The following is a 144,179-nucleotide window of genomic DNA, read 5'->3' as shown; positions in this document are numbered from 1 at the left end:
GACGTTGTGTTTTTACCTGAGTTCATATCATTATTATAACTGAAATAAAGGCTTAATAAGACTCCTATTTAATGGAAACAGTTTAGTTCAATCGGGTTAAAAATAAACTTTGTAAATTGTAAAGTGACAGTTATTGACACGTATGCAATTTTAATCGAAGATAATATGTTCAAATAATAAAACTCACAAGTTAGAGTCTCGAGATGAGTATGATAAAAATCCACCTTTACGCACTCTGCATCCTTCTTGACAGCCCCCTCCGTCACCGTTCCTGCCGTATTAAAGAAGAATTCAACAAAGGTGACAGAACGCTTCAATTTGCCGGCTCTTAATTCCCAAATTCTGAAACCTTATTACAAAACAAAAAAACCAAAAAAAACAAGAAGCTTGGAATCATTTAAACTTAATGTTCTTTCAATCAATTTTTTGAAATCAATAATCTTTACTGCACCAGTATCATACCAAAACTTAGCTTCAGTCTAGTACGGTTAAAGACAGTTAAATCATATTTCAATAGAAGAACTTGGTCCTGACATATTTACAACTTACCACATGTCTCCTTATTAAGGCAGAACCCCCCCTCAAAGGCAAGAACTAACAGAAAGAGGGAGAGTGAACGGTTAACGTAGTGGGTCATATCACCACTTCGTCAGGACTCCACAACTTATCAAACAACCATTCAATCAATCACATTATTGTCTACATTAACTATTGGAACACATCGTACACATACTGTTGTGTATTATTGCTCTATACGGAACCCACGCACCGTGTGGTGAGCTTACACCTGGAGTCTGGATCAAACTCAAACTTAATCCTTACAAACTGCAGCTCTTTAAGTGGATATTTACAGCCCAAATATTCACTAAAAGGTCGTTATAACTGCAACTGATAATAATGAAGGTGTAGATAGCTGCAAGCTGTTGTGAGCTGTTGTCTATAACCTTGTTCGGGTAAGAAATTAATGTTGTGAATACTCGGCGTGGAAATATTCATGGAATTTATAGTGAATTGGAAATTTATTTTATACTATGTGTAGTTTATATACTGAGTTGCGTGGTACAATTTTTTTGTGCTCATGATTAATAACAGTAAAACCGTCAAAAGTCTGAATCTTTTTTTCTCTTCAGCAATTTTCGTGACAAACTCTACTGATGATGTCATATCCAATTGTGGATGAAGAAATCACCGCTATCACTATAATGACGAAGGATAGATATCACAAATTCCTTGCCAATCATAAAATCACGTCATTACCCTCAGGAAAATTTGCATCAATCATCACAAATCTTCTTAATTTAGCATACTAAACTTCACTCTTCGAGAAATTGTTCTCAGCTTTAATTTGATAATCTGACAATTTCCTGATCATGTACGATTTCGTGGTATTCATCGGCTGTTTCTTGGAAGTGTAACGCGTTAAATCACTCTCACGTATCTTAAAATGGTATTGACAATGTTTGATTTCTTAACTCTATCAATCTGTTTCATAGATTAGACGGCTGATTATGGTGGACAATCTCCGTTTTTATTTTTAGTTGGAACAAATCACGCTGAAAGCAACAGCTGCTCTGGTTAATGAGATTTCAATTTTCCTGGTAGTAATTAACGGATAATTGAGCAAATATCCTCAGCGTTTTCAATCCTGAATGTATTACTGACTGTTTATAGATCGGCGTTTAAAACATGGTGTATATTTGCGAAAGTTTTGTTATATTTTTGATCATCCTGACTAATTAAAAACTTGTCGGCCTTTTATATGTCTCGTTGCGGTCTTTAAACGAACAGTTCAATTATCTGTTTCCTTGACTAAAAAAGATGTTTATAATAATATGGATTTATTTCTAATTATTATTCCCTGTTTATTCTGCGAATTCTTACTAATTTAAATTACGCTTCCAGCTTCTATTTTTATAGTTACAAAAATCGACACGCATAGTTCAACATGACTTCCGTGATTCTGCATTATCTTAGTCGCCGGCCTGTCGACCTAGTAGTACCGTACTTTCTCTGATCATCAGGTGTTCATACCACCTGATCCGGAAGCAGTGAGGACAAATATTCTCCAACCCTCGCTATAAGCCGGACACCGCACTATTCCAATTAAAATCCTCACATAGACTCCTTCATCGGTTTTGGACGGCACGCATAATACGCTCCCAAATTAAAGGGTGACCAGCTAATTAAACGTTAGCTGATGTAAGGTATACTTAATTGGCATTTTAATTGGAAACTGTAAAGTCTAGTTATGAGTAACACCGATTCTAGATTTATAAACTGCGCTAATATATTCTAAACATATGGTATTATTCTTCTTTTTCCTAGTGCCGCTGATGCTGTATCGATTATTCGCTTTAAAGTGTTAATGTGATAATATCATTTGGTTTCAATCGTATATTTTCACTTCGAATGGTTCGTAATAATATGCAATTTTATGCATGAATTCATTTTGGCGCTTCAGTTGATAAGCTAATTTGATTTTATTATTGAGGTGACATTTATAGATTGATTTGCGGAAAAAAGAAAATGTCTAATCTGCTTTTGACAAATTGCGAGATATTTTTGATATTGTTCGTTTTTTAATGAACCCTAGTTTTGGGCTTGATTGATTTTAATATACATTTTAGACAGACATTTGAAACCCGCGTCGGGGGTCTCTCAAAATCTCGGTTTTCCTTTTTAGTTTGTTCTACAGCTGGCTACTTTAAAAGTTTCATCAAAAAGTAAAAGTATCTTTAGCATCACTACCAGTGCTTCGAACTTCCAGTGAGAGGGATTACTACAAACTCTGAATGCTACTTACTTGTGATCCATCATCGTACCAAGCAGAAGCGACTAGCCTAAAACTTTCATATTTTCAGAACCTTCGCCTTTACTAGACAATCATTCGAAATTCAGTCGGAAATTAAAATTTCAATCTCAAAATAAGAATTGAGAAATTGGTCCTTTTAAGAGGGTTTCTTCGTGGAGCCAAACATTAACCTAGTGTATTCTCACCTTCAGAATTGGAGTTGATACACAACGTGACAACAACTGAATGATATTCATGCCTTTGATCTTTGGCACTTCATATACCAACTGTAAGAATGTACCTGCACTTCATTTTCAGTCGAACAAGTACCGATGTCGGAACAATTAGTGTACAGTACTGGAAGTGATGTGACACTGTATAATATCACTGTTTTCCTACACCTGCACCCGTGGCCGTTGAATTGCAGTATTGCGTGAATTTATAAATATAGAAACAGTGTCACATCTTCTTTGTGTACAGCTGTTGCAGCTGGATAGCGTAATTGATGATTAGGGTCTTCTTCCACCTTTCAAGAGTACTTTCACTAATTTACTGAACAATTCTTCTTTGTTTTCATTGCAATTCAATGATTACCTTGTTTCCACTAAATTTACTCCATTTAGTGACTTAATTTGTGGTTTGTCTTATTATAAAGAGACACAGAAACTTCTTGGTAGCGATATGTTTCGGTATTATTCTCGGGCTTTCTAATTACTTGTGGGTATTTAATATTCTGGCAAGTTTTTGTGCCGTTGAAATGCTTTGCCAGCTACATTGAAATTATCCTGAGGCTGTCATAAGTTTTAATTTCCACGGAGGGGTCACTTACTATGGAAGTTTTCTTATTTCCTTCTTACTACCTAATTCATCCAGTCATATTAAAATCTATTCCCGCACATATGTTTCAAAAATGAATTAACACCATGCTTATATGGTCGTTAACATACAGGTATTTCCATACCCAAACATTTATAGGGTTTCATGCCTCATTTAATGCTGCTAAATTAGACAATTGGCGTCAGTTTTATGGTATATTGTAGGTTTATAACCTACTAACACGATGTTATAATATTTCGAATAAATATTGTACCCGTTGTAATTGCATTCGTTAATAGGCATATAGTTCGAATAGTTCAAAATCAGCAGCAGTACGCTCTGATAATTATTCCGATAGCAATTAGCACTTGCATGTATTAGTATAAACTCAATCGGACATTTTTTCTCACACCATATACTTTCAACTTCATTACATTTCTTAAAAACAACTAGCGAAATTGTGATTTTTTGAGTGACGGTTTTCTTATACATTGTCTTGTCTAATTCTATGGACTAAATTTTTTATAGATTAATTTTCTACTAGACTAAATTTTAAATTAATCCTGTTGCAAATAACTGCAAATAATACAATTTTACAATCGCTGTTAATTATCAAATTGTTCTTTCACGCATCACCTACTCGCACCTGTTTAATATTTTTTAGTCGTTTTCCCTTGAACGTATAGAAGGTTCAAGAGTCAAGACTTAATTTTTCATTTATATACATTATACATTTAAATTAAAATTTGTCTTGTTTGCGAATCATTTCATTTAATTTATTTCAAAAGCATGCCGGACCTGAAATGTTACAACAGCCATGGTCGAAGATGTAAAAATTTCACCATCGAAGCTATTCTGTTTATTATCATGAATCTTCCATAGGTTCAGGAAGGGATTCGTATTTACCCAGCTACAGTTTCATTTCTCAAATTGTTACCAAAACTCCACTAGGAGGGCAATAAAGGTTGCTGCAGGGAGGTTGTATGCTGGTTTCCTCTTCATAATATGGTGCAGTATGCGGTGTCATGCCCTGCGTCCTTCTAGTTCTCCTTGCTATATTCTCTGATCTATTCAAAGGTTTGTAGTTTAATTGTAGTATCTGATTTTGAATTTTATGATCTCTTTAAAAGCTGTTTTAAATAGTTGAATCTAAAATAGCAACCTTACTAGTTTGTAGTATTTAATGTTCTGAAACCAGGTACTTCTTCAACTGAGATGGACTGCACAGCAGTTGATGCTGTTTATAACCGCATAAAGGATTCCATAAAGTCTACACCCATGTATCAGATTTTACGAAGTAAGATTTGTATCTTGATGTTGTTTGTTGGGGCAGTTATAGTTAAGAATTATTCAATGCCCGAACATTATTTCTTTAACCTTCAATATGAATACCCTCCTCAGAATGAATCCTTAAATATACAAATATCTACCATATCTAGATCTAGAGCTTGAGGACTCCACGTTTAATATAAATATCTGAAATTCCTTTACCTTTGTCCACTTCAGATAAAGAAACGAGTTTGTGTCACCGCAGTACAGACATCACCAGTTCCACTTACACGGTCTACTCTGCCACGTGTTGCTCGTTTGATAAGGAGATAGCTCTAGCTCTAACGTCCTCCACTCTTTTCAGACAGTATGTTGCTTTCTTTAACTATCCATTCCGTCTCAGGCATCATCTATAAGATAGGCTTTTATATAAGCTTGTATCGTCAGTGATGAAAGTCTACAGTTATCAAACGATTCTTCATGAAAGAATTCTTGGATTTAGAGTAAACCGATATTACTCGATTATAATGCACCGAATAGGTGACGATACTTATTTATATTTCTTTCACAATTGTAACTACCTTACTCGGGATTATTACGACGGGTTTATTAACGACCGGTTAAAATATGGTTCGGGAAAAATATGGCGAAATTGCTCAAAACCCACCACATTTTACCGGTCGCCATTTTACCGGTGTCCAACCTTTCAATTTTAGATTCAAAAATTTTGTCTCAGATGTAAATTTCCTTATTAGAGATAAGCAAGTTTAGAAATTTTCGCATTGCTAAAACTTGTGAAACAAGTCAAATTATCAATAATTGTTGAAAGTAGACAGAAATAATGACTCGTGGTTAATCAAACTAGATGGAAAATAATTTTTAACATTAGAAGCGTAACAACCAGATCGATATTAAGATAAAGGGAGAGCTGTTTAGTCTTCCAATAAGTTGTAATAATCTTCGTTATCTTCATCTGGATGAAACTGATTCATGTTATTGACAGTTTTAATTAATTCAAGTTTTAATTTAATTGTTACTTTTACTTTGAGTCCTATTTCATTATGTAGAGATAGTCAATACCTAAGAAATTAAAAATTGGCCTATTTAAATCAACTTTGACAATAAGGATATATGACAAGAATTGGGCAAAAAGGTGAATTTTTTGCAATTTTAGCCAAATGAAGTCGAAAAACCTACAACAAGTGTCCCAATAGTCTTCTTTAGTGAATATAAGACAACGATTAAAATATGAGCACCCATACCCCTTGGGAACCCTAAAAGCTGAGACGGCGGGTTTATTAACGACCGGTGAAAATGTGGTTCGGGAAAAATATGGCGAAATTACCCTAAACCCGCCACTTTATCCCGGTCATAATAATCCCGAGTAAGGTATGTAACGTCTTTCTCCTTCTCAGGTATCTATACACGGATTCTCTTCAAGGTTACAAGTACGCACTAGATGACATTGTTTTGCATTATAAAAGCGAAATCGGAAAGGTTCTCGACCCAGACCTACGGGAATATGTTATTAAATACATTCAGAGATTTGGAAGCGATAACTCGTTAATGGAACAGATTATAAAGGAGCAATTGAGGATTTATCTGCAACGGAGGGAAATGTTTGAAGTGCCATTTATACAAGGTATGGAAAGTGAACATGGTGGTTTATAGCACCCTTTGATTTATAGGATAATTAGCACATTTGTTTATATTACAAAAATTTCAAAACTTGTCTCGTAGAGATGTTGTACACGTTAATATTTCCGGTACTATCAGTCTCCTTATAGTGTTTACTATCTAACTCAGTTTTGTTTCAGAAAAATGCTTTTACGCCGCTAAGAGGTTTGCTCAGACATTTGAGTTGTATCTAAAGGAGTATCTAGAGAGGTTAGCAGCTCTGCAGGAGGGAATATACCTCGCTATCAAACTAATGGACGCTCTTCAGAACCAGAAAGTTTCTCCCAAATGTGTGGAGGCTGTCACCAGATCGTCAGGTATGATTCATGATCAACGAGTTTAGGACCAAGCCTAGAATTATTATGACCAGAATTTATCTATCTAATAAGCTTCACGATCAGGCGACTTCCATTAGAGTTATATTTCCTGATTTCTTCATCTTAGTTAGATAAGTTTATCAACCTGATAAATATCTTTGCAGTAATGACGATAGGGTGCAACCAATGTGAGGTCGGTAGTGCTAACTTCAAGACATGTCGTTCACTGTGCTCTAATGTGGTTAACGGCTGTATGAAGCCTCTCCTACCCCTATTGGTATGTAGTGCTCCTTTTATAAGTTTATCTTTATAAAAGTGCCTCCCTATGAATTATAGGACACGTCGACTTCTTTCATTGCATTTATTTTTACCAATATTCATAGAATTCTCTTCTTTTTGTGTAATACTTCCTCGTTGCAGCCAACCTGGTACGAGTGGCTGAAAACGATGGATTCCCTTGATTTTAGCTTGAACAAGAAAAGTGATACGCTTCTTGATGAGAACATATCACAGAAACTCTATGACAGCTTCACTCTGGATTATCACAATCTCAGTGAGAATTGCAATATTAACCGGTCAAGCAGCAATGCCATATCACGCACACCCCGCAACTATTGGAGGGTAATTACTTTTTACTACCAGTACCAGTTTCACTCTCTAATACAGTCAAACCTGTTTATAACGGGCTCCAAAATGCGATGTGAGCAGCGAGAAATCACATTACTTTCGTGAAATATTAAAACACGGGCTGATTTACCGACAATTTGGAGGAAACAAAGAGGTACAGTATATTGAGGTACCCGGTATAAAGGGGCCCGGTATAGAGAGGTTTTACTGTACCAGATTTACTCCTCTGTTTTAGGAACAAAAAAGTTATGATGTTGCTGTGTCTAAGTCTATTCAATTAATTAATTGTTATTTGTTACATGAAAGGTTAGATTTAGTTTTAAAGTTTGCGATCTAGAATAATTTTGATTTATCATTCTTGTCGAAAAATTTCTGAGTTTGATCGCTTCACTCACCAGCTATCAGATGGCGGTGGTTCAGTGGACTCTCATCCTCTCTATCAGGACATGTTTAGTGCCATGTTCGATGATCTCCAGGCAAAGTTCTGTAGAGGACTTGATCTTGCTGCTGAAAGTGACTCTTTTCCATGTTGGAATGGTACTCACGTCGCAAGCTATACAAGAAATCTCACCTATTTTAACCAGGTTCGAGTTAATCTAGAGACAACCATCAGTGATATAATATCAGTAATATAATATCAGTGATGGTCTCCAATATGATTGTTGCCACTAAACGTAGTCTTTTTGATACTAAGGATGACATATGAGATTGCTCCCAAATCCCAATTACCTTCCTGTTATTGAACAATTTCAGGAGAGTCAGGAGCTGAACCCCGAGGTTGAGGACAACAGTTTCATCCACTTCACCGCGCAACGTGCTATCAGCGATCTTAAAAACTTTAATCTTAGATACAGATCCTACCGAGGTACGGTATATCCTGCCTTTATCTTTAGGAAAGTAAATAACTTTTAACATGTTTTATGATTGTTAAGTTCAAGAATATTCCATTACAAATATGACCATTATTTAGCAGACGAGAAGGACGACAAGTTATCGACTGAGAGCGTGCCGACTCGTCCTAAAACTCTGGAATACAATGTAACTCCTACGGTTCCCGCCAAAGGTTGCTCCTCCTGTAACCGACCCTCCAAAATTATTATTTCGTTCCTTTTAGTTTTATGTGTAAATTTATTCAGTAGACATCGATGGTTATCGATTTTGGTAATCTAGGACATTTAGGTTGTATGGAACAATTATGGAACGGAATTGAAAACGGTTGATTATGCTTTTATGATTTGTCAGACGCACAAAAGAAATGGTGCTCTGGCAGCACAAGAGAGGAGTAGCACCATGGACTTTACTTTAGTTTCAAAAGCTCACAAAGTTTTTTTTGTATGACAGATTTTAAATAACTTTATGTTAGATAACTGTTAAAACTGATAAAAACTGACAAAAATTGAATTGGGAATCTTTGCAATGTGTGACCTTGTAGGGGACGAAATTTTTTTTCATCGAAGCATTTTTAAATTCTGTATGGGTACAATGGGATAAAAATATCATGCGATAAATGTTTATACCTCTAATTATTTAAGTGTATTGTAATTGAGTAATATACATTTTCTTTTTAAGTATCAGTTTGGTTCATTTTGTGAGAAAATTGTCGGTCATCAAAGGCTATTCCATCAAAAGTGCATTGATACAAAATTAAATAGATCATATCGAAATAATCGATGACTTTCTTGATTTTGAGACAAACGAAGGGAATTCTGGAATGCTACAATTTAACAAAAGGAAATTATTCTTTAGGTCCATTCCAACAAAAATGCTTAACATGCACATTGTACATGGCGATTGTCGGGCATTTATAAATATGATTGGATACCTTATTTTACCCATCCGCATTCATATATTGTAGCATGATTGAAAATTGAAGATTTTTTAACAAAGGTATAATAGCGTTGTAAGGTAAAAATAAATATATTCCTCGTCAAGCTTCCGGTGTACTTCTACTTCTAGTAAAGTGTATTTAAGCATAATGATTAAAAGTCAGGCGTGTTTCAGTAGAACTAGAGGTACATTGCACTAAATTGTTTGTTTTACGAATAAACCGGACCGCTACGTCCGCCCTCAAAGTTAACAGTAACACGCTTCACGTGGCCAATCCCCCAGCTGCACGTTCTAAATCTCCTGAAAAGTCATTGGGCCTGCTCGTCTCCCTGGAAACCACGTGATTAAATTCTGGTCACGTGAGAGAAGCCGCACCACCTGCAGGATGTAAGGTGCACGCCGTGACTAATAACGCTACATAACCTCATGCTTGTTTACTTTATGGGGTCGTATAACTTATGGTACGTGTCATTCTGTCGAGCAATACCCGTAGTAATACTATCAAAACTGTTCAATTACTCCAAGAATAATTTACCCAAGGGCCTCGTTATGCCGGCTTAAATGTTTAGAGATGTTTTACCTGCAACAGCAACAGCAAGTCAATAAAATGTTTAATCACTGCAAAACGTATCTATCTTAGGAATTTGTAATACCAACTTATGTTGTTTCACACCTCCGACCTTTCCTTTTGGCATTTACATTCGACTTTTGGCCCTGTTTAGCACAGAATTAATCTGTGAAGTCGCTATGACTAATTATCTTGTGGGATTGTAGATAGCAAGGTGGTTAAGCCGGTTTGTTTTCTTAATAATTTAATCCTTAATGATGTTGGATGATCTATTAATAACCAGTTGTCACGACCTTGCTTAACTATTGTAAACAAACACACTCATGCACTGCCATGCAGTTGATTTTACATCTAAATCTTGTTAGAGTTTAACACTCCCATCTAGACCTCTGTCGATTGTTTTATGTTTCAATGGAAATGTATTTGTTTCTTACTATAATTTATTTCAAATCATGAATTTTCTTTCGTTCAGTTGGTTAAGCGAGTCAGGAGTGTAAAACAGTATGAGCTGAACCCTTGTCAGTTGCTTTAGATTTAATTACCAAAACTAAAGGTATGTGACAGGAACTTCCAGTGGAAGCAATATGCATAATAACATGAGCTGCAGCAGTTTTAAAAAGAACAATATTTCGCTTCGGAACACACGTACAGTTTTGCACTATCGTTAATGAAATAGAGAATATCGATTCTTAAATCCTTGCTTCTTACCCTAATTTAATTTGCAGTAGTGCAGCTTGCGCCAATATTTCCATACGTTGGCTCAGGAAAACCCAATTTGTAGTCCACTTGTACCATCTGCCGCTTCCTGTACCCGAGTAACTGCTTTACTTTACAGTCAGGCGTGCACCACATTATACTTGCAAACACGCTGTTTAATCATATCCCAATAGCTTTTATAATTACCTGCTGATACCAATATCGAATGTTCGCTTTCCCCTGCACGATTCTGATAAATTACATGTTGCATTCAACAGACAATAAGCTTGTCGTGGCTTGCTTGTCGATTATCATTTATCATGTTCTTAGCAAAACTTACTTAAACCATATCTTCTAACCCACTGAAATATATGTTGAAACCATTATATTCGTCAGAGTATCCATGATAGCAGGCTAGAAAGAGCATGCATCACAGGAGCCTCACACTCCTCCTGGGCATCAGCGTCCTGGGATGGGTGGTCGGTCAGATGGCTGATATGAGCGGGATTGACATTAAAAGGTAGGGTTGTAGATCGCTGAACAGAATTGTAGACGTAGATATACAGCTGTAGTGAATATACATACCCAATTTAGTAAAAATATGAGATTTTTTGACAAATTGAACTTCAACATGTTTCTGTATTACATCATTCGTGGACATGTAAATATTTGAAATGTCAAATTATAATCTAACCCCGCCAGACAACATGCAGAAGGCGCGGCTATGGCGAAGTTCATCGTGTCATCAGACTCAATTGCAAGTAAGAAACCATATTAGGCAAAGATAAATGATTTCGGATGCAAATCTAACAGATTGACAATGACAGTCAAATGATTTTCTGTCTGAATGTCGAATTACTTGTTGCAATTTTCGTTAACTTAACCCCCAAAAGCTCCTGATGAATTTAATAATCAGTTTAACCAAAATTCAGTGCCATGAGTCAAAACCACTCACCATGACGTGATCGGCACCACTAACTTAGTAGAAGTTAGAACAAAATCTCACTTAATAAAACTGTTCTCAGACTGTAAATACATCCTGTACCTGGAACCGATGACGTACAGTGATGCAGCAGCAAAGTGTTCCCAACTGAGGGACCGGAACTCTGCTGATGGGAGAGGACGTGTTGCTGTTGTAAGGAACAGTGCGGACAATGACGCACTGTCGAGTCTGCTGCAGCACGCTTTCGGTTACAAACTCAAGGTCAGTACACCGAAATGTGTTCAAAAACTTTCGAGCCTCTATGACTATCCAGCCACTATAGTTGGACAATAGGCGATACTCCGAGAGAAGCTTAATCTAAGAATAATTTCAATCTCTGCAGGTTTCTTATCACCGTAAGAATGACTGGACATGGATCGGTCAAACACTAATCAATGGTGTATGGCGGGATCATGATGGGAACCCAATTACTTACACTTCATGGGAAAATGGTCAACCAGACGGTAGGTTACTCAGGAGTCTGCTAAACTTTAACAATTTTAAAGCTTGGACTTCAATTAGCGTTAAACCTAGGGTACCTAAATTATAATGACAAATTAGCTGTTCTCTGTTTTTTTAGTATAATATAAATTATGTCAACAACGTGATTAAGCCGGTATTGTATAAATATGTTAGCTACTTTATTTTGTCTCAGGACGTACTGCTCAAAATGGCGTGTACCAGAGTAACATTAGGCTGGGTAAGCACGGCAAGTGGGACGACACATTCGCTGACAAAGAGCACCCCTTTATCTGCTCCCACACAGGTAGGAATACCAATTACCAACAAGGTCCTCCGATTACAGATCATGTATTTTCCACGTCTGACAACCAACTATTAAATTGCAGGAGACAGTGTAAATTCTGCGTTTTACAAAGTTTCAACTCCATACTTATTTCAGAGCATTTCGTCTATTCTGATACCAAAGTAACATGGGACCAAGCAACTGAATACTGTGTTTATGGAGGTATGACACTTGCACACTCCCTGAATCCTGAAGAGAATGTGGCTATTGTTAAACTCGGTAGAGAAAAGTCGCCCTTGGATGATCTGGGACTCAGTCATCCCTACCTCAATCGGAACTGGGTAAATGATGGATTAGCTATGAATCTTGATTTGGTATTATGCCTCTTGGATTGGTGTCATTTTTATCTTAGTATCGATAAGAGGAACATCTATATGAGATTTTACATTCTTTTTGAATTGAGAGTCTTGAATGTTGTTACTAAATAATCCCTCTCAGGCGTGGATTGGGGCATCAGACAATTATTTGGAGGGCACTTGGAGATGGACACGAGGAAAAGGTGTTTACTTCTCCAACTGGGAGAAGTCTCAACCCGACAACCTTGTGGACGGTTTGTGCGATCTTCAACTCTTTTGTCAACAGTTTTAAAGTGTTTAGTTGATACTCCATACAATTTAAGTTGCGGTATTAAAGATAAATTGTTGGTCTGTGAAGACTCCCTGAACTATTTATCTTCCAGATTTCTTGGAAGGAACCACTACTGATGGGCAGCATTATGCATCTATTAGCAAAGTGACTGGCGGCTGGGACGATAGTTTTGCGACTAGACTGGTAAGATTTTTGCACTGAATATGGTACAATATAAACTGCTCCCACGGCTCTATGATATTCATATAAACTGATGGAAATGAGTTGATAGCTCCTTTAGAATTTGAAGTATTTATAAAAACCTCCTTCAGCGAGAGTTTGTATGCATGTGTGAGGAACACGAATTTATAAAACCTGATATAAGTATGAACGAAGAGCTTGAGGAGATGCTCACGAACCAAACTGAGTCCTGGAATGTACTGAAGGCACAGTTAGACAGCACCACAGAAGTTAAAATGAACTCTCCCCCTCCAGAATGTGCCAGTAAGTGACACAGAAAGTTGTTGGAATCAATAAATCATCACGATAATTTAGAAATTGTTCTACTTCAAGATTGACTAAAGGTTTGATAAAAACAGCCGTTATTGCATAATATAATATGTAATCATGTGTCCATCCTTTCAGTTAATCGGTATTATGCATACAAAGAGCGCATGACCTGGAATGATGCCAAAACTAAATGTGAGCAGCGTCAAATGACCCTCGCTAAGATAAATTCCCTGAAGCAGAACTTTGATGCCACCAGGACCATGTTCCAGGCAGACCCTATTGATATGGGAAGCATGAGACAATATTACAGTGATGACAACTGGGTTTGTTTACAGCTGATTCTTCATTCTTTTTGTAAACATAATGCTGTTCTAGTATTGTGTGATTCAATGTTCATTCAAATTTAAAATTTATTTCTTAACACTAAAATTTTGCAGTTTTGGATTGGTCTAAACGATGTTGCACAAGAAGGGAAATTTGTGTGGTCTGCCGACGGAACAGGTTTTACGTACGATAACTGGGGTTCCCAGCAGCCAGACAACATACGAGTATCGGACTACAGTATGAGGGGACAGCATTATGTCGCTGTTCACAAGCTTCTCCGGTACTGGGATGATTCTGATGGAAACAGAGAGCTTCCAGCCTTATGTCAAGTACGTTTCCTGGGTTAAATTTATATTTAATGTAGTAAAATACGCTAATAACTAAATAAAATATTATGTACAATATAGCATACATATCTGTGTACAACAGTATACTTATAACTTTATTAATGAAATCCTGCTCAGTGTCCTGGCTGGGGTAACTACGACCCGGAAGACGTTGTAGCAACCACAGAAGCCCCACAAGATGGAGAAACTCCCATAGTACAGGGTGATTATTCTATGTTGCTTGTAAAGAGCAAAGGTGCTGGTAACAGCAAAGGTATTGTCATGTTATTGGGATTTTGCTATGCACTTACATTTAGCTGAAGATGTACCCAATCATGCCCGATCAACCATTGTGATTAATAGCAAGACAATGATTGAGGAACATTTCAGCATCAACTGACTCGAAAAGTGGAAAGCGTTTTATCTATCACCGAGGACCTGCCTCATTCTGGGAGGCTCAGAGCCGTTGTGTTAACACAGGAGGCAACCTGGCATGTCCTTCTAACTCTAAACAAAACGAGTTTGTCGCGAGCATCATCAGGTGAGGAGTTGAGATTTATTTTTCGTTTTTTTTTTGTCAGAAATTTATTCATATCTGCCCAGGGTCAATTTACCGAACAATGTCACATTTCAGCTTCGCCTGGCCTTTTACATTCTATTTCGTAATTTGGTTGAATTTGGTTCGTTAGATTTAAAAAAGTTTCTGACGATAAAAACAACGTACTATAATAATTGATCAATATCATCCAGGTCAACCTCTTGGGTAGGAGTACTCGACTATAATTTAGAGGGGCAGTTTTTATGTTCAAGTTCAGAGAGAATATCGTACACTAACTGGGGACCAGAGCAGCCTGACAACAAGGTTATCTCAACAACAAAATATAGTGGCTTTTGTTTTTATCATTCACTGATATTAAAAACTTATTTCATTTCTAAATCGAATGAATGTTTTTTCCTCAAGTAATGCTCATTGGATCTTGACAACTATTCTCAATTTGTTCCAGGACAGTGACTCCATGGGGCGTGAAGCTGACTTTGTGGTCATTAAACACAGTCCTGCATCTCCTGACCATGGTAGTTGGTGGGACCAGGGAGCCATGGTCTATCTCATGGACTACAAATACTCATTCGTCTGCGAATCAGGTTGGTGGCTTGTACTTCCTTTATTAAATGTTCGTGTTGTACGTTTTTAGTTTCTTTTAGTTGCAGTCTGTTTTAAAACTGACACATTTCCAAAATAATATGCTACATTGTCTGCCCTAATTATTACGGCCCTAATTTGGCCAACCAAGAAGTTTATCTGGCCGTAAGTATGGCTATAGAGATGCTGAATCTGTATCATTATATAAATGTTCACTTCTCCTTTGTTTTCAGATTGTGTGGAGGGGGAGGATGGTTGTATACCAAACGATCCTGCTCGCGCCCAGTAAGTTGAGACATTACTTAACGACACCACAATGACGTTAAACTTTGACTTGACGATGACAAAACGAAACACCTGACACAAACTTCGACTGACAAACAAAACACCATAACTACTTTCATGATGAAGAATTTCGCTATATATTCCATTTATAATTAGATTTCTGGAGACTACATTTGTACACTGACAGAAAGATTTGACAAACCAAAACGTTTCAAATTTCTATATGAATTTAATTATTTGTTAATATTTGCTATTTGTGATTTCAGTATTTGATATTTGATGATATTTGTTTTTCAAAAAGATTGTCTTATATTCTAATTTTCTCCAAATTTCTTGAACCGAAACAAGAAAAAATTGCAAATATACAACAAAAAGCAACATGAGATTCAGACATCTATACTGAATAAAATATCAGTCTACATGTTTTCTTGCGTAGATATCACAATAAAATACAAATCTTTGATATGAAACTCATGATATTGTCCTCTAAGATACCAATATACTGACGGCACTGTAAAAACCACCACTCAAACTGTAAACTAGAACCGCAAAAGTAAGCTGGGTGGTTTCTCCCAGGAAGTTTGGAGGCACTCCAGGGTTCTCTGGACGAGGTTACTCCACCTACCTTACCTACAAACAAGGAGACAGGATCTACAAACGAGACATTGTCAACACTCATGACACGTGCTATACTACACTGTCTTCTGCTACTCATATCAGTAGTGATCCGTCCAATCGGCAGATTTACTATTACTCGGGCAATTCTATTAACTCAAGCCCTGTGGGAAATTCTGGTGAGTTATGTTACTGATGTTTCACTTGATTATTTATATAATAATAATCACTGCAATCAGTTTCATTTTTTATATGTTGCTGTTACACCACTTTATGAAACAGAGGTACATAATATGTAATTAGTATAACTAATTATATAATTAGTATAACTACCTATTTCCATTCAGGGTCAATCGATCGCATTATGTCCATAGAGGAAATTGATTGCATGGCAGTCTGTACCAAATCTTTGAACATTTTCTATGTTGCCAACGGCAATATTACGCGATTTGATGCAAAACTCGAGAAAAAGCTGCGAGACAATACAAAGAGGATCGGCCACAAAACTGTTTTCAGTAATGTTGGAAAAGTGGACAAAATAGTTCTTGACAGCTGGAAGAGGTATTTTTATTGAGATTTTATGTTTGACAAGGTCAGAAGGTCCACGAATCGGACACTGATTCACGACGCATGGCTTGTTATACTTATACGCTTTTAACTTGATACTTTGATGTAAGTAATTAAGTAAACAACAATCTCAGGATGCTTATCTGGAGCTTTAAAGAAGACGGACAGATGAAGTTTGCGTATGGAAATGCTGACGGATCACCTCTTTTGGAAGGAGTAGATTACTTTGTGTTTACTGTAGGACAGTTTGGAGAATGGTCGTACAGTCCTGTGGAGGGGAAGATATTCTTCCACGTGGTACGAGTAACTAATCAACTAATTAAAGAGACCAAACTTACATAAACAGCATTATCCCAACTTTATAATTTATCTTGCATTGAAAGTATGGAAATAGTGACATTGCGGATATGGGTGAATTAGGGAAGTGGCGCATGTTTGTTTTGACAAGACGTGCAGTGTCAGTATCAAGTTTCAAAAATACTCTTGTGCTACTTCATCAGTACCCAATTATCAATCCCGTTGATTGATTGTTAAACTTGAGATAAGTTTATCGATCTGTTATTCCAGCCACGCAATGGTGAAATTCGCTGTGTGGATGCATACCCCAATTCAAAAATGCCTGATTCGATGAAGTTACTGGAGAATGTTGAAAAAGGTGGTGAAACAACCCTTGCTTTCACCAAAGGTATGGCTAAAATTCAGGATCTAAATTTCCACATTCGAAACATCAACAATCAAGTTTACCGACCTTTTCCATTGATTTATGATAAAAATGATTCCCGATTTATTTGTCATGGTCTGCAGTACAAATTTCCTTCCATTCGTATACAATACTGAATGGTACACAATCAGGACGGTTATTTTACCGAAAAGCGAAACAAATCCGCTCACTGACCCTGGACAACAAGCGAGATGAGTTCATCCTGGAGAGTGAATCAGGTGACACGATCACAGAGCTGGCTGTCAAGCAGGGATCCACACCTTCTGAGAATGAAGAACAAGCGTATGCTCTGGTAGCAAGACCTAAAACAAAGTCTTCATCTCCAGAAGTGACCATATCAAATTTTTACATTCGACCGGACCAGAAATTATCACTTGGAGTGGATGGCAGAAACTTCAAGGTATTTCATTTTACTGACCATAAAATAACCCTTGATTAGAAGGTCCACATGTGAAACAATTTAACTTAATCTAACACTTTCTCTGTTTAAGTAATTTTAATTCAGGTCGATGCTGTTGGCAGCATGCTTTACTATGTGCGAGGCAACATCATTTACAAAAGACCTATATCTGAAAACGGTAGGTGCTATATAATTTTGTTGTATAAAATGGGTTTCAAGGTCGAAAGACTTTCACTACCAAATTAATAAATTTACCGGATTTTGATTTGATATTTTATCTATTGAAATACCATTCATTCAGGAGAAGAAACTGAAGTCGTGAGTTCTGACCAGATTAGTGCATTTTCCTTGGATTCCATAAATGGAAAACTGTACTTCTTGGATTCAATCTCGAACGAGATTTTCCGAGTAAACTTGAAGAACCCTAAAAATAAAGTCAAAGCTTATACTGGTTTACGAAACCCTCGACAACTAACTGCCTACGACAAGTAAGTTTAATTTTCCTTCTGTCACAACCTGTTATAATTGTGTATTTATCGTAAACTGTGTTTGCTATCAATAACACTCAGTACCTGCACACACTTTAAACTTTCATTTCAGCATGGTCTACTGGACCGAAGGGAAGGATAAAAAAGCTAGGGTTATCCTCGGAGACATGGAGAAGAAAACCTACAAGGTCCTCCTTTCTAGTCCTATAGTCACTGAACCTAATCTGGTGGAGTACAATCCTAGTGACGGGTATCTTTACTTTACCGATGCAGACCAGAAAACTTTGAAGAAAGTTAACCCATCTGTTGGTAAGTTTGATGACAATATTCTTCCTTGTTACTTTGGAGAAATATCCAGATACTGTCAGCAAGCACCAACTTTTCAAAATTTAGGTTTGGTGAGAACCGCTGCGATGTTTGATTATCCAATTACGGATATGTTTGCTAAAGGGGGAAAAATCTATCTTACATGTACAAACAACGAGGTATGCTATTTTTGAAAGATATTTCATTTGCGACAATTTCAATTTTATAACTTACAATATTCGATAATCATGAACTGTCTGCGAGTTTTGATCTCGTTTGAGAATCATGTTTATTTTGTGCTTAGATTTATTCAAAGTTACCCTCCAGGTGTTTTCTTACGACCCTGAAGCTAGAGAAAGTGTTGTTGTTATGAAGCTCGACTTCCTCCCCTCTGGTTTTGATATATACTATTCTTCTACCTCCCCTTCTCCTACTTCTTACGTCTTATTAGCTGACCAGGACTCAATTTCTGAAGCTGAAATTACAAATCCTTCACGGTTTGTGTGCTTTTGTAACTTTGAGAGGGTGTTTCATCATGACTTGAATCAATCGAATTTCGACCTTCAGCATAATCAATAATGTCTGTCCAATATAACTTTCTATCATTTTTGAAGTTGTACGCTTCTTTATCATACGATAACAGATTTAGGAAACCTGGATTATATTTTCAGTACCCTGGGGCTACAAGATTCTGGAGCAAAGAGTGTTGCGGTAGTGCCCAGCAGTGAAGGGACCCCCACAATCTACTTTATAGCTCCAAAGAGCGGATATCTTTACAAGCGTCAGATCGGACGAGGAGGTAAATACCTACAGACCAAATCAGTTATCTTAATGGCTACCAACATATTACTATTTGAGACTAAATCGTAGAACCGATAACAAAATTTTGCTCTCTGAAAAGGACTCAGTCCCTTAACTGGTCCAACAGGCTATAACAAAATGAAATGATATTTCCCTTTTCAGCATCAATAAAGGATACACCCACACTCGTTAGTGAGGAGCGTATTAGTGATGTTATTTATGGTGAGGGTATGTTGTACTTGGTGTCCGGAACAATGATCTACAAATACGACATCAAGAACAATGGCATGAGGATACTGTACAGAAGTCCCGACAGACCTCTATATATTGCATTCGATAAAAACACAGGGTTCGTTCAGATTTTTTTGGAAACATTGTTGTTTCCATTATTTTTAAATTCATAACGTGATCAAGCCCATCATTATAGGAAAACAATTGTGTCTTGCAGGCAATGTTTTGGATTTCAAATTTTTTTAAATAATCAGTAATCTAATTCAGAGACTTGTACTGGAACGAAGGAGAGAAGATGAACACAGTGATATACCGTGGAGACAAAGATGGGGATAACAAGGAACGCTTTGCTATGTACCCTGATGTCAACCTCAGTGGACCTCTAACATTCTGCACCAAAACTAACCGTCTCTACTTCATCGACCAAAACACTGTAAAATATATCGATCCGAAGAAAAGGAATGAAGTAATAGAATTGTTCTCTTCTGATGGTCCTATCACGAGTATCCAGCTTGTACCTAACTCCATGCTCTATTCTGTGTTCGGGGTACCCGGAGTGAGACGTTTTGTGTTTGCAGATAAAGAAAGAAGTGTTTTCCTGCCCGATTCTGAGGCTCAGGTGGCAAGCTCTTACTTAAACAAGTACCCCAAACCAGGTTTATATTACTTACTTTCAAAATTTTAGTTCCTCTGTTCATCTGTTATACTCTTTCAAGCTTCAAAAATGTGACAACGAAAGTTGCAATTTGCAATTTGCACACTAATTTATCTTACAACTAAAACACTTCAGCCCCAGAAACTATTGTGTACTCAATGAACTCTAAGGGAGTTTCCATGACTAATTTGAAAAGTGGGCAGACTACAGATGTTCCTCTTGAGAGACCCCTGGCAGCTTCCGTTGATACTCTTCGTGGTTTACTGTTCTTCTCCACGAAGCAAGGAGTCTTCCGGATGAATCTTCTCAATCCAGGTTTGAATCAGCTCATGTAATTTCGCAGACGTTGAATATCTTGTTGTTTCCTTATTTTCTCACTGACTTCAGGAAGTAAACGGTTCTGATTAATAATAACATCATAACTTTTCAGACGCCAGAAAGGTTAAAATTTCGGACAATGGCTCAGTCTATGGAATCGCTGTCGCAAACAACATGATTTACTGTTCGGATCCGAAATCTGGGATTCTTTCTCAAATGGACTATAGTGGAAACAACATGAAAGTGATGGTCGAGTCTGATGATTTCTCTGAGCCTACTGCACTAACAGTAGTCCCTTCGACCGGTGATGTGTATGTATCTCACAACAGTTACCCAAACAAGATCTCTAAGGTTTCTTCCTCTGGAAAAGTTAGTTTTATTGTTTCCCCGGCAACAAAGCCTTCGTCTATGGCTGTTGACCCGGTGACAGGAGCTCTTTATTATACTGATGAGAGGAACACGCTTGTAAAGCGACTAGCAACAGGTTTTTAATTAAACTTCAAATTCAAATATCATTGCTTTGACATCTGGCATGTGTCTTTTTACTTGAAATTTGTATTTGGTCATATTATGATTTGACAGTTGTATTTGATAGAAAATGTCATCTCGATAATTTACGATCACTTTTTTAATGCTTTATTTGGTTAATTCTAAGGTTATTCACTGATCAGGATCTAAGGTACCCGAAACTATTGCGGTAGACAGCAACGGCATAGCTGGTCTGATCTTCAGAAATAGAAACCTCTACTTTGGTGGCGACTACACCCCCTCAATCAAATCTTACAACCCTGTATCAGGACAGATTTTTGCTGTTCCTTCAACTCCTGGCCGTTCTTGGCCTTTAGGATATTCCAGTCTTGGGGCACGAGACAGACAGCTAAAACGAAGTATATATATTTTAATACTTTCAACACTACTATATAACAAATAATTTGAGATCATGAATACGATGTTGTCACATTGAAACGTTGAATAATTCCTTTCCTGATAAGAGCCTTTTCCTTGTCGCATCAAACGTGATCAATAGAAATTTACCCAAGAAAACATATCACCAACGTCACATCGGAAATTTATTTCCAGTTGAGCTTTCAAACTTTCAAAGAATGTTACAGACTCACATTATTATACTTGTTCACGTTGCTTCCTTAACATGGTTCTTTTATTGACGCGGGCCATATGTTTCAGTGAAACCCGAATATCATGTGTACCAAGAGGATGAATCCATCGTGAAACGAGGAGTCAACTCTCCAGATCAAGTTACCCGACTCCCGAGAGAGGGAGTTTCAAATGTGAAGGTTGACTCATTAACTGGAAATATTATGTATGTACTAGATGGACGAAAGATTGTGTCTGAGCCTGCAGATATGGATGCTGATTCAGGTATTTGAACTTGTCATTTTAGATTTTTAGTACCTTTCAATCCCTAAGATCAGGGACTCTTGGCATCTAATCGGATTATCAGGTTAATGATAGTAAATTGTCCTCAGATGTATCACGTGTGATGGTCTCTAATCAAGAAGAGATAGGGGACTACTCTATTGATGGACTCCGAGGCGTGATGTATTGGACGGAGCCCAACTCAGGATCCATTCAAAGGGTTAACATAAGGAATGGAGTTACCAGCTCTTTATATTCCGGTGTCAAAAAACCCCAGAAAATGACACTTGATCTCAACAGCAGGTTTATTTCTCGTTTCTCCGTTTACCACAAAACTGTCACATTTATTTAAACTTTTAAAAGACTGTTCGTGATCGGTATCAAGTTATTTACCAAGTACATGATCTAAAGTAATTTTCAGGAGGCTGTTCTGGTCAGGAGACAGACAGCTGTATGTTGGTGATCTGGATACTACATACTACGAGAGCATCACCACTTACGACCGGGGGGAGCCCACAGCTCTATCATACGACCCACTGTCTGATACCTTATTCGTTGCTTTCCCTGACTCTGAGTCCGGCGGTACAGTGGTCACCAGATTAGACGGAAGTGGAAGGATGAAGAGTGATGTCTTCAGACACGGGCACCCGATAACTTCATTACTGGCAAAACGTAACCAACTGATCTTCAGTGATACTGAGGTAAGATTTAACATTTTAAAGAGGAGAGTAGGAAAGAAATGTATATTTTTCTTTCCTACTTAACAAACCTTTTCGTTATAGAAAGCCATCGCTGTTATTTTTTTCTCGTTATAGAGATTACCAGGAAAAGATAACCGTGGAGAAGATTATACGGTTTTTACAAGGATTTTATAATAATAATATTCATTGAAAAATAAAATATCCATTCTCCAAAATTATAATCCCTCGATCACATGCACCATGGCAAAGTGGACCAATTTTTCAAATGGGGTGCAAACTGCAAAGGGCTGCATGCAGTAACTGTAGTAATTCTCGATTTCAATCATCCGATAGACCTGTCTTCCGTTGGGACGTCCGACGTAGTTTTTCTCCATGTCCTCAAGTTTGAAAAAGACTGTCCACCTATAACTGACCCGCATCATTCATCAAGTATTATCAATGGCAACACTTCAGACATTGGTTTTTCGGCACCACCATTATCCAGCATCATTAGCATCAGCAGCCCACTCATGCTACTTTCACCATCACCCAAATTGTAAGTATTTGCAAACTTACAAGCACATGTGCCATGTGGCGATTATTTGCTACTTATACTAAGGTGACTTATCGGTTCTACAAACGGGTCCATTTTATTTTATAAATCTTCGCATAATGAAGTCAATGCAGTGATTTCTCCTTTCCCAGGGCACCAAATCCTACAACTTGGAGACGGGTGAGATTTTCACAAGAGTACCAGGAATTGGAAGACAAGGAATGTCTCGTTACATTCCTGCTAATAACAGACGCCTTGGTAAGTCATATGATGTGGTGGTTAGACAAACCTATTTCATTTCTAGCTGAGTTCGCCGTATATCGATATATATCAATTTTGATGTGTATCAATTATCAATGCTTGTTAGCATGGCCATTAACAATGAAATTTGTTCAGATTCGTTCCCGATGTATGTTATGTATAGTAGACCAAACCAGATCGTGAAACAAAACATGAATGACGACACCGACAGGTCAGTATTTAGTAAAGATCATTACAAGTTGACTTTTTTATTGTTCAAATTTGAGAAGAAAAAAGATGTCGATTGTATCTTATTGTATCATTAGCGGTAGCTTCTTATTTCCATGGAATTTTATTTTTATACAAATAGCCACCCTCAAGTAACCATCTATTTCCACACAGAACGTCCTTGTCAAGAGAAGACGTATCTCTCGTAACCGTTGATCCGGTAACCAAGACTATGTACTATGTTAAGAAGACCAACGGGATCAAATCCATCTTCAGAGAAAAGGACGGTGAGTCATCCTGATCCTTCGTTAACCTTCTATCAGTGATCATGCTATTGTTTGATACGTGACGTCACTTCTTGAAATTAATGGGTTATATTCCAGACAAACCTGTGATGTTGGTGGCAAGAGTTGATGAGAGGATCAGCGGTTTAACTTTCGACCCCGTTTATGGGAGAGTTTATTGGACAGAGCTTAAGAAACATCAGAGTGTCCTCTTCACGGACTCCAATGGAAACAAGCTGACCACGCTCTATAAGAACAGGGAGAGTGCTAGGAACATTGTGTCTTGCTCTAAAACTGGGTTAGTTGAAAGTTTAATATTTATGTTGGTTTTGATCCGTAACATCGGTTCCTCAAAAGCTAGATATTAAAATCTGTGAGTTCGCTTGGTTAGCCAGGTCCAATGTCCATGACTGGTCTGTTGTTAAGATCCTAACATTGACGGTAAAATATCTTTTCCAGAGCATTGTTCTGGATAGAAGATGATAACAGTCTGATGAGGGCAGTAGACGGAGAGACACCTGGAATATTGGCTAAATTACCAACTGATGTCAGTTCTGACAATAGTCTCATCATCAAGGATAGCTACATTTATGTAGTCAGCTCCGACAACAAGCAGTTGTATAAAGTTGCTATGAAACGTAAAAATATCGTTTTCAAGGAGCCTCTTACGGACAGCAGCATACAGCAGGTTTGCATCGTAACCAAGCAATTATTAGCAATTATTCATACATATCTATCCCGAGGATAATTTTATAGACACAATGAATTGAAACTCGTATCAACTCAATTTATGAATAAATTGCAAGTTTAAAGTCTTAATCATGCTCATGATCGTCTCCCCAGCTAGGAGTGGTTGGTGGAAAGTTTTACTATTACAACAAGGACGCTCAATCCGCTAAATACTACGATCCCTCCACATCAGAAGTATTAAAGAGTATACCTTTACCAGATGACGTATCAGGAATCAGCTTTTTGAGAGGGGACGCTAATTTCCCAGCAAAACCGAGTACGTTGGTCACAAGAACGAACACCGATGCAACAATAAGACAACATTAAGACAACAATAAGACAACATTAAGGCAACATTAAATAAAACATTAAGACAACATTAAGAGAACATGAATGAAATACTAATGAAATACTAATGCCCAATTAGCTATAAAAACTATGACCAAATCATAATGGGATCCCCAATTTACAACACTTTTATTAATCAGAGCCTGAGACCTACGCAATATATGCGAGTGATGGTGGAGTTGGGTTCTACAACATGGATAATCCAGCCAGCAGTAAAGTACTCCCTCGACTCAACATTACACAGTAAGACACTCTATTTTACTGTAAATTGTGGAGATGGTAACATTACACAGTAAGACACTCTATTTTACTGTAAATTGTGGAGATGGTAGTACCGTAGTTGCAAAGTGCACAGTTATATCAGATCCTTCATCTAGGTTCTGATTTTCGAATATAATTTTCTTATTTTGTCCTAGAACTTACTAGAACTAGCTGTTAAAAGTATATTGATATACTATTATTATATATAATTACAGGTTAAGCGTCGACAGTCTGAACAGAAAACTATACTACCTGTCCCCTGACCGTAAGGCCATCATGATGGAGCCCACTTATCTAAAAATGGGTGACGTTGTGGAAGGAGAACCCTCTACTCTGGTGCGTCTTCCCTCTGCTGAGATCCGCAGCTTGGTGGTGGATCCAGAGACAGACACAGTCTTCTGGGCTGACAGTGGTGATAAGATAGAGCGCTTGAGTAACGGTGACAGAGAGGTGTTATTCAGGGGTCTAGATAGTCCAACTGAGCTGTCGTTTGATAGATCAACGAGGTAAGTTACCTCGGAGGTGACCAGTACCAACTTTTTGTTGTAATTTGCTGTATCCAGCAAGTTGTAAGGGGTCTCATGATTAAACTATAAATCACTTATCGTCGATGTTCCTGGTCGCATGTTGAATCATGAGGTCCATAATCTGTAATATTTAGGAAACTGTACTGGACTAAGGGTGACGGTGGTTTGGAACGAGGTAGTGTCCACGGAGATGAACTTGAGTCGGTGACTTTAACTGATCAGCCAGTCTCCCGCTCGACTTCCTTCAAAAGATATGTACTGAAGGACGGTAGAATTATCAGGGGTGTTGACCGAGACGGTAGAATGTCAGAACTAATAGATTTTGAGGGCGGGATAAGAAGAGGAACTATTTGGTCTGGACCTGATAACACTCTTTACTTCCAAACTACCAGTGGAACGGTAAATATATATATTTTTTATTTGTTAAATTATAAGTAGACACGCTAAATTAAAGCAATCAAAATTAAGATTTACCTGATTCCTGATCTGAAATCTAAATAAACTATAATATGTAAATACTAAATATACACTCATTAAAACTATGGAATAGAGAAAAAAAGATCTTTGTATTCCAAAAAAATTATTTTGTTACGTTTTCTGTTTAATGTAAGTTGAGACATTTAAACATGTTTCCTAAACATGTTTTGTAAGTAAAAGTCTAATTCAATTCGTAGGTCTACTGCACAGTGGAAAAATCATAGACACCCGTGATATAAAAACAATTTTCAGTATTACATTAAGCCACTACTTAATATAAGCCACTACTAACAAGACGTCTCACACAGGTAATGAAGTTTGATCTCCTGCGGCGTGATGCTCCCAAGCCAGTCGTTCAAACTCGCTTCCCTATCAGCAGCTTCACCACAGCGTCCTCACAAAGACCAGTCAAGAGACCTCAGCCATTTATATATTCCAGAATTCCTTCAGGAGTTACAAGGCTACCTCTTAGGAATCAAGATAAACCTGGTAAGCTATTTTATTGTTTAACTTCTGGAATACGTTAATTCTGACTGATGCTTTCACCAGGCCATATTATGCCGCCTCGAACTCTTGAAACAATAAACATCTCTTATTATAAATATAAATTCTCTTATTTCAGATTCATTAACTCGACAAGACGCTTCTAAGTTTGCGGTGGACAGATCCTCCAATACCATGTATTACTTCAAAAGGAAAGGGGACGTATACCAACTGAAACAGGAACCTGCAAATTTTGACAAACAGAGAAGTGGAATCGGTATGTCACATTATACGTAATTTCTAAATTTCTTATTTCCTGCTATGTAAACTCAAAATAGTTACTAAGTAACATGTGGTATCGGCAATTGATTGCTATAGTTGCTAAGTAACATGTGGTATCGGCAATTGATTGCTATAGTTGCTAAGTAACATGTGGTATCGGCAATAGATTGCTGAGTTATAGAGCTGTTGGACAATGTTTTACATATTGTCCTAACTACTGTGTCTTTAAGAAGAATACTAATTATTTCATCCCTAGATGCATCTATTGAGTTGCCGGTAACTGTAGCTGAATTGGGAGACCTCAAGTACAACCCCCATACTCAAAGGCTCATCTGGTCCGACCCTCAAGAGGTAAATGCAGTCAAATTAACATTTATGTGTTTTATAAAAACATATTGATTTTTAATGAGATATCTATTCAATTCTAAATAGAATTCTTCAGAAGTACGATTGGTATTTGTGCAGATCAAGGTAGAACTTAAGAAACAACTCAAGGCTGTTAACACAATATAATAACTACAGGGATCAATCAGTACTATTGACTACCTACTTGGACCCCGAAGACCCAAGAAGATTTATCAAGACAGAGGCCTTCCCATGACGCTCACTTTAGTTCCAGGAGGTTTGTTTTTGATTATTTCTTAAGTTTAAAAGAGCTAAACTGCAGCGAATGTTAGCTTGCCAACGAATCTGTGGAGAAAAATATGATTCAACACGTCAATACATGAATTCATTCACGAATATTCTTGCTAAATATCCATTCTAAATTAAAAGGTGATAAGCTGATCTGGTCTGAAGGAGAGGGACCTTACTTTACCCTGTTCGAGGGTGACGATGAGGGGAAAACACCTAAAAGAGTAACTGGTTACCCGCAAGTACAACAAACTGACCTATTCACTTACAGTCCCAAAACTGATGCCTACTTTATCGCCGAAGTAAATAAGTTACAATGATATAAATAAATGTATATTTTTAGTTTCATATCCAGTAAGAGCTTTTTTCATGCCATTATTCTTCATCCTTGGCTAGACTTGCCGTATTTAATATTCATACTCGGTTGTCGACAGCGAATCTAAGAGTTTATAATTTCAGCGGAACAGAATTCAGCGCTTCAAGCGAGGAGGTGAAGCACAGACTGTTATGACAACAGAGGAACCGATCACAGCCATCAAGGCGGTGCGAGGACAGCTGTTCTACGCTACTGGCAGGAAGATATTCAATTTCTCACCCAGGTCTGGTAGATCAACTCTCATCAGGGAATCAGACGATCCTGTATCTGGACTCAATCCAACTGCTATTCGTAAGTAGTATTAACTTAAATTCTTCTTTTGATTGGTCGGCGTCGACAGTAAGCCTTCCTTACGGTGGCTTTCACAACGCGCCCCCATTCTCCAACTCCTGAATTAACTTAAATTACAATGACGATTGAAAATTATGTCGTACTGTTTTAGTTAATACTATTGTTAGAATTGCTTCCTCGGGAGAAAGTCTGACATCGTTTCCCGCAGCTCTAGTTCAAGACACAGAAAACCGTGGTGATGCCTCTCGACTGCCGGATATTCAGAGTGAAGGTGTAGACTTTGTACCTTACAAACCAGGGAAAACTGCTCAGTCAAAACTGAGATCCACTAAATATCTTATCTATACTGCGGGGAACAAGATTATTAGAATCAACTTGTTCGACCCTGACGATGGATCAAGAGCTATTATCACCCGACCTGGAGCAAATAATCTTGCAGTAGATCTTATGTCTCTGATGATGTATTATACTACGGATAGTGATAGGAAAATAGTGAGGGAGCCTCTCTCATTCGACACTCCTGCAGGTAAATTTTAACAACATTTTTTGTCTTCACACCAATTCTAGCAGTTTCAAATTATTCTCATAGCTCCAATTTGTAAACCACTTAATGCTTGTTACCTCAGCAATGTCAGTAACAATCGCCAGTGGACTTGGAAAGGTATCAGGACTGGCTATCGACAGCAAGGACAAGGTGATATATTACTTGGACTATGCCAAGAACTCTCTAATGAAGGTGACACCTGGCAATGAGCCAGAATCTATGGTGACCGACCTGAAGAGTCCCAGGCAACTTATCTACCGACCACAGTCCAGGTTAGCATTCTGAAATACCTTGACATTGTTAAGTTATCTTACAAGTGAAATTAAGTATTTGAAGCTTTTGATCAATAATATGATCAGCTTCAACAATTGTACCCCATTTAAGTTTCTTTACTACTTTGTCACTAATTTCCAATACTCATGCCACAGCATGCTGTATTGGATTGAAGGAGACGAAGTGAAGAGTCTATTTCCCACTGCTTCTGTAGCTCCATCCACCCTCTACAATCTACCTGCTCAAGTAGGCAGGATCACAGTGGATCCCGAGAGGAGGGTCTTCTTCACTAGAGATGGTCAGCTGGGGACCTCTGATAATAGCATGAATTTTAGGTACGTGTGACTTTCTAGTTCACCATCGATAAAGATTTTAATAATCTTTTTGTCAAATTGCGTGGTTGATTAATGGTTAATTTCCGTTTTGTTATTTAACGTACCAAAATTTGTTCCAGGAACGACCCAAATTCGTCTAAAGTAGCTGCGACCTCACCAATATTCGGAACTAGTAAATCCCTTTACTACAGCGCCGACAATATGATACATGAGTTTGACCTCGAGTCTCAAAAACCTAACCTCAATACTAACATTATGTTACCTGATAGCCCTAAGTCTTTCATCATCGTACCAGTTGGTAAGTTCAATTTTATCTCTGAATGACACATCTTTTTATTTTGCTTATGTGGTCCAAGTTTGAGTTATTTTAATCTAAAATTGTTAATTTTATTTTTAAAACATTTTGTCTTTTAATAACCAATCTAACTTCAGACGAGTTAGCACAGAGTAACCAGCCCTGTGACCTACTCTCCAACCTGCTAGAGGGTGTCTCCAGTTCCAGACCCCAGTGCGATAAGAAGGGTCGGTTCTCTCCCCGACAGTGTGGGGAGTCTAAATGTTACTGTGTCAGACCAGATGGACGGGTTATCCCTGATACGGAGCATAACCAGTTTGATGCACTCAACTGCAAGAGAAGTGGTAGGTATTTTGCAGAAGCTTACCTGTAATATCCTGATTTTCCATTCACCTTTTGAAAAAAGTAAAGTGAAAGGATTGTGTAATTGTAATTATATTCTGCAGCAATGAGAAAGCCCGGAGCCGACGTTCACATGTTGAACCGAACCATCTACACTATTGGTATCAGCGACAACACTCTCACAAGATCTGCAGTCAATGACCCTGAAGATGCTCTGTCCACCAGACTAGACTTCAAACCCACACAACTTATTGCTGATCCTGATACCAGAGTCTTATACTTCGTTGATCCTGGGAAGACTTCTATCTACAGGATGCCCTTAGCCTTTGATACTGGAAACAGTAAGTAGATTACATATTTTGAAATATTTTTATTCGTATTATTGAAATTCATTGATAACTTGAAAGCCATTTTCGTTGATCCTATAATGTTTTACTATAACCGTGACCAAAATCATGGTAAAAATAGGAGCTGACCGCATCAACAATTTCCGACTGGTATGAATCAGACCGAACCTGCATCTTATGAACTCGTTTATAAACTGTGCGATTAATTGTGTTAAGCGGATTATAAGTTATTTATCAAACAACAGACTGCTTCTCCCTTCTGTCATTTTCCCTGTTCAGTGTTTTGATAGTGGCCTCCTGTTCAATCAAGAATACATGTACACAGCATAACTGAGAACTGTATCCCACTGCGGAGATCCTAGCCAGGAGAAAAGTACTTCTAACCAGTCCTCCTTTTCTTGACTTTCAGGTCGAACATGCGATAAAGACCAAAATCCGGTATATCCAGACCAAGTGTAAAGCGAATTTCATAATTGTGACTTTTTACGTGCAAGTAAAAGCTTTAAAAATAATTAGAGTACAAAGTAAATATAATGAAAATACATCAAATATCGTAACAAAATTAGTTAACACAAACAGATTAATATTAAACGACACACTTTTCTAAAAGATTCACAGTTATAAAAAATAAATATGGATGATTAAGAAATAATATAATCCATGCACACTTTAACTCAGACTATAATACTCAGAGTGGCAACGCAAATCCTTTACGAGTGTTTTACTGTATTTGTATTCATTCATTTCCGGTAACCAAGTAGGTATTAAATCGGAATCCCATAATGAAAGACATCAGCCGGGAAAACGTAGTTTAAAGTCCACAGATAAAAAATAAAAATATTTAATGGTACATACAATCAAGGGAAATGTTTGAGTCTTTAGAACTCATTATTACCGCAGCAGAACAATATGATCTGAGTAGTATCACGCAGTAAGAATTTAAAGTAAGGTTATAAGTTTTCAAAGCTATCATTATTGTACTACTCTTAATGTCTGCATCTATAAGCTAAGTCCATTAAAAGCAGTCCAGTTTAGTGGTCCAGTGTGGTGTAGACGCCTCCTTCCTCCTCTTCATCCTCCGTCTGTCTCGGTCTTTCATTGTGGTACTGGGCCGGGTTCAGTGTATTATACACACCATCTTCTTCAGGTATCGATCTTTGCCAAGGCACAGAGTACAGATCCTCCATATTCTGTTTGCCTTTTACAGAGAATGGAACGACTCCACTCCCACCCAAGTCAGAATACTCGTCAGCCTGTTGAGGTTTTACATTTTGGATATTTAGTGTTGCAGTTACCGGGTTTTGTAGATCTTCTACAATCACTGCACCTGCATTCCTGTTGTATGCAATTCTAGTTAGAGTATTTCTTTGCCCGGATCTCTTCCTTCTTTCGACGACGAGGAGTGCAACAAGGGAGATGCAGATGACAGCCAGGACTATAGATACAATTACTGGGATCAGGACTACAGAAAGAGGTGTGTTACTTTGAGGAGCTGACTCACAGGATCCCAGCCCATTTTCACGCCAGTTCCACTCCATATCAGATGGACAAGTGCAGGATGTCCGTATTAAGTTGGCGGTGGAACCTGGAGGACATACTTGGCATTGTAAACTGCCTGCTTGACTGACATATTCTTCCAAGCACAGTTCACAGGAAGAAATCGATTCTGTCTTGTACGTTCCTGGTGGACACGGTTTACAAAAGCCTCGATATAGTCCTTCCCATACCCATATCCATCCGGCAGGACAGTAACAAGCAGTACCATCAATGGTTCCATTTGGACAAGGTTCACATTTAAGAGAACCTGTTTGACTAACAGACTGAACTTCACAATCTTCACAGCTCGAGCTGTATATGGACCAAAATTTTCCGGCTGGGCAAAAACAGTGATCAGATCCAACAAGAGAGGATGTTCCTGATGGACATATTGTGCACGATGCAGTTAAGTTGCTGTAGTATCCTTGAGGACAAGGTCTGCAAGAATCACTAGTAGAATTCTCCCAACTCCATGTCTCTCCAGCTGAGCAGACACAAAACGTCCTGTCTTCATTAGATCGTGAAGGACAAGGCATGCATTTAAGAGAACCTATTTGACTAACAGACTGAACTTCACAATCCTTACAGCTCGAGCTGTCTATGGACCAAAATCTTCCGGCTGGGCACAAACAGTGATCAGATCCAACAAGAGAGGATGTTCCTGATGGACACAGTTTGCACGATGCAGTTAAGTTACTGTAGTATCCTTGGGGACAGGGTCTGCAGGAACCACTGGTAGAATTCTCCCAACTCCATGTCTCTCCAGCTGAGCAGGTACAAGACGTGCCTTCGTCATCAGATTTTGAAGGGCATAGCAGACAATTTGTTGCACCTGGTTGGCTGATGGATCCTTCAGAACATTGTTCACATAAACTGCCATTCCAGAAAAATCCACTCTTACAGATGCAGTGGTCAGATCCTGGAGTAGACGTGGAACCAGAAGGACAATCTCTGCAGGTGGCCGTTGCTTCTGTCTTGTACGTTCCTGTTAGACATGGTATACAGAACCCATCATTATCATTGTATTTACCCCCATTCCATATTGCTCCTGCTGAACATAGACAAAAGGTTGGGTATGTGTAGCACGAGTAACACTTGTTGGAATGCCAGAATTTTCCAAGTTCACAAGAACAGCTAGAAGAACCAATCGATGAAGTGGCTCCGGACGGACACTCATCACACGAGTCTTCATATCCTTCGTTCTCTTGAAAGGTATTCACAGGACAGTACTTACACGATCTGTCGTTTCCCCTGTACATTCCAGGGGAACAACCACCTGAAATTTAGCATGTTTGTAGTATAGCAAAGTATACGTGATAGTGATATTGATTGATTTGTGATCACTAACTAATGTGTCAACATGTCGGTTATGATGATGGTTCTGCTATTTTGCTAAAAATTGGCTGCAATCGCAGATTTGTGAGATCGAGATTAGTGATTCGGTCCGGAAAGTGTGTAACACAGCTTCGACTGTGTCTCAGAAAAAATATAGATTAAAGAAATTAACAAATCTGATGACTTGACCTCTCACGCTATAAACTGGAATTAAACTGGAATTAAACTTTAAACTGGAATTAAACTTGAAATTACCAAGGAGAACACTAACGGACTCGTTTTGGCTATACATCAATTCATAAATAAGTTCATAAATAAAACAAAAGCCGAATAAAAGTATGAAAATAAAATCTTAAAATTTAACCGCGTTACAATATCACGAAGTGGAAATAAAATCAAATATAATAATTTAAATGCTAATAGAAATTCTGGATGTGTGCATAAAAGCAAGTCCAAGGAGATATGTTAAACTACATAAGTTGATGGGACGATGAAGAAGATGAGTAGGGGACGTGAAGCGAGGATTAGGACTTAATCATAGGATTTCGAAGGTTTGAAGAGTCTGTTAGGTGGTGATTGCTAGGACTTCATAGGAGGTGATAACTAGGAATTATTTTCAGGAGGATGTCGAAGGTGAAAGGATTCTGTGAGGTACTTTCCAAATTCAGTAGCATGGAATGAGTTCATGATGGCCCCATATTCTTTGAGCATTATGAGGCTTTTAAGGTTGTCTGAGAGGTTGGACCGGAGGGAGTTGTAGCTGGAGCATTCATTTATAACGTGGTCCTCGGTTTCAAGGATAGGTGTTTCAAAGAATGGTAGTTCTTCGAAGAACCGCATGACGTCGGTGTCTGAGGAGCAGCAAAAGCGACATGTTTTCAGTGCTGTGTTGTAGCGATCTCCAGTGTAGCGACCTTTCTCAATCCTCAGATCGTGACTGCTAGATCGAAGTTTTGCAATGTTAGCTCTTTTGACCCTGCATGGGAGCTGTAAGTACAGTTCTTCACCAAACTCAGCTTTGACCGCAGTGTAGAATGACATTTTAGGCTGGTTGTGAAGATCCTTCTTCCAGTGGTTGACAAATGTTTCGTGTATGTGTTCACGAGCCGCAAGGGTGTGGGGTAGGTGTGGCTTAGCGACAGTGCTCGTCTTGATGATAGTAGACCATGCATCATACCAGGTAAGGTTCAGTTGTTTCTGTTCCTGAAATGTATGGTGCAAGAGGGTGTTCACGTTACCTACAACCGCTTGTGATGCTCTACAGAAGTAGGCAATACATTGAGGGAGGACGGTTACTGTCCAGGGGGTTCTACCTGTATCTCCGTAGCAGAAGTTGTTATTTGCCTTTTTGTGGACACCCAATATCCATTTAAGAATTTTCAAGTGAGTAGTTTCATGAGCATCTTTTGCTGCTGCTTTGGGAAGACTCGCTTCTTGATTTTTTGAGAGGATGGCTTTCACGATGTTGGTTGATGGCAGCCAAATAGGGCATCCATATGTGGCCACTGGCTTGACTAAGCTATCAATGAGTTTTAGCATCGTGCTAGTGGTAAGGGCTCTCGTGTCAATAGTTCGTCTCAGAGAGAAGAATGAGCGAAGAGCTTTCTTCCTAAGTTCATCGATTGCTTGCTTGAAGGAACCGTTCAGGGAGAATTGGATTCCTAGATAGCAGTATTTTCTGACGGGTGCGATGTCCAAGTTGCCTAGTTTGAAGCCGTAAGCACATTTCAGTATTCGTGAGCTTGTGTTACGCTATATCTTACTATATCCGTGCCATTTTACTGACACCACGGCATCAACTTCAACGCGACTTTCCGCAAAAACCGTAAAAGATATACAACTGAAATTTTTTTGGCTGGGTCAAATGCTTTAATGGCCTCCAAATCAGCATGAAAAAATAAAAAATTGGCCAAGGAATAATGATTTTAGAGCCGAAACTTTGGACCCCCAAGTGGTGTCAAAAACGCCAATTAAATAGGTAATAATTATTTTAGTATCTTGACTCTTGAGTCTTGACACCGTTTAGGGTTATATTATACGGGTTCCTGCTAGTGTTTATCAACCAAAAACTGTATTAAAGCTCGTTTATTTGTTTAAATTGGTTAAAAATAGTTCATTCTTAATTTTACTTTCTAATAACTTACTTGAACTTGTGCTATCAATTAGGACGTATCCAACAAGTAAAAGAACTATCGAAATCAGCATTACATGACTTAGCAATTTCTTTGATAAAAAGCAAAATAACTGGTCCTAGCAAATAGCGACTGTACTTCATTTCTCACAAATGTTACACAAATTATTGTTGAGTAGGTGCTTTCCCCAGCCTCATGTGGATCGAATTTCCATGATAATACTTCTGCACCATAATATCCTATCTACTTCTGATGCTTAATGTACATTAATTTACAAATGTCTCACCCGAACTTATTGATTGTAAGAATACCCATAATTACCCAGATTAATGATGACATTTACCCTGTTCAGTGCTTTGTTGGTGGTCTCCTGTTTTGTAAAGAATACACAGCATAACTGAGAACTTTATCCCACCGCGGAGATCCTAGCCAGAAGGAAAGGACCTCTAACCCTTTTCTTGACTTTCTGGTCGAACATGCGATAAAGACCAAAATCCGGTATATCAAGACCATGTGCAAAGCGAATTAAATAATTTTAACTTCATAACGATATTTAACTTTTTAAGGTTCAAGTAAAAAATTTTAAACAAAATTAGGGTAGAAAGTGAATATAATGAAAATACACAAAAAATCGTAACAATATTAGTTATAACACAAGGATTATAATATTAAACGAAACTACAACTTTTCTAGAAGATTGACAGTACGTTATTATAATACACTAATTATGGATAATTTAGAAATAATATAATCCATACAAATTTAGACTCCGACTAAACTCATAGAGTCAACCGAAATCCTCTATAAGTGTTTTAATGTATTTATCTAGTTCCAGTAACCAAACAAGCATTAAATTGAAATCCCTTCTCCATAATGATAGATATCTGCAAAAAAGAATTTATTTTGAAGTTCAGTCCACAAATTTCCACAGATTTTACAAAATTGATTGTTGAGTAGGTCCTTTCCCCAGTCAGAAATGGATCAAATTTCCATGATAATACTTCTACACCATAATATCCATGCTGCTTATGATGCTTAATGTACAAAAATTTACAAACGTTTCGCAGAACTTATTCTTTACAAAAATTGTGTTTTCTTTTCAAAAGTTGGTTGGAACATTGCCAAGATAACACCAAAGTGTGGTATCTGCTTGACTTACTTGACTTAAGGCGGCTTCAGCGTCCGAGTATTGATGCGCTGTCTCCATAAAACTCTATCCGCCATAAGTCCGCCCATTTCTCCAGTGTCGTTGAGACCCGTGTCAGCTCGTAGGCTATCGACATAAGTCATGGCTGGTCTCCCCCTACTCCGCACCCCATGAGTTGGTTCCCAGAGTAGCAAGCGGTTTGCGACTAGTTCTGGGTGCCGGTGGATATGGCCTGCTAGTCGCATCCTGCGCTCTTGGATCTTCATGGTTGCTCTTGGTAGGTTGCCATAGACTTCTTTATTGGTTTTGCGCTGCTTCCAATCCACATTTAGTGCCATCCTTAGCATTCTGGTGTAGCAGCCATCAATGCGTTTCTTCAATTGCTCTGTCAACGTCCACGTTTCAGAACCATAAAGAAGTATTGACTCCACAGTAGCAACAAATAGACGGATCTTTAGTCCTCTTCTAAGGTCAGACTTCCACATCTTCTTTAACTTGTGGCAGGCTGCCCAAGCCTTAGCTTTTCTGACCCGCAGGTCCCTCTCTGTTGTTGCTATCCATGCTCCAAGGTAAACAAAGTCTGTCACCTTTTCCAGCTGGTTTCCACCACAACTATTGAGACTACTCGCCTCCTCTGTCATGTTCAGAGTCATGAACTTAGTTTTAGTGTCGTTCATGGCTAGCCCAACACTCAGTGCTGCTTTCTCAAGCCTGTCCAGGAGTAGTTTTGCCCCTTCAATGGTATCAGTGATAAGGGCAACATCATCTGCAAACTCGACGTCTGCGATCTTCTCGGCACCAATCCTTCTACTCCGTGCAGGCCTGAGAGTGAACCCAGAGTCCGAGTCATCATCGTCTATAGTCACTGTCATGATATAGTCAATCACGATAATGAACAAGTACGGGGCAAGAGTGTCTCCTTGCAGTACTCCAGCCAGGATATCAAAAATCTCTGTTATACCATCAGCTGTAACTACTTTAGCCTTTGTGCTTGTATATATACCCTCAATGAGCCGCACTATGGCTTCTGGTATGCCATATGCTTTCAGTATCTTCATGAGCAAGCCTCTATGCACACTATCGAACGCCTTCTTGAAATCAATGAAAACCATGGTGGCCTTTAGGTTCTTGGCTCTAGCACCCTCCATAATTCTTCGTAGAGCAAGAATGTGCGATGTTGTAGAGCGCCCAGGTCTAAAGCCATTCTGGTTGTCCCTTAAAACTTCCTCAAGACTTGGCTTCATCCTGTTCAGCAACATTTTGTTCAGAGTTTTACTGACTATCGATGTCAGAGATATTCCTCTGTAGTTGTCGGTCTTAGTGAGGTCCCCTTTCTTTGGCACAGGAACAATATTACTGAGCTTCCATTGATCGGGCATGAGACCATCACATAGTGCATCGTTGCAGAACTTCAGGATGACGTCATCAATGTCCACCCTCTTCATCACTTCAGGTGAGATACCATCATCACCATAAGCTTTACCTTCTACTATCTGCTTTTTGGCAAGACGTAGTTCCTCAATGGTGAACGGGCCATCCTCTATATTCAGTGGAGGGTGTATATTCCTGATCGGAATATTATTGTCAGGGACTGTGGGTGGCTGTCCAAGTAATCCAGAGAAGTGCTTCCTCCAGTTCTCGAGACGTTCTGTTGAGCTGCCCCCTTCAACGAGTCCACAGCTGGGATTTGTCCTCCCTGAAATATCGTTGACAAGCTTCCAGGATTCCTTGTTCTTACAACGATCAGCAGTATCCTCAACTTTCCTGATCTTTCCTTTCAGGATCTCCTCCTCTACCTCTTTGTAGCAGGCCTTTAACAAATCCTTTTTAGTGGCGACTTCCTCTCTCTTCTCCTCGCAAGGCTCCTGATGGTATTGGTCCTTGGCCAAGAAAAGTCCCCTCCTTGCACTGTCCACTCTTGGGTCACTTGAGGGGTCAATCTGCTTTTGTCGAGTCTTCTTTGGCAGAAGGCTCTTGTTTGCCGCCTCAATAGCAACCATAAGCTTCCCGTAGCTTTCAGTGGCCCCATCATCCTCCTCTACCAGGCCAGAGAATCTATTCCGAACTTCAATTGCATACTTTTTTTTGAAGCTCACCATCCGACTTCAGGGCACTATAATCATAGTTAACTTTTTTCGGAGGCCTGTGTCCTTTCCTAAAGCTAACTTTGATCTTACACACTACAACTCTGTGATCAGATCCCAACGACTGAAAAGTGTTGTAAACTTCAGTGTTCTTTAAAGAGTTTTTCCACTTCCGCCGTATGAGGATATAGTCAATCTGACCTTTGTTAAGTGTCCCATCGGATAAGAAGGTCCACCTCTTGTTGACCTTCTTTCTGAAGCGGATATTGGTAATTTCCATATCGCACTCCAGGGCAGTGTCTCTCAGTAGCTCTCCATTCCGATTGGTACGAGTATGAAAGTACCAACGGGAATCTTCTTCACTCACCTTTCCAAGCCGGGCGTTCATATCTCCCTCTGTGATCAGCAGGTGGTGCGCTGGCACATCGTTCATAGCCTGTCTAAGGGTGTTATGAAAATCCTCCGCTTCTTCAACTAGTGCTGCCTCGGTCGGACTATAAGCAGTTATAGTTGTGAGTCTGGGATTCCCGTTGAAAGAGATAGTCAGCACCCTTGAGCCATAGGGTTTAATGAGGCTGATTGGTAGTATCTGCCCTCGAGGGTTTTGTTACGTAAGACTTCAAGTCACAGCATGGATTAAAAAAGGAGGAAAAAAGGAGAAAAAAAGGAGAGAAAGGAGAAAAAGGAGGAACCAATTAGGTTTTAACATTTGGCTCTAATGTACACAAAGTAGTTTTAAACTAATTACAACATTACAAATCTATTACATTTATTGAGAATTATGTAGTGTAACGCGATGGAAGTATTTTAAGCGGGCATATCCTGTCCAAACCCAGGATGCACGGCATAAAAAATTGATTTAACTTGTTAGTATGAAAAGCATCAATATAGACTTTATTCACCGGACCAGCGTAACTAAATTAATGCAATTTGAGCGTGCTCATTACCAATGACAATTTTCTGATGATCCTATTTAATTAAAACTACTATTTTTTACTTTATCTATGACGTGGCTTAAGTCATGGTGAAATAATAAAGAATTGTGAAAACTGAAATACATATTGAAAGAAATTGGACGGTGGTGGGAGAAAAATATGTCTATTAAAATTTAAGTACAAGGGTGTTATAGGGAAGCTGCTAAACCGGTAGAATCTTTAAAATTAACAATAAATTAGCTAGATTAATATATTTTTTCACTTGACTAAAGAGTTGGGTTGAATTTATCTTATTTCTTTTCCTTATTTTAGTACTTAATTCTTATTTTTTGGACAAATTATTATTCCAAGGTCGTTGAAATTATTTTGGTAGACAATTATAAGGCAAAAATTAAAATAATTTGAAATATTATGATGAACTTTAATTACATTTGCCGTTAAAATATCTACATCGCTTATCAAACTATTAGTTTTTTTAAAGCAGGAGCAATGCTTGAAAAGAACTACTAAAGTTAAGCTTTATTAAAGCAAATACGTCCCTCGCTGTTCCTTGAATAACACACCAATCACCTAACTCTCTGGTTCGGGGCACTTACAGATGTAAGCACGCTTGTAGTGCATAAAGGAGTCGTCCCACTTTCCTGATCCTCTGTGAATACCAGCCACGTTCTGTGAGTCAGACTCCCCATGTTCCAGATCATCCACCTTGTTGTCGGGCTGTTTGCGGTCCCAGTTGAAGAAGGTTAGGATGGCGTCTTTCTTGGCGGATTGCCAGGTGCCCTCCCATGTGTTGTCGTGAGCTCCAATCCAGAGCCAGTTTTCTTTGGCGAACTTGTTGGCGTTGGGGTGAGTGCTAAAGGATATCATTATGTCGTGGAGCAGACGAGCGTTGTCTACCTCATTTTCTGGCAAAGCCATCTCCATACCCTTGCTTTTGCAGTCAGCAACAGCCTCTGGCCAGGTCTTGTAGGACCATGTGGCTCCAAACACAATGTTTCCAACTCCATACACATCTTTACAAGTTTCATCGGGGACGACCAGCTCAAAATCTATTTGTATCCTGGGTTCTCCACAGCAGTCCTCGATGACGCACTTGTAACTGTCAATATCTTCTGCTGTGACTTCCTCTATGGAGAATACTGACTTACCAATGGCAGTGCCGGGAAGTGCCTTACCCTTGCCCTCATGGTCGGGACCGATACCTTTGACCCAGTAGACCAGGGGATCCATCATGTTGTGTCCGTGAGCAGCACATACTACAGAGACAGAACCTCCTACTTCAACTTGGATAACTGGAGGAGGCCTCATCACAACTTCCATTTCTCTAAATTCTCTCTTTCCGCAGTATCCAGATACAGTGGCTACAAGAGCTACCAGGTAAAGCAGTTCTTTCATCATTTTGAGCTGAGTCAATGAATACAACAGAGAAGTAAAGCGAATTGTTTAGAAAATTAAATTGTGCTCTCTTTTGTAATGCACACGATCATGAGGTGGAGGACAACATTGAACCTCGTGACTTTAGTTTGTTTTTGAGAACTACCGACTCGAATTCCAAGATTTAACTGGAAATATAGTCAATAATCTGGCAGTACCTACTCTACATTTATTCACTTCGACTGAAACAGTAATCTTACACTGTGATTATGATTTCATGAGTCATACTTTGATCACATGTAGCAAGCAGGCCTATAATGAAGCTTCCAACAGTAGATTATTAGTTTGGGAATCATGATATAGATGGATTTACCACCATTCCAACCAATGATAAATCAAGGTGCAGTTAATAAATATATATCATGATGAATCTGTTTTCATTTTTGCATCTGCAATCATGTGCGGGAAGCTGCAAGTAAACCGGCGGTATATGATTCTGAGCAAGACTAATTGACACTCCAGACAGATGCCGCCTGTAAGTCTGCTTTTACTATGACTGTCAGCAGAGGGACTTGTGCCTCATAGCAGACATCAATATGTTGGTCATGTAATTCTACACTGGGCACTATGAGCTCTAATTACGCCCAAAATCGACCGTATTGCTTTAAACCAGTTAACTAGTACTGCCGCTGGCAACTAGCAGAGTGTTCCAAAAAGGGCACCAACTCTGCCTACTGACCTTACACGTTACATTACCATCACAAATTTCGGGGATGCAGCACATCGTCTTCAAATTGGAACTTTTGGGGATGTCGAGAGAAAAAACACTCTTCTATATTCTATAGTTGTCATGAAATAAGATTTACACAGTTTTACAACACAGCGAATTTAAAATAATAAAATTTCTGAAGTCGGCAAATTTTTTTTATCAGTATTTGGTACAATATGTTAATTTTGTTTCATTACAGGAACCTTGTTTAATAGATATGACATTATCGATCAGCAGATGTACGTGCCTTTATATCATATCTTGTCTCGTAATGAGTTTTACGGTTCTCTGTAAGCTTAACAAGACAAAATATCGTGTGGAGGCTGCAAACAAGGCATACGTCCAAAATGTACCGAATGTTGGCAGGTAATGGCCTGGATTTGTTATTAGCCTGCATGTGTTAGTGTACATCAACCACATTGAATATTTTGTCCAGAGCATTGTCTACTCTAATGCTAAGATTCTCCGCAATAATCAGAATAACTATCTAAATGAAGAGTGCTACAGATCTTTTGATAATTGTTCACCGAGGTTACTGGAACTGAACAAAATGGATCGGTACAGTTTGAAATTAAAATTTTGCGCTGTAAATCGGATTATTTACAACTTTATTTTCTGTGACGACAAACATTTAAGTGTATGAAATATTTTATGTCGAGAAAAAGATCAATAAAAAGTCAAGTTTCGATAAAATATCTAATGTAACAATATTGCAATTTATCAAATCATGATGTCATAAAATCTTAAATAAAGTACGTTAGCTAAATTGAAATTTCCAAGACTAGTGTCCTAAACAATATATTTACTGGTCTACGGGGGCTATCTCTGCATTGGGGCAGAGACAAGCGTAAGGTCGTTTGTAGTGATGGAATGAGTCGTCCCATTTGCCGGTACCTCTGTGGATTCCAGCCACGTTCTGGGTGTCAGGGTAGGTGATGTCCGGTGCCTGCTTGTTATCCGGCTGCCTCCTGTCCCAGTTGTAGTAGCTCAGGAGCTCACCTTCTTTGGAAGAAAGCCACACTCCCTCCTCCTCCTCGTCAGTAGCCCCCAACCAGCACCAGTTAGTGTGCGCGAACTTTATAGCGTTGGGGTGAGTGTTGAACGAGGCCTCCAGGTCCCTTTGTAGTTGAGCGTTCTCTTCGGCGTTCTTTGGCAGTGCAATTTCCATGCCCTTAGCTTCGCAGTCAGCAACAGCTGATGTCCAGTTTCTGAAGGTCCAGACAGAGCCGAATACAACGTGTCCAACTCCGTACACATCCTTACAGGTATCTTCTGGAACCACAACCTCAACTGTTATGTCAATCTCTTTGTTAGTACAACAGTCCTGGACAACACACTTGTAACTGTCGATGTCTTCTTTCTCAGCGCTCTCGATGAACAGAGTTGACTTTCCCACTGCTGTAACTCCCATTCTTTTTCCTTGTTCCTGGAAGTCAGGTCCGATGCCTTTAACCCAGTAGACTAGAGGATCCATCCCGTTGTGACCGTGAGCAGCACACACCAGCGATACTCTCTCCCCCAGCTCAACTGTTACCACTGGATCTGGTCTCATTATAATTTCAACACTTCTGTCGGCTTTAGCAGCACAATATCCGGCTGTTGAAGCGACAAGAGTGGTCAGGCAGAACAGGAACTTAATCATCATGAGTTGACTTGAACAGAACTAGAGATGGTTTGGAAATGATTTCTCAGAAGTGTTGCGCCCTTTTAACTGAGTCGCAATAATAAAATTTAATTGGAACTTGGCAACATGGAAACTCGTGCTGGGTTCAAGTCATTCGCCACTAGGTGAGCCTCTTGGTACCTGTTTTTAACCACTTAAAAAATTTCAACAAGTCCGTAAGTGTACCAAGTGAGCAGCCGCAGCGAAGCGTTGGGGTCAATTTACTATCCAGAATGAAATGAAGTGGATTGTGATAAAGCTTTCCAATCTTGTGCTTCGTAGACCATCTGTTTCAATTTTAATTGGTCTCAATTAATGAGAGGGTTGTTCGTCCATGGTGTTAATTGGAACTCGGCAACATGAAATCTCATGCTGGTAGCAAAATATTAACTACTGAGTAAACCCTCCGTTAAATGTTCCAAATATTGTTTTTTAACAATAGTTCGTCCAAATTTTCAAAGTACTGTTGGTACCATCAAAAACTAAATTGGTCGGCAATAATAAAACTCGACATGAAGTAGGCAACATGAAATCTCGTGCCGAGATCAAGTTGGTTACAACTGGGTGAGCCTGTTATGAACGTTGGTATTATTGCTCCCAATTAATGATGGATTATTTGTCCGTGGTTTCAAAGTGCTCACTTCTGAGACCACTACAGGAGCTCGTAAATAGTTGGACCGGTCACTTCGATAAGATCACAACACCAAGCTTAGCCGCCCTCACCAGGTCCTTTGTCGAAACTCCAGATGGGCGTTGAGTCATACTACGTCAAGTGGGTTGTGAACTGAACACTTATTCAAAACTAAAAGGCCGGGAAAAACTAAATAAGAAGTTTCTTGATGTGTATACGTGGATTTAAAACCCGATTCTGGATGACGAAATGATGTTAGCAGAAACGGCTGCAGATTTGGCTTAGCTGTACAAAGCCACACTAATGCAAGTTAAATAGTGCGATCTAAATTATGGGGTCGATATGTATTAATTAATCAGTTTTTAATCACCTAATTTCAGTCAGGAGTTTGGGTCCACAAAAGTTTATTGGCGGAATTGGAGAAGTAGGACCTATTGCTGTACAAGGTTAGTGTTAAACTACTTAAAGCAAATTTTGTATACGTTGGAGGTTCTTGATGACTTTCCAATTGCTGCACGATTGTTTCCGCTGGCTTTCACTGATCAGTGGAGTTAAAATTAAATCATTTACCTGGCCAGGCAAGGACAGAATGGTTTATTATGTTGACAAGTTAGCTCGAACCATCAGTCGGGTGTCACTGAATCAAGGAAGGCCTCAGGTGCAACCTGAAGTTGTCTTCAGGAGATTGAATCCTTCTCAGATGATACTCATGGACAAGTAAGTCATCAATATGTAATGTATGGACTGGTATTGTGTTCTATGTGATATAATTTACGTCTAAGCATCATAATTAAGACTCGCTATCAAGATTTATTAAAAACACGTACTAGGGAATTATACAGCTGACATGATTCTGACATTATTACAGTGTATTGGTGTACTCAGAAGGCAAGTTCCTCTACAAAGCAGACGTTAACAACCCAACAAACTCACCTAAACTTTTCGGTGTAACTTTAGAGGACATTACTTCATTCACCTACGATCCTCTTAACAAGAAATATTACATCGGCACTGCTAAAAGACTCTACTTGCTTACTGACGGGAAAAGCCGCCCTGAGTATTTACATTTGATTTTATCGCTGTGTAAAATTGTTCAAGGGACTAACCCTGCAGTTCCACGGCTCAGTTTTGCAACCAGATTTGCTCACATTTTTTCTCACATTTTTTGCGACCGGAAATGACATTCAAAAATATTTCTCCGCACGGAGAAATATTTTTGATATGAACCAAAACTCCGTGAAAGCAGTTTTAACCTGGACGCACGCGTGGGACATTTCATTATAATGCGCCCACGTGCGCGCGCAAATCTGCGTGCAAACACCAACCGTGGAAACGTACATTGTAAACAAAACTGCTTTCGCGGAGTTTTGCTTTTCAAAACTCATTCCGCGGAGCTTTGTGTCAAATCTGGTCGCAAAACTGAGCCGTGGAACTGGGCTGTAAGGCTTTTTGTTTCTGTTTAACAGAAAATTTATTCTTTTCGTAGTGCTACAAACAGGATTAATTTGGCTATTTATTACATCACATATTCATTAATTACTAGTAATTCATTTGATAAGCACGCCCACTGTACGGGCTTTATTAGCCAACTTATACTAATATAATGAAATTACCACCAAATCTCGTCGTTAATATTTTATGACACCCTGTTTTCAGCCTTGTAGAAAGAAGACCAGCATACAGTTTACAGTACATATCAGGGAAGGTGTACTACAGGACGACCCCTCTATCCTCTACTGTTCAGATCCGCAATACTTTATCTGATGAGCGCTCCACGCTGGACCTGCCAGCTGGATCAACCTCATTCGTCTTACTACGATCAGGTAAAATGGCAGACAAAGTCTAGACAACTCTGCCATTGGTGATCTTTAGGCTTTTCATGCTTAGAGCCTCAATTTAGTGAGTAACTTGACTCGGCTCAATCAACTATCACTGAGACCAATAATTAACTGCAGGTAACAGCATGTACGACAACCCCTGTAAGATCCTGGCAGAGATAAGCTACACTCCTGCTTATGACTCCAATATGGGAGGCAGCATGATGCTGATGGGGCGTCACATTCCAGACTGTACTGAGGATGGGTTCTTCAAACCTAGACAGGTAATTCAGCCGTTGTGACAGTGTACTTGGCAGTTTGCCATATTAAATGTCAAGGGATTGGAATAATAAGTGAAATAATATTGTGAAATGGATTTAAATTCATATTGAAATAACATGGGGTGGACGTGAAAATGTATTTAGATAATACCACCTGATCCTCAAACCTCCCCTAGTGTCGTGAAGCTGCTTGTGACTGTGTAGATAAGATGGGACGACCACTACCCGGTACTCAACACCCTGTATACGAGAGGAAGGAGTGTGTTCAGGAATCAGGTACGCAGGAGTTATTTGATTATTGATAAAACCTTCCATTTTAGGTGCAGTGAGACTACATTTATACACAGCATTAGATGATTAGATTCTGTGGTTTGTTTTTCTCCTATACCATTGAATTCTCAGAAGATCCAGATGAAGAAGAAGATGATTCAGGTAGCTCCACACTGGTGGACGGTAACACTTACATCACCTACATTACCGGAAATTCAATCATCAGAGTCAACAAAGATGATCCGTCTGATAAAGCCAGGATGACAAGACCAGGAATCAGGAACCTGATAGTTGAGCCTGAGTTGAAGAGAGTATTTTATACGCGAGGGTCTGGAGTTTATAGTGAACCTCTGGACTTCACCGATAATAATGGTAAGCGTTTTCAATTTATTTATTATAATCAGGATCCAAACTGGATCAGGTGATGTAATTTACATCGAAAACGAATTAGAATTTAGAATGAGTATCTTATCAATATCATAGATTTCAATAAAAACTATTTTTATATTTTTACTTAACCACTTCTTGTCTCACAGAACAACCGGAGCCCATCGTCAGCGCTCAAGAAGATATTGGTAGCATGGTTTGGAGTCCTGTTTCTAGGATTCTCTACTACAGCGTACCCAGTTCGGGTCTGATCGAAGCAGCTGATCCTATCAGAGGATCCAAGTTCTCTCTTGTTTCTCGGAGAGAGAACCCTACTCAAATGTCTTTCTACACTAACAAGTATGATGATTTAATCATAAATCGTTCTTATTTCTTATTCAGTTATTCTATTGCTTTAATTATCTGAGAATGGTACCTGCACATGTAATATTTACTATCTATGAAATGTCAAGATGTTAGCTGACTACTCAATCTCAGACTTGTGTGGGTTGAAGGAATAAGAGGTTCACGACAGATGGTAACTGTTTCTCTGGAGTCTCCAACTTCAGTTGTGAAGGGATCTGAGGTTACCAAGTCTCTCCCATCTGTTGGGGAGTTTGAGAACTTGCGTTATCTACCAAGGCAGAAGCTTTATCTTATCTTACAGGTGCGCCTTTTCTATGCCAACTATCAATTTTTCGTTTTATTTTTCTAGGCTGTCAAGAGATGCACCATCATAAGCTATTCAGTGATGAATAAACACTTATTTTTCAGGATAATATGATAAAAACTCTAAACCCTCGAGATGGTTCCAGAGCTCCTCTCTTCCCTGATCAAGTTAGCGGTATGACAACCTCCAAGGATAAAGTCTACTTCATTCCCAAAACCAGTCCGAGGAAGGTTGTTTCATACGACATGAATAGCGAAGAAAAGATGGATGTTATGGAGATGACCGAGCCTGTATCTGCTGTACAGATAGTGGTTGCTGGTAAGTTTAATTGATGGTTCCTTGCTGTTTGTCATCGAAGATCCATACAAGCTTTATGACCGATATCATTATCATCGACTGAGACCAGTATTAGTTGACAAAAATGTTGCTATAGTGTATTAGAGTATCTCAATCCCATCTTATAACCATGTTAAACAGTGTTACTAGCTACTAACTGTCAATTAGGCGAAGAGACGGAGAGACCGAAGCCTAAGAGACCCACCTACATCTTCTACACAACGGAGAACACAGTTTACCGAGTAAACAAGAACGATCCAGACGACAAAGAAGAAATCACCCGACCAGGAGGAACCCACTACATCATGGACCCGCGTTACAAATACATGGTCTACGCTTCGTACGGTAACAAGATAGTTAAAGACATCCTCGTCAACCAGATCAAGCCTGAAACCATCGTATCAGGACTGGGGAATGTTGCTGATATGATCTATGACAAAGAAACCCAAACAATATTCTATCTGGACAACAGGAACAACAGGATAGGGAAATACGACCTGAAGGAGGATGTAGCTAGCGAACTGTTCTCTGATCTGACGGCACCGAAGAAGCTGGCCCTAGATAAGGGTAGTGATAGTTTGATCTGGACAGAAGGACAAGGAACCACTACAATTCTAAGAAGAGGTAGTGTGGACGGCGGGAGAACTACAACATATGCTAAATATCCTGCTGTTAATGGTGATGAGGAGAGGATTGTTTTTGATCCGTACACCAGAAGACTTTATACTTTATCCGGCAATAAGGTCTGTGGTTACCTTAATAATTTATAAGAATAAGGATTCTTTGCGCACTTACGTAAATATTTTTTGTAAAATGTCTGTTCTATATGCGCAGATTGACTCAAAGTGATATTTGCCATATAAGCAGCTAAACTAAAATATAATTGCCAAGGATTCTGTATTTTGTGACAAGAGTCCACTAACACATGGTTATAACAGGTGACCGAGATCAACCCAAGAAACGGCAAGGTTAGAGAACTTACGGACGGTTCTGAACCTGTGCGAGCCATATCACCAGGAATTGACGGATCTCTCTATATCGCTTACCAAAATAATAAGGTTTGTTGATGAATCGAACAAAATCAGATTCATTTATTATATTTTGGAGTTGGGAAATCTTATCGTCGCCATCAAATTTAAAAACATTACTTTTAGGACTCGACCATTTCATGACATAAGCAGAAAAGTTAAAACATTGCTGATTTGTATTTTGTGTGCTATTTCAGATATTTGAGATGTATCCCCGAAGCAAGACCTCGGAGTATGTGACGACAGCTGAGGTTCCAGTTGAAACTCTACTGGTAGATGGTCCTAGTAGGAAGGTTCCTCCAGCTCCAGAAGATGAATTCGAGGGCATCGATGAAAGCGATGAACCAGGTATGGTTTTTCCTGTGCCTGCTTAAGTTTTTTGTCACAGATTTCTTGCAAATAGATTTCATACATAAATTTGATCATACTCGATTGATAAATTATTATCTCCCGTCAATTATTTTTCTCGATCAATTCAAAATGTGTCATGCTCATACAATTTTCCCATAAGAAGAAAGAGAAACTCCTCTAGTCTACATGTTCTATGCCAGTGGTGGAGATCTCATCAAGGAAAACTCTAAAGATCCATCAGATCTGGAAACCATCTCCAGGATGAGAGGATCGTTTTACATTGTCCATGGCAGAACTTTATACTATGTTTCTAGTGATTCTAGGATTGTGACAGAAGATTTAGACGATGGCACATCATCTACACTCGTTAAGTATGTTCCAAACAATCCGTTTCTATTTTCACCTTTTGAATTATTTCACCATAAAGATGATCTCGCAACTTGCTTGAACCTTTGAAGAAGATTGTTGAATATCCTACACAAGTTACAATGTGTTTAACTTTTATAAACCTCTCCGACTCACAGTTTGGGCCGGAAGATCGGAGCGATGGTACTAGATAAGAGGAACTCGATCCTTTACTATTCGGACAGTCTAAGGAAGAGTATCAGATCATATTCTCTCCCTGACAAGAAGGATAGGGTGGTTTTTGCGAACCTTCAGAACCCCACAGATATCCGTTATATCCCTAGAGAAGAGTACGTTATCTTCGTTATTATGCGATCATAATCTAGACCTTTCGTACTAAATTTCCACGCAATGTTCTTAAAATGTTACAAGTAAACAAATCCGTTTCATGTAGATTAGCAGTCCTATCTGAGTCTTCTTCTAATATTTATTTCACTTCCACAGTGCACTCTACTGGAGAGACGGTTCTGGAACCAACACGCGTCTAATGAAAGGTAACCCAGTAACTGGAGCCAAGGAAGAAGTTGCTTCTTCGCCTTACATCCGCGATACTGACTCTCAGTTCACAGCTCTACCCGACCAGGTTCGTTCTTCTTTTAGTGTCTGAACTGGGTGTTGAGCTCATAGGTGCAGATTTCGTTTTGAGGTGAACTTTTAAGTTCCCGAGAAATTTTCTTAAGTTTGCTTTTTTTTCCTCCTCGGGCACATTCGTAACCTACGGGCCAGGTAAACCTAAACTACATATTGACCGTTATGTACGTCGGTATCTGTTGAGGAGGGGGGGGGGGGCTGTCGGCGAGCGAAGCTGCAAGCTGTGGCAGGGGTCTGGGGGCGCGGCTCCCAGCGGGGCCGGGTCCAGGTAAGGGGCGGACCACATTGGCGGGGGCTAGGGGGGCGCAGCCCCCCGGAAAAATTTTGCGAAATAGGGTGTTTTAGGCTAAATTGAAAGTTTAATGAATTCACAAAAATGTATGGTTTGGCATAATCATTGCCTACAATCCTGACCTGAGTAATTTACCCCTTTGAGACTTTATTTTGGGTTGAAAATTAAGTTTATCGAGAGGAAGTGAAAAATCTCTGGTTCAAATTTGGATTTGAAGCCATGTTTAATTTTTTCTGTTGAGGTCGATTTTTTGCGCAGAAAGCGTTCGATTTTAGGAGAAAAAATGTATGTTTGCTTTTAATTTTTATGGTGCCAACGGCACCTGAAATCGACGAAATCTGCAGGGGTGGTCAACTATCAAAATAGGTGCACTGTTGCATTGTTCGCCTATCCTTCCTTCTGAGAGAATTGCATACAAATCTAGCCTGCAAAATATTTTATTTTAAGTATTCGTGACTCGCAGCAATTTTTTTAAATGAAAATTTTTTCAAAATTTACATACAATATAACATATAACAATATAATCATAAGTAAAATAATGTTATCCCCAGGTATTCTTCCTCCGAGACAAAAATATCCACCTGCTCAACCTCAAAACAAAGCAAGTCCAGCCGATCACGAGAAGCAACAACGTGAGACTTCTAGCACCAGGCAAACCTGGTAACATAGTGTACGCTACGGAGAACAGGGAGCTGAAACAGTATGACGTCACCTCTAAAAGGACTAAAGATATAGCAACGATAGCAAGAGTTCCTGATACGATTACTATTAGTTACCCGGCCAGGAAGCAGTACATTTACTTCAAGTCTGGAGACAATATCATCCAGGTATTTTTGGGAGATGGAAGGTTCATGCTATAAGTATATCGTTTGTGGGTTTTGTTGTTTTCCTTTCAAACTTATGTCTTTTCATAATAGCAGGGATATATTTTAAGGTAAACAAAGAAAATCCAAAAGACAAACGAACAATAAAGAGGCGCAATGCAGTGACGTACACTATCGACAACAGAAGGGACATATTGTTCTATCTGACAGAGGATGGCAGCATCATGAAGGAGCCTTTAGACAGTAAGACTGCTAACCTATTCACAGTATTCTTAGATCTAGATACTGGTGGCCAGGCCTACTCTCATGCTGTCTATATGTGATGATTAACTCTGAAAAACTAGGGACAACTGGGGAATGATTCCAGAACCTCGAGATTTCGCGTCTCTTGCTCTACCAATTGAGCTACTGACCCTGATTCTCAGAGCGAAATCACCACTCATATACAGCACAATTTCATGCTTTGTGTGGAATATAATTTATCAGTTATTTAGAATATATATTCGCATTTATCCACACTATATTTACATTACACGTACAACGTGATATCGTTATCAGTGCAGTACAACACCAACTACACCGATCAATTGCCAATCTGCGAAACATTTTAATTATTATTATCACTTCGAGATGGCCAGGCCTACTCTCATGCTGTTATAGACAGCATGAGAGTAGGCCTGGCCATCTCGAAGTGATAATAATAATTAAAATGTTTCGCAGATTGGCAATTGATCGGTGTAGTTGGTGTTGTACACACTGCACTGATAACGATATCACGTTGTACGTGTAATGTAAATATAGTGTGGATAAATGCGAATATATATTCTAAATAACTGATAAATTATATTCCACACAAAGCATGAAATTGTGCTGTATATGAGTGGTGATTTCGCTCTGAGAATCAGGGTCAGTAGCTCAATTGGTAGAGCAAGAGACGCGAAATCTCGAGGTTCTGGGATCATTCCCCAGTTGTCCCTAGTTTTTCAGAGTTAATCATCACATATAGACAGCATGAGAGTAGGCCTGGCCATCTCGAAGTGATAATAATAATTAAAATGTTTCGCAGATTGGCAATTGATCGGTGTAGTTGGTGTTGTACACACTGCACTGATAACGATATCACGTTGTACGTGTAATGTAAATATAGTGTGGATAAATGCGAATATATATTCTAAATAACTAGATACTGGTGGGGAGGAGAACCATAATTGTTTTGAATTACATTTCAGAATTAATATGGTCTCACTCCCTAGCAAAATCCAGATCTATAAAACTCATATAATCTCAATTATTATGCAGTAGACAAATTTATTTCTGACAACCTTGTTGGATGAAAGTTTAACAACAATCTCATTACCACTCTCAGAATCAGAAGAGCCAATGTCAGTGGCTACGAATGTAGCTAGTATTGGAAACATGATGGTGGAGCCTAAAACAGGAGTCCTCTATTTCACTAACCCCCAAAGAGGAACTGTAGAAATGATAAGACCCGATCAACCTGGCAGCAATGTTTTGTATCGTGGTTTGGATAACCCAACCACTCTTTCTCTTCAGGATGGGTAAGAAACTAAAAATATTCAAGATTAATTCAAAATCTGATTTTTTTATCGAGTTTTGTTAGGAATGGAAACCAAACAGGAACAGTATTTAATACTCCCACTCCTCTCAACAGAAAGTTGACGTTTACTGAAGGAAAAGGTCCCACTACCAAAGTTAGCACAGGAGACACCGATGGATCCACCCCACAACTTGTTGGCAAGTATCCAGACCTGAACGAATCTGACAGAGGCCTAGTTTACAACCCGGGAAACAGGAAATACTACATCGTGAGAGGAACCACACTGATGGAGTTTGATCCTGAAACCAAGAGTAGGAAGGTGGTAAGGTCTCCTGTGGTGGCAGTACGGAGAGGTCCCAGTGGTATGATCATCTTCGTATCACCTGATCGAAAGGTTTGTTATGAACTTATCTATTGTATTAAATATAGGATGCCATTTCTATCCTGAAGAGTGGTACAGGCAGTAGGCAGCTGTTGTAATCAGCATTCCAATTTAACCGCAGTTAAATAATTTCACGATTTAACTTTTTACAGATATACCGCTATGATCCTCAATCCAAAAAGACCGTGGAAATTATGCAATCGCCCGTGTATGTGTCTGATATTATTGGAATAGACTTTAGTCCTAAGGAGCTGGACGAGATTAAATCAGAAATTGAAGATGTTTCCGAAAATGAGGAGTCAGAAGATTCTAAAGATGGAATGGAACCTGTAGAGCCAGTCATTGGAAGCAAGGATGATTCAGAGAAAGAAATGGATGCTCCGAAATACTTCTACTACATCTCCAAAGATACCCTGGTTAAGGTAAATAAAGACGATCCAACTGACATCGAAGAAACGAGGAAGGCTGGTTCTTCATATCTAACCATTGATGAGAAGAATGACGTCATCTACTACATCTACCTTAACAGGTTCATCATACGGGCTCCTCTGGATGGAGGTCAAATAGAATACATAGTCAGAACTGCAAACAAAATTACCTCAATGGTGTACGATCCCCCTAGTGGTATATTATATTTCACTGATAGTTATGGTTCAATTGAATCCTATGATACCAAGACTAAAGCAAGGACGGTACTCTACAGAGGAAGGAGCAACCCTGAGGGTCTTTCATTATCACCACCCAACAAAATGGACCCAAACATGCCTCGTAAACTAATCTGGAAAGAAGGATCGACACCAGGAGACACCAAGCTAATCTACGCTCCATCTGTAAACCCAAGTGATTCTGATGTTGTGGTAGTGGGTCAAGCCCCCGAACTATCCGGAAATGAGGAGTCGATATCATTATCTCCTAAAGGAGACGTCTATTACTTTGTAAGAGATACCAAGGTGTACAGGTTCACTCCTCAAACCAAAACAGTTGAGAAGGTCTCAGATGCTGCTGCTACTTCTGTTATTGCTCTACCTGAAGGTGCCCTCTTCACTACAGACGACAACAGGGTGAGTTTGTTCAAGTAGTGTTCATTCTATTCAAACTAATTTCATGTAATCTTACTTTTGATGCCCTTAAATCCTGATTTCAATAATTCTAACACTTTCCCCTACTCCAGGTGATCTATACAAATCCAGATGTCGAAGACTCTGAAAAGGTTGTTATGAAAACACCCAGACCAATTGATAGACTGATCCTAAAACCAAACTCACCCCTCCTAAGACCACCACCTAAGCTAACGTACGTGTACTATAACTCAAATGGGGCTCTTACTAAACTCAACATGGATGATCCGTCAGATAGGACCGTGATATCCCGTCCCGGGGGTTCCTTCTACTTTGTGGATCCTAAGAATAACGACTTGTTTTATGTTGTGTTCAATAGAGCGATCACAAAAGAGGATCTGGAAACTGGAGAATCAACCAATATTGTTTCTGGTAAGTTACTTCAGCTATTCAGTTTTTCAGATGATTCTTAATAATTTCAACTTTGGGTATCTGATTTGAAAAATTATACCAAATTTTTTAACGTCTAAACTTTCAAGGTATCGGGAACGTTGGTGCTTTAGTATTTGACAGAAATAACCGTGTAATCTACTTCACTGATGTGCTGAGAGGCCAGCTGGAGTCCATTAACGTTGATACTGGAGAACGTAAAACTATATACCGTGGAATGAGACCAGTCAGAAAATTAAGTTTCTCTCAAACACCCAACAAGGAAGTGTAAGTCTTAATTTAATATGTTGACTTTGTTTTTGTTATCGGTGTTACAGAAACTACTGTAAATTGTTAGGTTCCATTTAAAACTTATAAATTTGTCAACTTCTCTGATATAATTTTCCCTCTTCAGAACGTTAACCTGGCTGGAAGGAGAAGGGTCCAACACAAAACTGGTTAAAGGAACCTCTACCGGCTCTCTACCTGTTACCGTGGGACAGAGTCCTGAATTCAACGGAGAGGAGAAATCAATCGTCTACAATCCAAGAAACATGAAGTATTACTTCATCAGGCAGTCAAGCCTGAAAGAGTTTGATCCTCGGACCAGAATAACTAAAACCGTGTCAGAAGATCCAGTCTTTGTTGTTACTGTCGATCCTAACGGTAAACTTTTCTATGCAACCAATACCAGAGTGGTGTTTTACGATCCAGTTACCATGAAGACTAAAACAGTGATGACACTCGAGGAACCTGTGGATAGTTTAGAACTCAATTTCGAGACAAAGGGGCCCGAGTCAACTGACAAAGATTCTGTTATTGTTAAAGATGACAACGATGTTGAAGAGGGTGAAGATTCTGGTAAAACTCGTAAAGGTTATGTTTACTACACCGCTGGAAATCAAGTTATCAAAGTTAACCAAGACGATCCAACAGACAAGGAAATCATTGAAGTCTCTGGAGCCAGCAACTACGTCATCGATCCTAAGAACAATATCTTGTTCTACACAATGTTTGGACAAAATATTGTCAGGGAAACCCCTGTTGGTGGTGAACGAGTTTTCATCGTGAGGGGAGCTGGAAAAATATCAGCTTTAAAACTGGATCAGAAGCAACGAGTTCTTTACTTTACCGACTCTTACAGTGGAGAACTCAAGTCTTACAACTTGAAAACAGGGAGTCTGGCAGTCGTCTACTCTGGGCTACGCAATCCTAAGAAGATCAATATTAATCCTACAAACGGGTAAGGATATATGATATCCAGTTTTAAATGTGACTGTTTTTGTTGCTTTTGTTCTAGTAATGAATTTTATGGAAACTTGTTTCTTTTATAACTAGATGTAATTTGTTTATTGTATGTCTATATTATATATTAATCTAACGAGTTTGCTTTACAGGGATATCACATGGATGGAAGCGAGTGAAACATCAACTCAAATTAAGCTTGGTAACAAAGACGGCTCATCACCTAAACCAGTTGGTCGTCCCCAAGACTTCACAGGAGACGAAACAGCAATGGTGTACAACAAACCTCAGAACAAGTATTACATTGTAGTGAACAAACAGCTTGTTGAGTATGATCCTGTATCCTACCGAAGGAGAGTGTTGTATGATGACGTGTCTGCTGTCTCTGTGGACCCTACTGGAAAAGTCATCTTCTCTAAGAAGGATGGTGACAAGTCTCAGGTAGGTCTTATCGTCTTAAAATCCTTTTTATTACGAAAAATAATCCTCAGAATTGAATAAAAATAACTTTATCGGTCTACTGCTCAGAATCCACCTGATCAAACGCTCACCCAGGTAATGAAATACGATCCAGCGTCCGGCTCTTACACTGACCTCTTAATTGTAGATGGACCAATCGACAATGTTGACTTTATCACCCTGCCTGCTAGCTCTACTGAGTCTCGTGGTGGAGGAGATAGTGAAGAAGATGATGATGGAAAAGATATGGGAGAAACTGATGATGGAGAAGAGGGTACGTCTACTAAACCAGATGGAACGGTGGAAAAGAAAAAGCAGTACACTTACTATGTGTCCAACGGAAAAGTCATCATGATCAACAAAGAGGACCCAGAGGACAAAGAAGAGCTGTCTAGAACAGGAGCCACCAAATATACTATTGATGGACCACGTGATGTCCTGTACTATGTCATGTTTAATAAGAATATCGTCCGAGAAGACATCGGCAAAAAAGGGTCTCCCATCTTTATCGTTACTGGTATGGGTTCCGTAGGAGATCTAGTTCTGGATCAGAAAAACAACGTGATCTTTTTCACTGATACCGTCAAAGGTCAGATCGAGAAGTATAATATGAATACTAAGCGACGAACAGTACTCTACAGAAACATCAGGGAGCCTTTAAATCTCTCTCTATCTGATGGGTTTGTTTAATTTAATATTTATTTTGATTAACTCCGTTTAAAATATAGGATGAAGCTACGTTTTTAAAATTAATGATAAAACTCTGATGTTTTTCCTTGCTTAATCCATATTTTTATTTCCTCAACCAAAAAAAACTATTAATCATTACAGGAAATTCACTTGGATAGAGGGTTCAGGCAGGACAGTGAAACTTGTCTCTGGAACCCCAATTGGAGGCTCTTCGCAGACAGTAGCTCAATATCCTACCTTCACCGGAACGGAGAAGTCTCTGGTGTACAACCCCAAGAACAGACTGTACTATTTCATTAGAGATGGTAGAGTCTATGAGTATTCTCCTCAAACTTCACGCTCGGCTGTGGTTAGCAATGAGCCGGCTACAACTATTGCTGTGTCAAATAATGGAGATTTAATCTTCGCTACTACCAATCGACAGGTTGGATGCCATTTTTATTTTTTCAGAAAAATTAATCGTACTTTTATTGTCAAAATTAAATTCAATGGTCGTCAATAACGACTCGTTATATCAAAATCAGCAACTCAAATTTGCCATTTTCCTAACTTTAGGTCATCTCCCTGGATCCCGAAACCGGTATGACAACTGTAATACGGGAAACGGAAGATGTTGTTGATGAAATAATTCCCGATCAACTCGAAACTGGTGATGATATGGACAAATCTGGAGATGACATGGACAAATCTGAAGATGATACGGATAAATCTGTAGAGGATATGGACAAATCTGGGGATGATATGGACAAATCTGGGGATAATATGGACAAATCTGAAGATGACATGGACAAATCTGAAAATGACATGGACAAATCTGGGGATGATATGGACAAATCTGGAGATAATATGGACAAATCTGGTGATGATATGGACAAATCTGGAGATGACATGGACAAATCTGGGGATGACATGGACAAATCTGGAGAGGATATGGACAAATCTGGGGATGATATGGACAAATCTGGGGATGATATGGAAAAATCTGGAGAGGATATTGTTGACACTGAAAAAATGTTCGTCGTCGATGACTCCGATGCAGACAAGTTCTATTTCTACGTATCAGGTGGTTCTCTGATCAAAGTCCGTAAAGATGATCATCTGACCGAACAGCGATTTCCAGAGCAGGTGGCAGGGACTATTTCTACAACCCAGCCACCAAAACACTGTACTACGTGAGATTCAATACTGTAGTTAAAGAGGTTCTGGGCAGCACTAAGGGTCCTGTAACCCTGATCGATAGGATTCTTGCGAGTGGAAACATGTTAGTTGACAAGAAGCAAGGGAAGATATACGTGACGGATATGATTGCTGGCAAGATAATATCCTACGACCTTGAGTCTATGAGACGACGAGACATTTACACCGGGCTGAGAACACCGAATGACCTTGTCTTCCTTGATGACTTCAGGTTACTTTAATTTCAATTTCAATAACTTTAAAATAGTATTTTTCCCTTTTTAAATTCTCGTAATGTCGTCATAACAAGTCAGGCCTGAAATAATACCACCCTTTCCCTCAGCAAGCTACAATGGACTGAGAGCAGTGGTGATGATACAATTCTTTACATGGGACCAGTTGTGGGTGGAAGCAAGACTGAAATTGCTCGATCTCCTTTGCTGGACGAATCTGACGAAGCGTTCTTATATGTTCCCTCTAGAAATATCATTTACTTGAGAAGACGAGGTTCTCTATTGAAGATAGACCTTGGTACAATGGCACAGACCAAGCTTGATGACGACATCTCGTCCATCAACTTGGGACCTGATGGCTTCATCGTCTATGGAAAGGAAAATGGTGAAATTATGTTGGCCGATGTTGAGAACAATAAAACTACAAGAATTGCAAATCTTCCCGATAAAGTTGACTCGTTCTCCTCTCCCATCTCTGTACCTGGAAGCTCAGCAATGCCCTCAGTTGTTTACTACACTGCTGGCAAGTCTCTCATGAGATACCTCCCTGGCTCCTCTGAAGACCCTGAGGAGGTAGACACAGGAAAGAGTAACTACATAGTGGACAGTGTCAACAACAAGGTCTACTCCGTCTTCTACGACAGTAGTATTACCGCTAGAAACCTTGATGGAACTGGCAGAATGTCTTTCATCGTTACTGGAATGAAAAGATTAGTGATGTGAAGCTAGATAGGATCAACGGTATCTTGTACTTCACTGACCTGCTCACCAATGAGATTTACTCGTATGTGATCAGTACGGATAGGAAGAAGATGATATACAGTAACCTTAGACAACCAACAGAGCTTACCATAACTCCTAGTGATGGGTCAGTTTAAGTTCTTTATTTCTGGTTTCATCGCTTCATATTTCTGTTGAGGTGTAATGACAGTTGTGCCCGAATTGTATCAAGTAAATTATTTGATATGCAGTTATGGTTCAGTTGTGGCACTATTTTATTCTACTTGTCTATATTTCGACGTAGTAGTAGTAGTAGTAGTAGTTTATTCTAATTTATTTCAGCTCTATCACGTGGGTTCAGGGCAGTGGAAGAACAACCCGTGTGATGAAGGGTGCTATGAATGGCAGGTCTAATTATAGCCCCATAGCCACGACACCTTACTTCACTGGAGAGGAACAGGCGATAATGTCTGACCCAACTGTTGCTGATGGTATCATTTATCTTAGAGATAACCAGCTCAAGGCGTACGATCCTAGCACGCGATCTGATACTTCTCTTGTCACAAGAGATGATGTTACTGCTATTGCCAGAGGTCCTGGGACTAAAATATACTTTGCCACCGTTTCCGGAAACGTAAGACGATTTTTTAAATGTTTAAATTTCCCAAACTGATATTTAGGTCATAATATCTCAGACCATGCAAATTTCCTCAAAGATTCGTAGTATATAAGTATATAAGTACATATTATTTGCTTATAAAACTGATATCCAAAACGTATTTTTTTTCAGGTATACCTATTGGACCTAGCAGACAAAAAAGTTACATACTTATTTGACTTACCTGAGGAAGTGACAGATCTTGAGCTGGTCTTCCCTGAAGCTGACGAATCAGAAGAAGGTAACAAAGATACGGCTGGCGATGAAGATGATATGGGCGACAAAGATGATATGGGCGACAAAGATGATATGGGCGACAAGGATGATATGGGCGACAAAGATGGTATGGGTGACAAGGATGATATGGGCGACAAAGATGGTATGGTTGACAAGGATGATATGGGTGACAATGATGATATGGGTGATAAGGATGATATGGGCGATAAGGATGATATGGGAGACAAGGATGGTATGGGCGACAAGGATGATATGGGTGACAAGGATGATATGGGTGATAAGGATGATATGGGTGACAAGGATGATATGGGTGACAAGGATGATATGGGTGACAAGGATAATATGGGTGATGGAAATGATAATGCCCCATCTCCAATGTATGTCTACGTCGTATCAGATGGAAAAGTTTACAAGATCGACAGAAACGATCCTGCCGACAAATCAGAGGTCACCTTAGCAAGAGGAACAAAACCAAAGTTCAGTGCTGACGGTGAAATCCTCTACTTTATCCGCGGAGGAAACACTCTAGTTAAACAGGATCCCGCTGATCCGAACTCGATAAGAGTAGTATTCTCGTCTCCCAGAATAGGAGATTACGTAATCAGCAGTGATGACAAAAAGATTTACTACGTCGAAGAGATGACGAGGACGCTGAATGTTATCAACACTGATAACAACAAAAGAAGAATTCTCATCAACAACTTTGCTGCTCCTGATACTCTTTCCTTCGATGATGATTCCAAGTTAGCTTATTTACGTTTGCACTTTCAACCCTCCTAATCTAGCTAACTTTAAACTTTTTAATTTATTTGATGCATTCGTGTCTACTTAAAATTAAACTTAAGTTATTTTTTAGACGAGCCGATAGAGTCAAAATGGACGAAAGAGAAAATATAACTTTTTTTATAACTAACATTTAATTCTTCAGATCAATTTCGTGGACAGTTGACGGTCAGCTGAAGGTATCAAACGCAGTTACACCTCAAGAACGAACACTGGGTAGAATCCAACCAAACGATAAGAACTTCTTCTACCACTCGGGTAACAACAAGTATTACTTTATCAGGGGTGGGAAGATATACGAGCTGGATCCTGACACTGGACGATCTAGGAAGATTAGTGATACCTCAGTTACCGCAATTGCTGGAGGAAAGATGGGATCCATTTATCTTCTTACATCACAGAAAATGGTTTGCTCTTAATCTTAATTTATTCTATAGTTGCTGTCCATCATAAATCCCTTTTCATTTTCAAGCTGCTGAATTTTCATTTTGAGTTGAAAAATTTCATTTTCTTCTATCTGCTGTTTACCGGCATACGGGCATATTTTTCAGATTTACCGATTCTACCCAGCTACTAACAGACAAGTGTTTGTGATGAGAAGTCTGGTATCAGGCGGCGATCTCTCCAGCATCACTTTAGATGCTATCCCTGAGGACTCATCAACAGAAGAGGGAGAGGAACCGACAGAAGATGTTGATATCGGATCAAAAGATAAGGAAACTTCTAAATCAGATATGGGCGGAGATAAGGATGTTAGTGGAGAAAAGGATATGGGTGGAGATAAGGATATGGAAGAAGGAGAAGGAAATCGTGTAGGACCTCCAGTAGATCTAAGTCAAGGAAAAGGTTTTATTATCTATGTCAAAGATGGAAAGACATTCACAGTTGACATGGAAAACCCATCTAAGGGTAACTTTAAGGCTGCAGAACACGAGGGAAGTGTTGTGGATCCGGTCAGAATGATGAAATACTTTATTGTGAATGGCAAGGACCTGTATCGAGAACCATTAAACTTAGGAATGCAGCGAGGTTTGGGAAATGAATGTATTCAAGGTTGTTTTTTAAAAGGATCTCGATACTTCGTGTGAAATGTAAATACTTCATTGAAAGCTCCTTCCAGTAGAATTAAACATCTTTCAGGACCAGTCACTCCAGCCGTTCTTATGGGCTCATTTGGAAATACGATCAGTTTAGCTCTTGATCCTGCTGGAACCGGAGTACTCTACATTCTCTTAGAAACTGGTGACATTAAGTCTGTAGACTTTGCCACTGGTGCTGTAGCGACTGTGGTGAATGCAGGCGGAGATGCATTAAACCTTCAATATAACGATGGGTAACTTCTCTCGATTTTATTCTTATATATTCTTGCGAACGTTTAATTCTTTAATTGCACACAAATCTTTCCAAAACTCTCTCCTTTCAATATATCTAAACTTATTGCTATTTCAGAGTTCTATCATGGCTGATGCCCGATGGTACTGAACGGTACACAATTAACGAATATAACACCGTTACCCAACGTAAAAAGACTTTGACAGGATACAGTGCCAGCAAACTGTACACTGCTATCAGTGGCCAGCCTGGAAAGTATTACACAACCACTTCCACTACAATCGCTATCATAGACCCTACAAGATATCGTGAAAGGTTTTTGGCTGAGAGTAAAATTATTTGTTTTTAAGTTACATTGATCCTTGGAGCTTGGAATATCCTTAAAAAATGTATCATTCGCACTTTCAATTAAATGACGAATTTGACAATGCTGTTTCTTCTTAGTCGAAGTGTTTTGAGAGACGTCGGAGTTGTTGACATGAGTTTCACGGGAGAAAGCTTTACTTCTGCTGGACAACAGAGAGTTACATTACCTTGACGGTTCATCCAAGAGACTGATCACTACTTTCAGAGAGCAACCTGATTCTGTACAGGTCATTGTGAAAGGTAATTTAACTCGCAATATTTCTTATCGTAACTTAAGCTTGACTTCAAACTTTGAATTTTTTAAAGGATAGAGAGCTCAGGGTAAAGTCTTTCACTTTCTCTTCCACTTTCACTTTCCATCAGTCTCTGATTTTATAAACCCATTCTTTCTCAGAGGGAGACGAGTTGCTGACCCCATGTTCTACCTTGAGAGAACTCCACTCCACCCCCACCTACATCAGGTCTCTGAACAAAGTGCTTCTTCTACCTGGAAGTAGGGAGGTTAGCTGTGAAGATGATGGTAGCTTCTCCTCTACTCAGTGTATTGAGCATGTGTGTTCTTGTGTGGACTACCTGGGTAGACCTAGAGGTGACTAACACTTTCTACGTGTGGCAAGACTACGATTGTGATAGGCCAGGTAAAAGCTTTGATCAAAAAATTATGTTTGTAAATAATTGTATCACTTTGATTCTCGATTGTTTGCAACTTTGAAGTTTCAAACTGATGATTTTCACCTTGTTTCATCTCAGGCATGACCTCGAACCGCCCATCTCTGAGACCGGACATGAAGCCAGCAGTTCCAGGACTGTTACCCGACATCCTTCCTCAAAGATATGTGGTTTATACCACTGGTAACACGATTAGAAGAGTTAATCTCGATAACTCTGATGATAATACAGAGTCGCCCAGACCAGGACCAGGGAACTTACATGTCGATACGAAGAACATGATGATTTACTACTCTGCGTTTGATGGAGAGCAGATCATGAAACAGCCATTTAACTTCGCAGAATCAGGTTTTTAATTTTCAACTTCCATCCTGATTGATCATTTGATGTGCCATGTAGTTTTATTTATGAGTTTGAAGGCTGAACTTATGAGTGCCAGTACAGCGGAGAACTTGAAAAACATACCTCCAAATCAGGAAGTCCAGTGTTAGCAATAGACGAGTTAAAGGGAATCTCCGGTATCTCGTACAACCCGACCTACAAGAGTTTGTACTGGGTAACATCATCCGGTCAACTTGCTGGATTAGGCTTCTACACTGGCAAGCTGGAAGTTTTGCAATCTGGTCTCGACAACCCTCGCTTCTTGAAGATCGACACGTTAGTAGATCATTTCTAAACTCGGGCTTTATATTATTAATTGTTTTTGCTGTTCCAAAATTCAGTGTGTTCATTGTTCAAGTCAGTGTAACATTAAGCACCTTCCAATGGAATTATCTAATATTCAATCTAAAAGTGTGCTTAAGATGATCGATTTAAATTTTCAACCCTTCACAGCGTTAGTAACCGATTGTTCTGGCTGGAAGGCACCGAAGGAAAGTTTAAGATCGCAAAATACTCTCTCACTAACAAGAAGTATGTTGCTTTCAAACTGACTGGGTTTGAGACAATCGATGCTATGACTTGGGACCCTGCAAATGATGTTTTTTACTTCACTGACGGAAACATTGTAAGTAATTTTACCCTTAGCATCAGTTAAACGTTCTCATAAAACGAATTATTTCATTATTATTATTTAAAGATTAAATTAGCTTAATTTGTGAATTAACAAATATTACACCCATCAGATCAAATCTAAACCGTACTCGGAGGTGAAAAAGAACCCAGAAGCTAAACTCCTGACAACTAACCAGCAAAACAGCAAGATAATCAGCATATACTTCAATGGTGGTAAACTGTACTATGTTGCCGGTACAAGGCTGTATGAGTACTCCATGACTAGCCGACAGAGTAACTTCCTTATCGAGCTGGAAGATGATGTTACTCAGATGACCTTCTTTGATATTAGTAAGTCCGATATTTTAACATTTTCAATGCTGAGGTCCTGAAACTCGCCAGAAACTTTAAATTGGTACATTATTTTACTCCATTGAAATCAAAGGTATTATAGTTATTAAATTATTGTCATACATTTTCGTATAGTTTATCTACATTCAGATTGACTTGTTATCGCAGGTGATGCCGATATACCAGCTAAATGCCGCCAATCCGAGGATCTCTTCAACACGCCCCGGTACATCACCTCACAAGGCAAGGCCGTGCCCATGCCAGGAAGACCCGACCCAGAGTGTAACAGCGACGGAACCTACGCTCCGTCCCAGTGTCTGGGTGTGATGTGTATGTGTGTTGACCCTGACAGTGGACTACCAGGACTACGCAGTCAGCATTTCATTTGGGACGATCAGTTCGACTGTTCTGTTCAACAGTGGGAGTATAGTCTGGAGTTCGATCCTGTAGAGGGCATGGAGGTGCTTGGTGGTGGAATTGTTGTAAGTGATAGAGATCAGCCTGATTCCGGAGATGACAGTGATGGTTCTGATGAAGATAAACAAATGCCAGGTGGTGATAAGGAGATTCCAGACGGAGGTAAGCCGCCTGATGAGAGTGGTTCATCTAACAAGGATACAACCAGTGATGGTGAGTCAGCACCAGAGCCTGATGATGGGAATGATAATAGCATGGAGGGTACTGAACCATTCTTTGGCAATCGCGGAGGTATGTATAAATAAGCTATATTAATTCTCAATAAAGATGAAATACAATCCCAGCTCCGTAAAAACTAAATTCTTACTTTGTTCTTTGATCAACAGAACACCTGGTTGACTCACATAAGTCTGACAGAATATCTCCATTTCAGATAGAGGTCTGATGTTCAGAGTGTTCTCTGAGAAGGTGACCTACTACTCAGGTATATCCAAGTGTACCTCCGCTGGTATGAAGTTCGCATGTCCTTCCAACTTCGCCCAGAACTACATTATCGCTAGCCTCATCAGGTGAGTTATGCGAGGCAATTACGTAATCATACCCCTTAAACGTGAGGTAGCGGCCCGCTCTAATTGTTGAATAGATGAGTTTATGTGTCAACGTCGTGAGTTCTTTCCCGATCTGGTAATGTCCTCAGAAGTAAAAGATGGCGGTAAAGTGTATAAATATTCTTAATTTCAGGTCTGACACGTGGCTAGGTGTAACGGATATGTACAAAGAGGGAGCTCTGAGATGTTTGGCTGGAACTGCAATCGGGGAAACATTCTTCTTAACCGAACCTCAAAGCACGGTTAGTTGTAATTGTGAAGACAATTTTTCTTCCATTAATTTCAGTCCAATAGAATATGTGGATTGTAGTGGGAAGGCGAGGTTCAATTGGCAGATTCATATTCCATTGTTATGTTCATCTCTTATTTATAAATTTTTACCACTTTTCTTCTTCCAACAGTACATGAGCGACACAGACGCAGACTTTACTGTAATAAGGTACAGCCCGGGTAGAAAGGAACACGGACGATGGGAAATGCAGGGTGCTCCTTCATTCAACTCGTACTCTTTTGCTTATGCTTGTCAAAAAGGTAACCAAAATTATTGACGGTTTGACCCCTTTCCCGTTTTCAGTTCATAATTAAGTGCCGTTGATTTGCCTATGAAATATTTTGCACAGTGGGCACAGCACAAACATATCTGATCTTATATTTTCCTATTTCAGATTGTATAGTTGGAGAGGACAATGGCTGTGTTGCTACTGAGATCACAGAGGGTGGAAGACCCTCCGGCTCCACTAGTAATGATCCTGATAAAGCAAAACCTGACAAGGATACATTTACAGATGCAAGTTCAGAAACTGAGCCCTCTGATGGTGGTTCATTTAAACCTCTTCCAGACGAGTACAAACCAGCGTTTATACACTACACGGCCGGTAACATGTTTGTACATTTCGATCTGGAGACCAACCTACCCACAACCAAGCAATATGGGTACAACAACTATGTAGTTGACAGGAAAGGAATGGCTGTATTCTACAGTATTCGTGGGTCGATCTACAGACAGTCTCTGGCGGACCCTAACGACCGTGAAGTTGTACTGACTGTTGGAACTGTAGGAGACTTGAAGATGGATCCCCAGGACCGAGTACTGTATTACAGTGACGTTGAAAACAAACTGATCGGAGCATATGACATAGAGAACGAGAGAAGCCAGACCCTGTATCAGAACCTTAACTATGGTCCATCAATCATAAGCATCTCTCCGAAAACTGGTTCCCTTCTCTGGGTCCAAGGAACAGGGCGATATGTTCGAGTCATGAAAGGTGTCATGAATGGTAGGTCTAATTACAGTCCAGTGGCAACTTACCCCTACTTCAACGGAGAAGAACAAGAAGTGATGGAACACCCCACTGAGGAGGAAACTGCTGTATTCCTTAGGGACGGCACACTTTATCAGTACAGTTTCAGGACTAGACAGGTCAGGAAACTAGTACAGAGTGGTGTCACTGCTTTGGCGCTTGGTCCTAGAGATGTCATAGTCTACGCAACCGAGGATAGGAAGGTTTTCGTGTACGATCCATCGACTGAAGAAACGTTTTATGTGTTTACCGCTGACAGAGTGCTGACTGATATCCAGGTGCCGTTCCCTGATATGGAGGGTGAGGCAACTGATACAGGTGGAGACTCTCGACCTGATAATCGACCTGACGAAGAAGGAGAACAAGAATCGGATATTAACAAAGATACGGACCGAGAAGAAGGATCAATGAAGGACATGACAGATAAGGGAGATAAGAGTGAAATGGGAGATAAATCTGATGAAACTGAAAGCTCTTCAGGCGAAATCACTTTTGATTCCCTGTTCGTTGATTTCAAACCGTTTAGGGAAGGATCCGCTGGAAAGAAGTACAGCTTGATTACCGCTCCTCTAGCATTCTTCTCCGCTCAGTCAGCCTGCAGGAAACTTGGTAGAGGTGGATCACTTGCTTGTCCCCAAAACAAAGCCCAACATATAGCACTGGCTGATGCTGTAAAATCTTCAAGGTATGATATGTTATTGTTCATTGTTTTATCTGACGGGCACTTCTAGTTTGAAATTTTGAAATTTTCATTATTAAGATTGGCTCCCTTTGAACATTAAATACTTTTCAACGTACTCTGTCTACCTACTACCTAACAAGCTAATCAGCCATTATAAGACAGTCCCTTTTCTAGTGAGGTGGTTTGGATAGGAGTGCATGACATGATCAGCGAAGGGACCTTCAAATGTATATCCGGCAAGGATCTCTTGTTCGATAACTTCCGAAATGTTGATAACGAGTATGGCTCTGATACTGATGCAGATTTTGGTATAATTGTACCGCAAACTGGAGTTTGGGATGCCCGAGGGTCTTTCAAATATCCGTACAGTTACCCTTACATTTGCGAAACCGGTACGATCTTTCAGGAACCTTAGATATAAAATCGAAAATTCTCACTTTTCTTTGATAATAGATTAATAATTTGGTCGTCATTCATTTTTAGTAATTAAACAATAAGAAAGGTTATGTACTATAATGTAAAAGAACTTTTAATCACAGAAATCCTTCAGTCTGTACGGTGAGCACTAGCATTGACTGCGTACCGAACGAGGTGGAAATGAAGGACCGTGATGAGGTCTCCACTCGAGCTCCTGAGCCAGAACGAAAACCTAATACTTACCCCGTCATTGTACCTGAACCAGAACGAAAACCTCAACCTGTACCTGAGCCACGCCCAGAACCTAGACCAGAACCTAGACCAGAACCTAGACCAGAACCTAGACCAGAACCAGCAACAACTCCACCAGGAGAGAAGGACTGTTCAGGCGGAAGGAGGTTCACAGAGTGTGGCTCACCTTGCATTAGAACATGTGACCAGCAGAATGTAGTCTGTGTAAGGCAGTGTATTAGAAGATGTCAGTGTCCAGCTAGTGAACCGGTTTGGTACGACAACAAATGTATCAGCGCCGCCAGCTGTTCTGCTAGTGAGTTTATTAACATTTATTTTAAATAATTATAAATACTATTTGAAAATAAAATCATCAAGCAAATACCTTTACTTGGTTTTAAAATTACCTCTGCAGATACTGACTCATTAGCTACAGAAAATTAACGCAAGTTATTTGAAAGCTTCTAAAACAAATAACCTGTCATAACACCTATTAGTTTCCAAAGCCTAGTTAGTGACTAATCACATATTCCCCAGATAGAGGAGTCAGTTTGTTTACCTTCACGGATCCAGCTACTTACTCTAACGCCCAATCCACTTGTGAGCGGTACGGAGGTAACCTCGCATGTCCCAAGACATCCTACTTACAGGATCAGGTAACTTATTTTCTTCCCTATTTTTCTTCCTTTTTGTAATTTCTTTTCGCATACTAGATTACTAGGTACAATAACTAAGTTCAACAATGAAAGTTATATACTTTCAAAGTAATTTAGTCAACTAAAAGTACAATAATCAGGTGATGAGGGTGGTGAGAGATACCGCCTGGATAGGAGTCAGGGATGATTACACCGAGGGAAGGTACCAGTGTGCTGCAGGAGGCATGCTAACCGACTACAACAACTTTGCTACCAAATCCAACTCTGTAAGTTCTCATTCCTGCTTGGCGTTTAGAACACCAATACAATGTATACTTGACATAATTTAGAAATGAACTGATTGAATTGATCTGCTGTTTACCTGTCTCGAGACGTTTCAAATTTTTGAATTCTGAATACTTCAAAGACAGACCTAATTCCGAATTTGACAAGATCTCTAAAATACTTCTCCTTAGTACGGTAGAGATAGAGATGCTGATTACACGGTTATTGTTTACAATCCAGAAACTTCTGATCACGGAACCTGGGAATCCAGAGGCTCAGTTATTTACAACACATACAAGTTCCCCTTCATTTGTGAACGAGGTAAGTTCCTAATCCACACTTTGTTAACAGATACTCCGGTATTATCAAACGGAGTCTACTCGAACAGCTCATACGTATTACGTTATGTTTCATGTCTGTCTGCTGTCTACTTCTCAATCTGTTGTCTACTTACTTCTTATCGTTAACCCTCATTTCCAGCGTGCACTGTTGGAGTAGATGCCGGATGTTTGACTACTGATGAACCAGTAGATAAGCCTGAAATAGCGTCAGAATCACCGGACCAGTCAACAGGTCCTGGCCATCTCTTCTTCCTGAGACCGAAGGGGGTGTACTGGACTGTTGTGGCTGATTGTAAGAAGTTTGGAGGAAGTCTGGCTTGTCCCAGAAACGCGGAACAACAACAGAAAATAGCTTCTATCATCAGGTCTGATATTTTCATCCTTGGTATGCTTTTACTTGTTTCTAGTTAGATTTTGATGCACTGCCAAAACTTTGCCCGAAAAATACTCTTAACAAACAAACTTTTAAGGGATGATACCTGGATCGGAGTGCAAGATCTTCTCAAGGAGGGCAGCTTCATTTGCAGTGATAACAGTAGACTCGCGTATCTGAACTTTGAGAGAACACCTTCTAACATGGTATATTGAATCCACACTTTCCAGAATGTTGCCATTCAATCAACTTAAAACTGTATTTAATTGTGGTTCATGCTAAAAGAAGGAATACGCTTTTACACTAACTTCCCCCTCAGTACATGTCAGACAATGACGCTGACTTTACAGTCATGATGCCTGAGACTGGGAAGTGGGAGCAACGAGGTGCCATGAAATACAACATGTACTCATATCCTGCCGTCTGTGAGCGAGGTAGGAACTTGTTCTTCATCTTCTCGTCATATTTCGGGCTCAATTCAATCTTGAATCTACTCCCCGTATTTTGTATTCAACAAACCAATACTATGATGGACGATATTCGTGACTTGAAGACATTTCCATTCCGATTAGACGCGTATTTCAGCAATTTAAACTTATTTATTGGAATTTCATATGCAATATAAATAATGATAACGATTGTTTTCAGCTTGCAAAGTAGGAGTTGATGATGGTTGTATCACCCTTGACTCTGCGAGAAATCCCAACTATAACCCTGACTCTGGATCAAGGGAGCCTACTGATACTGATTCAGGCTCAAGAGAACCCTCCGATCGTGAACCAGACTCAAGAGAACCTGCAGATCGAGATCGTGAACCAGATTCGGAAACAAAGAACCCAATGCCAGAAGGAAACCCTGAGAAAGCTGACTACACCTACTCAGTAACATCAGACCAGATCACAATAACCCAGCCTGACGGGAGTAACAGTTTTATAGACATTAGAGGGTTCACTAACCTTCAACTGGACCCTACAAGGCAGGTAGTTTACTATCTCTACAACGGATATCTTTATCAGAAGAACTGGAGTGGAGATGTTGTCACCACCAGGAAACTCGTCCAGCTTGGTTCCAGGGTCGGAGATATAGTCTACCTGGTGAGCTCAGGAAAGATCTACTTCTCTGATCAGTCTGATATCGTAGAGTATGATCCGGTGACAGGCAGTAAGAGGACTGTAGCTGAAGGACAATCACCAGCTCCGGGTACTCTGAGTGTCAGGGAGGATGGAACCCTGATGTGGATGGAATCTAGCAGAGATTCTTTCAGACTTATTCAGCTAAGTCTCAGAGATCTGACTCAGCAAACTGTTGATCTACCTAACAGTTTCACAGGCAAAGAGAGGAGTATATCTTATCTGAACACAGGTTCCGGTGGTTTCCTCTACTTCTTGAGGGATGGTCGGTTCATGAGGTACAGCTTTGAAACCAGAAGGGTAGAAGTGGTAGAGTCAGGCTCTGTCAGGTTTATATCTAGAGCTGTTCCAAGATTCGGTGGTGTTTTTGTCGCTACAGATGACAGGGTTAGTATTTTATAACAATGGTTTATTTTGCGATTTTATCGATAAATTTCTTGATTTTTTGTTAACCCTTCTCTAAAAGTGATTACAATTTGCATAAATAATATTGAACTTATTTTGCAGGTTTACATCTACCTGGCTGAATCAGGAGAGAAAGTAGACCTAGGCCCGGTCAGATCTGACATCTCCTCTATCGGACCCCACTCCTACTCACGTGATCAGATAGCCTCTAAAACTAAACAGTACATCGTGAGATACGTGTACTTTATCAGTAACAACCAACTAGTCAGGGCTAGAGAGGACAACATGATGGACACTAAGGTAGGATCACAAGTATTTTATCATTCTTAATCAGTTTAATTTGATGTTATGTTGAGAATAAGATCTGACGTTTCAACTTTTCTACGTGATTTCTTGTTTTCTTGTTTGAATGAGCATTGATGTTTGCTAAGTTATTGAAGATGATATTATTAAAAGGTGGTAGAGAGAAATGGAGCACAGATGGTTGCTGTTGATCTAGCTACACAGAAAATGTACTACATTAAAGACAACATCAGGATTGTTGAGGACAATTTGGCCGGGTCTTCTAGCCCAACTACTATTGTAGATGATATCTACAGTGTTGGAGATATGGTTTATGATCCCAGGTTTGCAAATAAATCGGCACTATCCGTCGCGGAGTCGAGTCCGCGGCGGAGCCGCCGGACTCCGAGCGGACTCCGGCGGAGCCGCCGGACTCCGAGCGGACTCCGGCGGAGCCGCCGGACTCCGAGCGGACTCCGGCGGTGCTCCGCCAAAATGTATTTACAGTGGACTCGAGTACATTTTGGCGGACTCCGAGCGGAGCCGAGCGGACTCCGAGCGGACTTTAAAGTCCGCCGCGGACTCCGAGCGGCTCCGCGGCGGCTCGGCGGAGTGTCCGCCGCGGACTAAGCCACTAGGCGGACTCCGGTCCGCCGCGGACTCCGGCGGAGTGCTTGGCGGACTCCGCCGGACCTCTCCGCCAGACTTGAATCCGGCGGAGTCCGGCGGAGCTTGGCGGACTCCGCCAGCTCGGCGGACTCCGCTCGGAGTCCGCCGGACTCCAACAGAGTCCACTGACTTCCGACCTCCGTCTTCCGACCCTCGGCTAAATTTGTCACGTGACATACAACATAGCATTTTGCAATATTGTGGTCAGATGAAAAGGTCGCTAGTGATAAACCTTAACCATTACCCTCACAATGTCAATAGTGTACAACTCTAGTCCTAACTTTGACCCTATAATGTATAAACGTTGACCCTAACCCTCCACCAAACCGTCCGCAGCGAAATATCAATGTCATTGACTGGTCACGTGACCAAAACAATTTTTGTCATATTATCTCATATGGGGAAGCGTTTTTAGCAAGCAAAAATACGTCGACCATCACAGGACGACGCCAGCCAGCACTCTCTACGCTCTTCGAGCTCCGATCGTCCTGTGACGAAGTAAGGACGAAGCCTGAGGTCCTCAGGTAACATCGACCACCGATTGAAAATTCAAAGATTTTTTGACATAAAGGTCAAATGTAAAACTAAAATCTTGATGTTGATTGATTGACGACGTCAATTTTTGAGCACAGCGCGAGCGCATGCGGAAAAGGACCGCGTAGCTAGTCAAGATGTTGATAGATATTTGGCTTGTGGCGCGATGTGTTGCTCTAACTATAGCCCTCTCGCTTGCAGTAGCGCGCGACCGCCGGAGGCGGAAATGACCTGGTTAGCTAGGTAAACGCGATGTGCCTTGTAGGATGAAATCCTACTAGCTGACGCCATTCGCCATTCGCCATTCGCCATTCCCAACATAGCAGAACTATTCAGACCACTAGAGAGTGTCTTAAGACACAAACTGATACCAGCACTCGTGGGCAGATAAGTATAATGAATAAATTGTGTAGAAATTAATAAATGTGACTGTGAGTGTGACATTGTGACATGTACATTTGCATTTGCAATTTGGGTACGTGGGCCGGCTCGATCCACGTGCGCGGCGCCCCCGCGCCCATTATGCTTACATCTCCAATTTCAATTGCAGTGTGGTGCTTGCGTGGCGCGGCGGGTCGGGTACTCATGTACTTGATTATTGAGAGTACCCCATCTTATGAACGATAGATGAACTAACAATATATTTTGAAGTTTTTTTAAAAAGTATATTATATGTATTGATTATTCTGTGGCAAATAAAATTCTCTTTTTCTTAAATTATCTTTTTCTTAATTCTTGTTCATTGAAATATTACCGCCAGCGAGGAGCCGCAGCTGCGACTGCAAGCCGTGTTACCCACTTCCCTGTACTGTATTGTGATCAGCATGAGTTTAATCAAAGTAATGTGTATCACTCGCTTCACTCGATCCGAAATTAAAGTATATAATCCTACAACGCTAAGCTAGTAATAGAGTTTTATGAAAGCACTCTGGCCAAGTCAGTGGATTCTTTTTACCTAATTTTACCTCATCCCATTAAGGAACGCGCGCTGGGTAAAAAGAAACCTAGCCAGAGTGGAAGTCGGCGCCCTCATTAAATTTGTGGAGAAAATCGCTCGCCAAAATTTGTTGGACCAGGACGATGTCCTAGCCTGGCAGCTCATTGCGCGGCGCGTCGCAACGCGAGCTTCGTTGTTTGTCGACGTGCGACGAGCAACGAGAAAAATTGTGTGGCGCGTCGAGTGGCACATCTTAACGGGGGATACGCGTATAAATTTTGATTGCTGACGTACAGCGAGCAGCACAGCTGCGAATGGCGTCAGCTAGTAGGATTTCATCCTACAAGGCACATCGCGTTTACCTAGCTAACCAGGTCATTTCCGCCTCCGGCGGTCGCGCGCTACTGCAAGCGAGAGGGCTATAGTTAGAGCAACACATCGCGCCACAAGCCAAATATTTATCAACATCTTGACTAGCTACGCGGTCCTTTTCCGCATGCGCTCGCGCTGTGCTCAAAAATTGACGTCGTCAATCAATCAACATCAAGATTTTAGTTTTACATTTGACCTTTATGTCAAAAAATCTTTGAATTTTCAATCGGTGGTCGATGTTACCTGAGGACCTCAGGCTTCGTCCTTACTTCGTCACAGGACGATCGGAGCTCGAAAAGCGTAGAGAGTGCTGGCTGGCGTCGTCCTGTGATGGTCGACGTATTTTTGCTTGCTAAAAACGCTTCCCCATATGAGATAATATGACAAAAATTGTTTTGGTCACGTGACCAGTCAATGACATTGATATTTCGCTGCGGACGGTTTGGTGGAGGGTTAGGGTCAACGTTTATACATTATAGGGTCAAAGTTAGGACTAGAGTTGTACACTATTGACATTGTGAGGGTAATGGTTAAGGTTTATCACTAGCGACCTTTTCATCTGACCACAATATTGCAAAATGCTATGTTGTATGTCACGTGACAAATTTAGCCGAGGGTCGGAAGACGGAGGTCGGAAGTCAGTGGACTCTGTTGGAGTCCGGCGGACTCCGAGCGGAGTCCGCCGAGCTGGCGGAGTCCGCCAAGCTCCGCCGGACTCCGCCGGATTCAAGTCTGGCGGAGAGGTCCGGCGGAGTCCGCCAAGCACTCCGCCGGAGTCCGCGGCGACCGGAGTCCGCCTAGTGGCTTAGTCCGCGGCGGACACTCCGCCGAGCCGCCGCGGAGCCGCTCGGAGTCCGCGGCGGACTTTAAAGTCCGCTCGGAGTCCGCTCGGCTCCGCTCGGAGTCCGCCAAAATGTACTCGAGTCCACTGTAAATACATTTTGGCGGAGCACCGCCGGAGTCCGCTCGGAGTCCGGCGGCTCCGCCGGAGTCCGCTCGGAGTCCGCTCGGAGTCCGCTCGGAGTCCGGCGGCTCCGCCGCGGACTCGACTCCGCGACGGATAGTGCCAATAAATCTTCAAATTTAATTTCTGAAGTAATCACTGATTTAATTTTATATTAGCTATTAATGATTAATTTCTTACCTGGTATCGTACATTGAAGTTAACAAGTTGATAAAAATATTGGTATTTATGAACTGACTGATTTGTTCAGGAACAAGAGAATATTCTTCACGGATAAGACAAAGGGAACTGTTGAGATGTTTGAAGTATTGTCAGGAACTAGAACTGTTCTGTACTCCTCTCTCAGTCAACCGTCCCAACTGTCTTATAGTCCTACTACTGGGTTAGTAGTCATCATCCCATACTTACTAATTCACTTTAACTTTTGTTTTTAACTCGCATTCAATTATTTTGTTTGAATTTGCGCGGTCTATTCCTGACCTCCAGCAAGTTTATTGTAAGACCTCACTAACTTGCACGTCAACCACAGCAAGCTGTTCTGGAGAGAAGGTTCTGGATCTAGAACAGTGTACCAACAAGGCACACCTACCCAGTCTACATCAGTAGAGGTAGCAAGATACCCTGTTATAACTGGACGGGAGACTAGTATAATGTACCACTCTGAACTAATGAAGTATGTGTTCCTGAGAGACAAGGTCTTGTATATCTACGATCCTAGTTCCAGGGAAGTTTCTCAGATTGATACTAATGGAGAGGATGTGAGGAGTTTCAGTGTGGGTCCCAGGAGCTCTATTATTTACTCTTCTTACGGACAACAGGTAAATTTCTGTTTTTTTATTGGGCTTTTAGAGGTCATGCCAATTTGGCAATTTACTTGCCCTTCTAAAATAAATTGTTATCGTATAGCGGGTATTGTTTCTAGTTTGACTTAGTTTAAGATCATTCTTCATATCATGTTATTTCAGATCTACATAATGTTTATCTCGGAGAGGTTACCCAGAACTCCCATCTACCTGTTTACTAGCTCACTGAGAGTAGACAAGTTCAACATGGCCAATATCCGGTCTCTTCTTGATAGGGAAACAATAAGACGACTCACTGCCCAGCTTATAGGTGGAGATAGATCACCTGATGGTGGAGACCAGGGTGGAGATAGATCACCTGATGGTGGAGACCAGGGTGGAGATAGATCACCTGATGGTGGAGACCAGGGTGGAGATAGATCACCTGATGGTGGAGACCAGGGTGTTCAGACAGAGAACACAATGTCGGAAGGAAACCCTGAGAAAGCTGACTACACCTACTCAGTAACATCAGACCAGATCACAATAACCCAACCTGACGGGAGTAACAGTTTTATAGACATTAAAGGGTTCACTAACCTTCAACTGGACCCTACAAGGCAGGTAGTTTACTATCTCTACAACGGATATATTTATCAGAAGAACTGGAGTGGAGATATTGTCACCACCAGAAAACTTATCCAGCTTGGTTCCAGGGTCGGGGATATAGTCTACCTGGTGAGCTCCGGAAAGATTTACTTCTCTGATCAGTCTAATATCGTGGAGTATGATCCGGTGACAGGCAGTAAGAGAACTGTAGCTGAAGGACAATCACCAGCATCAGGGACCTTGAGTGTCAGGGAAGATGGAACCCTGATGTGGATGGATTCTAGCAGAGGTTCTCTCAGATTTATTCAGCTAAGTCTCAGAGATCTGACTCAGCAAACTATTGATCTACCTAACAGTTTCACAGGCAAAGAGAGGAGTATATCTTATCTGAACACAGGTTCCGGTGGTTTCTTCTACTTCTTGAGGGATGGTCGGTTCATGAGGTACAGCTTTGAAACCAGAAGGGTAGAAGTGATAGAGTCAGGCTCTGTCAGGTTTATATCTAGAGCTGTTCCTAGATTCGGCGGTGTTTTCTACGCTACAGCCGACAGGGTTAGTATTTTATAACAATGCTTTATCAATTTTCTTGGTAAAGTTCTCGGATGATAATTTATTGGCTAGGGATTTCGCAAATGATTAATATCACTGCACACCCTTTTTATAATGAGTTCAGTTTGCATAAATAACATTTAACCTATTTTGTAGGTTTACATCTACCTAGCTGAATCAGGAGAGAAAGTAGACCTAGGCCCGGTCAGATCTGACATCTCCTCTATCGGACCCAACTCCTACTCACGTGATCAGATAGCCTCTAAAACTAAACAGTACATCGTGAGATACGTGTACTTTATCAGTAACAACCAACTAGTCAGGGCTAGAGAGGACAACATGATGGACACTAAGGTAGGATCACAAGTCTTTTATCATTCTTCATCAGTTTATTTTTATGTTATGGTAGGAATTAGATCTGACGGTTCAACATTTCTACGTGATTTCTAATTTGAATGAGCATTGATGTTTGAAAAGTTATTGAAGATGATATTGTCAACAGGTGGTAGAGAGAGATGGAGCACAGATGGTTGCTGTTGATCTAGCTACACAGAAAATGTACTACGTTAAAGACAACATCAGGATTGTTGAGGACAATTTGGCCGGTTATTCTAGCCCAACTACTATTGTAAATGATATCTACAGTGTTGGAGATATGGTTTATGATCCCAGGTTTGCAAATAAATCTTCAAATTTAACTTGATTTCTGTAGTAATCACTGATTTAATTTTAGCTATTAAATATTTATTTCTTATCTGGTATCGTATAATGTACATTAAAGTTAACAAGTTGATAAAAATATTGGTATTTATAAACTCAATAATTTCTCCAGGAACAAGAAAATATTCTTCACCGATAAGACAAAGGGAACTGTTGAGATGTTTGAAGTATTGTCAGGAACTAGAACTGTTCTGTACTCCTCTCTCAGTCAACCGTCCCAACTGTCTTATAGTCCTACTACTGGGTTAGTAGTCATCCCATACTTACTAATTCACTTTAACTTTTGTTTTTAACTCGCATTCAATTATTTTGTTTGAATTTGCGGTCTATTCCTGACCTCCAGCAAGTTTACTGTAAGACCCCACTAACTTGCATCTCACCCACAGCAAGCTGTTCTGGAGAGAAGGTTCTGGATCTAGAACAGTGTACCAACAAGGCACACCTACCCAGTCTACATCAGTAGAGGTAGCAAGATACCCTGTTATAACCGGACGGGAGACTAGTATAATGTACCACTCTGAACTAATGAAGTATGTGTTCCTGAGAGACAAGGTCTTGTATATCTACGATCCTAGTTCCAGGGAAGTTTCTCAGATTGATACTAATGGAGAGGATGTGAGGAGTTTCAGTGTGGGTCCCAGGAGCTCTATTATTTACTCTTCTTACGGACAACAGGTAAATTTCTTTTTCTATATTTGGCTATCAGCGGTCATGCCAATTTGAAAATTTTCTTACCTTTCTGAAATAAATTGTTATCGTATGAAAAGTATTATTTCTAGTTTGCCTTAGTTTAAGATCATTCTTCATATCATTTAATTTCAGATCTACATAATGTTCATCTCGGAGAGGTTACCCAGAACTCCCATTTACCTGTTTACTAGCTCACTGAGAGTAGACAAGTTCAACATGGCCAATATCCGGTCTCTTCTTGATAGGGAAACAATAAGACGACTCACTGCCCAGCTTATAGGTGGAGATAGATCACCTGATGGTGGAGACCAGGGTGGAGATAGATCACCTGATGGTGGAGATCAGGGTGGTCAGACTGGTAAGGTGGTGTTGAAGATGATACAAGCCAGTGGAGGGATAGTATCCCTGTCGTTCAGGAGTGGAGTGGCTGGTGCTAAGTATAGTTATGTTGGAAGGACTGATACCTACTACAACGCAGTCACTACTTGTAGAAGAGATGGTGGTGTTCTGGCCTGTCCTAAGAACTCCTTCCAGAACTACATTATTAGTGCAACTCAGATACAGTGAGTGGTTCATTTGTACTCGTGCTGGATTGAAACAGAAAACAAATTATTATCAACCGAAAACGTAACAAACGGAAATATTCAAGTGTCTGCTCTGGATCTGTAACCTCATTCAATGTAACTAAAATAATTCCTTGTCCAGGGACACAACTTGGATCGGTTATCAAGACATAAGAGACGAAGGTAACTACCGCTGTTCTGACATCATTGATGTTCCTTACACCAACTTTAAAGACGGAGTTCCTAAAAACGCTGTGAGTTATTAAAATTAAAGACTTTGAAATCGTAAAATCCTTGATACTCATTTCTCATTCTGTTGAACTATTGCCTTGTTAAGTTATTAAATATCGTAATGTTTGAGTCTTGGGCTCAACAAAATAAAGTTTCATAATTTAAATTGACTTATCACACCGTCCCTCAGTACATGTCAGATGATGACGCAGATTTCTCCGTCCTCCTCCGCACTGGAAGATGGGAGATGAGAGGGTCCCTCTCTAGTAATAGCTACAGATATAACGCTGTCTGCCAATTTGGTGAGTCATCAGTTATTAATTGCTAGCTGTCCTTGAGACAAACCATCCTCACTATTAAAACTACACACTTATTAAATTAATTTTAGCTGATGAATCTATTATACATGCTTTGTTTTAATTTTATAATACGAACTATTCCATACAGTTTGCACGGTTGGTTTGGACGAGGGCTGTATTCCCAACAAAGTGGACGATATTGAAGTAGTAACTGTGACGAACCCTGATCCTCGTGAGTTATACTCTGTACATCGTTCATGCTATATCTTATCTCTACTACAACTTTTACTTTTACATCATTTAAAAGTTCATGCTAAGAAAAATATGTCTACTTGTTAAAATAAATAGTCTTAATGTAACATGCAGTAATAATATTTCTCTCAGTGTACACTGCTATAGTGGGAAGTAGAGATAACACCGACACTGATTCCCCCGGTGGAATGACATTTAACGACTATCTAAACACCTACTACAGCTCCTCCTCCGGACGAGTGTTCAAATATCTGAGCTCCTCCCTAACTTTCTGGGACGCTGAAGCTGCCTGCTCCGCGGACAACATGAAGTTAGCTTGTCCTCAAAACAAGCTCCAACAGGCTGCTATGGGACAAATGTTAAAGACTACATCCTGGCTTGGGTTTGTTGATTACTATACTGATGGCGAATGGGAATGTGCTGATGGCACCAGCAAGATCGGCTGGACTAACTGGGGTCTGGAACAGCCTGATAACACCTATATGGAGGATTTAGATGCTGACTTCACTGTTGTTGTGTACGATAAGAACAGTCCCAACCATCTGAAGTGGGAGATTCAGGAAGCTATGATTTCCCACAATACAAATTTGGAGCTGTTTGTCAGATAGAGTGTTCTGTTGGAGACATGGACGGTTGTATTCCTGACCAGTGAGCATATTTAGCACTTCAATTCCAGAAATTAATGATACTTATGAGTTTTTGCTCTAATTTCCAAGAAAGTGCTAACCTGACATGCAGGATAATTTTTAATAACAATTAAAACGATCAAAATGAGCGATTACACGATTCATTTCACGATCATGATGAAGCAATAATACTGATCATCAAAAATGGATAGTATACATATTGCATTCTTTTTAAAACTGCATTCTTTAAAAAAATCAAAAGCCATCTATTGTCCATTAATTTTTACACAAGGTTAAACTTTTATTTCTTCAGATTGAAAGAAGATGCCCCTGACGCGATGATATTCTTCAAAAAAGATATGAGTGATGGACCAAGAGAGTCTGGCTCGTGGCGTTACGAGATCCCAGCAGGGTTATCTGGAAACTTCTACCGACTAGCCTCTGAAACTAAAGCTTACTATGGTTCCCTGGCTGCATGCCGAGTAATGGGAGGTAACATGGCCTGCCCAAGGAATGAGCTACAGAACCAGATGATAAAGACGACTGCTGGAGGATCTGAAGTATGGTTAGGAGTGAGTGATGTGATGCAGGAAGGTGTCTTCAAGTGTACCAGCGGTGAAACTGCTGACTGGAATAACTTTGCTGGAGGTGAAGCCTTGAACAAATTTGAGAGAGACACTGAGGCTGACTATGTGGCTATGAAGGAAGACGGAACATGGGTCGCTAAAGGAGCTCTCAAGTTCAACACTTATAAGTTACCAGCAGTGTGTGAGATTAGCTGCACCACTGGTAGTAGTCAGCAGTGCTTCCCTAATGACCTCTCCGACGTTAAGAAGGTCTATGTCACTGATGTAGACGCTTCGACTGAACAGATTGATCCTAATCCCGAGTCATGGCCAGAATATATGGTGATCAGTGGGAACCAGAGAGTTACTGGAGGTAAGGGAAGAAAGTACATTGGTGTGAAAACTTCTGCTAGTTTTAGGGCCATGGATAGGGCTTGTAGGAAGAACCCCAGGATTCTGGGTCACATCGCATGTCCACGTAACACTGAGCAGCAGGCTGTCGTTCAGAGATTATCGGAGGAAATGATGGCTGATGTTTGGCTTGGAGTTGACGAATCTGGAGTGAGATGTTCTAACGGAGACACGTTGGATTATGGAAACTTTGCTTCAGAGAGAGGCTCTGATAGCACGGTCGTAATGTCGTACAGCTCTGAATCCTCACTACACGGACAATGGAAGACTGCTGGTGGTAGAGCGTTTGGAGTATGTGAACAAGAGTGTGAAGTCGGAAGTGACAGCTCATGTGTCCCTGATGACATCTCCAGCGTTGGGAGAAGTACTCTGAGACTAGCTGATGAAGTTAGGGGCTTGCAGTTCTCTGTTACCGATGTCCCTGCTACCTATGCCCAGGCGGTTGCTAGCTGTGAAGCTCAGGGTGGATCCTTGGCTTGTCCCAGGAACTCGTGGCATCAATCCGCTATAAAGTCTCAAATCAGCACCTTGTCGTGGATTGGTATCACGGGACAGGAGAGATGTCTTGATGGAGATATGCTAGATATTACGAACTGGCAGGGAGCTTCCAGACCCAGAAAAGGGCTAGCAGCTATCATAACTCCTGACGGAAGATGGAGCATCGGTCCAGAGTCAGTGAGATACTCATACGTGTGTGAGATTCCGTGCAAAGCAAGGGGAGTCATATCAGATTGCATTCCTCTGTCATTCCCAGCTGATCTTGATGTAAATGTCTTTATTAGAGCTGCTCAAGTTGATCTGAGCCCGTTACTATTAGAAGCACTTGACATCTTGATCATGGAGTTTGACGAAAGTGACCTCCTAACCAAACCATGGGAAGCTAAAACTTTACCCGGCACAGAGGAGCCTCCCATTCCAATAGAGATTGGTGGACGGCACATTGACCGAGAGGGTGCTATCTTCTCTGTTATCTATGAGAAGACTAAATTCTGGGACGCTGTAGATAGATGCGAGGAGATGATGATGAAGCTCGCGTGCCCTCAAAATAACCTACAGCAACAATACATAACGTCCAAGATTAATGCCACAACTTGGTTGGGTATCTCTGACACTACAACTGAGGGTTCCTTTGTATGTATGGACGGGAGTCAACAGAACTTTGAAGCCTGGCTTCCAACTGAGCCTGATAACAAAATATGGGGATCTCCAGAGGGAGATTTCGTGTCCATGATCTACCTTCCAAACACCAAGTACCACGGCAGATGGATGGATGAAACACCACAGGTTGAACACCACTACGCTTGTAGCAAGGAATGCATTGTGGGTAGTGCTAGGAACTGTATCCCTAACAATTTGTTACTGCCGGAGACAGCAGAACCTGGCACCTCTGCTCCTATTACACTACCTGTCACTAACACTGATTGGCCCACTGAACAGGTCTCTGGTGATATGGAAGATATGGCTGACAAAAAGGTTACCAAAGTGTACATGAACACTGAGCCTGTTACAACGACAGAGAAAATATTTGAAACTGACGCGGTAAATCCAACCGAAGTCCCAACACAGAAAGATAAGAGCATGACATCAGGTTCCTCCAGTGAGACCTCCTTTACAAGTCTGAACGATTATCTGATAACCTACTACAACAATTCCCCAGGAAGAGTGTTCAAATATGTGAGCTCATCCACTAATTTCTGGGATGCGGAGATAAGCTGCTCTGATATGGAGATGATACTAGCGTGTCCTCAAAACAAACTACAACAAGGTACCATCAACCAGGTTATCAGGTCTACCTCCTGGTTAGGATTTGCAGACTACTATACTGATGGAGAGTTCTTCTGTTTGAGTGGAGGTGATGTACTGCAGTACACAAACTGGGGTCTGGAGCAGCCTGATAACACCTATATGGAGGAGACGGATGCTGACTTCACTGTTGTTGTGTACGATAAGAACAGTCCCAACCATCTGAAGTGGGAAGATACAGGAAGTTATGACTTCCCTGAACATATGTTTGGATCTGTTTGTCAGATGGAGTGTACTGTTGGAGATATGGACGGTTGTATTCCTGACCAGTGAGTTGAATGTGTTGTCAACTTGAATGACTGTGGATTTTGAGTTTAATTATTAGATATTGTCTAAAATAATCGAACTTTCCTGCCAAATTTGACGGTATAACAGTACGTTAACAATTGTTTAGATTTCCTTTTAAACTCCTAATCACCCAGGCTGAGTGAGGATGTGCCTGACCCTACGGTATTCCTCCTAAGTAAGGATGTTGAATCTGACACAGAAGTTGAGGATTCGTCTGAATCACCTACAAAATCTGTCACAAAACCTACAAAATCTGTAACAGAAGGCACAAAATCTGTAACAGAAGGCACAAAATCTGTAACAGAAGGCACAAAATCTGTAACAGAAGGCACAAAATCTGTAACAGAAGGCACAAAATCTGTAACAGAAGGCACAAAATCTGTAACAGAAGGTACCAATCCTGTTACTGAAGGCACCTCAGCCAGTGATGACGAGATGGCAACTGACCCCACAAGATTCAGGACAGTTGACGGAGTATCGGAGACACTTACCACTTACGAAACCAAACCTACCACCTCCCTCTTCAAGGAAATTCAACTGGAGGACCTGGAGAATGTCAATACAGGCTCTTTCACCACTGAAGGTTTGTCAGTTCTACTATTTCATTGTTTGTGTTCAAACTGAATTGTACAAGACAATATCTTTTAATAGTCTCGCACACAGACGTCACCACACGTAAATAATTCAAGTGGCTATTCAAATTCTTCCCTCAGAACTTGTGACGGTTGAGCCATCTCCAAAGTCAGTCACCCTCGTTAAAGTCATGCTGGAGTATGACAACTCTGAGAAATACCTAGGAGGTTTGAGAACACACATTTTTAAAGCGTTGTGCTTTTTAAGCGTTATTTCCAACTTCAATGAACCAAAGTTAATGACCCTACTTAAAATTAAAATCGTTGTGAAGTCAGTATGACTTCAACTGTACAGATATACTAGAGACATAACCCTGCCCCTTCACAGAGCCAGGACAAGTGTTTGTCTACCATCCAGTGCCCACACTGTACTACGATGCTGCCTATACCTGCTCCGGAATGCCAGGAATGGAGGATATGGAGGAGGGTAAGCTGGCTTGTCCTCTTAACTCCCTGCAGCAGTATGCTGTCTCCGCTGTTATTGAGTAAGTTATATTTTATATAATATATTAATTGAAATTTGTACCTGCAGTCGTAGATTTATTAGTTATAGATTCTTTTCAAAATAGAAAAAATTGTATCCTCGTTCTCAGGAGAAGCTGGGTGTGATATTTACTCCAGCATGACGTGTCTGTACCCATACACTGGCATTATTACCCGTACAATACAATACAATACGAATTTATTTTTCCTTCTGTTCTTGGATATCACCATAATCGTGATCTCTTAATGCACCTTCCATTCGATTCAATTGGAAACGAGAACCAGTTACCAGAGGAAACATATGAGTGCGACCAAATCGTGCGAAAAGTGTGATTAGATCCATCACTTGCTTAAAATTGCTCAATGTGCGGCAGGTGTGGGGCTCGAGAGCAGCGATCATAAGCTTCCTGTCTTGGACTATATTTTAATGTCACAAAGCTGCTCAAAAATGATTACATGGTTAGTGGAGTACCGCCCTTGTGTCATTCGCCCTCGTACTCCCTATATCCGTAATTATAGAGAGAGCCAGATTGAACACAAATGATTATATCTTAGATACTGGTAAGTTAAAACTTAAGATCAACAGTAAATTGTCTTAAGTCTGGTGAGTCATGAGCCACATTAGTACCTAAACGTGTGAGCGATTATACCCGCGATTATACCCGTCTACTAAGGATAAAATTATTAACCATAGATTCTTTTTCAAAATTTAAAATTTGTATTCTCGTTCTCAGGAGAAACTGAGTGTGATATTTACTCCAGCATGTGTCTGGAACCTTGCACTAGCATTATTACCCGTACAATACAATACGTATTTATTTTTCTTTCTGTTCTTGGATATACCTTAAGATCGAAAAATTTAGTCTACCATAAATTTAATCAAAATTTTGACTAAAATTGTTGTAAACAAAATTTATTGAGACTAACTATTTCGGCGACTAATTTAAAAGCAGAGAGTATGTATAATGTATAATGATATATGACATGATACTATAATTACATCACCGTTCCTACTGCTGAACTACTTTGACTATTACACGTGTAATCCATTGCTTTTATGCTTCACATTCTCTTACTTCCTTTTACCATCAGATAGTATCTGGAATCTGGATCTAGTTTAACTCAGTAATTATGTGATTCTAGAATCGGGAAAAAACTAGTTAAATAATGGAAAAATCAAATAAATGAAATAGAAAATGGTCTCGAAAAGTTGAAAAATGTGACTAAAATTATGGTAACCAAAATGTTTGTGAACCACATTTATTGTGAACCAAATTGACTGGCCTTAAGGTAATCATAATCGTGATCTCTAATGCACCAGCCATTAGATTCAGTAGCAAATGAGAATCAGTGGCAACCATAGTTGTTAAGTTCGTCGAAGAAATGCGAAAAGTTCGTCCAGTTCGGCACCTTTTAAAAATTCGTGAAAATTCGTGAAAATTCGTTGCGTAAATTTTCTTGGCATATGTTTTGATTTTATAATGAATGGCTTAGGTGCGATCACTATTACACTTGTAAACAAATGATACAGTTAGATAGTTATACATACTTGTATTGAAAAAAAAACTAGATCAACAACAGATCATGACTAGTACTTCAATATAAACAGAGCTGGTTCACAGATTACAATTAAGCATCATTACAGAGGCACATATTAGGTGCGATGGGTGCGGGATCGCACAATTTACCGTTTTCCGCACATTTCCGCATAATTTATTGTTTTCCGCACATTTCTGAACATTTTGTAATTTTCTGCATATTTCCGCATAATCTAGCATTTTCCGCGTAATTTCGCATAATTTTGAAATTTTCGCGTTAAGATTTTCAAGTGTAAAAACCAAAATATTTTAAAAGTCGGGCTCTTTTAGGACCGTGACTCAGGCCCTTTCAGGACCCTGACCCAGGCCCTTTCGGGACCCTGACCCAGGCCCTTTCGGGACCCTGACCCAGGCCCTTTCGGGACCGTGACCCAGGCCCTTTTGGAACTCATGCCTAGGCCACGTGACCCGGTTACCACGTGACCCAGGCCTTTTCGGGACCGTGACCCAGGCCCTTTCGGGACCGTTACCCAGGCCCTTTCGGGACCGTGACCCAGGCCCTTTCGGGACCGTGACCCAGGCCCTTTCGGGACCGTGACCCAGGCCGTTATGGAACCCTCGTCGTTACCGTACTTCGATTATAGTGTATCAGTTATCATTCGTAACTTCACCACATCATCTGCTTACTCTATATCACATCACAACGTCATGGACCGTTTCCTAAAGAAACGAACAGCTACACACAGTGACCGGCTGCACGACGGCCAGGCCCCCCTCATTATTCGGGAGATCAGATCATGACACCAATTAGTGACGTATGTTTAGTGATGTGATCCATCAGTAGAATTTAATTGACCTAGAAATGGGCTAGATACAGAGTAGAGTTCACATGTCGACTCTGTTCACATAATATTATTAGTTAAATTGTGTTAATACTTTACCATACTACACGTAATAAAACAAATAAACCCTGTTTACAATGAGATAACATCACATGATCGAATCACGTGTTTTGATAACAAAGCTAGAGACTAAGGGGTATGGAGCACACTGCTTTTCATGTGTTTTATAGACTGACCATTAGTTCTTTTACACAGATTGTACTACTAGTCTTAACTATAATTATAAAGATTATCTTTTGTGGGGACCGAGGGCTCGTCGTCCGAGTATAAAGCTGACACTCCTGATCACTACGTTCATAGAAATATTTCCTTTACCCTCATGAGATGTTGTCTGTATATATTGTCTTAACAATTGATCAATGTTCTCATTGTTCCAAATCTCATGATTCAATTTCACTTAACAAATTAACTCCTAACTAACCTTATGCCTAACTTACCTTATGCCTAACACGCATTACACATTATTTTATTTCCTCATCTTTGCCTTTGTTGATTGTTCATCTTCTCGCACAATTCCTTAAGTGGGTGAGTCATCGTCATGTGAATGTTTGCATAATGATCATTATGATCATTATGAGCCTAACATATTTTTTCCGGTTTACTTGCTACACGTTGCGATCAAAAGGGTGTGTCAACGATTTACTTTACTGAAGCCCGTACCTTTTAGTAGTACCTACCTCTCGATATACGATTTTGGAATCGAAGCTTCCCCCTTGTAATGCGACCACATATGTGATATACCAGTCAAGCGGTCAGATCTTAAAGATCATGTTTACTTCTTAATGCAATGCCATGATGTACAGAGTTGACATGTGAACTCTACCCTGTATCTAGCCCATTTCTAGGTCAGTTAAATTCTACTGATGGATCACATCACTAATTATACGTCACTAATTGGTGATATGATCTGATCTACGTTGGACCCCTAATAATAAGGGGGCCTGGTCGTCGGCCTCTCCAGTGACCCATCATCAAGCTCACCACACAAGAAACAGAAGATACCTGCATGGGATCTGATCGACTCTATCAAGAGGCGACTTCAAATAACTGTCTCCTGATCTCTACCAGATCAAGTCACTGTTCTCAGATAACTGAATCTCAATATTAGGTTCAATCATGGTCTTAGTAAAGAACTACACCTTCAGTAACACATAAACAGACCTATTTTTGATAAGAGCGGCGGTTATACGTTTAGAATTTCCAAAGTCCTTGAGAAAATGCAAAAGAAAACCGCACAATTCCCGCACAAATTTCGCCGCACATTTGCCGCATAATTGGTAAAAATTTACCGCACCTTACCGCACATTTAACCTTTATAGTCGGGTGTGGTACCGCATAATTTCGATTTTTTTACCGCACCTAATATGTGCCTCTGAGCATCAATTATAGCAACAGCTCGCAACTTATCATTGTTATCTAAATAATCTATAGCATATGTGATCTTAGTGATCTTAGTGCCAGCACTAGTGCTCTCTGTCCAGATTGCTGATTCGCTAGCTATGTCGTTCAGAAGCTTTAAGTTGGAGTGAACGTAAACCAGCTTTCTGGTCTTTTCTGTTTTTAGTTTATTTCTCCCTTTCGAGTACACATATTCAAACTGGCTCCAATTTGTTTCGCAGGCAAATAAAGTTCGGTTAAAGTTCGTCTATTTCGTTAAAAAATTCGTCCAGTTCGGCACCTTTTTAAAGTTCGTCCAGGACGTCCGTAACAACTATGGTGGCAACATATAAAAGCGAAAAATGTGATCCAGCACTTGCCAAAAATTGCTTAATGTCTGGTAAATTTGGCGAATAGTGCGACTCGAGTGCAGCTTTCTGTGTTGGAATATCTTTTTATGTTGCAAAGCTACTTAAAAATGATTACATGGGGTTAGTAGAGTACCGCATTTGTGTCATTCGCCCTCGTGCCCTATATTACCTACCTTATCGGTCATCATTATCACGGACAACTTTTTCACGAACCGAATGTTTCACGGATATAATTATTCACGCTCATGGCCGCCCAAAAATTTCCAAAAAAACTGTAAAAATTGTTGGTGATTTTTTAATAACTGTTTTACTCTTATATATATATTCTCTTATTTATATATATATTCGTAATTATAGAGAGAGCCAGATCGAACACGAATAATTACCGCTACTAGGTACGTTCAACTGTAAGTCATGTCTGATATATATTGCAGAGTCATGCCAACTAATTAATAAACGACTAAACGTGTGATCGATTATACCCGCTAGTATTTACTAAGGATGAAAAATAAACAATTAGATTCAAGCCAAGTGCTCATTTGGACGACTAAAGTGGGTGTTTAAATAATATTTTCATTGTTTCCCGCACCCTCGGAATAACGCAATTATTTTGCTGTTTATGCTCTGCTTCGATTTATTTTGGCGTCTACAATTGAGTTGTAAAATTGAAAACAATTCTGCCACGGAGAATTACACCACTTTCACCCAAACCGGCAAAACTGGCAGATTCATATCGCTTCACCTTTGCTTTTTTGGCTCTATTGCCATGTTTTATCACAGTTATGCTAAGTCAAAGTGCCACAAGGACTTAGGACATTGGCTTTAGCAACTTTTTACTCGTTATATCATTACAGCAGAAAGTTAATTGTTTATTTAGCCTTTGTCATTTGCATACTTACCCTTCCTATCCTACTCGGCACTAGATGCACGTTGTTAAGAACTAGGTAACCGGCCATGAACAAACGATCGAGAACACTTTACATGCTGACTTTCAAAGCAATCGGATTATTAGAAGTATGTCAATTACACGTGCAGGACACCCAATTGTGCGTTTGGAATGACTTGGCAAATATGAATTATGCTTAGTTATAGTGAACAATATATTTTTAAAGCTTTGTAATGTTTCAAATAAATGGCACCAAAACATATACAAGGTACATTATAGGTAAGTAGTAAATACAAATTTTGGATTTTAGATGGCATAGATGGCTAAAAATTCACATTTATGCCATTGGTCCAGTTGTGACTAAACATGGCCCAATTTTTTGATTGTTGGTTTTTATACCTTACACTTGGAAAAGTGCAGCAAACGGATTAAAGTGCAAATATGTGCGGGAAACAGTTTAAGTGAGATTCTACACCCGTCGCATCTGTATGTTGCCTCTGATGAGAATATATAGAACTTAAAAACTACTTGAATTTTAACGCATGTGTCATGTTCTAATTACTTAATGAGCATTAATTCCTAGCATCAAGAATTTCATATTATACACTATAATACAGTTGAACAGGTGACTGCTTCTAGAAATATTGTTAATCAGTTGTTAGTTATTATACCATTTCCCCATATCCCGGCCAAAGTAACGTTCGGTCGAAGTATTTGAGGTACAAACAAATCCACTGGAGGGGGGGGGGGGGCGTTAAATGATAACGTTACCCCACTACAACACAGGCCTCAAGAGTCAAGATCCACTTTTGCAGAGGGAATGTGAATTCTATAAAAAAGTAATCCCTGCACCTGCTTGGCTTAAATTACTGTTCATACCAAATTTCATCAAATCATTTCAAACATAATTAAAATGTTGCTTTCGATGATCCCAGTAATATTTGTATGTTAACTTCTTTTAATTGCAGCACCATGTTCCATAGATAATAGCATATCTGCCCAAGTTATGATAATGATATTAATTTGCAGTGGAGTTATAGCACTTACTGGATCAGTTACCAATGCTCTATCCTTGTCCTACTACCTCAGAAAAGTTGAAAGAACCTTGTGTAACCAAATTTTTATCGTGCTGACTGTCTTTGACCTTCTAGTTTCACTTTTTGATGTTATTGTCGTCTCCTTTTTGTCCTGTAAAGAATCTAATCCCATCTGTGGCAGAGATCACACTCCTTACTTCAATATTGCACTTTCCTTGTTGGTCGTGTCAATGGACAGTACTGCTTTTGCCACTTGTCTTCTTATCGTAACAAGAACCATTTCGATCTTCTACCCTTTCTATCAAATCAACAAAAAGAAAGTTCAAATCGCAGTATTGGTTTTCCTTATCCAAGAGATTTTGAAGTTATTTTTAAAACTTTACGCTCAGTACATTAATACTTCGTCTTCGGTGCTTTACTTCTGCAATATTTTGTTGATAGTTTTACTATCAATTGTGATCCTTGTCAACCTTGTTTCTTCAATTTTATCTGCCGGGAAGCTTTTGAATAACCAAAAGCAGCTTGGAGTAGCTCAAGATAACGAAGACAACCAGAATCCCCGAACAAACAGTAACCAAAAAGCTGTCATCACAATTATCATTGTCACCATTCTCTTTTGTGTCCTGAATTCCATCTTCTGTACCGCCTTGTTCTTATATGTGTATCATCGTCGTGATATTGATAAAATGTCCGCAGTGCGTCCATTATATCAATTTTCCATGTGGATCGCTCTACCCCTCAACTCAGCCATCAACCCGATCATCTACTTCGTTAGGAAGAAAGACATGAGAGAGTATATAAAGGATCTTCTCCCCAGTGTTCTTTAAGCATCTGGGGCATATGATGCAAATAGAACTAATCAACGAATTATTACGAATAAAATTGTGCGCCTAAATGAGATGATGATAGAATGATCGATGCAAAATTTTAAACTTATTGAGAACTAATACATTTATTAGTAAAGTAATGTTGGCAAGTTTCCATAAACGATATTTTATTATCGGCGCTGATAATCGCTTATTTGGCGCTTTTTCGGCGCTTTAAAAAAAAACCGTTTATAATCGATTTTTTTACGATTATAAACGGTTTAAAAAAATCGATTATAAACGGGTTTTTTTAAAAAAGCGCCGAAAAAGCGCCCAATAAGGGATTATCAGCTCCGATAATAAAATATCGTATATGGAAACTTGCCGTAATGTTTTACATATAATTACTGATTTCTATGTACAGTAAAACTCCGCGGTGAATCCGGGTTTTACTGTAGCTTTTGTTATAGTTTAGCTTTTGCTATGTTAACCAGGCACTTGATTTTGATGGGAATGAGAATACACTACAGGGTGGGCCAAAAGTCAGTTCTCATACGTTGGCCTTGATAGCTCAGTCACTGAGTGCCCAATTAAAATAATTCTTTCTGGTATGACTTAGTATCACCACTTTTTCGAGGAATTTTTCAACTCGAAAAATATTCGTGTTCATTTTTTTTTCAAATGAAAGTTCATTTTCGCATTTATTCGATAATTTGGATAGTTGGATCCAGCTAAATTTTATTGAATTGTGTTTGGCCATTCGTATTACGTTTGTCCTGAAAAAATTAGAGTTATAGCTTCTCAGATCACCGAGATACGAAGCATAACGAGTTTATTCGTTACATGTGATCAGGTGAGTGACTTACCTAATCACGTGATAAGGTGACCCCGTTAACTACCCAGTACCCCGTTAAACATTATGGGAATCGTTAAGGCTGCCCAATTAAGGTTTCGTCTCACGGTGTCACATAATCACCGAATCAATTTTGCTAACGAGATACACAAAATGCTTGATAACTTCGTCATTTCTAATCCGTTTCACATCATTTTTTTTCGAATCAGATTAGGCGTCCAACATGTTCAGAAATAACAATATAGGTGTTTAATATTGAATGGGCGTGGTCTAAAATATTCCAATTTTCAAATTTTGGTGACGTAATCCTCGAACAAGTAGGTACATTATGCATCTGCAAAGCAACAACTCTCAAATATAAACACGCGAGGTATGATAATAATAAGACCAAAGTTGTGTGTACTGACTACTTTTTGGCCCACCCTGGTATATTTAGAACTACCTGAATTTTAACACCGGTTCTGCTAATGAGATGAGCAATGATCGGGACCAGAATCAATTTTCTATACAGCTGCCTGACTCTAAAATTAGTTAGTTTTTAATTATCATTTTGGAGCATACTGTGTCCCAATTATATAAAAAGACACCGGTCGAGCAATGATGTTAAGGAGTTATATAGTACTAGTGATTAGTAAACACTCTTTCAGTATGTTCCTTTTATCTGCCTCATTGTTTACATTTTCCTTTCATTATATTTCCTCTGTAATACCATGCTGGTTGCTGCCGTAATGATACTGCATGTATTAGTATTCACTTTGGAGTATTCAGTATGCTTTATGTATATATTTTAGTCAAGAACATTTGCAATTATAATCAAAATAGTGCCTGCAACCATCCCTGTTAGCTTTAAAAAATAAACTTCTCGCAATTGCAGCATCAATTCCATAATTGACGGCATATACCCTAGCTATTTCAATGCTAGAGAAGCTGTTCCCAATTTTGATTGGAGTTGTAGCAGTAACTGGATCAGCTACCAATGCTTATATCCCTGTCCTACTTTGTAAGAAAAGTTGAAAGAACCTTGAGTAATAGGATTTTCATGATGCTGAATATGTTTGACCTTCTCGTTTCGCTGTTTAATGTCGCTATCTTCACCTTTTATTTTTGTGGAAAATCTAATTCCATGTGTGGCGACAACAGTCCCGGTTTCAGGGTAGCACTTGTCGTGATGGAGGTTTCACTTGAAAGTACTGCTTTTGCCACATGTCTTCTTAGCGTAACAAGAACCCTCTCCTCTGCTACCCGTTCTATCAAGTCAACAAGAAGGCAGTTGGGAAAGCAGCATTGATTTTCCTTGTCCAAGAGATTTTGAGGTCCATCCTTAGGTTTTATGTTTACTACATTAACACTTCGGCATTCGAAATCTACTATTTATTTGACAACGGTCTAAGGATAGCTTTAATATTAATTATGATCTTTGTCAATCTTGCTTCTTCAATTTTATCGGCCAGGAAACTTTTAAGTAAACGAAAACAACTCGGAATAGCCCCGGTTTAGATGATAATCAGGGTCCCCGAACCAACACCAACCAAAAAGCCACTTCCACTATCCTCATTATCTCCACCCTCTTTTGTTTCTTCAATACCATATTCTGTGTCGCCTTGTACTTTACTGCAACCAGAGACACTTTTGATAAGATACCACCTGCTCTGAAGGCAGTTCATCACTTTTCCCTGTGATCGCTCTAAAAACCCCTCAACACAGCTAATCAACCCGAAATCATCTACTTGCTTTAGGGAAGTAAGCATGACATACGACATGAAGAGTAATATAAAGGGATCTTCTCCCCAGTGTTCTTTAAGCAGCTGGGGCATATAAATCATATAATCCAAATCGAACTCAGCAATTAAGTTTTTTAGAATTACGCTCTATAAGGCGACCAAATTACCTAAAACTTGTACCTCTCTATTGATGCATGAATATTGAACAAGGATAACAAATGTATGTTGATTGTATATTGAAGCTGTCGTTACAGTTTGGCTATAGCCACATTTATCTAAAATTACTTCTTCTAATGGCAAGTTTCCATAACAATTTTTTGTGATCAGCGGTAAAAACCGTACTCTTTTATTAACGCTCAAAAAGCGCTGATTGATAAAACCCACCGGTATTTTGGCGATTAATAAAGCGATTAAAAACGTCCCGTAATAAACGGTAAAAACGATTATTATCGCTTTTCCATAAAATATTTTTGCAAAAGCGAATTATAGCGCTTTAAAGCGATAATAAATCGCTATTAAAATTATTAGTGAAAAAAAACGCTTTTAATTTTAGGGTTTGTCGATTATTAACGCTCCGTAAGCGCTTTTCAAAAAAACGCTTTATAAAACCGTTTTTGGACCGTTTTAAAAACGCTTTAATCGACTATACGCCGATTTATTCATAGGAAATCAAAATTAAAAAAGCGCCTAACAAACGTTAAAAAAAACGCTTTTTTTATTTTAAGTAATAAGGCGTTTAAAGTCGATTATAAAACGATATACGCGACAATAACGATTTTTTTGAAATCCTGCTAAAAAGCGATATTTTCACTATGAGCAGCGCTTCCTAACCGCTTTCTTGAAATTTTCCTACTGAAAAGCGTTTATAACGCTTATTTATTTGCTGTCTATAAGCGATTATAAACGATTATAAGCGCGCTTTTACGTATTTGAAACGAGGAAAAAATGTCAGGTACGAGATATTATAAGCCGATTATAATTGATTAAAAGTATCGAAAATGTTATTGTCCCTTCAATGTCCGCTTATAAACGACGATAAACGATGAAAACGCTTTTTGAGACGCATTTAAAACTATGATCATAATATGTTTTTTTGATTTTGATTTATTTGGGTAATAAGCGATTATGAAGCGGGGTTATCACAAGCAGCTCGAATAAGCTAACATATTAGAGCCGCTTAATTTTTTACGTATTTGGAAGAGGGAGAAACCACAATTAACAACAAAATTACGCATATATAATAATATTCCAGTTAATTAAATGGGACATTTAGGGAAAGAAACCTGCAAAATTTTTTCAGATACTCAAGAAACTTTGCACAGACCCTGCCAAAGGTAAGAATAAACGATTTTCGTTGAGACATTTTTTTACCATGGGAAAACCAGGCGGGGACCACGCCCATATTGATCCAATAATGTAACTGACCTTTGCTTCGAAAGCGTAGAGACTTCAAAATAGGCTTAAACGAAGCCGCATATATCATGTGTTTACATAGAAGTTATTATCAACACATGGCCTAAAATTCCTTACTTTTTTCGAGAAATTCGCCCAAAAACCATTTAGGCGGGCGCTGACCATTTTTTCTAACGTTTTGATATGATCCGTGATGAGAGTCTTTGATAGAGTGCAAAAGAAAACCGCAAATTGGCATATTTATGATATAACTTATGAAAAACATTGCCTTAAAGTGCTTACTTTTTTTCAGTTATTGCGAAAACTGAATTTTCGGTTCCAGAAAATCATGCAAAAATATGGTATCTGGTAAATTGGACTATAAGGCCCTAGCATTTTTGAATGGGTGCAAGTGTGCAAAATGGCCATGTTTTATAAACACTATGAAGCAATATGTACCCTAAAATGCTCACTTTTTCGAGTTTTAACAAACGGACAAAAATGGGCTGATATAACCAATTTGCTCTATTTTCATAAAAATTTCTCCTGGTTTTCCCCAAAACTCGAAAAGTGAGCATTTTAGGGTACAATTGCTTCAATAAAGTTGTATATAAACATGCCATTCTTGCACAATTTTGCACTAGTCAAAATCTCTAATGGCCTCATAGCCTCAATAACCAGATACCCATATTTTTGCCATGATTTCTGAACCGACAAAATCAGTTTTTCGCCAATAACTGAAAAAATAAGCACTTTAAGGCACATGTTTCTCATAAGTTTTTATATATAAATATGCCAATTCGCGGTTCTTTTGCTATTTGTCCAGGACTCTATCACATTTATATCAAAAGTTACAAATTGGCTCAGCGCCACGCCCAAATGTTTTTGGCGAATTTCTCGAAAAATTTAAGGATTTAGCCATGTGATGATCAATAACTTCTATTTAAACATCATATTATGCGGCTTCGTTTAAGCCTAATTTTGAAGTCTCTACGACCTTCAGAAGCAAAGGGTCGGTTACTTATTGGGTCAATATGTGCGGGCCCTCCTGTTTTCCCCATGGTAAAAAAAATGTCTCCAACCGAAAATCGTTTATTCATACCTTTGGAAGGTCTGCAAAAGTATCGTGAGTATCTGAAAATTGCGGTTCATTCCATAAATGATCTGGACTATAATAGATTATAACTATAAGGTATATAAATGACATAGCTCGGCGCGCCATACTTAACCGCTCCCCCAATTTTTAGAAATTCTTGTGAAAGGCCTTTGGGTAATGAAATTGATCTGAATCATGTATTTTTGGACGCTAATTCCGAATCGCCCCCCATGACGTAGTACAAATGCTTCCCTGGAGAGTATAAGCAAAAAAACCGTTTGGTCACGTGACAGGCCTAGTAATACAGAATTCTAGGAAAGCTGGGATTTTTTGCAACATTCTGCCAATATTTTCGCCACAAATTGGAAATAAAAGATATATCTTTTGCCCGTCATGACGATAATTTGCGTTTTGATTTTAATAATTTGCGTTTTGATAAATTACAACCGCTTCTTAATCTAGTTAATTACATTTTGTTTTCACTATATGTTATATGGAAATAGTGGTTACACTGTACACATTGACATAATATTTAGCGATCTATCTTAATCCTTGTTGCCAGAAGAGAACTGAAAGTTTGCCTAAACCACAAAAATGGTACAACGATGATAAGATGTTGGTAATAAGAGAAGGAGAAGGAGAAGAGATGGAGAAGGAGAAGGAGAAGGAGGAGGAGATAGGAAATGAGAAGGAGAAGGAGAAAGGAAAGGAGAAGGAGAAGGAGAAGGAGAAGGAGAAGGAGAAGAGAAGGAGTAGGAAAGTAGAGAAGGAGAAGAGAGAAGAGAAGAGAAGGAGAAGGAGAAGGAGAAGCGAAGGAGAAGGAGAAGGAGAAGGAAAGGAGAAAGAGAAAGGAAGAAAGGAGAAGGAAGAGAAGAGAAGAGAAGGATAAGGAAGGAAAGAAAGAGAAGGAAAGAGAAGGAAAGGAGAAGGAAAGGAGAAGGAAAGGAGAAAGGAGAAGGAGAAGGAGAGGAGAAGGAGAAGGAGAATGAGAAGGAGAGAAAGGAGAAGGAAAGAGAAGGAAAGGAGATGGAGAAGGAGAAAGAAGAGAAGGCGACTAGGGAAGAGAAGGAGAAGGAAAGGAGAAGGAGAAGGAGAAGGAGAAAGGAGAAGAGAAGAGAAGGAGAAGAGAAGGAGAAGAGACGGAGAAGGAGAAGGAGAAGGAGAAGGAGAAGGAGAAGGAGAAGGAAAGGAGAAGGCGAAGGAGAAGGTGAAGGAGAAGAGAAGGAGAAGAGAAGGAGAAGGAGAAGGAAAGGAGAAGAGAAGGAGAAGAGAAGAAGAAGAGAAGGAGAAGAGAAGGAGAAGGAGAAGAAGAGAAGGAAAGAAAGGAGAAGGGAAAGAAAGGAGAAGAGAAGGAAGAAGGAAGAAGGGAGAAGAGAAGAAAGGAGAAGAGAAGGAGAAGAGAAGGAGAAGGAGAAGGAGAAGAGAAGAGGAGAAGAAAGAGAAAGGAGAAGGAAAAGGTGAAGGGAGAAGAAAGAGAAAGAGAAAGAAAGGACAAGGAAAGACATGGAGAAAGACAAGGAGAAAGACAAGGAGAAGACAAACAAAGACAAGGAGACAAGGACAAGGACAAGGAGACAAGGCCAAGACAAGAGACAAGACAAGAACAGACAAGTGGACAAGGACAAGGAGACAAGGAAAAGGAGACAAGGACAAGAGACCACGACAAGGACCAAAGGACAAGAGACAAGGAACAAGGAACAGGAAAAGAGACAAGACAAGAGACAAGACAAGAGACAAGGAGATAGAACAAGGGACAAGGAGAACAATAGACATGAGAACAATAAGACAAGACAAGGAGACAAAGACAAATGAAAACGAAGACAATGACAAGGAGACAAGCAGGTGACAAGGACAAGGAGAAAAGGACAAAGACAAGGCCAGGGCAAGTACACAAGGAGACAAGGACACAAGGACACAAGGACACAAGGACACAAGGACACAAGGACACAAGGACACAAGGACACAAGGACACAAGGATACAATGAGACAAGGAGACACGGACACAAGGACACAAGGACACAAGGACACAAGGATACAATGAGACAAGGAGACACGGATACAAGGAGACAAGGAGACAAAGAGACAAGGACACAAGGACACAAGGACACAAGGACACTGCCGTTTTCTCAGAAAAGGCAGTAAGTCCAATTTTTCGAAATATGACAATATTGGTATCAAAATTTTCAGTAGAAAATTCTCTACAACATGAGCTACATATTAATGTATAGAAACAATGTTGCATGCAATTTCTAAGGAAGTAAGTCCCAGTTGAGAAACATTATGCTCGGTTTTGGCCAATTATTTTCTGAGAGAAGGACGTAAGTCCGGACTTACTGCCTTTTCTGAGAAAATCTTGAAAATCTTCTGAGATAAGGAAGTAATTCCGTGGACTTACTGCCTTTTCTGAGATAAATTATCTGTGATAGGAAGAAGTAGCTGGACTTACTTCCTATAAAAGCATGCTAAAAGCGGAATTTTAGAAAGCGATTTCCCAAAAAGAACATAACTTTACTGCCGATTGATATTTTCGCTTGAAATTTTCAGAATCGATGTATAATTACATTTCAACTTTACTTAAGTGATCAAAATTTTCATTTAGGCCTCAAAGGAGAAGGATAAGGAGAAGGAGAAGGAGAAGGAGAAGGAGAAGGAGAAGGAGAAGGAGAAGGAGAAGGAGAAGGAGAAGGAGAAGGAGAAGGAGAAGGAGAAGGAGAAGGAGAAGGAGAAGGAGAAGGAGAAGGAGAAGGAGAAGGAGAAGGAGAAGGAGAAGGAGAAGGAGAAGGAGAAGGAGAAGGAGAAGGAGAAGGAGAAGGAGAAGGAGAAGGAGAAGGAGAAGGAGAAGGAGAAGGAGAAGGAGAAGGAGAAGGAGAAGGAGAAGGAGAAGGAGAAGGAGAAGGAGAAGGAGAAGGAGAAGGAGAAGGAGAAGGAGAAGGAGAAGGAGAAGGAGAAGGAGAAGGAGAAGGAGAAGGAGAAGGAGAAGGAGAAGGAGAAGGAGAAGGAGAAGGAGAAGGAGAAGGAGAAGGAGAAGGAGAAGGAGAAGGAGAAGGAGAAGGAGAAGGAGAAGGAGAAGGAGAAGGAGAAGGAGAAGGAGAAGGAGAAGGAGAAGGAGAAGGAGAAGGAGAAGGAGAAGGAGAAGGAGAAGGAGAAGGAGAAGGAGAAGGAGAAGGAGAAGGAGAAGGAGAAGGAGAAGGAGAAGGAGAAGGAGAAGGAGAAGGAGAAGGAGAAGGAGAAGGAGAAGGAGAAGGAGAAGGAGAAGGAGAAGGAGAAGGAGAAGGAGAAGGAGAAGGAGAGGAGAAGGAGAAGGAGAAGGAGAAGGAGAAGGAGAAGGAGAAGGAGAAGGAGAAGGAGAAGGAGAAGGAGAAGGAGAAGGAGAAGGAGAAGGAGAGAAGGAGAAGGAGAAGGAGAAGGAGAAGGAGAAGGAGAAGGAGAAGGAGAAGGAGAAGGAGAAGGAGAAGGAGAAGGAGAAGGAGAAGGAGAAGGAGAAGGAGAAGGAGAAGGAGAAGGAGAAGGAGAAGAAGAAGGAGAAGGAGAAGGAGAAGGAGAGAAGGAGAAGGAGAAGGAGAAGGAGAAGGAGAAGGAGAAGGAGAAGGAGAAAGAGAAAGAGAAGGACAAGGACAAGGACAAGGAGAAAGACAAGGAGAAAGACAAGGAGAAGGACAAGAACAAAGACAAGGAGACAAGGACAAGGACAAGGAGACAAGGCCAAGGACAAGGAGACAAGGACAAGGAGACAAGGACAAGGAGACAAGGAGATAAGGATACAAGGAGACAAGGAGACAATGAGACAATGAGACAATGAGACAAGGACAAGGAGACAAAGACAAATAGACAAGGCCAGGGCAAGTACACAAGGAGACAAGGACACAAGGACACAAGGACACAAGGACACAAGGACACAAGGACACAAGGACACAAGGATACAATGAGACAAGGAGACACGGACACAAGGACACAAGGACACAAGGACACAAGGATACAATGAGACAAGGAGACACGGATACAAGGAGACAAGGAGACAAAGAGACAAGGACACAAGGACACAAGGACACAAGGACACTGCCGTTTTCTCAGAAAAGGCAGTAAGTCCAATTTTTCGAAATATGACAATATTGGTATCAAAATTTTCAGTAGAAAATTCTCTACAACATGAGCTACATATTAATGTATAGAAACAATGTTGCATGCAATTTCTAAGGAAGTAAGTCCCAGTTGAGAAACATTATGCTCGGTTTTGGCCAATTATTTTCTGAGAGAAGGACGTAAGTCCGGACTTACTGCCTTTTCTGAGAAAATCTTGAAAATCTTCTGAGATAAGGAAGTAATTCCGTGGACTTACTGCCTTTTCTGAGATAAATTATCTGTGATAGGAAGAAGTAGCTGGACTTACTTCCTATAAAAGCATGCTAAAAGCGGAATTTTAGAAAGCGATTTCCCAAAAAGAACATAACTTTACTGCCGATTGATATTTTCGCTTGAAATTTTCAGAATCGATGTATAATTACATTTCAACTTTACTTAAGTGATCAAAATTTTCATTTAGGCCTCAAAGGAGAAGGATAAGGAGAAGGAGAAGGAGAAGGAGAAGGAGAAGGAGAAGGAGAAGGAGAAGGAGAAGGAGAAGGAGAAGGAGAAGGAGAAGGAGAAGGAGAAGGAGAAGGAGAAGGAGAAGGAGAAGGAGAAGGAGAAGGAGAAGGAGAAGGAGAAGGAGAAGGAGAAGGAGAAGGAGAAGGAGAAGGAGAAGGAGAAGGAGAAGGAGAAGGAGAAGGAGAAGGAGAAGGAGAAGGAGAAGGAGAAGGAGAAGGAGAAGGAGAAGGAGAAGGAGAAGGAGAAGGAGAAGGAGAAGGAGAAGGAGAAGGAGAAGGAGAAGGAGAAGGAGAAGGAGAAGGAGAAGGAGAAGGAGAAGGAGAAGGAGAAGGAGAAGGAGAAGGAGAAGGAGAAGGAGAAGGAGAAGGAGAAGGAGAAGGAGAAGGAGAAGGAGAAGGAGAAGGAGAAGGAGAAGGAGAAGGAGAAGGAGAAGGAGAAGGAGAAGGAGAAGGAGAAGGAGAAGGAGAAGGAGAAGGAGAAGGAGAAGGAGAAGGAGAAGGAGAAGGAGAAGGAGAAGGAGAAGGAGAAGGAGAAGGAGAAGGAGAAGGAGAAGGAGAAGGAGAAGGAGAAGGAGAAGGAGAAGGAGAAGGAGAAGGAGAAGGAGAAGGAGAAGGAGAAGGAGAAGGAGAAGGAGAAGGAGAAGGAGAAGGAGAAGGAGAAGGAGAAGGAGAAGGAGAAGGAGAAGGAGAAGGAGAAGGAGAAGGAGAAGGAGAAGGAGAAGGAGAAGGAGAAGGAGAAGGAGAAGGAGAAGGAGAAGGAGAAGGAGAAGGAGAAGGAGAAGGAGAAGGAGAAGGAGAAGGAGAAGGAGAAGGAGAAGGAGAAGGAGAAGGAGAAGGAGAAGGAGAAGGAGAAGGAGAAGGAGAAGGAGAAAGAGAAAGAGAAGGACAAGGACAAGGACAAGGAGAAAGACAAGGAGAAAGACAAGGAGAAGGACAAGAACAAAGACAAGGAGACAAGGACAAGGACAAGGAGACAAGGCCAAGGACAAGGAGACAAGGACAAGGAGACAAGGACAAGGAGACAAGGACAAGGAGACAAGGAAAAGGAGACAAGGACAAGGAGACAAGGACAAGGAGACAAGGACAAGGACAAGGACAAGGAGACAAGGACAAGGAGACAAGGAAAAGGAGACAAGGACAAGGAGACAAGGACAAGGAGACAAGGAGATAAGGATACAAGGAGACAAGGAGACAATGAGACAATGAGACAATGAGACAAGGACAAGGAGACAAAGACAATGAAACAAGGACAATGACAAGGAGACAAGCTAGGTGACAAGGACAAGGAGAAAAGGACAAATAGACAAGGCCAGGGCAAGTACACAAGGAGACAAGGACACAAGGACACAAGGACACAAGGACACAAGGACACAAGGACACAAGGATACAATGAGACAAGGAGACACGGATACAAGGAGACAAGGACACAAGGAGACAATGACACAAGGAGACAAGGAGACAAGGACACAAGGAGACAAGGAGACAAAGAGACAAGGACACAAGGACACAAGGACACAAGGATCACACAAGGAGACAAGGACACAAGGAGACAAGGACACAAGGAGACAAGGAGACAATGAAACAAGGAGACAAGGAGAAGGAAAAGGAGATCAAATGAGGTTATTCTCTTGCCGACACATGAACACAAAGTGCACATCTCTCAGTAACCTTCTACTAATACTTATAGCTAGAATCTATATAGAACTAGTAACATGGTCGCCTTTCATCCGTTTACGAATACGTTTATGATACCGCGTGTTTCGGGATTTTCCGTGAGGCCGGGATTAAAACTGATTACGCGTACGATTTATTTAACTAGCAAGCCGTCGGCTAGAGAATAACAACAATTTGATATGATACTCCGTCTCCGTCTCCGTCTCCGTCTCCGTCTCCGTCTCCGTCTCCGTCTCCGTCTCCGTCTCCGTCTCCGTCTCCGTCTCCGTCTCCGTCTCCGTCTCCGTCTCCGTCTCCGTCTCCGTCTCCGTCTCCGTCTCCGTCTCCGTCTCCGTCTCCGTCTCCGTCTCCGTCTCCGTCTCCGTCTCCGTCTCCTTTTCCTTTTTTGAATTCGATTGTTTAGGGCTAGGGCTCGGGTTAGGGTTATTATTATGGTTGTTAGGGTTGGGATTAGGGTTTATGTAAAACCGTTTTGTACGGCTGCAAAACTATAAAAACCTTGTATCACGTCGTGACCCCCATCGTTACCTGGGGACCCCAGGCTATTATGTTTCATAAAGAATAAAGATTCGGTGGAATGACAGGCTGAGCGCCGCCCAGTAACCCCCATCGCCGTTTCACTATACCCCTGTAGAGTTTCTACGATACAGGGGAGCTGCGCACCTGTGCGCGGCGGGTCATACAACGTATGACAATAAAAACCAAAGTCACATGAAATTTTTAGGCGAGCAAATCAGCGAATTAGTAAAAGCCAGTTCGGCAAGGCCCAATAATGCATTTTGCTGCGATCTACGTGGTTGCGAGAAGAATTACCTATTTGATGCGCGGCGCAGTCCAGATCCAGTCTAGTAGTGCATCGCTCTACAAGTAATTGTTCTACTTTATTGTAAATCCCAGAGTGGTGTTTGGCAATTAGAAAAATTGATCGTGCGTGGTTTACCCGCGGCAAAATTTTTGTTGAAATTCTTGTTAAAATTCTGCACGCCTAATATAAACAATTATAATGTGCGTCTTACCTGGGGACCTCAGGCTATTATGTTCATAATAGAGATTCGGCGGAATGACAGGCTAAGCGCCGCCCAGTAACGTGCGTCAAATACCACTCTGGGATACAATAAAGTAGAACAATTACTTGTAGCGCGATGCACTACTGGGCTGCGCCGCGCATCAAATAATTATAATCCTTCTCGCAACCACGTAGATTGCGGCAAAATGCCGAGCTGGCTTTTACTAATAAATTCGCTCGCCCAAAAATTTCATGTGACTTTGGTTTTATTGTCATACGTTGTATAGTATGACCCGACGCGCCGCGCACAATTGCGCAGCTCCCCCTGTAATTGTATCGTAGAAACTTTACAGGGGTATAATGAAACAACGATGGGGGTACAAGGTTTTTATAGTTTTGCAGCCGTAAAAAACGGTTTTACATAAACCCTAATCACAGGAGGAGCAATGCGTGGGCGCGATTGCAGCAGTTAGTGCCCGTTTGTAGCAGTCAGTGCCCGTTTGTAGCAGTTAGTGCCAGTTTGTGGCAGTTAGTGCCAGTTTGTAGCAGTTAGTAGCAGTTTGTAGCAGTTTGTGGCAGTTTCTTTGCACTTTGCTCCTCCTGCGTAATCCCAACCTAAACGACCATAATATATATAACCCCGAAGCTATCCGATACCCTTACCACAACCCTAACCCGAGCCCCGGAGCCCTAGCCCTAAACAATCGAATTCAAAAAGGAAAAGGAGACGGAGACGGAGACAGAGACGGAGACGGAGACGGAGACGGAGACGGAGACGGAGACGGAGACGGATACGGAGACGGAGACGGAGACGGAGACGGAGACGGAGACGGAGACGGAGACGGAGACGGAGACGGAGACGGAGACGGAGACGGAGACGGAGACGGAGACGGAGACGGAGACGGAGACGGAGACGGAGACGGAGACGGAGACGGAGACGGAGACGGAGACGGAGACGTTACCTGGGGACCTCCGGCTATCGCGTAATTTTTGTTGTTAATTGTGTCCTCGTTCCAAATACGTAAAGAATTAAGCGCTTATAATCGTTTATAATCGCTTATATACCCCGCTTACATAATCGCTTATATACCCCAAATAAATCAAATCAAAACATATTTTGATAATAGTTTTAAAATGCGTCAAAAAGCGCTTTTCATCGTTTATAGTCGCTTATAAGCGACAATTGAAGACAATAACATTTACGATACTTTATAATCACTTATAATCGCTTATAATATCTCGTACCTGACAATTTTTTCCTCGTTTCAAATACGTAAAAAAGCGCTTATAATCGTTTATAATCGCTTATAGACAGCAAATAAATAAGCGCTTATAAACGCTTTTCAGTAGGAAAATTTCAAGAAAAGCGGTTATAAGCGCTGATCATAGTGAAAATATCGCTTTTTAGCAGATTTCAAAAAATCGCTTATTGTCGCTTATAATCGTTTTATAATCGATTTAAACCGCTTATTAACTTAAAATAAAAAAGCGTTTTTTTAACGATTAGTAGGCGCTTTTTAATTTTGAACTTTCCCTAGTGAATATAATCGCTTATAGTCGATTAAAAGCGTTTTAAAAACGGTCCAAAAAACGGTTTATAAGCGTTTTTTTGAAAAGCGCTTACGGAGCGATAATAATCGACAACCCTAAAATAAAAGCGTTTTTTTATCACTAATAATTTTAATTCGCGATTTATTATCGCTTTTAAAGCGCTAATAATCGCTTTTGCAAAAATATTTTATGGAAAAAGCGATTATAATCGTTTTTAACCGTTTATTAACGGGACCGTTTATAATCGCTTTATAATCGCCAAATAACGGTGGGTTTTATCAATAAGCGCTTTTTTAGCGTAAAAAAAGCGGTTATTACCGCTGATCACAAAAAAATAGTTATGGAAACTTGCCCTTCTAATAACAACTTTGTGTGTCTTATTTACTTATTCGATTTTGTAAATTTTCAATAATTGCTTTATAAACCTTCTAACAACCCTAATAACCTCCTTGTGATCTGATCAATATAAATTAAACTTTAAATTTGATATTTCCGGAGATACATATGTTTTTTTCTGAAGATGTTTAGAAAGCAAAACATCGTGCTAGGTGTATATAACCTTATCACACAAGGACGACTCTTAGAAAGCTTTACAAATATAAAACTGTTAACCAGAGTGATACTTCAGAGACAACACCTGGATAGGAGTAACACGCACCGAACCAGACTCCTGGTCCTGTAACAACACTACCCTCTCCTACACTGAGTGGGCGGACACCCAGCCTGATGACAAGTATCTTGGCAGGAGTCCAGCTAACTTAGTCTACCTCTCTGTTGCTGACCAGGGAAAGTGGGCAGATGGAGGAACTGAAGAGGACTACACGGGAATAAAGTTCGCGTTTATGTGTAGTTATCCGTGTGTAGTAGGGGAGGATGAGGGGTGTATACCTGACAAGTACCCAGGACAACAGACAACTGTGGTAGTTCACAGCTCCACTACTGATAAGATGGAGAAGGAGATGAGGGAGGGAGGAGCAGATGATTCAACCTACTCTCCTTCACTCGACCTCAGCCAAGTTATGGAGTTGCTAACAACCAGCTATGACGGGTATTACGGTAAGAGATTCGTTGTGGGCGGAGCTGGCAAGGACTTCTTTGCGGCTTCAAACATCTGCCGAGACTTGGGAGGAAGTCTCCCCTGTATCCAGAACATAGTACAGCAGGAAGTTGTAGCAGGGCTGAATAACGGCTCCCTCTGGTTGGGTGGTATTGACTACTACGAGGAGGGAGTTTGGGAGTGTGAGAGTGGTGACAGTCTCCTCTGGACTAACTGGGCTGACGGACAACCTGATGATCTGGTTAGTAGTCTCTCCCAGAGACTTTTGAATTTGAGTAATCCTTTAGTTAGAGGGAGCGTGTTAGTAATTTAGTTGTTACCTCTGGATATATGAACACAGCAATTCTTAGCAATTCTCAGTAGTAAACTGTTTGTTTTCCAGTGTGACGAAGAGGATGAAGCTGACTTCACTTACATGGGTAGAGATGGCAAGTGGAGGGACTGTGGTTCCAATACTTTCTGGGAGTATAAACGTGGTGTTATATGCTCTATTGACTGTCAAGTGGGTGCTAGTTTAATAATACTTATCCTTACAGACTGTTTTAACTTGTCATACCCTGGAATGCTTTCTTGAACATTTACAGAAGCTATGAGAGGATTTTCAAAGCCACAAATACTTATAAGGCTTTGTTACTATTCAGGTAGGAGTTGATGACGACTGTGTGATATCTGAACAGATGACAGTGTCCGAGGAGGGTGTGATTGAGGTACAGACCTCTACCACTTCCACTACCTACGGTACGTTCCTACTGGGGGTTTCAAGAGTCTTGTATCGATTTACTTTTCGAAAAAACTTTCGTATCCAATTTTTCAAACTTGATTCTGTAAGCTTTAATGGTTGCTCCATTTTGTGATATTTTAAGAAAACAATGATATTCTATGGGATTCGATTCCAGGTTACTGGGAAGGTTTCTAATTTTCCTAAATAAGATTTCTGTGTTAAGATCATTAATAGGATTCTTTAATAAATATCAATGACTATAGTTTCACGTACCCATTTACAATTTCAGAGACAGTGTACGGTCACTACTTTGAGTATGTTGAGGAGGCAACAGACTTCTTTAGTGCAAGTAGGACGTGTTATGACCAAGGTGGAAGTATAGCTGTACCCATGAACCAGGAGGAACAGAACTACCTCCAGTCCAACATAAAGTAAGTTTTAATGCTAAGGAACTATACCTTCAGTCTAATATAAAGTAAGTTTATAATGTTAGGGAAATAATAAAAAAGCAAATTGAATATCTTGTCGCTCTGTTAGCCACACATTGTTGAAAAGATGGATAATCATTATAATTAACTTTTAACTGACTGTTTTAAAGTTGTTTAAATAAATTTGTAGATCTGAGGCGTTCGTGGGAGTGGCAGATTATTACGAAGAAGGAGACTACTTCAGCAGCTCCGGGAACGAAATAACCTACACTAACTGGGCTGAGGGAGAACCAGACAATATGGTATTACTCAGATATTTTTATTTATATTCCCGGATCGATCACAGAAAAGCTAATAGCATATCAAATTTTTTAAGACAGTCATTGAGAATTAGGATGTTATATTTGCTATTCTAAATGAGAGTTGGTCAGCGGAAGAAATTCTCCCCAAAATCTTTATTTATATTTCTATACTTTCTGTTTCGACTGAATCTCTGTAGTTTATTATTCTACGTGAGCATGACTCCCCTCCTCTTCCAGTACATGACAGAGGATGACGCTGACTTTGTGGTTATGAGCTTCAGTCCGGACGAGCCCGAACTACACGGCAAATGGTCCACTAAGGGTTCCACCACATTCTGGGAGCACTCCGCGTCCTACTTCTGCGAATTCAGTGAGTTATTAGCTGCTCTAACTTTATCATTGTCTATAGACAGTGTTTTCAAAGATCGGTCATCTTTGAAGCAGTATATTCACAATCTGGTGGCTTAATACAATTCATGTTTTAGCGTTTAATAAATCAAATAATAACTTTATTTATTAATTTATTACCATTCCCAGGCTGTACCCCAGATGACAGAGACGACTGCATGGTGTACCAAATCTAAGGATAAGACTCTTTTATCACAGATATTTTTAACTGAACTGTCCAAATTAACCCTTTATTTATACCTGGGTTTGATACGCAGGGAAATTTGTTTGGTTTCCACTTAAACAGACAAGGGACTTGACGTTCCATAGTATGTGGAATTTCCAAAGACTATTTAAATGAAATTGGTTGTATAATTAATGATACTTTCGTATTTCTGATAATGACCTTTTTTGACGTTGACCCCGTTTATAATGGGATTCTATATTCGCAGACCCCCGGATTATTTAAATTTGACCCTATTGAGTTGCAATTGAATCTATTGCAATTGTTTTTATCACTACTTTTGAAAGCTCCATTATTTTGCGGAGCAAATGTTGAACCTAAATATGTAATATCTCATCATTCTGTACTTGATTTATAAAGTTTCTCGAATTTTATTTCTTTCCGATATTTATTATAAAAATAATAGTATTAACATAATCGATCATAATTTAAATTGATGCATTTCTCTGGAACGGTATATTTTCACGCATGCTCCAGTTCTAAGATGAAGCAAATTCGATATAACCATCGAGATAGTATTAGTCTAACACGCAAGTCAAACGTTTAAAGGAGATTATCGAGCCGTAACAAGCAACCACCAACCAAGCTCTGCCCGTTTGCCGTCCTTTTGCTTGCTAGCACATAGTTTGTTTAATTGTTAAGCGTAGGTAAGGGATCTGAGATGGCGATGTAAAGAAACAGAATTGCTTGTTACACGTACAGTAACAAGCAAAGAGGCGAGTTTAAAATATTGTCATGGATACCCCTTTGAGGCAAGATGACCTATAAAGATAAAAAAGAAACATGTGAGAGAATTCAAATTGTTTTATAGATTGTTGTAATCGTTGCTCAACGTCTAATCTTCTCTTTTCATCATGGTTAGTAGTTCGGAATAGTTTTAGAATCATGATATTTAATTGTTAATCGCGTTTACCGTTTTCCTGGGCGATTGAAGAGTAAGGTTGAAGAGTATGGTTCATTCATGTGATAATTAAAATAATATTTTCCTCAGCGTGAGTGTATCTCGATTCATCTCGGACAAGCCGGTGTCCAGATTGGTAATGCCTGCTGGGAACTTTACTGTCTGGAGCACGGTATCCAGCCTGATGGCCAGATGCCTTCTGACAAAACCATCGGAGGTGGTGATGATGCTTTCAACACCTTCTTCAGCGAGACTGGATCTGGAAAGCACGTACCCCGTGCTGTCTTCCTCGACTTGGAACCCACAGTCATTGATGAAGTGAGGAGTGGAACCTACAGACAGCTCTTCCACCCTGAACAGCTCATCACTGGAAAGGAGGATGCTGCCAACAACTACGCTCGTGGTCACTACACCGTTGGTAAGGAGATTGTTGATCTCTGCCTGGACAGGATCAGGAAACTGGCCGACCAGTGCACAGGACTCCAAGGATTCCTTGTCTTCCACTCCTTCGGTGGAGGTACCGGATCTGGATTCACTTCTCTCCTCTTGGAGAGACTGAGTGTGGACTATGGCAAGAAGAGCAAACTTGAGTTCGCTATCTACCCTTCACCTCAGGTAATCTCTTTACACAAGGATTCATATCAATGCGATTTTCTATACTAAATCTGAGATTCCCGTGAATTTGTATATATGATCCTGATTACCTGACATTAGATCCTCACCCTTTGATTCACCTATTCTTTTCAGATCTCGACAGCAATTGTTGAGCCCTACAACTCTGTCCTTACCACCCATACCACCCTCGAGCACTCCGACTGTGCCTTCATGGTAGACAATGAAGCCATCTATGACATCTGCCGACGAAACATGGACATTGAGAGGCCAACCTACACCAACCTGAACAGACTGATTGGACAGATTGTCTCTTCCATCACTGCTTCTCTCCGATTTGACGGTGCCCTGAATGTTGATCTGACTGAGTTCCAGACTAACTTGGTGCCCTACCCCAGGATTCACTTCCCTCTGGTAACCTATGCTCCAGTCATCTCCGCTGAGAAGGCTTACCACGAGCAGCTCTCAGTTGCTGACATCACCAACGCTTGCTTCGAGCCAGCCAACCAGGTAATTCATCGTGATATTGTATCATATTTCCCATCTCTTGGGATACAGTTAAATTAAACACTTAACCTATGTTAAACATTTATCATAAATAATTTGATTGTTCCCGAACAAAACCTTTGTTATCTGCTGTCAACTTTTATATCAAGCCATCAGATTTCTTAAACCAAATCTTCCTCAGATGGTGAAATGCGATCCCCGACACGGCAAGTACATGTCTTGCTGTATGTTGTACAGAGGAGATGTTGTCCCCAAGGATGTCAACGCTGCCATTGCCACCATCAAGACCAAAAGAACCATCCAGTTTGTTGACTGGTGTCCTACTGGATTCAAGGTCGGTATCAACTACCAGCCACCAACAGTTGTTCCCGGAGGTGATCTTGCCAAGGTCCAGAGAGCTGTCTGCATGTTGTCCAACACCACCGCCATCGCTGAGGCATGGGCTCGTCTTGACCACAAGTTCGATCTTATGTACGCCAAGAGAGCCTTTGTCCATTGGTACGTAGGAGAAGGTATGGAGGAGGGTGAGTTCTCCGAAGCTCGAGAAGATCTGGCTGCTCTAGAGAAGGACTACGAAGAGGTCGGTGTCGACTCTGTTGAAGGAGAAGGAGAAGAAGAGGGAGAAGAGTACTAACTTGTGATTCTTATTGTTGGTCTGTTGGACTTTAAAATCACATGGCAGACACATTGTTTTCAATCCTTTTGTATGAACTAAAATCAGATGCTTTTTTAAATTGTATCATTATCAATAAACCTAATAATGCAGTGCCTATTATTTTACACATCCAAATGCAAAAATTGATTAATTTTACTTATCCCCATCGGATATAAGCGTTATCAACTTGTTGTGTAACCAACAATATTTCAAACAAAATACAGAAAATAAGTAAAATTTGTCTTTAAGGTTATAGTTTTACTTTTGGCAGATGCCTGAGTGTCGGAATGAATCATAATTAGGGTTCGGGTCGGATTAAAGTTTCGTATTGTCTGTCAGAGCTTGCACCAGAGGTCCACACGTTGCAAGGGCAAGGCTGGAGAAAAAGGAACAAAATAATACGTTCACATAGGGACCTCAAACTAAGTTTTTTACAAATTCATTGACGATTCATTGACGATGTCAAACATGTAATGTAAAGCAACAGTCTCCTTCTCCAGTGACCCGTTTCCTTCTCCTGTGGACAATTTTGATAAACAGATGCTTTCTCCTGGGGGTAATGTATTACCCCCAGAAATGTTCCGGAATTCAATTGACTACCGGCATTCCTGACTCCAGGCACTCATGCTGGTACCCTTCTCCAGACTGCTAAAATGACAGCCCCTTCCTCAAGAGAACAATGTCAATAGCCTCCTCTTGCCTCCTGCAGTTCATCCATGAGGAAACAAATGCAAACAATCTTTTTAAGGTCGGCCTCTTTTATCATATAATACTGTAGAAGACGTTTGGGACTATTTCTTGGATTCTAGTGAATTTTTATACCGGTAAAAAATATTGGCCCTCTTGATGTTTACCAGGAAACAACATTAATTATATTTATTCAATAAACATAGCTTACCCTCTAGTTCCATGGCAAATTTTTCACTACGTATATTAATACGCTAAAAAAATATGTCCGATTTTCTCACTAAATTAATTGAGCTAAAAAAATCGTAAACGTGCTCACGTATTCAATTTTTCTCACTCAAATAATATACTCGCTGCGGTCGTAATCGATATTATAATTGCATTTTGTTGTCCCGCACCCAAGTTTCTGTTTGTGTTTGTGTATCCTAATTAAAACTCGAGTGGCCGCAGTCCTGATCCTATCCGACACCACCAATACGCGCGTATGATCTATTACTGCGTGCAAATTATTTGCCAATGGAACAGGTCGTATAAATTACCCGTATAATTTTATTTCGCAAATAAAAGTGTGCAAATTTGTTCACTGTATGGAACTAAAGGGTAAGTGTGCAAATCGAGAAAATATGCGCCATAAGAGTGATTGTTCAGTATTAAGTAACTTAATCTTTAATAAGGGCAGCTTATTGCTCACGATATATCGGTGTAGGTCCGCTGCCAGTAATTATTGGCTACGTGTTAAGCATTACATTACTTAATTTAGATCTGAGCTCATTTTTTTCTAGGAAGAAAAATCGGACGACTTGATTTTGTTAAGATCCTGTATTCTGCATATCATTTTTTTACTAATTTGTTATTTCGTAATTTGCTTATTTGCATGGGTTGAAGGCTTTTAAATTTGGTGCGTTTGTCCAAATATGGTCATATTGTTTTGGCCAATTTGGAAATGTCACTTTTTGAACAAATATGGGCTGCCCCACAGGCTCCAGTCTATGACCCCCTCAAAAGTTTGGTTACAGAATATAATGATCAAGTTTCACAAAAAATATGTGCAGATTACACTAATAGTGTTTTGCAGTGAATTAATATTACTCAATAGTCATTGCTCAATACTCACATCACAATTTGAAAAGTCGGAGACAATAATATGTGTGTCAACTCTTGGCGATTTACATTACACATATAACATATATTTAAGCTAGACTATGGTTGTTTTTAAATTGCCAATTGTTTACTGTTAGCTTCGGTTTTATATATTATTAATAAAAATCTCGATAAATCCTGTACAGTGTCCTGAAGAATGTTATAAAAATGTAAATTACCGGCTAGATGAAAATATTTTTAGTGGTTCTCCTCGTACACGGAATTGCTGCCGAAGGTAAGAACTTTAGTAAGGGTTATAGCGATAGCATGACAACTATACATAAGCGTGTATAATGAGCAATTTATTATGCGGGCTTCGTGTGCAGCTGTTTTATTTTTAACAGATGATACTCGTAAAATATTTGTTTTAAATATTGACCGTAAACAAGATCGAGGGCTTTGGTTAGAGCAAACTTATTCGCATGCAGTATGAGTGCGGACCTCATTATCAAATCGTAGTACCACGATATATTGAGTAGTCAGTAGCTACTGCTGTTGTTAACAGGGTAGATCACATCATCGAAATTCAATTCCTGAATGACTTAGGGATTTTAAATATCAACTCTGTTCCACATTCTGAATAATATCTACTAAATTTAAACGGTCAAAATATATGCTCAGCAACTAGAGCTTCGAACCCGAATTACAAAACATGTTCATAAAATTACATTAATTGGACACTAAATCTTTTAATGTCCGTTCATTTTAAAATTAATGTCCGTTTAAATTTTTGCGAACTTGTTGTAGTAGATGGCCCCTTAACTTAAAGCGTTCATTTTTCAAAATTATGTCTGTTACTCTGTTCACACTTCACGAAATTTCAAATAACGTCCGATAAGGTAGACATCTCGTGCACTACCGCTCTTTGCAATTTGAGCTGTATATCATTTAGAATTGAACACGATTGATCGTATTAAGGGTCTATCTATAAGATATATATATATACATTCGTACGGTGTGTCTACGTATTTTATTAACATTACGTATTTGCAGTGGTATTCAGACTTGTGGATCATTGGGGTAACACTATTGTGCGAGGTGGAGAGAGTGGATTGCTTTTGGCAAATGGTGGAACAGTGTGTGATGATTTTTTCTCTTACAATTCCGCTGCTGCGATTTGCATAAAAATGGGATTCTCTGAGACAGGGAGCTGGAACTCTGGAAACCTTTGGAGCGTGCAGAATAATTACAACATAGGACTTGATAATGTTATATGCAGAGGAACGTATTGGAGTTCCTGTACCTACACAACATCACACAATTGTGGTCATAACGAAGATGTCTTCCTCAGCTGCCAGGGACAAATTGGTAATCACAATGCTGGCAAGCACGACCGTCAGCCTTTATAATTATATCTTCTTTACTATATATGTATTTGTTTTGTTTAGACTCATCAGCAGTCGTTTTGCAGAATTAATTTTGTCTGCACTGCATTATACGAAATTCTGTAAAAATGTGAGTGTTTCCTATGTTGCAAAGTGCTCAACGAATATGTATTAGGAGCTATTATGATTTTATTCAGAGCAAACGAAACTTATTTATCCAACATCATGAATCAATATTCCCGCAATCAGACAACGAATGAGTGTTACACTTCCGATACAAATTTTATAACATTGGGAGAATAATTACGTTCGTCATCGGTACTTAATAAAAATATGATTAGTACTCCAAGAAATCAAGTCATTAAGAAAAGCTGCAAATGAGTAATTCACAAAAGGATGATAATGCACTTGGGTGTGGGGGTGTGAAGGCCTAACTAGTAGTGAATGTATTATTATATTATTAGTCCCTGCATAAAAGATGGAATAATTCAAGCACCATTATAAGGACCATTATTAAAAAAAGATTGAAAGGTTATATATATATTGATGAGTTTTGTTTCTTGTCGTGAACATCCACTGCTATAATTGCTGTTAAGTCCTTCAGTGCTCCATTTTTGTGTCTATTAATCATTTCCCTGATAACCCTACAACCCCGAGCAAAGAGAGCTGAATTTTTTTCTACCAAAAAGTGGTCCTAATTATCTAGGTTATTTTAGTTGTAATTATTTATGATTCATATACAATACAGCCATTTATCATTAACGCAACATACTTGCAGATCCGGTATTCAGACTCGTGGACAGAGAAGGTAACACTATTACTGTTACTCAAGGTGAAGAGAATGGATTGCTTTTAGCAAATGGTAACACAGTCTGTGCTCCTTTTTTCTCTGACGATGCCGCTGCCGCTATTTGTAGAGTAATGGGACTACATCACGAGGGAGTGAGCTGGAATTTTGGTTATTTATGGCCAGGCATAGGGCGTAATTTTAACATAGTACGTGTTAAATGCATAAATACGTATTGGAGTTCCTGTCGCTACGAAAAATCAACCTGGTGTACCCCCGGCGAACATATCTTCCTCACGTGCGGTCCTGGTATAATATTCCACAATATTTTATCTTTCTTAACTTTTTTCAACAGTTAATAGAAGAGGGATCGAACGATTCAAATCTTCAAAATTATACTATTTTTAGTAGTAGTAGCCAAAGCCATGTTTCGATGTGAACAAAGTCTAATTTGCATTAATTTGTAGATGTAACACCGACACACAAAGACGCTTACAACGGTAAAGAAACAGTTCTCTCCTGTAAAGTCACGGGATTAGAAGCAAAAGCTACAGTGAGTTGGACCAAGGGAAACCAAACAGTAGACGGATCAACTGAAGGGGAACTGATCGGTTATACTCAGATCTCCACCCTGACAGTTATCAACCCACAAGAGGATACGGAGTACACTTGTGTGGTTACATCTGGACGGAACCCATTGTCGAAACCCTCTGAGACGCTTGTGTCACTCAACGTCTATGGTGAGTTTTTAGTCTGACCATTATAAATACCAATTAAGAACTACGATAAATGAAGTTTACATCCACATATATCTGATATTCCTCCCTGCTCAGCCACAGAGATATCAAGCAAGGGAGTACTCATTAACACAGAAACATCACTCACTTGCAAAATTAAAGGAATAACCGAGGAAATGTCCATTGAATGGACTGGATTTGAGGATGGTGATGACAACTATGTGCCAAGTTCAGGATCCTATGATTCTGTCTCCAACAGTCAAACAGGAACTTTGACTGTCAAATCAACAGCTGTCACTTCTAATAAAATGTACACTTGTACTGTGTCCTCACTTCAAAACACTGAATCAGACAAGGAGGATTTTGAAGTCCACCTTTATGTATACGGTGAGTTATACCAATTTTACATTTTAGAGATAAGAAATTGAATATGAGGAGACAGTTTATGAATGACAGCCCATAATTGAGCCCCTGATGCTCGCCTAAGAATGCTTCCCGGAATCAGCGTAATGAACAGATGAAGATGCTCTATGAATGCACAAAATGCATGGTCTGAGATCATAGTACCACTGTGATGTGTTGTCCAGCAATTTATTGTCCGGTGGTTTTTAGTCCAGTGATTTGTTGTTTAGTGATGTTTAGAGATGTTTTGTCCGGTGATTTGCCTTAGAAAATGGCACAGAGTATTAAAGTACATTGTACTATTGTATAGTGGAGGGACTATCAAACATAAAACTTAATATTTAATCATATAAGTTCATTAATCGATTATGACAAAAATCTAATTAAGTTTCAGCAAGAGTAACATTAATTAATTGTAACGTTATCAGTTGCAGACTTGAAGTATTATGTAACAGGATTTGTAACACTTTCAATAACGACACCTGATGCAGATTTTAGTCTGATTGCTATGGATGATGTGTCTTGTAACAGTGGTGAATGGAGCTCATGCTCTTATTCATGGTCTCACAACTGTGATCACAGTAAAGATGTATTTCTTCAGTGCCAGGGAGTTGGTGAGTTGATTACTGAAAATTAGATTAGTGGATTCTGTCGGAATAAGAAATTTATCGAATAAATTATCTGGCACGGTTCATCTATATTTTATATACTTATAATACATAAGTATATATATACAATTTGAAACTTTATTGACTATCCTTTCCTTTTAATAGTTTAGGTCGCTAAAAAGAAAAATACGCATTGGGCTTCTTATTAAAGTATTTACAATATCGAAGGGAATTTTATTTTAGTACAGCGAAACTGTACGTTCAAAGATAAAATCGAATGAATGATTACAGACTTTCTGTGAGAGCTTTGAAAGTTATTAATAATCTATATTTCAGAGTATGATACCTGGAATCCCGTGATACTAGAAACATTCCTCAGTGCTAACTTGGAGACTTTGTATCTGCATATGAAAACTAATTTTAGTAGTTCTGTGGGAAATAGACAAAACATCAAGATATGGTTTTATGATACAGACCTATACCAAGCTGGATCATTCTATATCTGGTTTGTATCCACTTACTCGGTTAAGTACCTGCTAGGGGAGTGTATGCAATACTACACCAGTTTCCCAGTAAGTTTGCCTGCAGACCAACAAAGGACCTGGATGATCAGTAGGCGTGGCAAAACAATGAAAGTATACTGCAATGAAAATATAGTTTTGGAAGTCGCTGCATCCTCAGAAATATGCGATAATCCAGCATATAGTACCACATGGGCTACATATTACGGAAGAGAAGCAAATGCAATCTATTTCCCAATTACCCATACAGCATCAGACTCATATTACTTAGGTAAAAAACATGAAGGTCAAATTTATATAGAGATTCGAGTCAATATGACAATTATTGATGTCAAGACTTTCATTGATCAAAACTTGTTCAGGAACTGATGTTCAAAAATGCACTGGACTAGATGCTAAATGGAGCAACATTGTGGCAAGCAATGACTTTCCAGTACTCAATGGAACAAAGGTTATTCTCCGATGTGAGGATGGATACCATCAATTTGGGGACAGTGAAATCACATGTCATCAATATACGCAGTTCTATTTTGTGACTGAGCCAAAGTGTATATGTAAGTAGAAGTAAACTGTTAGTATGGATAAACAGTTATAGGTACTCCCATAAGAGGACGTTTTAAAAAAATATTTCTGAAGAATTATAGTGTTACACAATTGAAAATTTGTATGTTGTACGGAGATGGCTATAAGTAGGAAGAGTTATACCAAACAAGTATATTCGTTATATTGCTGTATCGATCTGGTAGCCGTAATGGCAAACTTGAAGTATTATGTAACAAGATTTGTAACACTTTCAGTAACGACACCTGATGCAGATTTTAGTCTGATAGATTGGAAAGGTAGAGACGTTGGTGTGGGAGTACGAGGATTACTGATAGTCAATGAGGGAACAGTTTGTAACGACGATTTCAGCAACAACTCTGCCAATGCTATTTGTCGTAGGATGGGGTACAGTGGTCAAATTAGTTGGACTTCTTCTGACAAATGGAAAATGCAAGATGATCGACCCATTGCTATGGATGATGTGTTTTGTAACACTTCTGAATGGAGCTCATGCTCTTATTCATGCTCTCACAACTGTGATCACAGTAAAGATGTATTTCTTCAGTGCCAGGGAATAAGTGAGTTGATTACTGAAATTCGGCTTGTATAAAAATTAGATGAGTGGATTCTGTACAAAATAAGACATTTACTGGTTCGTATGAAATATATAATTCCAGTCTTATTGAGAAAGAATTGGGCTTCTTATTGGACTATTCACACTACCAGATTTAATTTCTTTACAAAACTACAAAAGATCTGCTCGTTCAAAAATAAATGAATGATTACTGACTCTCTTTCATTTTACATCCAAGATAAGGATTTAAAGTCTAACTTTTTGGAGAGATCTGAAAGTTCACTTCTTATTAATAATCTATATTTCAGAGTATGATACCTGGACTCCCGTGATACGAGAAAGATTCCTCGATGCTAACTTGGAGACTTCGTATCTGCATATGACAACTTCGATTAGTTTTGTAGGAAATAGACAAAACATTAAGATATGGTTTTATGATACTGACCTATACCAGGCTGGATCATTCTATATCTGGTTTGTATCCACCTACTCGGTTAAGTACCTGATAGGGGAGTGTATGCAATACTACACCAGTTTCCCAGTAAGATTGCCTGCAGACCAACAAAGGACCTGGATGATCAGTAAGCGTGGCAAAACAATAAAAGTATACTGCAATGGGGAAATGGTTTTAGAAGTGGCTGCGTCCTCGGAGATATGCGACAATCCAGAATATAGTACCACATGGGCTACATATTACGGACGAGAAGCAAACGCAATCTATTTCCCAATTACCCACACAGCATCAGACTCATATTACATAGGTAACACTTTTCCGATTAAAAACATGAAGGCCAAATTTGCGTAGAGATTTGTATATTATTGAGTAAATTTTACAATTATTGATGTCAAGACTTCCATCGTCAGTGATCAACCTTTTTCAGGAGCTGAAGTTCCAGAAAAGAAGTAGCTGTTGGAGTACTCAAACATATTTTCTGATTGTAGACAATTTCAGAATTTCTACTTGCACTTGAGGAGAAATTGAACGTTTTACACTACGTTTTACTTTAACGCATTTTTAAAAGTGATGCCAAAAGAACTGTATCAACAACAACAAAAAGTAACCGTTTTTGTTATTTTTCTGTACCGATCTGTCATCTGAAAGCCTTTTAATTTTCTGTCATACGAAGATAGGCTGCCATACATCCTTGGTTGAAGTGGTTTTGCGTGTATATCTTAGAAGGCATGGACAAAAAGACAGGCATCGAGTTGTATCATTGACTATTTTCATTAATCTCTTTTGCCCCATTATTCCTCAAAGTTCTTAGTAGTGTTTATTGATTCTCAGCTAAGGACCCTATTGATTTCTACTTATGTTTTTATATTACAGCAGCTAATTATACAATCCAACATTATACATTTCATCTTGCACGACACTCAACCCTGGCCCCAGATTATGATTTTAGTCTTACACGGGAACATACACCTAATATATCCAGCACTAACCGAACCGTTACACTAATAAACCCTAGTAACCTTTAAGTTAAAACCTTCACTAAAACTGCAGGAGGTAAAATTATTTCTTCAGGTATAGGAATGTGTCTAATGTAGACATCAAGATACTATAGATAGCCACATGGCCGTGCAGCAATTTCTGTTTAAAGTTCTGCTACTACATTTCATTAGTGGGAACTTGGGTGTAGATCCTCAAGGTACGAAAGTTTCAGTCTCCGATACCACCAAATCTGTTGGCAAGGAACAAATGGTAGTATCGGTATCCAGTTGGCAAAACTAACGTTAGTTAAGCCTGCTTGTTCTAATCAGGCATTATTCACATACTTGTGTTTGTAATAACTTCACAGTACGCATACTCGCCTGCATCTACCAAAGTTAACGATACAACGAAAATTCTAAAACTAAGTAAAATAACAATAACAGCGTAATTGATCACCGCTCTTGGGCACTAAGCTGTTGGCACGATGTGGTGAATCAAGTCATTCTAACAAAATATTGATTTCAGAGATAACTACTGTGAACAAGGAACAGCTTACTGGCACTGAAGCAACGATATCGTGTACTGTTGCGGGTTTGACACAGGCATTCAGTGACGTAAAATGGACGACGTCTGGGGATGATGATGTGACGACTCTAGGTCAAGGATACACCGTCAATGTTGGATCGTTGGAGGGACATTTTCAAACTACCACTTTGACTATTCCTGCTGATAAGAACAACAATGATGCTACTTACTCGTGTGTTTTCACCTCCATTGATGAGCATGGTTCTTACTGCACAAGTCTCAAGTAAGTATTCTAAATTAGAATAATAATAATATTACAGTCAGTAAGAAATAAGAGACCTGTATGAGGCACAGATTTGAAATTGTTTTAATCTTTTTTATTTCAAACTTTCAAACATATAAGATTGCAGCTATTTTTTATCAAGACACTTATTTTACTTCGGTGTATTCCAACAGCCACATTGTTACACAAGTGCAACCAGCCAATTACAGGAAGCCGAAGGATTTATTTGGCCAGTGACGGTTTAGGTAGTGTGTACCATACTTTCTTCGCCCGAGACTTTGCTGCAATGTGCAGCTCCTCATTTAACCCTAACACCCGATTTCTCGAGTATTCGGCTGAGTAGACCGGGGGGCTGCATAGACCACTCAGAATCCTTCGCTGAACGTCAACGACGCTTCAAAATTTGTAAAGATGGCGTTCTAACCAACTGCGCTACCTGGCCGTTAAAATATAACTTTGAATAAAATATACCTCTGTTCAAACGCCTAAGAAACAGATGCTAGGTTTTAACATTTCCAATTGATTTCGTTGGATAACTCTTAACTTGAAAACAAGCTACAATAAATATGTGTTCGAACATTATGGGGCACTGGCGGATACTATCACTGCGATCCATGCTTTGGGATAGTGAGTCATATGGCCTGGTGATCTAAGACACAAGATTATGGCTCAGATCCCCAGCGACTTTATGATTCACCCCCACTGTTCAACAAAATATAATCAAACTTAAACTTAAAGCAATAATGGCAATATTATGGCAATGGATTATTTCGCTAATGAGTTGCGCATTGATAACTTTAGATTTGATTCGAATTTGATAATGAGTTACATTCTTATTATTTACTTTGTAACATCTATTTGCTGCTTGCCAACATGGATGGATATCTCTTGTAGCTGTCACGTCTGTGACTAAGTCGGTCTGTTTTACAAGATCAGACGTTCACCTGTATTATCGGAGAACGTAGGTGGAACCCTTGTTAACGTAGTCTGGATGGATCCTGATGGTACGACAGTTTCAGTCTCGGATAACACCAACTACGATGTCAGCACGGGAAAAATTGACGAGACTGGCAACCAGTTGGTAGAACTTGCACCATCAAGGCTATTAGGCTGGCTGATTTCATTATCAGTCCTCCTTTACTTACAAATGCTCAATGTCTTCGTCATAGTACGCAGACTTGCCTGCATCCACCGATTCAAATGTTGTGAGAACATTTATTGTAATCCCATCCCGACATGAGATATGGACGTTTAATAACAAGTAAATCACAAATGAATAATATAGGTTCCGATGACGCATGTGACAAGTATCCTACTATCAACAATAACATAATATTTCACCTACTGCACAAGGTTTAAAAATCATAACTGGGAACTGGGAACTGGGAACTGGGAACTGGGAACTGGGAACTGGGAACTGGGAACTGGGAACTGAGAACTGGGAACTGGGAACTGGGAACTGGGAACTGGGAACTTGGAACTGGGAACTGGGAACTGGGAACTGGGAACTGGGAACTGGGAACTGGGAACTGGGAACTGGGAACTGGGAACTGGGAAGTGGGAACTGGGAACTGGGAACTGGGAACTGGGAACTGGGAACTGGGAACTGGGAACTGGGAACTGGGAACTGGGAACTGGGAACTGGGAACTGGGAACTGGGAACTGGGAACTGGGAACTGGGAACTGGGAACTGGGAACTGGGAACTGGGAACTGGGAACTGGGAACTGGGAACTGGGAACTGGGAACTGGGAACTGGGAACTGGGAACTGGGAACTGGGAACTGGGAACTGGCCGCCACGGTCCCTGTATGTTACCTTGTTATATGTTTGCCGCTGGAGTGTAGATTTATTAAATTACGACAAGCATTGTATTTTCTGAGCTACTCGCTAGTAACAAGCCAGTGAGTTTGATTGTTTTTACTCCCTACTCACGCGATCTCTCTCCAGATGCAGGCTGCAGTTGGACGTACGACGCATCAGAAAGTGCTGGACGTTTCTACAGTACGAACTATCCTAATGTGTACAGCGATAATATCAACTGTATCACACAAATATTCGCTACTGAGGGTTACGTTATACGGCTCACCTTCGAGACTATCGACATTGAACATCACCCTACTTGCAGATACGACATTTTGGAGGTTGGTGTTTTTTAAGATAATTATCGAATGACTCACCTTTCACATGACTCACCTTTCACATGACTCACCTTTCACAGGACTCAACTTTTACATGACTCCCCTTTCGCAGTTTTAATAGTTTTTACATGATTTGATTCGACAAAAATTATTCATCTGCTGAACTATCGAATATTCCTTATAAATTAATGATTAATCAACATAACAGAATAAAAGTTGAGAATACTTTTCAATAGTCAAATACCAAGTTAGGTACAGTAACAACCCTGATTTAACACGCCCACACAAACCGCACCTAAATATTAGTTACATTCCATTAGAACTCAATTTACCTCGGTCTACCCTCGCTTTACTTGCCCACTTACTTTACCTCACTAGTTAAATCAGTCTCACCCTCATTTAACCCCACTAAATCCAGATACGAGATGGGCACCTATCCACAGCCCCTCTTTTGGGCTGGTTCTGTGGTCATAATTTAGCTCCCAAAATCTTCACCAGTACCGGACCCAACCTCTGGGTAAGGTTCGAAACTGACAGAAGTGTCGTTGCGCAGGGATTCTTCGCTCGAGTCGTTCCTGTCGGTGAGTCTCGTTTAGCAACAACCTGTGTTGTGGACTTCAATCCATTACGCAAAGTGCATTATCCAAATTATCGTTTGATTGTTAATCTGTCAAATTTCAACTATGCAAAGCTGATAATTATATTCCCTGTGATCAAACAACCAATGATATTTTAAGTTCTTCTTAATCATTTAAGTCTTTATATCATCAGTGTTTTCATCAGCATCTAGATAAAGGTTTGAATAGTTCCCTTACCAATTACTATAATGTTTAAAGCTCTGACACGACCGGTTCTCTAGTCCCTATTCTGAAAGTAGATTCTAGTACCTTATCGGACGTAATTTGACCGGACTTGTGTAACAGACATAATTTTGAACGGATATTAAAATTAACGCTGGGGCCTCAAGCGTCCAATTGATGTCCCGTTAAAATAAAGTCCGATAAGGTAATCTCATGTTGTCTAAACTTATTTCATCTATAAATTGGCACTATAAAGCGTCTATAACAGTGCCCCCCCCCCCTCCCTTATATCATTTGTCACTCACCTCCATCATCTCCACAAGAGGTAGGTATAAAGCAGAGCCTCAGAAACCCAATTTTAAGTTTAAAGAGTCAGTCTCTTAACTTGATTGTATTTGGCATTGTGGAATATGTAGTTATGTTATCTCCCTGGCTCATTTTCATGATTCCTATTTCCTTAAAAGGTCCATTTTTAAATGAACCTCACAAAAAAGTTATGTTTTCATATTTAGTCTGAGAAAGTTTTTTGGCATCATCAGCCGCAAATGATCGATCCCGCGTATTTTCTTAGGACTTATATTTATACTAAAGTTCTAAATAACAAAAAGTGTATATACAACGCTGCAATTTGTAGGTTTATAACCTACCAGTAAAATAGTTTACGAGTATCACCCGTTAACGCTGCAATCTAATCTTTCTCAAAGAAACAGAATCATAAGGCTTGCATTCTATTCTGCGCCAATGCGCCAATTCGCCAATGCGCCAATTCGCCAATTCGCTCTGTCAAAAGCAATATTCCTCACATAATTTAAATCATATATAATTTACATATTATAAAGAAATAAATTTCGGTAACTTAAGTCACGCTTTTTCAACAAGAACAGGTTAGACTGAGGTCGTGCAACTCTACCTGGCATCTGCAAACTATTTACAGCAAATACCAAGGAGGTATAGGCAGGTCTATTATCTGGACCTTTCAGTACATCAAACTTTATCCATAGACTTTTCTCCACTCTAGCTGACAGTGGTTCAATGTTGCATCGTCTTTACAGATTGGCGTTAGAAATTACCCCAGACACTACCAGGGCTTCCTACAGCAGGACCTATAAAGTGAAAATTTGATCAAACAAAAGCAAAATTCAATAATTCATTTTCAGAAATTCTTGATTCGAGTAAATTCCATACTTTTAATACAGTACCGTCAGTAAATTTCTCGGTCAATTTTTACGAACAGTAAGTTTAAGTAAAATTTATTACAAAATAGCAGTCGAATAAAAGCTTTCTTTCTTATCAAATCGTGTTATTTATAACAACACGTAAATAATATAATAAATACGTCATGTTCAGACTTTCATTTTCAGGATCAAATGCAGTAGACCAGAAAACGGCGGTGAACTCGAAAGTCTTTAGTAAGTATACTAAGTTAAAATAACAAATATATGTATACGTATATTATAATATGTAGTTATTTATTACATATCCTATTTTTTTATCTGTGCGAATAATTTCTCATGTGTAACCAAGATATCCTCTACCACGAACAAAACATTTCAGCTGTTACCTCAACTCACAAGGATATCACCACCGCTGTAGACCAGACATTGACTTGCAGTATCGGAGGTCTAGACGCTAGTGGAACCCCTGCTACTGTAACTTGGAAGGATAATACTGGTACTGAAGTTGATGAATCGGATACCAGCAACTATGGTTTGGAGCAAGGATCGGTAAATGGCAGCGGAAATCAGGTAGCAGTACTGACTATCAAAGCTGCGAAGCTGGCTGCTTTTGCTAGTCTATCATCGGTCACCTACAAGTGCTCAGTCAAGTCTTCTCAATACACAAATTCTCCTGCATCGGCCGACCTAAATGTCGAAGCTGACATTCTGAAACTGGGTGAGCGTAACAAATCTATAAAAAAAAATAGGCTGACAGTTTTATTTGTCATACTGCTGATCGAGGAAATTTAATGATTTCCGTAGAACAATTCATCTTATAAAGAGCCAAATTATTGCGTATAATTGGCGCTCTAAAGCTCTAAGAAACTGAGCTGTTGGCAGTTGGAACGCTATGGTCTTATGGTGACTGGTGAGTTAAGTAATTCTAACCAAATATTAATTTTAGTGCTAACTGCTGTGAACAAGGAACAACTTACTGGTACTGAAGCAACGATATCGTGTACTGTTACGGGTTTGACACAGGCATTCAGTGCCGTAAAATGGACGACGTCTGCGAATGATGATGCGCTGACACAAGACCAAGGATACACCGTCGAGGCGGGATCGTTGGTAGGAAAATCTCAAACTACCACTTTGACGATTCCTGTTTCTGAAAACAACGGAGATGTCACTTACTCGTGTGTTTTCACTTCCGCTGAACATGCTTCAGTAGACCAAAAAACGGCAGTCAGCTCAAAAGTCTTCAGTAAATATTTTAGTTAAAATAACGAATATAGGTATATAAGTATATACTATATACTCAATTATTTATTGCATATCCTGAATGAAACGTTCCATTGATATTGCAACAATTTGCGTGTATAATCAAGATAATATCACGAACAATACATTTCAGCTGTTACCTCAACTCGCAAGAATATCAACACCGCTGTAGACCAGACATTGACTTGCAATATCGGAGGTCTAGACGCTAGTGGAACCCCTGCTACTGTAACTTGGAAGGATAATGCTGGTGCTGAAGTTGAAACATCGGATACCAGCAACTATGGTTTGGAGCAAGGATCGGTAGATGGCAGCGGAAATCAGGTAGCAGTACTGACTATCAAAACCGCGAAACTAGCTGCTTTTGCTAGTCCATCATCAGTCACTTACAAGTGCTCAGTCAAATCTTCTCAATACACAAATTCTCCTGCATCTGAAGAAGTAGATGTTATAGCTGATATTCTCAAACTAGGTAAGCGTAGCATATATTGACTGACAGTATTAGCTGTCATACTGCTGATCAAGGAGGTATAATGTAATTGTAAGTGATTTTTAAACAACAATTCAACTGATTAAGGAACAAATTATTGCGTATCATATCCGTTGTTAGACACTGAGCTGTTGGCAAGCCAAGCTATAAAAGAGAGTGAAGTTATTTTACCAAATATTAATTTCAGCAATAACTGCTATGATCAAGGAATAGCTTACTAACACAATTGCAACGGTTTAATTTTAACACCATCATCTTGCACTACAGTTCTTCTTATTTCATTACGAATTTATATCTTACAGCCAAACCTCAATATGCTTTATGTTAACCATCTTCAGAATTTGAATCAGTAAACAAAGAAGTGAAGAAAGGCTCAGATACAACAATATCCTGTGTTATCACTGGATTGACAGAAACAGCAACAGTGACCTGGCGAACTAGTACAGGACCAGTAACAGCTGAAAAGTTCACCTCTGTCCAAGGAAGCCATTCTGGAGGGAAACAAACATCAACTCTTGCTGTAGACGGGACTCTTGTCAATGAGGATACAGCCTACACTTGCAGAGTGACTTCTGGTTTTTTACCTGATTCCAGCCATTCGGATACCACCATCAATCTTAACATTTATGGCATGTTCTTTAAATATTTATATCAATCGTGCACTACAGTTTTGATAATTTCAGATTGAATTTATACTTACAGTCAAACTTCAAAATACTTAACGATAACTTACTTCAGACGTTGAATCAGTAAACAAAGAAGTGAAGAAAGGCTCAGATACAACAATATCCTGTGTTATCACTGGATTAACAGAAACAGCAACAGTGACCTGGCGAACTAGTACAGGACCAGTTCCAGCTGAAAAGTTCACCCCTGTCCAAGGAAGCCATTCTGGAGGGACACAAACATCAACTCTTGCTGTAGACGGGACTCTTGTGAATAAAGACACTGCCTACACTTGCAGAGTGACTTCTGGTTCTTTACCTGATTCCAGCCATTCGGATACCACCGTCAATCTTAACGTTTATGGTATGTTCTTTAAATGTTTACAATAATCTTGCAATACAGTTTCGATAATTTGAGATTGAATTTATTCTTACAGTCAAACTTCAAAATGCTTTACAATAACCTACTTCAGACGTTGAATCAGTAAACAAAGAAGTGAAGAAAGGCTCAGATACAACAATATCCTGTGTTATCACTGGATTGACAGAAACAGCAACAGTGACCTGGCGCACTAGTACAGGACCAGTTCCAGCTGAAAAGTTCACCCCTGTCCAAGGAAGCCATTCTGGAGGGACACAAACATCAACTCTTGCTGTAGACGGGACTCTTGTGAATGAAGATACTGCCTACACTTGCAGAGTGACTTCCGGTTCTTTACCTGATTCCAGCCATTCGGATACCACCGTTAATCTTAACGTTTATGGTATGTTCTTTAAATTTTTACAATAATCTTGCAATACAGTTTTGATAATTTAAGATCGAATTTATGCTTACAGTCAAACTTTAAAATGCTTTACGATAACATACTTCAGACGTTGAATCAGTAAACAAAGAAGTGAAGAAAGGCTCAGATACAACAATATCCTGTGTTATCACTGGATTGACAGAAACAGCAACAGTGACCTGGCGAACTACTACAGGATCAGTTCCAGTTGAAAAGTTCACCGCTGTCCAAGGAAGCCATTCTGGAGGGACACAAACATCAACTCTTGCTGTAGACGGGACTCTTGTGAATGAAGATACTGCCTACACTTGCAGAGTGACTTATGGTTCTTTACCTGATTCCAGCCATTCGGATACCACCGTCAATCTTAACGTTTATGGTATGTTCTTTAAATTTTTACAATAATCTTGCACTACCGATTCAATAATTTGAGACTGAATTTATACTTACAGTCAAACTTCAAAATGCTGTACAATAACCTACTTCAGACGTTGAATCAGTAAACAAAGAAGTGAAGAAAGGCTCAGATACAACAATATCCTGTGTTATCACTGGATTGACAGAAACAGCAACAGTGACCTGGCGAACTAGTACAAGACCAGTTCCGGCTGAAAAGTTCACCCCTGTCCAAGGAAGCCATTCTGGAGGGACACAAACATCAACTCTTGCTGTAGACGGGACTCTTGTGAATGAAGATACTGCCTACACTTGCAGAGTGACTTATGGTTCTTTACCTGATTCCAGCCATTCGGATACCACCGTCAATCTTAACGTTTATGGTATGTTCTTTAAATTTTTACAATAATCTTGCACTACAGATTCAATAATTTGAGACTGAATTTATACTTACAGTCAAACTTCAAAATGCTTTACAATAACCTACTTCAGACGTTGAATCAGTAAACAAAGAAGTGAAGAAAGGCTCAGATACAACAATATCCTGTGTTATCACTGGATTGACAGAAACAGCAACAGTGACCTGGCGAACTAGTACAGGACCAGTTCCAGCTGAAAAGTTCACCCCTGTCCAAGGAAGCCATTCTGGAGGGACACAAACATCGACTCTTGCTGTAGACGGGACTCTTGTGAATGAAGATACTGCCTACACTTGCAGAGTGACTTCCGGTTCTTTACCTGATTCCAGCCATTCGGATACCACTGTCAATCTTAACGTTTATGGTATGTTCTTTAAATTTTTACAATAATCTTGCAATACAGTTTCCATAATTTGAGATTGAATTTATTCTTACAGTCAAACTTCAAAATGCTTTACAATAACCTACTTCAGACGTTGAATCAGTAAACAAAGAAGTGAAGAAAGGCTCAGATACAACAATATCCTGTGTTATCACTGGATTGACAGAAACAGCAACAGTGACCTGGCGCACTAGTACAGGACCAGTTCCAGCTGAAAAGTTCACCCCTGTCCAAGGAAGCCATTCTGGAGGGACACAAACATCAACTTTTGCTGTAGACGGGACTCTTGTGAATGAAGATACTGCCTACACTTGCAGAGTGACTTCCGGTTCTTTACCTGATTCCAGCCATTCGGATACCACCGTTAATCTTAACGTTTATGGTATGTTCTTTAAATTTTTACAATAATCTTGCAATACAGTTTTGATAATTTAAGATCGAATTTATGCTTACAGTCAAACTTTAAAATGCTTTACGATAACATACTTCAGACGTTGAATCAGTAAACAAAGAAGTGAAGAAAGGCTCAGATACAACAATATCCTGTGTTATCACTGGATTGACAGAAACAGCAACAGTGACCTGGCGAACTACTACAGGATCAGTTCCAGTTGAAAAGTTCACCGCTGTCCAAGGAAGCCATTCTGGAGGGACACAAACATCAACTCTTGCTGTAGACGGGACTCTTGTGAATGAAGATACTGCCTACACTTGCAGAGTGACTTATGGTTCTTTACCTGATTCCAGCCATTCGGATACCACCGTCAATCTTAACGTTTATGGTATGTTCATTAAATTTTTACAATAATCTTGCACTACAGATTCAATAATTTGAGACTGAATTTATACTTACAGTCAAACTTCAAAATGCTGTACAATAACCTACTTCAGACGTTGAATCAGTAAACAAAGAAGTGAAGAAAGGCTCAGATACAACAATATCCTGTGTTATCACTGGATTGACAGAAACAGCAACAGTGACCTGGCGAACTAGTACAAGACCAGTTCCGGCTGAAAAGTTCACCCCTGTCCAAGGAAGCCATTCTGGAGGGACACAAACATCAACTCTTGCTGTAGACGGGACTCTTGTGAATGAAGATACTGCCTACACTTGCAGAGTGACTTCCGGTTCTTTACCTGATTCCAGCCATTCGGATACCACCGTTAATCTTAACGTTTATGGTATGTTCTTTAAATTTTTACAATAATCTTGCACTACAGATTCAATAATTTGAGACTGAATTTATACTTACAGTCAAACTTCAAAATGCTTTACAATAACCTACTTCAGACGTTGAATCAGTAAACAAAGAAGTGAAGAAAGGCTCAGATACAACAATATCCTGTGTTATCACTGGATTGACAGAAACAGCAACAGTGACCTGGCGAACTAGTACAGGACCAGTTCCAGCTGAAAAGTTCACCCCTGTCCAAGGAAGCCATTCTGGAGGGACACAAACATCGACTCTTGCTGTAGACGGGACTCTTGTGAATGAAGATACTGCCTACACTTGCAGAGTGACTTCCGGTTCTTTACCTGATTCCAGCCATTCGGATACCACTGTCAATCTTAACGTTTATGGTATGTTCTTTAAATTTTTACAATAATCTTGCAATACAGTTTCCATAATTTGAGATTGAATTTATTCTTACAGTCAAACTTCAAAATGCTTTACAATAACCTACTTCAGACGTTGAATCAGTAAACAAAGAAGTGAAGAAAGGCTCAGATACAACAATATCCTGTGTTATCACTGGATTGACAGAAACAGCAACAGTGACCTGGCGCACTAGTACAGGACCAGTTCCAGCTGAAAAGTTCACCCCTGTCCAAGGAAGCCATTCTGGAGGGACACAAACATCAACTCTTGCTGTAGACGGGACTCTTGTGAATGAAGATACTGCCTACACTTGCAGAGTGACTTCCGGTTCTTTACCTGATTCCAGCCATTCGGATACCACCGTTAATCTTAACGTTTATGGTATGTTCTTTAAATTTTTACAATAATCTTGCAATACAGTTTTGATAATTTAAGATCGAATTTATGCTTACAGTCAAACTTTAAAATGCTTTACGATAACATACTTCAGACGTTGAATCAGTAAACAAAGAAGTGAAGAAAGGCTCAGATACAACAATATCCTGTGTTATCACTGGATTGACAGAAACAGCAACAGTGACCTGGCGAACTACTACAGGATCAGTTCCAGTTGAAAAGTTCACCGCTGTCCAAGGAAGCCATTCTGGAGGGACACAAACATCAACTCTTGCTGTAGACGGGACTCTTGTGAATGAAGATACTGCCTACACTTGCAGAGTGACTTATGGTTCTTTACCTGATTCCAGCCATTCGGATACCACCGTCAATCTTAACGTTTATGGTATGTTCTTTAAATTTTTACAATAATCTTGCACTACAGATTCAATAATTTGAGACTGAATTTATACTTACAGTCAAACTTCAAAATGCTGTACAATAACCTACTTCAGACGTTGAATCAGTAAACAAAGAAGTGAAGAAAGGCTCAGATACAACAATATCCTGTGTTATCACTGGATTGACAGAAACAGCAACAGTGACCTGGCGAACTAGTACAAGACCAGTTCCGGCTGAAAAGTTCACCCCTGTCCAAGGAAGCCATTCTGGAGGGACACAAACATCAACTCTTGCTGTAGACGGGACTCTTGTGAATGAAGATACTGCCTACACTTGCAGAGTGACTTATGGTTCTTTACCTGATTCCAGCCATTCGGATACCACCGTCAATCTTAACGTTTATGGTATGTTCTTTAAGTTTTTACAATAATCTTGCACTACAGATTCAATAATTTGAGACTGAATTTATACTTACAGTCAAACTTCAAAATGCTTTACAATAACCTACTTCAGACGTTGAATCAGTAAACAAAGAAGTGAAGAAAGGCTCAGATACAACAATATCCTGTGTTATCACTGGATTGACAGAAACAGCAACAGTGACCTGGCGAACTAGTACAGGACCAGTTCCAGCTGAAAAGTTCACCCCTGTCCAAGGAAGCCATTCTGGAGGGACACAAACATCGACTCTTGCTGTAGACGGGACTCTTGTGAATGAAGATACTGCCTACACTTGCAGAGTGACTTCCGGTTCTTTACCTGATTCCAGCCATTCGGATACCACTGTCAATCTTAACGTTTATGGTATGTTCTTTAATATATATGTTTACAATAATCTTGAACTAAGGTTTCATCAATTTGAGATTGAATTTATACTTACAGTCAAACTTCAAAATGCTTTACAATGACCTACTTCAGACGTTGAATCAGTAAACAAAGAAGTGAAGAAAGGCTCAGATACAACAATATCCTGTGTTATCACTGGATTGACAGAAACAGCAACAGTGACTTGGCGAACTAGTACAAGACCAGTTCCGGCTGAAAAGTTCACCCCTGTCCAAGGAAGCCATTCTGGAGAGACACAAACATCAACTCTTGCTGTAAACGGGACTCTTGTGAATGAAGATACTGCCTACACTTGCAGAGTGACTTCCGGTTCTTTACCTGATTCCACCCATTCGGATACCACCGTCAATCTTAACGTTTATGGTATGTTCTTTAAATTTTTACAATAATCTTGCACTACAGTTTTGATTATTTGAGATTGAATTTATACTTACAGTCAAACTTCAAAATGCTTTACAATAACCTACTTCAGACGTTGAATCAGTAAACAAAGAAGTGAAGAAAGGCTCAGATACAACAATATCCTGTGTTATCACTGGATTGACAGAAACAGCAACAGTGACCTGGCGAACTAGTACAGGACCAGTTCCAGCTGAAAAGTTCACCCCTGTCCAAGGAAGCCATTCTGGAGGGACACAAACATCAACTCTTGCTGTAGACAGGACTCTTGTGAATGAAGATACTGCCTACACTTGCAGAGTGACTTCCGGTTCTTTACCTGATTCCACCCATTCGGATACCACCGTCAATCTTAACGTTTATGGTATGTTCTTTAAATTTTTACAATAATCTTGCACTACAGTTTTGATTATTTGAGATTGAATTTATACTTACAGTCATACTTCAAAATGCTTTACAATAACCTACTTCAGACGTTGAATCAGTAAACAAAGAAGTGAAGAAAGGCTCAGATACAACAATATCCTGTGTTATCACTGGATTGACAGAAACAGCAACAGTGACCTGGCGCACTAGTACAGGACCAGTTCCAGCTGAAAAGTTCACCCCTGTCCAAGGAAGCCATTCTGGAGGGACACAAACATCAACTCTTGCTGTAGACGGGACTCTTGTGAATGAAGATACTGCCTACACTTGCAGAGTGACTTCTGGTTCTTTACCTGATTCCAGCCATTCGGATACCACTGTCAATCTTAACGTTTATGGTATGTTCTTTAAATGTTTACAATAATCTTGCAATACAGTTTCGATAATTTGAGATTGAATTCATTCTTACAGTCAAACTTCAAAATGCTTTACAATAACCTACTTCAGACGTTGAATCAGTAAACAAAGAAGTGAAGAAAGGCTCAGATACAACAATATCCTGTGTTATCACTGGATTGACAGAAACAGCAACAGTGACCTGGCGCACTAGTACAGGACCAGTTCCAGCTGAAAAGTTCACCCCTGTCCAAGGAAGCCATTCTGGAGGGACACAAACATCAACTCTTGCTGTAGACGGGACTCTTGTGAATGAAGATACTGCCTACACTTGCAGAGTGACTTCTGGTTCTTTACCTGATTCCAGCCATTCGGATACCACCGTCAATCTTAACGTTTATGGTATGTTCTTTAAATTTTTACAATAATCTTGCACTACAGATTCAATAATTTGAGACTGAATTTATACTTACAGTCAAACTTCAAAATGCTGTACAATAACCTACTTCAGACGTTGAATCAGTAAACAAAGAAGTGAAGAAAGGCTCAGATACAACAATATCCTGTGTTATCACTGGATTGACAGAAACAGCAACAGTGACCTGGCGAACTAGTACAAGACCAGTTCCGGCTGAAAAGTTCACCCCTGTCCAAGGAAGCCATTCTGGAGGGACACAAACATCAACTCTTGCTGTAGACGGGACTCTTGTGAATGAAGATACTGCCTACACTTGCAGAGTGACTTATGGTTCTTTACCTGATTCCAGCCATTCGGATACCACCGTCAATCTTAACGTTTATGGTATGTTCTTTAAATTTTTACAATAATCTTGCACTCCAGATTCAATAATTTGAGACTGAATTTATACTTACAGTCAAACTTCAAAATGCTTTACAATAACCTACTTCAGACGTTGAATCAGTAAACAAAGAAGTGAAGAAAGGCTCAGATACAACAATATCCTGTGTTATCACTGGATTGACAGAAACAGCAACAGTGACCTGGCGAACTAGTACAGGACCAGTTCCAGCTGAAAAGTTCACCCCTGTCCAAGGAAGCCATTCTGGAGGGACACAAACATCGACTCTTGCTGTAGACGGGACTCTTGTGAATGAAGATACTGCCTACACTTGCAGAGTGACTTCCGGTTCTTTACCTGATTCCAGCCATTCGGATACCACTGTCAATCTTAACGTTTATGGTATGTTCTTTAATATATTTGTTTACAATAATCTTGAACTACAGTTTCATCAATTTGAGATTGAATTTATACTTACAGTCAAACTTCAAAATGCTTTACAATGACCTACTTCAGACGTTGAATCAGTAAACAAAGAAGTGAAGAAAGGCTCAGATACAACAATATCCTGTGTTATCACTGGATTGACAGAAACAGCAACAGTGACTTGGCGAACTAGTACAAGACCAGTTCCGGCTGAAAAGTTCACCCCTGTGCAAGGAAGCCATTCTGGAGAGACACAAACATCAACTCTTGCTGTAAACGGGACTCTTGTGAATGAAGATACTGCCTACACTTGCAGAGTGACTTCCGGTTCTTTACCTGATTCCACCCATTCGGATACCACAGTCAATCTTAACGTTTATGGTATGTTCTTTAAATTTTTACAATAATCTTGCACTACAGTTTTGATTATTTGAGATTGAATTTATACTTACAGTCATACTTCAAAATGCTTTACAATAACCTACTTCAGACGTTGAATCAGTAAACAAAGAAGTGAAGAAAGGCTCAGATACAACAATATCCTGTGTTATCACTGGATTGACAGAAACAGCAACAGTGACCTGGCGAACTAGTACAGGACCAGTTCCAGCTGAAAAGTTCACCCCTGTCCAAGGAAGCCATTCTGGAGGGACACAAACATCAACTCTTGCTGTAGACAGGACTCTTGTGAATGAAGATACTGCCTACACTTGCAGAATGACTTCCGGTTCTTTACCTGATTCCACCCATTCGGATACCACCGTCAATCTTAACGTTTATGGTATGTTCTTTAAATTTTTACAATAATCTTGCACTACAGTTTTGATTATTTGAGATTGAATTTATACTTACAGTCATACTTCAAAATGCTTTACAATAACCTACTTCAGACGTTGAATCAGTAAACAAAGAAGTGAAGAAAGGCTCAGATACAACAATATCCTGTGTTATCACTGGATTGACAGAAACAGCAACAGTGACCTGGCGAACTAGTACAGGACCAGTTCCAGCTGAAAAGTTCACCCCTGTCCAAGGAAGCCATTCTGGAGAGACACAAACATCAACTCTTGCTGTAGACGGGACTCTTGTGAATGAAGATACTGCCTACACTTGCAGAGTGACTTCCGGTTCTTTACCTGATTCCAGACATTCGGATACCACCGTTAATCTTAACGTTTATGGTATGTTCTTTAAATGTTTACAATATTCTTGCACTACAGTTTTGATAATTTGAGATTGAATTTATACTTACAGTCAAACTTCAAAATTCTTTACGATAACCTACTTCAGACGTTGAATCAGTAAACAAAGAAGTGAAGAAAGGCTCAAATACAACAATATCCTGTGTTATCACTGGATTGGCAGAAACTGCAACAGTGACCTGGCGAACTAGTACAAAACCAGTTCCAGCTGAAAAGTTCACCCCTGTCCAAGGAAGCCATTCTGGAGAGACACAAACATCAACTCTTGCTGTAGACGGGACTCTTGTGAATGAAGATACTGCCTACACTTGCAGAGTGACTTCCGGTTCTTTACCTGATTCCAGACATTCGGATACCACCGTTAATCTTAACGTTTATGGTATGTTCTTTAAATGTTTACAATATTCTTGCACTACAGTTTTGATAATTTGAGATTGAATTTATACTTACAGTCAAACTTCAAAATTCTTTACGATAACTTATCTCAGACGTTGAATCAGTAAACAAAGAAGCGAAGAAAGGCTCTGATTCAACAATATCCTGTGTTATCACTGGATTGGCAGAAACTGCAACAGTGACCTGGCGAACTAGTACAGGACCAGTTCCAGCTGAAAAGTTCACCCCTGTCCAAGGAAGCCATTCTGGAGGGACACAAACATCAACTCTTGCTGTAGACGGGACTCTTGTGAATGAAGATACTGCCTACACTTGCAGAGTGACTTCCGGTTCTTTACCTGCTTCGAGCCACTCGGATACAACCGTCAATCTTAACGTTTATGGTATGTTCTTTAAATGTTTACAATAATCTTGCACTAAAGTTTTTCTAAGATCAGTACGAATTTATATCTTACTACCAAACTTCAAAATGCTTTACGATAACTTACTTTTTTAACAGTTAATAGAAGAGGGATCGAAGGATTCAAATCTTTAAAATTATACTATTTTTAGTAGCCAGAGCCATGTTTCGATGTAAACGAATTCTAATTTGCATTGATTTGTAGATGTAACACCGACACACAAAGATGCTTATAACGGTAAAGAAACAGTTCTCTCCTGTAAAGTCACGGGATTAGAAGCAAAAGCTACAGTGAGTTGGACCAAAGGAAACCAAACAGTAGACGGATCAACTGAAGGGGAACTTATCGGTAATACTCAGATCTCCACCCTGACAGTTATCAGCCCACAAGAGGATACGGAGTACACTTGTGTGGTTTCATCTGGACGGAACCCATTGTCGAAACCCTCTGAGACGCTTGTGTCACTCAACGTCTATGGTGAGTTTTTAGTCTGACCATTATAAATACCAATTAAGAACTACGATACATGACATTTACATTTACTTACAATCCACATAAATCTGATATTCCTCCCTGCTCAGCCACAGAGGTATCAAGCAAGGGAGTACTCATTAACACAGAAACATCACTCGCTTGCAAAATAAAGGGAATAACCAAGGAAATGTCCATTGAATGGACTGGATTTGATGATGGTGACGACAAATACGTGCCAAGTTCAGGATCCTATGATTCTGTCTCCAACAGTCAAACAGGAACTCTGACTGTAAAATCAGCAGCTGTCACTTCTAATAAAACGTACACTTGCACTGTGTCCTCACTCCAAAACACTGAATCAGACAAGGAGGATTTTGAAGTCCACCTTTATGTATACGGTGAGTTATACCAATTTTACATTTTAGAGATAAGAAATTGAATATGAGGAGACAGTTTATGAATGACAGCCCATAATTGAGCCCCTAATGCTCGCCTAAGAATGCTTCCCGGAATCAGCGTAATGAACGGATGAAGATGCTCTATGAATGCACAAAATGCATGGTCTGAGATCATAGTACCACTGTGATGTGTTGTCCAGCAATTTATTTTCCGGTGGTTTTTAGTCCAGTGATTTGTTGTTTAGTGATGTTTTGTCCGGTGATTTGCTTTAGAAAATGGCACAGCGTATTAAAGTGCATTGTACAAGTGGAGGGGTTATCAAACATCAAACTTAATATTTAATCATTTATCATGTTTATTAATCGATTGTGACGAAAAATCGAATTAAGTTTCCAGCAGCGAGAGTAACATTAATTAATTGTAACGTTATCAGTTGCAGACTTGAAGTATTATGTAACAGGATTTGTAACACTTTCAATAACGACACCTGATGCAGATTTTAGTCTGATAGATTGGAAAGGTAGAGACGTTGGTGTGGGAGTACGAGGATTACTGATAGTCAATGAGGGAACAGTTTGTAACGACGATTTCAGTAACAACTCTGCCAATTCTATTTGTCGTAGGATGGGGTACAGTGGTCAAATTAGTTGGACTTCAGCTAATAGATGGAAAATGCAAGGTGACCGACCCATTACTATGGATGATGTTTCTTGTAACACTGCTGGATGGAGTTCATGTTCGTATTCATGGACTCACAACTGTGATCACAGTAAAGATGTATTTCTTCAATGCGAGGGGGTTGGTGAGTTGATTACTGAAATTTTGCTATTTTGAAAATTAGATTAGTGGATTCTGTAGGAATAAGAAATTTATCGAATAAAATATCTGGCACGGTTCATCTATATATGCTTATAATATTTAAGTATATATATATAGTTTCAAATTGTATATATATATACAATTTGAAACTTTATTGATTATCCTTTCCTTTCAATAATTTAGGTCGCTACAAAGAAAAATAAGCATTGAGCTTTTTGTTGAAGTATTTACAATATCGAATAGAATTTTATTTTATTACAAAGGAACTGCTCGTTCAAAGATAAAATTAAATGAATGATTACAGACTCTCTTACATTTTACATCCAAGATAAGGTATTACTTTCTGTGAGTGCTTTGAAAGTTATTAATAATCTATATTTCAGAGTATGATACCTGGAATCCCGTGATACGAGAAACATTCCTCAGTGCTAACTTGGAGACTTTGTATCTGCATATGAAAACTAATTCTAGTAGTTCTGTGGGAAATAGAAAAAACATTAAGATATGGTTTTATGATACAGACCTATACCAGGCCGGATCATTCTATATCTGGTTTGTATCCACCTACTCGGTTAAGTACCTGCTAGGGGAGTGTATGCGTTACTACACCAGTTTCCCAGTAAGTTTGCCTGCAGACCAACAAAGGACCTGGATGATCAGTAAGCGTGGCAAAACCACAAAAGTATACTGCAATGGAAAAATAGTTTTGGAAGTGGCTGCGTCCTCGGAGATATGCGACAATCCAGAATATAGTACCACATGGGCTACATATTACGGACGAGAAGCAAACGCAATCTTTTTCCCAATTACCCACACAGCTTCAGAATTATATTACATAGGTAAAAAACATAAAGGTCAAATTTATATAGAGATTCGAGTAAATATATGAAAATTATTGATGTCAAGACTTTCACTGATCAAAAATTGTTCAGGAACTGATGTTCCAAAATGCACTGGACTAGATGCTAAGTGGAGCAACATTGTGGCAAGCAGTGACTTTCCAGTACTCAATGGAACAAAGGTTATTCTCCGATGTGAGGATGGATACCATCAATTTGGGGACAGTGAAATCACATGTCATCAATATACGCAGTTCTATTTTGTGACTGAGCCTAAGTGTTCATGTAAGTAGAAGTAAACTGTTAGTATGGATAAACAGTTATAGGTACTCCCACAAGAAGACGTTTTTACAAATATTTCTGAAGAATTATAGTGATACACAATTGAAAATTTGTATGTTGTACGGAGATGGCTATAAGTAGGAAGAGTTATACCAATCAAGTATATTTGTTATATTGCTGTATCGATCTGGTAGCCGTAATGGCAAAATTGAAGTATTATGTAACAAGATTTGTAACACTTTCAGTAACGACACCTGATGCAGATTTTAGTCTGATAGATTGGAAAGGTAGAGACGTTGGTGTGGGAGTACGAGGATTACTGATAGTCAATGAGGGAACAGTTTGTAATGATGATTTCAGCAACAACTCTGCCAATGCTATTTGTCGTAGGATGGGGTACAGTGGTCAAATTAGTTGGACTTCTACTGACAAATGGAAAATGCAAGATGATCGCACCATTGCTATGGATGATGTATTTTGTAACAGTGGTGAATGGAGTTCATGCTCTTATTCATGGTCTCACAACTGTGATCACAGTAAAGATGTATTTCTTCAGTGCCAGGGAATCGGTGAGTTGATTACTGAAATTCTGCTTGTATAAAATTAGATTATTGAATTCTGTACAAAATAAGACATTTACTGGTTCGTATGAAATATATAATTCCAGTCTTATTAAGAAAATATTGGGCTTCTTATTGGACTATTTACACTACCAGATTTAATTTCATTACAAATGAACTGCTCGTTCAAAAATAAAATTGAATGAATGATTGCTGACTCTCTTACATTTTACATCCAAGATAAGAATTTAAAGTCTAACTTTTTGTGAGATATCTGAAAGTTCACTTCTTATTAATAATCTATATTTCAGAGCATGATACCTGGAATCCCGTGATACGAGAAAGATTCCTCGATGCTAACTTGGAGACTTCGTATCTGCATATGACAACTTCGATTAGTTTTGTAGGAAATAGACAAAACATTAAGATATGGTTTTATGATACAGACCTATACCAGGCTGGATCATTCTATATCTGGTTTGTATCCACCTACTCGGTTAAGTACCTGATAGGGGAGTGTATGCGTTACTACACCAGTTTCCCAGTAAGTTTACCTGCAGACCAACAAAGGACCTGGATGATCAGTAAGCGAGGCAAAACAATAAAAGTATACTGCAATGGGAAAATGGTTTTAGAAGTGGCTGCGTCCTCGGAGATATGCGACAATCCAGAATATAGTACCACATGGGCTACATATTACGGACGAGAAGCAAACACAATCTATTTACCAATTACCCATACAGCATCTGACTCATATTACATAGGTAACCCCTTTAAGATAAAAAACATGAAGGCCAAATTTGCGTAGAGATTTGAGTAAATTTGACAAGTATTGATGTCAAGACTTTCATCGTCAGTGATCAACCTATTTCAGGAGCTGAAGTTCCAGAAAAGAAGTAGCTGTTGGAGTACTCAAACATATTTTCTGATTGTTGACAATTTCAGAATTTCTACTTATACTTGAGGAGAAATTGAACGTTTTACACTACGTTTTACTTTTAGGTATTTTAAAAAGTGATTCCAAAAGAACTGTATCAAAAACAAACAAAAAAGTAACTCGACTTACTCTTCGACTTAGGGCGGCTTCAACGTCCGAACAGAGATAGTTTTTTTCCAAATCTGTCTATCCAGCATGAGTTTGTTAATCTCCTTGCTGTCGTCAAGCCACATGTCAATATATGTGAGGTGTGGTCTTCGATCCCATACGACGATGTCCTTGAAGGGGTTCCCAGAAGAGAAGTTGATGACTCAGAAGTTCTTCATGTCTGGCTAGATGACCTGCAAGTCTCATCCTCCGTTCAGCTATCTTATCAGATGCTCTGATGAGGTGTCCATATACCTTGGCGTTAGTCTGCCGCTCTTTCCAGTTAAGTGCCATCCTCAGCATTCTCGTATAAAATCCATCAATACGTTTTACGAGGGTCTGGCTGAAAGTCCATGTTTCAGAGCCATACAGTAGGATGGACTCAACTGTAGCCAGGAACAGTCGTATCTTGAGATCTCTACGCGTATCCGACTTCCGTACAAGCTTCATCTGGTGACACGCTCCCCATGCCTTAGTTTTCCTCACTTCGAAGTCCTTCTCCGAAGTTGGCGGCCAGTTCCAGACTCCTGAGGAAATCTTGTGCCTCCGCAACACTATCTGTCATAAGAGCAAGGTCGTCAGCAAAGTCGGCATCAGTGACCTTGACAGCCGGATAGCGTCAGTAACCATTTTAGTTATTTTGCTGTACCGATCTGTGATCTGGAAGCCTTTTATTTTCTGTCGTACGAAGATAGGCTGCCATACATCCCTGGTTGAAGTGATTTAACCGACCCTGCCCGGTGCCCCTCGTTAAGTCATTACGAAGCAGTGGACAGATCGCTGGAAAGTTGCGTTATATTTGTACCTACGATTTGTTATCTTTCACAGTATTAGTAACTCGCTCCAACCAAAGTTTTAGTTTTACTAGCCTGTCACGTGACAAAATAGTTTTTGCTCATAACTCTCCTGGGAAGTATTTTACACTGCATGCGTCATACTCATAGCACATACTCATAGGGTGTGATTCGGAATCAGCGTACAAAATACACTGAATTAAAATACTTGTATTACTTACATACCCACTTTTATTTGGCCCAAAATAAGACTTTTCTGGATAACTCAAAAGTCAAAATCTACGTTTTCCCAAATTGTGCTGACAGGGGAGCAAACTTTAAATTTACGAGACGAACATTTTGAAAAAACCGGAAGCGAACTAGTCTCTATATCTATTTTACTTTCGGAAATAGACCCCAGCCAGTAAGGTTTCCTGAGCACTCTACACTTGATTTTTGTATAGCGCCCGACGCGACAGTTGAACTTGAAACTGAAATTTTGATTCACGATGTCAATCCTTCGCATCTCGCCGATCTGCGAGAAGATGCGCGGCGCGGCCCAATATAGTGCATTGCGCTACAAAAACCAATTTGAATCGATGTATTTTAATTCACCTAACCATGTGCTTTCGCGCCACTTCGGGCGCGCTTGTTTCACAAGTCAAGAAAAGCACCTATCCACGAACCCCGATGGGAAGGTTCTTTCGCGCGCGTGCAGTGCTGACAACAGCGTCTATGTAGCGCAGGTAGTCTTGGCACTTCTCCCTCCAGTATGCAGTAACCACTTTTCAGGTTTCTATAGTGCATAGTGACAGTGTATAGGGGTTAATTAGGTATAAACTAAAGTACAGCTGTACTTACACCTACATTCACAAGCATGCAAGCTCACCTGGTCCAATGAGCGGGAAACGGAAGACAAGGTCTGGTGACGTCATAGTCACGTGACCTCATAGTCTCATAATTACGTGACCTCAGACCCAATCAATGATCAATTAGGTTTGGGCATGGTCAGCCCCCTGTCACCCGATCTTTAGGTGACGTACGACACCTCGTTTACGCAATCAATGTCTGAAAGGCTACACACGTTGCATATGAGGACAAAAGCGCGGGAAATTTTGGCACCCCATATAAGTGGTGCCAAAATCTTTGGGTGGGTTGGTGGCTAGAGCCTTTTTTACCGCCGTGAGGCGGGCGCGCGCTACTGCAAGCGCAAGGGATCTGGATAGAGCAATATTTTAACATAGGGTTAAAAAGCTCCCCTTGCAAGATATCGGCGAAAAACTTTTTAATTGATCACGTGATATATAACCATATAATAACCATATAAGAAAGTTTGTATAACTATAATTTCTCGTTGACGTTAGGCAGGGTTACGTTAGGGTTTCAGCATTATATTTATATGCTTTTGTTATTAAGGGATTGGGTATAGGGTTAGGTTTGAGGTCAGATTATAAAAGGGTTAGGGTTTCGAATAGTCGTTCAGGGCCAGTAAGAGAACAAGTTGAAAAAGTTACGTGATCACAGTCAAGTATAGAGTGATTAATCATTTGTAGGTTTAAAACCTAACAAAAAACAAAACGCGCGCCGAGTTAATTTGACTAATATTTGAAACAAATATTTTAAGAGCACCAGTTATCACGTACGTTACCCGTTAACAGTTAATTAATTTAATCATCATTCGGAAAGTTTACATAATACTTAATCAACCGAGGGTGCAGAGGGGGGGGGGGGAAAGAAAAGGATGATGATTAATCACTCTACACTCGACTGTCACGTAACTTTTTAACCCGTTCTCTAGCTGGTTCTGAACAACTTTTCGAAACCCTAACCCTCTAATCTGATCATAACCTTACTGGG

At 39.7% G+C, this 144,179-nt stretch overlaps 7 protein-coding genes and 1 long non-coding RNA gene across 8 annotated transcripts in view; 7 read left to right on the top strand and 1 right to left on the bottom strand.

Annotated features, from left to right (window-relative positions):
* The window catches only part of LOC134811146 (uncharacterized), a 16,370-nt gene extending 15,617 nt beyond the window's left edge, over positions 1-753 (bottom strand). The window contains exons 1-3 of the mRNA XM_063817881.1: positions 550-753; positions 188-271; positions 1-16 (exon numbers count right to left, since the gene is read on the bottom strand). The exon at positions 1-16 is cut by the window's left edge and continues 88 nt beyond it. Coding sequence (XP_063673951.1) covers positions 1-16; positions 188-271; positions 550-637 — 188 coding nt within the window. The 5' untranslated portion in view covers positions 638-753. The remainder of the gene's footprint in view (positions 17-187; positions 272-549) is intronic.
* A 3,803-nt stretch (positions 754-4,556) lies between these two features.
* On the top strand, positions 4,557-9,068 carry LOC134811707 (uncharacterized). The gene is made up of 10 exons (XM_063818734.1): positions 4,557-4,684; positions 4,806-4,904; positions 5,114-5,243; positions 6,292-6,518; positions 6,694-6,870; positions 7,035-7,147; positions 7,291-7,491; positions 7,896-8,081; positions 8,251-8,362; positions 8,468-9,068. Exons 1-10 carry the CDS (start codon positions 4,633-4,635, stop codon positions 8,665-8,667), a joined length of 1,497 nt encoding a protein of 498 aa, XP_063674804.1. The 5' UTR covers positions 4,557-4,632; the 3' UTR covers positions 8,668-9,068.
* A 71,448-nt stretch (positions 9,069-80,516) lies between these two features.
* LOC134811364 (uncharacterized) lies at positions 80,517-109,096 on the top strand. Its single transcript, XM_063818157.1, has 12 exons — positions 80,517-80,637; positions 80,929-83,664; positions 83,818-84,266; positions 84,397-84,483; positions 84,644-84,800; positions 106,220-106,889; positions 107,031-107,150; positions 107,290-107,386; positions 107,659-107,800; positions 107,988-108,099; positions 108,337-108,469; positions 108,637-109,096. Exons 1-12 carry the CDS (start codon positions 80,615-80,617, stop codon positions 108,681-108,683), a joined length of 4,773 nt encoding a protein of 1,590 aa, XP_063674227.1. The 5' UTR covers positions 80,517-80,614; the 3' UTR covers positions 108,684-109,096.
* Positions 109,097-109,505: 409 nt separating this feature from the next.
* LOC134826339 (tubulin alpha-1A chain-like) lies at positions 109,506-111,511 on the top strand. Its single transcript, XM_063838676.1, has 4 exons — positions 109,506-109,587; positions 109,722-110,246; positions 110,379-110,753; positions 110,932-111,511. Exons 1-4 carry the CDS (start codon positions 109,585-109,587, stop codon positions 111,382-111,384), a joined length of 1,356 nt encoding a protein of 451 aa, XP_063694746.1. The 5' UTR covers positions 109,506-109,584; the 3' UTR covers positions 111,385-111,511.
* A 1,871-nt stretch (positions 111,512-113,382) lies between these two features.
* Positions 113,383-118,765, top strand: LOC134826858 (deleted in malignant brain tumors 1 protein-like). Its single transcript, XM_063839361.1, has 6 exons — positions 113,383-113,467; positions 114,226-114,540; positions 115,336-115,653; positions 115,812-116,084; positions 116,178-116,468; positions 118,428-118,765. The coding sequence occupies exons 1-6, from the start codon at positions 113,419-113,421 to the stop codon at positions 118,763-118,765; spliced, it is 1,584 nt and encodes a 527-aa protein (XP_063695431.1). The 5' UTR covers positions 113,383-113,418.
* A 2,179-nt stretch (positions 118,766-120,944) lies between these two features.
* LOC134826857 (uncharacterized) lies at positions 120,945-139,673 on the top strand. The gene is made up of 8 exons (XM_063839360.1): positions 120,945-120,969; positions 122,917-123,110; positions 123,526-123,688; positions 125,269-125,316; positions 137,297-137,569; positions 137,674-137,964; positions 138,462-138,767; positions 139,168-139,673. Exons 1-8 carry the CDS (start codon positions 120,945-120,947, stop codon positions 139,671-139,673), a joined length of 1,806 nt encoding a protein of 601 aa, XP_063695430.1.
* On the top strand, positions 125,419-127,523 carry LOC134811997 (uncharacterized). The gene is made up of 5 exons (XM_063819172.1): positions 125,419-125,800; positions 126,029-126,328; positions 126,479-126,817; positions 127,174-127,410; positions 127,519-127,523. Exons 1-5 carry the CDS (start codon positions 125,419-125,421, stop codon positions 127,521-127,523), a joined length of 1,263 nt encoding a protein of 420 aa, XP_063675242.1.
* Positions 139,674-139,726: 53 nt separating the features above from the next.
* LOC134826634 (uncharacterized) lies at positions 139,727-142,428 on the top strand. The gene is made up of 4 exons (XR_010161728.1): positions 139,727-139,908; positions 140,151-140,474; positions 140,777-141,229; positions 141,340-142,428. It is a non-coding gene; the product is annotated as an uncharacterized LOC134826634 (long non-coding RNA).
* Positions 142,429-144,179: the final 1,751 nt, after the last annotated feature.

Source organism: Bolinopsis microptera, chromosome 2 (assembly GCF_026151205.1).
Source record: "Bolinopsis microptera isolate Bmic1 chromosome 2, MBARI_Bmic_1.0, whole genome shotgun sequence".
Classification (NCBI taxonomy): Eukaryota; Metazoa; Ctenophora; class Tentaculata; order Lobata; family Bolinopsidae; genus Bolinopsis; species Bolinopsis microptera.
Note: the sequence above shows the minus strand (reverse complement) of the source record. Positions and strands in the feature narration are given on the sequence as shown.

What these genes read in the sequence shown, in the direction of transcription:
- LOC134811707 (XM_063818734.1), top strand. Translation starts at nt 4,633, where the DNA reads ATGCCCTGCGTCCTTCTAGTTCTCCTTGCTATATTCTCTGATCTATTC. An exon ending in ATTCTCTGATCTATTCAAAG is followed by an intron (nt 4,685 to 4,805) that starts GTTTGTAGTTTA and finishes TTCTGAAACCAG; the next exon opens with GTACTTCTTCAACTGAGATG. An exon ending in CATGTATCAGATTTTACGAA is followed by an intron (nt 4,905 to 5,113) that starts GTAAGATTTGTA and finishes TGTCCACTTCAG; the next exon opens with ATAAAGAAACGAGTTTGTGT.
- LOC134811364 (XM_063818157.1), top strand. Translation starts at nt 80,615, where the DNA reads ATGGACGGTTGTATTCCTGACCA. An exon ending in AGGCTCTTTCACCACTGAAG is followed by an intron (nt 84,267 to 84,396) that starts GTTTGTCAGTTC and finishes TTCTTCCCTCAG; the next exon opens with AACTTGTGACGGTTGAGCCA. An exon ending in TACCTCCAGTCCAACATAAA is followed by an intron (nt 107,801 to 107,987) that starts GTAAGTTTTAAT and finishes ATAAATTTGTAG; the next exon opens with ATCTGAGGCGTTCGTGGGAG.
- LOC134826339 (XM_063838676.1), top strand. An exon ending in CTATCTACCCTTCACCTCAG is followed by an intron (nt 110,247 to 110,378) that starts GTAATCTCTTTA and finishes TATTCTTTTCAG; the next exon opens with ATCTCGACAGCAATTGTTGA. An exon ending in GCTTCGAGCCAGCCAACCAG is followed by an intron (nt 110,754 to 110,931) that starts GTAATTCATCGT and finishes AATCTTCCTCAG; the next exon opens with ATGGTGAAATGCGATCCCCG.
- LOC134826858 (XM_063839361.1), top strand. Translation starts at nt 113,419, where the DNA reads ATGAAAATATTTTTAGTGGTTCTCCTCGTACACGGAATTGCTGCCGAA. An exon ending in CTTCCTCACGTGCGGTCCTG is followed by an intron (nt 115,654 to 115,811) that starts GTATAATATTCC and finishes ATTAATTTGTAG; the next exon opens with ATGTAACACCGACACACAAA. An exon ending in AGTCCACCTTTATGTATACG is followed by an intron (nt 116,469 to 118,427) that starts GTGAGTTATACC and finishes CACCTGATGCAG; the next exon opens with ATTTTAGTCTGATAGATTGG.
- LOC134826857 (XM_063839360.1), top strand. Translation starts at nt 120,945, where the DNA reads ATGGTTCTTACTGCACAAGTCTCAA. An exon ending in TCTTACTGCACAAGTCTCAA is followed by an intron (nt 120,970 to 122,916) that starts GTAAGTATTCTA and finishes ATCTCTCTCCAG; the next exon opens with ATGCAGGCTGCAGTTGGACG. An exon ending in TGTGTCACTCAACGTCTATG is followed by an intron (nt 137,570 to 137,673) that starts GTGAGTTTTTAG and finishes CTCCCTGCTCAG; the next exon opens with CCACAGAGGTATCAAGCAAG.
- LOC134811997 (XM_063819172.1), top strand. Translation starts at nt 125,419, where the DNA reads ATGTGTAACCAAGATATCCTCTACCACGAACAAAACATTTCAGCTGTT. An exon ending in AGTCAGCTCAAAAGTCTTCA is followed by an intron (nt 126,329 to 126,478) that starts GTAAATATTTTA and finishes AATACATTTCAG; the next exon opens with CTGTTACCTCAACTCGCAAG. An exon ending in AGCTGATATTCTCAAACTAG is followed by an intron (nt 126,818 to 127,173) that starts GTAAGCGTAGCA and finishes AACCATCTTCAG; the next exon opens with AATTTGAATCAGTAAACAAA.